Source organism: Cheilinus undulatus, linkage group 11 (assembly GCF_018320785.1).
Source record: "Cheilinus undulatus linkage group 11, ASM1832078v1, whole genome shotgun sequence".
NCBI classification, from domain to species: domain Eukaryota; kingdom Metazoa; phylum Chordata; class Actinopteri; order Labriformes; family Labridae; genus Cheilinus; species Cheilinus undulatus.
The window spans coordinates 36,644,683-36,788,861 of NC_054875.1; the positions used below are offsets into that span (position 1 = coordinate 36,644,683).

At 39.5% G+C, this 144,179-nt stretch overlaps 1 protein-coding gene across 1 annotated transcript; it reads right to left on the reverse strand.

Annotated features, from left to right (window-relative positions):
• Positions 1-24,729: 24,729 nt before the first annotated feature.
• LOC121517905 (chemokine-like protein TAFA-1) lies at positions 24,730-95,845 on the reverse strand. Its single transcript, XM_041800011.1, has 5 exons — positions 95,704-95,845; positions 28,808-28,948; positions 25,494-25,618; positions 25,259-25,345; positions 24,730-25,105 (listed from the first exon to the last, which is right to left on the reverse strand). Exons 1-4 carry the CDS (start codon positions 95,843-95,845, stop codon positions 25,313-25,315), a joined length of 441 nt encoding a protein of 146 aa, XP_041655945.1. The 3' UTR covers positions 24,730-25,105; positions 25,259-25,312.
• Between the last annotated feature and the right edge of the window lie 48,334 nt (positions 95,846-144,179).

Below are 144,179 nucleotides of genomic sequence, written 5' to 3' on the forward strand. Positions count from 1 at the left end.
TTTTCACAAAAATATTCTGGTTTAAATATTTAAATGCATACTGTGTACGGCATATTTTACTGTCATGGCTGTATGTTCTCCTTATGGTCAAATAATACCACACAAGAGACTTTGGTTTTTGAATTTTCAACACGAACGCCCTTTTTGGAATAAAAACTGTGAAATAAGGTAAAGTCTTTTTAAAATCCCTGTGGGGTTTATGTCAGTGATGACAGCAGGCATCCTCAGATTCCTGTGCCTGTATTCCTAAAATATCTGCAGCACTCACAACTTGCTTCTTCTGATTAATTTTCAAAGGAGCTGCTGCTGTGACATTCATTAGGTGACTTATAGATGTGTCGTAGATTATCTCTGATTCACTCCGGCAGGCTCTCACTAAACTTTAGGAAATCTGTGCACTGCTGCTTGATTACCTTTTATCTGTAAAATCACAGTAAAGCCAGTCAAAAGAGCTTTATCTCTGTGTTTCAGTGTAAATTGAGAGAAAGTCCTTTGAGTGCCTGTGAAAATGCACCTAAATCATATCCTGCATATAAAATGAAAGCAGACGAATGAAGGTAATTAAGGTAGGAGTAACAGGATCCTTGATCTCATACATCAAGTCACAACAGATTATCATAAGATTACATAAATTCTTTATGTCACACCAAAGATTAGACTGAAATTACCTCAATTTGAAGGTGTTTTAAAAGTTCTGAACACTTCTTAATGCCACCTATGGGTTGCACCAGTCATTTGGGGCAACAAACTGTGGAGGGTCCAGGTTGCCAGTCTGGACTTTGCTGATGATCCCGTGATCCTTGTAGAGTAGACCTCATGAGGAGGCACTTAACTCGCTGAGTTAAGAGGCTGAAATTTTGGGAATGCAGATCTCCTGGACCAAAACAAAGATACAGGCATTTGGGGATGCTGCCATCGAATTTGTGTCTGTGAATGGTGAAAGTGTGGAAGTTGTAGAGCAGTTCATCTACCTTGGCAGTGTAATCCATTGATCAGCTGACTGGGAAGCCAAGATCAACTGTAGACTTGGACTCATGCATAGGCGATATAGGGGATAAACTCTCCAGGTTCACTGAGTAAGACGGTGTGGCGTTCCCGGTATCTGACCATGCGGACGACAGTCAGAATCTTTATGTCCATGATCATCCTGGTCATACTCTACTCTTGTGCAGCCTGGATGTTAACTGATGGCCAGAGGCGCCGGCGTAACTCCTTTTTGACAATTTGTCTACTGCACATCTTTGGGTATCACTGGCAAGACCGTGTGTGTTGATGTCCTCAGGAAAGCGGAGGTGGGAAGGGTTGGCTGCCTGATACGGGAACAGCAGCTGCACTTTTACTAACACCCGGTGCAGTTTTCCAAGTCGGATACAACTCATTACATACCAGATGCCGGGACCCAGTGGGCTGGTCCAGATGCCTGGGCAGCCATCAGGAAGCCAGAGCAGTAGAGGACCGTGGATGACGCATCAAAGTGCCAAACCAGCACATGCTCCCATACCTGACCACTTTTGCCATGTTTTTGCCATTGTTAATCCATTTTTGGCACTTTTTAACCACTTTTCACCATTTTCGCCTCCAATTTCTGCTCCTTTTTTCCTGTCTTGACCAATTTTTTGCTGTTAGTCAATTTTTTAAAACCCAGTTTTGCTTATTTTTGCCATTTAAACCAATTTTTGCCACTTTGGGCACATGCTGCAACACCTGGTCTGACAGATGCATCAGTTTAAAATCCGTATCCACATATATCATCTTTGTCAACGGATATTGTCCCATTTGCAATTAATGTGGCATGAACCGATGTCAGCAGATGTCGGCATGCTGGCATCTAATACACCTAGCTGCTGATTCAGAGAAAAGGTTAGATATATGGCAGATGATATCACCTGTTGAAAAAACTCTGATCTGAAAATATTGGCATTGTGGGAGTTTAACACCAAAAAAATGCAATGGAAAAACATCAGCATCAATATAAGCAATCAACAAACAAAGCTGTTGCTATAAACATCAGTTCTGGCCTCCAATTTCACAACCGGTGCATCTCTACTTATTTTTAGGGGATGCATGATATTATTGTCAGATATGAACATTTTGCAGATATTTACAACCGATAAAATGGTTATAAATACTGAGAGACTGGTCCAGATGCTGGAGATGGGTGAGGGCGGCGTGCAGGATGCAGCTGGGAGGATACCTGGAGAGAGAGGGCGTGGGCCTGTAAGATGGGCATCAGGAGGCCAGAGCAGTACATGAACAAAGTTGACCAAATCGGCATATGCTCCCATTCCTGATCTGACTTGCTAATGTGTGCCTTGAAAAAAAAAAAATCGTAGCATTAAATCCATGATGTACAGACACGCTAAGCAGACATGCATCCATGGATTTCATTTAACTCCCACTTCCCTGTGACAAACACTGCATAAAAAATGCTTTTCACTGATTGGTCTGATGAAGTGAAAGTGTAATTTATGTGACACTACTTTGGTTAGTTAGGGCATTACATATAGCTGGTGCAACACTGGATCTTATAATTCAAAGCAGAGAAACAAATAACTGATTCTTGGCAGCTTATTTGGTATCAGTTTGCAGGTGATATGCTGCAGGAAACCTTCCCTCTCTTGTGACAGTCTACCGGGGACGATAGTTCATGTTCACTAATGGAAAATACACTATCCTGGGGCACATGAAAAACATAATGGAAGTGCTGTTCTGTTCCCCTTTAACAACTTTTTCCTCATCTGGAGTTGACACTGTAATAAAAAATGTAAACACAATTCTTCCTTTTTCTTTCTTTGTGTATACGATTGTGTGCGTGTGTGTGTATGTGAACTAAATTAGCCTCTTTTTTACTGCAGGCAGCTATATAGGCGACAGACTAATACACTGAGAGCAGTTTGGCTATGGCTGACAGGTTTCAGCTATTTGCCTCGTCATTATGCATACATACTATCTGCATTACTTTTTCTACTTAATTATAACAGAGGAGTGTACAATTATAATTTAATGAACAAACTTTAATTGAACAGCATTAATGTTTTCAGCATTCTTGTCTCATGGCTGCATTTTGGATTCATGAATCTGAGACTGTTATGAAACCAATCATGGAGGAGTGAGACGTTTCCGAAGACGACTAAGAATAACAGAATAATCTATCCTACAAGATGAAGGAATGTCTAATAGTAGTTAGTAATTGCTATCCTTATACATCTGCCAGTAAGGTTGAGTTGCTCTAGTTTTGGTGTCAATAAGCAGAACTGCTCTCTGCTTTATGGGGTGTTATATTTAGGACTATTTTTATAACCTCCTGGTTGTTGTTGTTTTTATCGCCTTAAGGTTTGCAGAACAGTGGAAACTCCAGGAAGTCGCTTCACCTCTCAGAGACAAAAAAAAAAAAATCCTGCAACACATAAAAAATGTTCCTACAAATAGGAAACCTGTCAAAACTGAAAGTTAAACCAAATGTGTCAAATACTGCCGTTCCTCCAATCACCTCTTGAGCCTCAAGTAAGTCAATCCACTTTGTGCCCCCTTTTAAAGTTCCTCTTAAGCTAGAGTCTCTATTGATTACATATTTATAGGGTTCAATTTTCATAGAATTCAGCAAGAAAAAGCCTGGAAGAATGTCTGGATCAGGGGTGTCAAACTCAATCACTGCAGGGGCCAGATCCAGAGTTTCCGTTTTCTCTGAGAGCCTAACGCCTTGTCCACACGGAGAAAAACGTTATATTTCTGTTTCCTTTTTAAAAAAGCTTTCCGTAAACAAGGGATCGTTTCAGGAAATGTCCGCGTCAGCACAGAACCACTGAGTATATATGCCAAGCCTGTAAGTGATGCTGTAACGCTGCCACGGAAATGCACCAAAAGAGAGAAGAAACGAACACAACCCTGTAATCCACCATTGTTGTTTTAGTGTGACGTAATTGTTTCAAGAAAGATGCAGTTGGCTGTCCACACGGAGACGAAATGGTAAGCGTTTACAGATTTGTTCACTCTGGAACCAAAAAGGTTTCAAAAAGTATGGTTTATGGCCTCTTAAAACGCTGTTTCCGTGTGGATGAAATGCTGATACGACAAAAACTTTTGCTTATATTTCTGAATTCGTCTCCGTGTGGACGAGGCCTCAAGGGGTCGCCACTTATCCAGAAACTGTCAACCTCGTTCTCACCAGTTATAAATCATGGGGGGGTGCTCAACACTGATGATAAATGATTTTGAGATTAAAAAAAGTCAAAATAATAAGTTTAAAAGCTCAAAATCTGAAATAAACAGTCAAACTTGATAGTTCAAAAGGTCAAAACACAAAATTTAATGTCAAAATTATGTTTTTGAAGCAGAAATGTATGAGCTAGATGTCAAAATCATGAGGTTTCAAGGTCAAGATATAAGCAAAAATTTAAAAACAAATTTTTAAGGTGAAAATATGACATAAAATTAAAAATCATGAGTTTTAAAGGTCAAATATCAGATAAAATTTGAAATCATGAGCTAAAATGGTCATAAAATGAGATAGAATTCAAAATCATGAATTAAAAAGGTCAAAATAAGACAATTTAAAATTGTCAATCCTAAGCCAAATATGAGATAATACGTCAAAATTATAAGTTACTCATAAATGTGAGAAGCAAAATTGAAAATATGAACTGAAAACACAGATAATTTGTTTTCCAGCATCCCTGACTTTTATCTATTTTTTTTTTTACTCTTCACTTTTTAAATTTATTATGGCTTAAACAGGGATATTTTAAATCATCAATGTTAAGTTCACATTTTTACACTGGAGAAAATTTGCAGGCTTCATACTGGTGGGCTACTAATTGAAATATAATCCTTCAGGCCAGGTAAAACTGTGACACATGCTGGATTTGGCCCCCTCCATATTGAAATATGTGTACTTGGATAGGATGGTGTAATGGTCAGGTGACCTCATACTTTTATCCATATAGTTTAGCTTTTATAAGTTAGCCGTTTTAAACCTTTGCTCCTTATGAAAACTTCTAACTAAAAACTACAAAAAACAAACAAACAAACAAACAAAAAGTGTGAGTTTTTAAGGCTTCAACAGATGAAATTAAATGTATTGAGCAAATAAAATTAGTGTATTGTAGGGTTTTCCTTTATTCTTACCTTAATGAACCTGGGTATGTGTCTTTAGCTAAAAGAACCACACAAGGACTCTAGCTTTATCCTCAACATACAGTAACCAAAGTGACATCCATTATCTCTGTCCTTGTAAAACATGAAATTGAATGACCCAAAGTGTTTCACAGCTACTTTAAAGATTAGGGCTCAATTAAGACAAGAAAACATCAGTAAAATGATTTTGGCCTTGGTAATTGAAGTAAGAACTTCTAATTTATAGATATTTCTGATTATATTTAGCATTGTATTTCAGTTTTTATATTTTTAAAGAGTTTATTAGACTTGAAAGCTCACCCTTCATTTGAGAAAACCGTGTCCTGTTTTAATGCACAAAGGAACGAATACTGACTAAAGCCTCTCACTCTCACAGAGACTGTTATTATCAGGCAGGAGAGGCAAACAAGACAAAGAAGATTTTTTTCATTATCCACTTTGAGGAACATGCTAAAATGAATTTGTAATGAGCACTCTTCTAAATTTACTTGCCTATACGTGACGTGTGCTGCTGTAAGACACCACAAGAGGACATAAGAGGACTCAGCCTGTGTAAAACTACTTGATGTGTTAGATGTAAACTACAAACATGGATACACACTCAAGGATGTTGCTATAGGTTCTGTGCAGATGACTTCACACATCAGCAGAGAACCCGCCTTAGGGGGCAAATAATGATTACTGATTAGAGGAATGCTACCAAAAAGGACCATGACTTGAGCTGTTAACGACTATGCCTAGTAATCGAAGTGTGAAAACATAATCAGTGTTCATTTTTTAGCTTTGTTTGTGCCCTGAAGCTGTGAGTTATTCAGGCAACATTTTGTGAAAAAGCAGCAGGCAGGAATTAAAAAAGCTTCCATTCAGTGTCACACAGCGCTTATGTATGGTCTGTTTCCAGGTTGAGTCGATCAATTTGTGATGTTTTGTGTATGTGTATTTCATATCCAAATCAGAATAAAAAACTTAATTTACACTCAAATACAACCAAATCAACCAGCAGAAAAGCAGGAAAACACAGAACATGGCACACAACCACAGACAGGGGCTATCTAGGGATTTAGGGCCCTAGAAAAAATATTACACAGGGGCCCCCTTAAACAGCAAGGCAAGCAACAAATGTGGCCTTTTAACAAATACCTTTGCATTTTAATGTTTTTTTTTTTAAATCATAATTTCCCTTTTTATGTGCAACATTTTTACTATGGTTCAATTAAATTTACTTGCATTATTTCGTAGCGCTGGACTACACCATTTGGACATTTTTAAGGGAGGAGCAGGGGAGCCCCCCCCCCCCCCCCCAAATATTTTATTTCATTCTATATTATACAAATTTCAGTCTGTTGACCAATTAATATAGTCGCTTTTGATTCAATGTCAATAATGACACTAATTATTTGGAAAAAAATGAATAAAAGCACACTTTTCATTGCAGGCTCCTCAAGGGCCCCTCCCTACTGTGGGCCCAGGTAATCAGTACCCTTTATTCCCCCTGTGCTACGCCCATGACACTGGCCCATAGACATACACACCACTCACAGAAGCAGCATGCCTGTGTGCACACAAGCACTATTTGTGGTGTGGCAGTGGTTTTACTGGCTTTTTTTTTTTTAAAGTTCAGTGTTGGGTTTGGTTTAAGGCTAGCTCTTAGCCAGTGGGCTAGTTTTGGCAACCCTGGTACCACCTGACATGGAAAGCATACCAGCTCACCTAAGAAAAACTGTAATTAATCAAGTTTTTAAATATATGATAGCTCATTTAACTTATTAGAAGTAAAGTTGATATTTTCAGAGCTGTAGATAATTTTATTTATTTCATTTAATGACACTTTTTGCTGTTTCACCACCTGCATCATTGGTTGCGCCTCCTGACATTTGCCACTTATTTTAAATTAAACAGACAAATTCTCAGATAAATATTGTTAGTTTAGTTGTTATTAGAAAGTGGACACATACTTTAAAATAAAATCAAGATTTTTCGGGTAGAATACATTCTTAGCAGTTTTCCATTGTTTGTACCTCCTAACATAGAAAGTGTATCTACCCACCTGTGACTAAAGATAGATATTATCTTTACTTGAAAATGTTCTATAAACAATGAACTTGTCCAGTTGGAGTCAAATAAATAATCAACTATGCAGCAATCTGTTTTTTTCCTCCACTTCATTTCAAAATAAAATTTCTGTGATTGCGGTTGCGCCACCCTGATATTTAAGAACCTGAATTTTAATAAAATTTGTTGATTTCAAAGATTTCAATCATAACGTCCTACCAAATTGTTCTTATTTGAATTTTTCACAATCAAAATGCCATTTTTTACAGTGTTGGTAATCTGTTCATTTACTCGCACAGTCGCACCACCTTTACATTTTAAGGGTTAAGATGCCAAAACAAAATCTATCACATTCTTAAAACTAGAAAAGCACTCGGAGAGCGCAGACCTCCGCCATTAGCCCTATCTCCCAATAGTGAAGAATCCCTTAAAAAATTCCTGGATCCATCCCTATGTGCCCCCCACCACAGCATTCGCTGATTACTTCCTCCCGGTGGGGTGGAAACACGGTGAGGTAAACCATTGGCTTTGCTACAGGTGGACTATCATGGTGGAAGCATTACCTGCTGGTGCCAACGGATGCACTGACAGTCTCACCCATGGTCTCACTGAACGACTGGAAGTCATGGCAGAGGGTGAATATTCCTCTATTCCTCCCAGCATTGTGAGTATTCTGGCTACAACTCGCTGTCTTTCTCTCTGTTAAGCTCTGACTCGTCTCTTGGACTGGGCGTGCGTCTTTCAAACTCTATAAACTTCAAAACTTTGAATAGAAAAACACCCACAATGCTGCTGGGATTGAAGTTACTCATGTCCACCATCTCCTGGTGTAAAGTGGTAACAGCGCAGACCTTCGCCATTAGCCTTATCTCCCAGTAGTACAGAATCCTTAAAAAAATTCCTGAATCCAGACGGTGATCCGGGTCACTCCCAAAATCTAATCAGTTCTTTCTTAAGCCATTTCTGACATTTCCTGAAAATGTCATCAAAATCAGTCCACAACTTTTGGAGTTATGTTGCTAACAAATGAACAAATGAACAAACCCACTAGATCAAATAACCTGCTTGCTGGATGTAAATATACTAAAAATGTATTCAAAAAAGTAGGTTTCAATTAGATACATGTCATATATTTAACCTTTTTTCTCACATTTTGATTTGACCGTTTGAGCTTTTCATCTTAGTTCACACTAAAAAGTAACCCCATCTTCCTCCTCTCATGGCTTTCTCCCCCTTCCTGGCCCTCATCGTCTTCCGTACACTACCATGTTTCCTTACCAACGCTCTACAGCACGGCCCATGTGTTCAAGCTTCAGAAAAGGTTAGCCTAATTTCCTCAACTATTTTTAAAGTGTCTTCTATGGGTAATTGTGATTTACTGTCAGTTCTGGTTAAAGTCAAACGTACGGTTAAGGCTTGAGTGATGAGGAAGAAAACAACCTACAGCAAGACAGCACAGTGAAGGAGACGGCTTGCACACGACTCGCTTGCTGCTCATTTCACGTTTGGCAGATGACGGTCACATTATGTCATTATCCGCTACAAAACAAACATTAAGTTAAAAAAAAGAGTTGTGGTGCTTCTTAGTGAAGAAACAGCTGCACCCTTCATCTGAAAATGTTTTTTCAGGGAGTAATTTCTGTGTTTTCAAGGCTTAAACACAGAAACTAAACCAGCTGTCTGGTATGAATTGTTATTATTGATCAGTACAGCCACGTCACATCATCAAGAGTACACAGCCCTTCTACTCAGCCTGGAGCGCCTCCATGTCACAGTAAGTCTGTTTAGCTTCTGCACAAAGATAAGCTATTATAGCTAACTGATTTCTGCATACCTGTAGTTATTGTGGACTACAGCCAGCATTGTTCACAATGGCTCCACAAAATGCAAAGGGGGCTCATGTTTAATTCAAGGCAGTGATTCTTGCACAGAGATAAATCCTGTTCCCACTTATAAGGGAGGAAAAACGACAAGGATTAATTTCTGTATCCAGCATTCATTTAGTCAACCTGTATTAAGGCGGCCCATAGAACCCCCCAGCCCTGGTTATTGATCATATCAATGCATGTGTGTTGGATCAGTAGCACTGGCTAACAGTAACCTCATTTTGGATCAGAAAAGTGTGTCAAGCTATAATTGGGTCTGATGATAGAATTGTTCATTAATGCAACTTCTTAACCCATCTGACCATTTTTTCTACCCAATTTTACCACTTCTTTTGGCCTCTTCAACCCATTTTTAGCTACTTTTTGCCTTTGCTTTCCACTTTTTTGCCACTTTTTGGACCTTCTTTGCCACATTTGACCAATTTTTGCCACTTTCTGGTACGTTTTGACAGAATTTCACCTATGATTTCAACTGTCATTTTTCCACTTTTTTTTTTTTGCCAGTTTTGGCCAAAATTGCTACTTCTTTTTGACACTTTAAACCCATTTTTTGCCACTTTTGCCATTTGTGGCCCATTTTTGCTACTTTCTTTGTCACTTAGAATCCACCTTTGTTCCTTTTTGCCAGATTTTGGACACTTTTTGGGACTTCTTTTTGCCATTGTTTTCCTCTTTTTCCCCACCTTTAAACATTTTTTCCCCAGTTGTACCCATTTTTGCAGATTTTTGGAAGCTTTTGGCCACTTTTGCCCCCTTTTTGCCACATTTAACTACTACGCACTTCTCTTAAAACTGTTTTTTTTTTTTCTGCTATATGCCCAATTTTTTAATCCAATTCTACAATGTTATAAGTCTGCAACTTTACCCCCTTTTTGTCCACTTTCTAGAAAGTTTTGACTGTACTTAATCCATTTTTTGCAACTTTTTGGCCTATATTGACCCGTTTTCTCCTGATTTTTTTGCCACTTTGACACCAATTTTTGCTGCTTTTTGCCCATGTTTGTCACCTATTGCCAGTTTTTCCCACTTCTTTACAAATTGTGGCAAATGTTTGCTAGTTGTTTTTGCCACTTTTAAACAATTTTTTTTATTTGGTCACCCAATTTTTCCACTTTTATGTTGTCACAGCTCTGCTGCTTTTAAACCAATTTTTGCCTGTCTGGAATGTTTTTAATCGCAATTAACCCAGTTTAGTCACACTTTTTTTTTTGCCAATATTGATCCTTTTTTTGCAAATTTTTTTGTCACATTTAACCCATTTTCTAGCTCTTGCAACTTTTCGCCACTCCTTTTGGCCACTTTTCACCCATTTTTGCCTTTTTTTTGTCTCTTCATATTCATACAGCTCTTTTCTATCAAAGCTGTCTTAGTTTCTTCTACTTTATTTCCTGGCATCCTAATGTTTGTGCATGTTATTGCCTAGCTATGGAGTTGACACTGCTTTCCTAATTGTTAAATTCAGTGTGCTCATCCACATTGTTAGCATTACCAATAAAAGGTTATGCTGTTTTAAGAAATGGGGTTTACATTGAGATGGCTGATTTGTACCAAGCATCAGTAAAGTAAAACTAATTTTTCGTGGCTTTGATAAGAGTGGTTATTATTCAGGTTAAAAATAAAATATGGTTATCACAGCTTGATTTTACAATGGACCATGATTTTGCTGATTTATGTGGACCCCCAGTTTAGCTCTCCCTTTATCCCCCCTTATGAGCGCCCTTCTCTGTATTGTTCCGCAATCTCAGAGAAAACTTCTCTTTTGTGTCCATGAGGCGTTTAAATGAGGATGCTTAAACTGATCCTCTTCCACAAAGCAAACCCATGCAGTCACACAGTTGTCACATTCATTTCCAAGCAATCACATCAGGTTCGCAGCAGGTCACAGCCTACCGTAATCACCACACCTGGAAACTTAGTATTTTGTTGTATTTTGCCTCCATGATGCCGTGTAATTGAATCCTGGGTAATTAGAGCGCCATTTTAAGCCCTCTCATTTGATTTACTCCCTTACATTTGTCAGCATGAATATCTGTAAGATCGCTCCTACAAAGACGTGAGATGTCAGCTGAGTGCCTCGGCATCGCTCTGACATAACTTGATATAAGCCGGTGCAACAGAAACGGCGCCGGTGTCATTGTAAATCTGTCCGTTTGCTTTGTGCGATCAAGTTGTTATTCCTTTGTGACGACCTAACGGCATGAAAGGCTCGGCGTTCGCTGCATGAATCATTTAGATGAAAGCCTGAGGAGGAGGGAGAAAGGAGCATGAGGCACCTGATGTCAACTTTAATTAGAATCCAGTTTAGTCCACGTTACCTTGACTTTGAAATCCCAGAATCCTGCAGGGGCATTGGAGACAGATCTCGGTTACAGGATGTGATTAGACTCGGTAATCTTGCAGATTGCTTGATACCGCTGAAAACTACTGCACCGAGCATTTAAGAACTTTTACCTCAGTCAGTGCTTTATACTGTATGGGTGCAGCTCCTAGTGCAGATTTTGGCAGAAAGCCATGCAGGTAATATAAAGCATTTCTAATAAAAAAGGCTTCTGGAGCATTGATCCTCCTCCTAGAAGATAATTACTGGTGTGCAGGGGGATTTTGCCTTGACAGGAGTTATTTTACACTATTTTACACACCCTATCATCGTATCTTTTTGCTTTAACTCACACCTTGATATTCATAGAAACACAGCAGCGACTTTCCAAGTGCAGAGAATGGAGCCTGACTAGACTGTCTGAGTGTTTTGAATGAAAAGTGTCTTAAAAATAAACCCAAGGGAGCCTCAATTCCCAGGACGTCCCTGGTGCATCATAAAAAGAAGTCAGGGCACATCATCGTCACTTGTGTCTTATTTCTCTCTGTTCTGGAGCCTGATGTGAGACATCAGAGCCTACAGCAGCAGCCCTGAGAGCCTCGCTGAAGACTGACAGAGAGTGGGATGCTGCCTCGCTACCATCTTGCACATATTATGCCCACTTAGCAGTCCCATGTTGGACAGGAAACATCTCTCAAATGCTGGTTCAATTTGCGATAGCCTGAAGCAAATAAACCAAATCCTGAAGAGCACTTTTTCGTGTATTCACAAAGACATGAAGAACTGTCACTGTTGTGGTGACAAATGGTGTAGTTTCTCCACAATGGATGGTGGACAGTGCTGTAATTTGGCATCTGTGTTTATACGGCGGGATCCGCTGCACAGATGGAGAAAACAGACAACATGTGCAAAGCAGAATCGCAGCAGGGAAACATTGGATACACGCCATTCAGACAGTGATTAATTCACTGGTGATGGCTAACAAAAACACACCTGGATTGACAGTAGGGACTGTGTCCACAGTTTATTACAGCCAAACATGGTTGTCTCTACTCATTATGGCTCCTAATTGACTGAGATTAACACTCCATGTGTTAATGAATGAGCATGACAACTGCTGGTGTATCTACTAAGTTGTTTGTTTTGGATTAGCATGTTTTTCAATGAGAGCTGCAGTTTCAGACCAGTTAGACTCATTTCCACTTCCTGTTTTATGATGTATGCACATTAAGAATCCTTTTCATAGGTGAGTTGTTTTATCTATAAGTCTTTTATCTGAGCATGCAGACGAAAGTTTGGAGTCTTTCGGTCCTATGTCCTTCCGGTCTTATACCCTCGAGAGGCCTGGATGTTGACTGATGGACAGAGGCGTCAGCTAAGGAGAGTGTGATTAGGAAGGGTCACTTGCCTGATACAGAAATGACAGCTGCGCCTTTACATGCACCCGGCTTGCTTCTTGGGGTCTGATCCAGCTCACTGCATACTGGGTGCACAGGACCCGGTGGACTGGTCCAGATGCAAGGGGTCAGCTGGGAAGATACCTGGAGAACTGGGGCATGGTCTCATACCTATGTCTACTTATTACATCCGTCAGGCCATAGCCTCTTACCTTCAAAATCACTGCTTTTAAGGAAATGAAAGACAAACACTGTGTTTTCAAGAAAAGATTAAGGGATATTTTGCTATTTTTAAGTTAGGTTCTATAAAGTACTTAGCAACAGTAGTGGCACCAGCCTCAAGTGACTCATTAAGCACTGCCCGTTTAACGTCCTGTTCACACTGAGACAAATTCAGGAGTATACACAAAAGTTTTTTGTCGTATCAGCGTTTCACCCATGTGGAAACAGTGTTTTGGAAGCCTGTAAATGCCATTTTTTGATACCAGGTCCCAGAGTGAACAAATCTGTAAACGCTTACCGTTTCATCTCTATGCGGGCAGCCAACCACATCTTTCTTGAAACCATTACATCATACATAGCACAGCCACTTAAGCCGCATGCCCGTGTCAAACCAAAACAACTATAGCAGATTACAGGGTGGAGTTCTGATGCGTACGTCGACATTTGCTGAAACAATCCTGTGCTTACGTAAAACTTTTTCAAAACGAAATGGAAAGATATTGTTTTGTCTTCATGTGGATAAGGTCTAAGAAGCTCGGCTATACAGCTAGCAGATGGGTACAGTTGCACTATATTATTATTCTTCGCCAAGGAGGTTATGTGATCGGGTGGGTTTGTTTGTTTGTTAGTTTGTTAGCAACACAACTCAAAAAGTCATGGACGGATTTTCATGAAATTTTCAGGAAATGCCAGAAGTGGCATAAGGAAGAACTGATTAGATTTTGGGAGTGATCCGGATCACCGTCTGGATCCAGGAATTTTTTTAAAGGATACTGTACTATTGGGAGATAGGGCTAATGGCGGAGGTCTGCGCTGTTACCACTTTACACCAGGAGATAGCGGAAATGAGTAACTTCAATCCCAGCAGCATGTTTTTGGTATGTTTCTATTCAAAGTTTTGAAGTTTATACAGTGTGAAAGATGCACGCCTGGTCGAGGAGACGAGTCAGAGCGTGACAGAGAGAAAGACAGCAAATTGTAGCGAGAATACTCACAATGCTGGGAGGAATAGAGGAATATTCTCCCTCTGCCATGACTTCCAGTCGTCCCTTGAGACCTTGGGTGCTTCCGCTATGACAGTCCACACACAGCAAAGTCAGTGCTTTGCCTCACCATGTCTCCACCCCACCAGGGAGGGCGTAATCGGCAAATTAGATTTTGGGAGTGATCCGGATCACCATCTGGATCCAGGACTGTTTTAAAAGGATTCTTCATTATTGGGAGATAGGGCTGATGGCAGAGGTCTGCGGTCTCTTAGTGCTTTTCTAGTTGAGCAAGTTTCAGGTCAGGTGGGCCAGTTATTTGCATAAAAAAACATGTTTAGTGAGCAAGGGCCTTTAGTTCCCCCACTTCTTCAGGACATTTCTGATCAAGGAGAGTGGCTCATAGAGGCCTGCAGCCTGCATCACTCCCCACCCAGAGTTCCCTGCCTTAATGGACGCCAGAGTTTTACAGACCTTTTTCAACCTCTGAAGACAAATTGGAGAATTTGACTTGGACAAGAAGAGATGAATGGAAACGTGTCATCCATGTAAGTTTGTCACTTTGTTCTTCTATTGGCTGATATAGACAAACTAGAGATGGCACCATATGTTTACTTAATACCTTAATACCCCGTGTCAGCTGTTTAAGTGAAAAACTGAGATGAAATAACCAGCAATAACAATGTTACAATGTCATTTTGTCCAAATTGACATACAGCTGAGGCTGTTTAGATACATTAAGGTGGAAGAATATGTAGCCAGTAGCTGAAGCTCACCTTGCAAAATACAGCCAAACACAGAGGCTTTCTGGGTGATAACTAACATGCTTAAAAATTTGTGATACAGCATCCGATTGTGCCAGCCTTGTTTTCTATGCCAGTTTTTACCCTGAACTTGCTAAACTGCACAGAGAAACTACACCCATCTGCTGCACTGTACAGCCAACTTCTCCAAGCTTGTTCTGTTTGAAGGGGCAGCACTCACTTACATGAATGGAGGCTTATGGAAGCTTATACAACCCAACTTCAAAAATACCGAAATATCCCTTTAACATTCAAATCAAATCCATATCTAAGTACTCTATCTATGATGGAAACTTATGGAAAAAGCCAAACAGTGTCTATTTTCCTGTTTTACTGCTTCAGGATGCATCCTCAGAGATTATTGTGACCCAAAAGATTTCTACTGTCTGCTCAGAAAGATAAAATTTTTGCCTCAGGCATAACCAAAGGTTGAATCCAATACCTCCACAGACAGCATTAGTCACTACTGTGGCCGGCTGGTACTTACCACATGTTGGGTTAAGCTGAGATATTGGATTTGATTATTGGTTTCATCACAAACAAGCATTTGATCTGATGAGGCAGAAGGCAGACGTTTCTGAGATCAGAAATGTGCATTTGAAGATGCAGGCTGCTTTTAGGTAACGTGAAAAACAACTTCTTGACCTAGGAAGTTCCTTTTTGACTGAGCCAGAGAAAGGTGCAACGTGGTGAGATTCAAAAAATAGGATGTGAGACTCACAGGAGCTTTCATTTTAGAAATCCAACAATCAGTGTTTTATCTTCATGACATGACAAGGTGCAAAAGTTTCACCGGCAAGTAGAATAGTAGACACTTATCACATCAGGAAAATGATGAAAGGATGTGAATAAATTTTAAAAGGTTGGAAGATCGCAGCAGTCAGACAAAACTTTCTTAAATCTTAAAAACAAGGGACAAAAGAGGAAAACAAACATGCATCTGTATTTATAAATCTCTCATAAATGCGAGAGTGTTTTAAAAAAGGCTGCATATAAGTGGAAAAATAACGAAGTCCAAGCTGCAGGTAGCACTTTCATTTTTCCACAAGATGGATGGCACCCAGCACGGCAGCAGCAGTCACCCCGAGTTCCTCCTGGAATAAATCCTGCAGGGCAGAGGCTGTGAAGGCAGTGGTCAGTATCCCACTGTGATACTGCATCAAAGTGCTGTACAAATCCGAGTTGGTCCTGTTACCCATTCATCTAAGTGTGTAATCGTTCCTAGCTACAATATATACCTGTGTGTAGTGAGAGCAGAAGTAACAGCAGTAAATAACCAGGATGTCAGGCTTAGAAATGGCAAGCTATGCTTTATGCCCACATGTAAGACTGCTATAAGTGTGAGGGTTTTAAGCTGTGTCCTGAGTTAAAACTTTTAAACACAAAAATAACTCTTAAGTGTCACATCCACCATTATTATCGAAACAACACTAGCAGATAGATTTCGTGCTTGTTTAGGGAGTTAAAGGGAAAATATGCAGAATTTCTTAAATATGCAGAATAAGTTCTTCCAAACCAAACTTATCAAACCATGTCTTAAAGGGGTATTTCTGGATTTTTTAAGTTGGGTCGTATGAGGTTCTTGGCTATAGTAGTGGCATTAGCCTCCAGTGATTTCTGTGTAAGTTGATCCTGTGGTTATTACGAGCTCAGAGAGATCCGCAGCATAATGGCTGTAGACGGGAACGTTTCATCCGCGTAGTTTAAGGAGTTTTACGCAAAAATGGGCCAAGAAAATATGTTGGCTCGCCTGTACGCTGTTGAAAAAGTACAAAGCACTTCATTTCCCTCAAAAAAAAAAACCTCTGTGTCAGGCACTAAATCACCTGAGCATGTAAGAACCAATCCTCTGATCAGCAGTGTGGGTCTACAGGCTTCCACAGGAATAAAATCACCGCACCAAGCTAAAACAAAGATAATATGAGCGATTTCAACTCGAGTAACAATGATGTGCTTTTTTCTGTGGATATGAGAGGATATTTGTATGAACTGGAGTACACAGAAGAAGAACTTATACAGATGGAGAGTCAGCGGGCTGAAAGAGAGAGCAAAGAAACTTCCTTTGAAAGCTGTAGCTGTGTCTACGTACCCCCTTTAGTTACATACCCCCTTGTTTTCGCTTTGGCACAAATGTTGTGGATTGTAGCTTTTAAGACGGATTTGCAAGATGGAAACACCTCAGGTTGCAGCTTGGTACGAACTCATGAATTGCAGCATAATTGTCTTCTTGTAGCTTAGCTTGTATCATCTAGGTTAGAACCATAGCTTGCCTTTGGCCTACATCAATGTCAATTTAAAGTGAATTATTTGCTTAAACTCAAAACCAAGACACAATGCTTAGTACATCCCGCCTTCTTTTTTGCACCATAACTTTGTTAGGTCTAGACTTCTCGCTTTATCAAAGTTACAACAAAAGAACAACCTCTAAACTTAGAAGTGGCCCCGTCAGAGGAGCACATGAATGCACTGGATGGCTGAGCTTCTAACTGATGAGACTGTAAAAACAACATTAAGATCATGAAGATAGTTTTTGTAACAGCATCTAACTGCAACTTAACAGTAATATTGGAGTGGTAACCTCAAGTCCTAGTAGAAAATAATGACAGTATCCAGGGTGGGAGTAAAGTGACCTAGAATAAAAGCCTATAAAGTCTATTGGGCTGGCTTTCTGAAGTGATGGATGGGTCAAAAAACATAATGGTGCTTTACAGAAGGAGACCAAAGTTTGCTAAGAAAGCCTCAGTTACTGTAGTTGCATAAACTCTAACCTTGGAGCTTAACCAATTCAGGTTACATTCCTATTTAAACCAAACCGTGTATTTCTGAGATTCAGTACCTTAAGCTTATGAAATGAAATCATTTCACAAAATCTTTGTGGATGAGTTATGGTAAGGAAAGATTGCACATGCAAAATTAACTGGAACTATGATTGTTAAATGATTAGGCCATTAAATTGGACTCCAGTCCCTCCCAGTTAAAAAGCACTAGAAGGGAAATCAATATCATGATGCAAATATGACAGACTCCACTATGGTAGGCTGTGAAGTGCCCCTCTTCCAGCTGGTTTCCTCCTTCCTGTTGAACTATTACATCACACATCAAACAAGTTAGCAGGTGGCAAACTGCTCTAATGTCCAAATGGTGAAAACATGGATCAGTACATTTCCACACATAGAAAACGGTTTCCTCGTCTGCCTTAGAGTGGACAGTCTTAAATCTAGCACTTGCCTCAGCGTGTTCATACCTTTATCTTGTTTTCTTCCCAGCTTTCTTCTACACATCCACAGTATGCTGTTCATTTTCCAGCAGAGCTTTTTGCAGGAACTGTGGAGCATGCTCAGCTAGAATCAGCCCACTGCAATCTTACCAATAATCAAATGGTTTCTATACAAAGAAGACAGAGAAACTTGTTCATGCTTTTATTTTCAGCAGACTAGATTATTGAGATGATGTGACAAATAATGATGTGACAAAAAAAAAAAAAATCCCCCAGACAGCAGCAGCTCATCCAGAACACTGCAGCCAGAGTCCTCATTACAAAGTCCTCTAATCTCTACACTGGATTTCTCTGAGTCAAAAGATAGATTTTTAAATCCTTCTGTTAGTATATAAAGCACTAAATGGACTTGGGCCAAATACCTTTCTCTTCTTTTAGTCCTTTATTTGGCATCCAGACCCCTCAGATCTTCTGGGACAGGTTTATTAACTAGAACCAAAGCAGGATTAGGCAGCATTTAGTTTCAACACTCTTCAGCTGCAGAGCAAACTACCTGAGAACCGTGAGGGGTCTGTCTGCAGGCCATAAATCTCTGAAGACCACTCTTGCACTCTTTGTTCATGTGAGACGCCGTCTCTGTCAGAACAGAATTACACGCCAACACTTGACAATGAAAACCGCATTATACTCTCTTCTAGGGTTATGGTAAGGGTTGGTATACCAGAAGTTAAAGGTAGCAATCTGACCTGCAATACCTGACTACAAAATGTCAGTCTGCTTACAGGAAAAACAGCTTTTTCCTCAATGAAAACACTCTAACATAGCTCATGTGGCTACACTAGAAGCTTAAGCTAAATAGATGATGTAGCTATGTAGCTAACATAGCTACACATATATAGCTCCATTAGCAGCATAAGCTACAAAGATAAAGCAGCTATGTAGCTAACAAAACTCGATTAGCAGCATAAGCTACAAAGATCATGTGGCTACATAGTCAACATAACTAAGATAGCTCACTAGGCTCCACTAGCAGCTTAAGCTACATAGATTATGTAGCTATGTAGAGAACATAAATAGTTTGCTTACAGGAAAAACAGTTTGCCCTCCACAATAACACCCTAACACAGCCAACATAGCTCACTAGGCTCCACTAGCAGTTTAAGCTACATAGATGATGTAGATATGTAGCTAACATAGCTACATAGGCTCATTAGCAGCATAAGTTACATAGATAGGGCAGCTTTGTAGCTAACATAGCAACAGAGCACTATTAGCAGCAAAAGATACATAGATAATGTAGCTGTGTAGCTAACATAGCTACAAAGATAACATAGCTACATAGCTCTGTAAGCAGTATATGCTATGTAGATCAAGTAGCTACATAGCTAGTATAGCTTAAGCTAAGATCACCAGGCAGCTACATAATCTATGGAGCCATATCAACTCCAGTCATGTTTGCTCATGTTGTTAAAGCTAACTTAGCTACATAGACGTATATTCTAATGTTAAATACTAGCTTCTAAAAAAGGTCCAAACATAATTTAATCCCAGATTAGACCCCTGACCTTTATCTCTCTTTTGTTCGTGAAATATTTTTCAGTCTGTAAAGTTTGTGATGCACTTATTTCATGAATGTAACAGCCAGACAGCGGTCAATTACAGCTCTTCTCCTCTGACGGAGACGGTGTCTCACGTTAAGGGTCTGTGAGATGGGCCTTCAGAGATGTCATTTGTTATTTATCTTATACTGTTGTCGACTTTGCAAACAGCCTTCTTTTTATCTTTAATTTATCTTACTGAATTTTATTGATTTGATTAATTCAAATCATCATGAATCATATGAGTGTTTTTTGTGCTCAGTTTTGTGTTTAAATGTCATGATTTTGTTCCTTGTCATATTTTTGATCCTCCTCTAAACATCTTACATTTGGCTCTTCAGAGCACTGTTAATAGCTGTATGTCTGAATGGTGCTCTGTAAAATTGCCTTGCCCTCCTTTGCCTTGTAAGTTTTGGGAGATTGAGGATAAATCGATCCCCTGCAGAATTATCTAGGTGTGTTACACAACTTATTTCTGCATTGTCAATGTCCACAGTGTTCCCTCCGTGCTGCAGTATGCTCAAACTGACAGTTTGCATCCTTACCCACTGGATCAGCCTCTGAAGTGGAGCTCAGTGTACAACAGCAGGATCACGAGAGAACAAAAAGTCCATGCAGAAACTGCAATAACACACGATATAACCTTGTATAATGTAAGAACAACATTTAAACAATAGTTATTTTTACCTTTCTGGGATTGATGTGCGTTTCATTTCAATATTTCTGTGATTTTTTGCCTCAATCATAGATGAGTACATTAGCTAAATAAAGGAATACATTTTTCTTTGAAAGAATGTGCGGTTTTCTGTGTAAGTCTTCGGTTTTCTACCTCCAAGATGAACTTCTCCTCATCCCTGGTGCCATAGTACCTCTGTAACCCTCTGACCGACTGATGACTTGTGCCCCTGGTTGTGGTGTAATACTGATCTAGAGATGACATTTACAATTGGGAATGTTCTGGAATTGAAGGGATGTTTTGTGTTCTTGTTCCGCTTGTTTGGATCTGCTCAACATGGACTGACACATGCTGGCAGCCGGCTAGGCTGAAAATAGACAAGGCGTGTACTCGGGTGCCTCTGGATGCTGTGGAACCCCAAAGATTGACTAGAAAGGGAGCTATCTACAACAGAAACTATTAGAAGTAAGAGGTAAATCCAAACTCGAGGAATTAAGTTGCACTTAAAAGCCCTTTACATGTATCATCAAAGTTCTTGTAATGTCATGTAAACATACTTAGGGTTGTATGGATTGTCAAACTTATGAGCTATTTTTCCGTGGACACTATCAGAAGAAAAACCCCCCCACAGCATGATGCTGCCACCACAATGCTTTACTGCTGGGATGATACTGGGCAGTTGAGGAGTGTTGCCTGGTTTCCTTCAGACATAATGTTTGGATTTAGGCCAAACAGTTCAATTTTGGTATCATCAGACTAGAGAATCTTGTTTCTCCAGACAGCAAAACTCCAAGCATGCATTCACGTGTTTTGCACTGAGGAGAGGCTTCTGTCTAGCCACTCTGCCATACGCCTAGATCAGTGGAGGGCTGCAGTGATGTTTGTCCTTCTGGAACTTTGTCCAATCTCCACACAGGATCTCTGGAGCTCAGTCAGAGTGACCATCAGGACCTCTCTTACTCAGGCCCTTCACTCCGTCTGCTCGATTTTGTCACCAGCTTATGGAAGAGTCCTGTTTGCCAGACTTCTGCCATTTGAGAATTAGAGAGGCCACTCTGTTTGTCGGAACTTTTTATGTAGCAGTTCCCAATTAAAAATGAGCCACAGGCCACATTTGGCCTGAGGGCCAGTGTTTGGACACCCCAGGTATATGCCCATTAACAAAAACACACATTTGACTAATTGTACTTTATTCATACTAGCGTGTATCATACTGCTGCTGTCCACTTATTGATGAGCTATCGCTGAATACAAATGAATTTCTTAGAGTTAGAGCAAATTATTTATTTATTTAACTTGAAAGGAACAGCTTCATCTTCTATTTCTGACAGATTCCACTGGTGGGACACCTCTGAGAATGTCTAAAAGCTTTTATTCCCATTAATGCTTGATGCATGTATAAGCACGGCATAGTCATAACTATTTATTTAGAATCCATGTCAACAGTGCACCTGGGATCCCCAGTCAGGATGAATTTGATCAGACAGAAGAAATATTGCACATGTGCAATAAAAGTATTCACCCCTTTGGATGTTTTACCCTTTTATTGATTTTATTAATCAGTCATGGTCATTGTGATTTGGCTTTTTTGACAGAAAAAAAAAAAAAAAAACCCTCTTTAATTTCAAAGTGAAAACAAATTTCTAAAGAGTAATGTCAATTTAACAAATATATGCAAGGTAAAATAAGTGACTGCAAAAATATTCAGCCCCTTCAAAGTAACCAACCTAATCTAACAGAGGTCCTGCCGATTAGTGAAATGGGGATCGCCCAAATACAGATTATGGTACAAAGACACCTGTGTCCAGTCACTGGTTAGTCAGTATTCCTGGCTACCATTACACCATGAAGACAAACGAACCATCCAAGCAACTCAGAGAAAAGATTACAGAAAAGTATGAGCCAGGGGATGGATCCAAAAAAGTCCAATGAGCTAAATATCCCCCGGAGTTCAGTGAAATTCGTCATCAAGTAATGGAAGGAACATGGCACATGTGTAAATGCGGGTGTACACTGAGCAAATTTAATCCAAGTCAGACACAAATTTTGAGTGCACTGCACAGAGGGACACAAGACCCCAATTAGCAGCTCCCGACTAGTCAGATTTCTGACACATTTGATATTCTGATTATACAACTCTAGAAACTCTCACAGTAAGAGCAGAAACAGGAGCTGAATCCTCAACTTTGGAATACTTTTCTTTGTAAACCATCAGACAGCATCTTAAATAGTGTGCGAAATACCCGGCCACAATCGGGGGGTCCACCCTAACTAGTGCTCCAGTATCAGGCGGAAGTCTTACACAGCATGCAGTATACAGGACCACAATTAATGCATACATGCACATTAAACACACATCACCCAGTCTAGCATCATTATCAACAAAGCCGCACACAGCTGCAGGTAAGGACCACAGAGCAACTCTGCTCTGTGACCGAATAGGACACTCGCGCGTCCCTCTCGTGCGGGCGCGCGTTCACACATACACACGCATATGTGCACATATGAACCCAGCCAACCAACGTATGGCGAAATATATATTTCAATATGAAGTACAGCAGGTCTATCACAATCAGTTAATTAAGTCTGGGTTTAATAGATTTTTTTGGAGACCCCAACTCACCAGTAGATGTGCTGGCAGCTGCCTCGCCAGAATTAGCTCGGTATGTCTCTGCTCCATCTTCATCACTGTTTCGGTTTAGTCTTTTAGATGTGAATCCAAAGTTTTCAAGTAAAGAACTTTGCTTTTTCTTTGACATATTTCGCTGAATTTAAGCACATTGAGTCCACAATTTCAGTAGAGTAACCAAAGCAGTAAGAAATACACAAGCTGTATGGCAGGGTTACGCAAGGTCATTGTTGCGGAGCATTTGAAACAGCACCTCCCACGTTTGGAAGCTTCATCAGAGACATTATTCTTCCGTATTCTTATATGTGAATAAATTCTTTACAATGAACTTAATTAAAACATGCTTTCAAATGGCATTTGTAGTGACAATAGCAAGTGAAAATGACGTCATAAATACTTCTCAAGAGATCCCCCAAAATTTTGCAGTTGAGGGTTTCAAGGGGTCTCTTGTGTCAATTAAGGGGTCTCGACCCCCCTAGACCCCCCATATTTCGCACAGTGATCTTAAATCATCATGACAAAAGCAGGAATGACTTTCTAATCCCCCCTGGCTATGATAAAGAAAATAAACCAGCAGGAAATAAACGTAACCACGGACCTCCAGCTGACATGGATGGCAACACTCTGTGTGTAATAGAGAGAGATAGCGGGCGAGAGAGAGAGTGCACAAGTGAGGATATGACTGGATACCACTTCAAACTCAGTGTGTGGGACTTTTTCAAACCAAGCTCCACAGATTTTTGTCAAAGTCTGTCCTGACTTCACTCATACAGTGGGATCACTCAGGTTGTGTATGACCATTGGACTGTACAGAGTGGGCACAATGACGTGCATCGTAAGCGTTTCATTTGCACAGCATCAGCTGACATTCAGCCATAACTGTTAGAGTCGGGTTGAAATCACGCAGTGTATGGCCGGCTTAAGTCTGTCGTCCTCACAAACTGAGCGACCATGCAAGAAGGAGACTAGTGAGAGAGGCCACCAAGACACCTATGACTACTCTCAAGGAGTTAAAAGCTTCAGCAGCTGAGATTGGAGAGGTGGAGATGCTTCTCAGCAGCTGGACTCAGACGATTAAGCAGAGTTTCCCAACCATTTTTCCTTTTTCCCCTATATTTACTTAAGAAGAATGTTCTGGAATGGCCGAGTCAAAGCCCAGCCAAAGGTGACTCTACTAGATACTGACTTGAAGTGGGTAAATATAATGCGGTTGCTTATTTTACATATTATACTAACCATGTTTGATTTGTAAAATCAATAAAAGGGTAAAACATCCAAGGGGGTAAATGCTGTTTGTAGGCACTGTGTATAAACATGGCTAGTGACACCTGTGAAGAAAAGAAGCACTCACATCGCCTACAGGAACAGTGACTTTAATGAAATATCAGCACATGTCAATAGATGGCTTCATATGTACAACATCATTGAATGATTCGACACAAATAAGGCATTTCAAGTATCCAAAACAACCTACTGGTATCATATTTTTGGTGACTCGATCACTTTCAGGGTAGTTGACGGGTTACCAAGCTGGACTGGTAAAGCCATTAAAGAGGTGATCAAAGGCAAACAAGTACCATACAAACTAATGGTAAAATGTACAGTATCAGGACACACAAGCTGTATTTGCATCCTTGAACTTTGGCTGTGTTTGGTTTATGTGGGGAGAGAAGAAGAGGAGGAAGAAAGATCAAGACTGCATTCAGGGATTCAAATGATCGTTTTTCACCACCTTAAATAAAGCTCATGTACACAAGAAAAGACAAACAATTTATGTACAGTATTTTTCATCTTACAATAATAAAAAAAAAGAAAATCCTGAGGGCTGTCAACTACAGTACTCGCTCATCCCAGTGTCCTTTGATGTATTCGTCTCCTGTTTGCCGCTTTGTGCCGCACATCTGTCTCGCTGATGTCTGAGGAAGAGACGTCAGATGCTCTCCAGATAATAATCCAAATGCACAGACTCGTCTCCATCTCAGAGTTGGAAGGAAATGATGAAAATCTATTCATTACAAGGTTATGATGAAGTTCCCCGCAGACAGCTTGGAGCCTCAGTATTTTCAGTAGCCTCGAGCAGGGATGTGCTTTATGTATTCTACATCTTTTTACACTTTAATCAGGGAAGTGTTCATGTTTCTTAAAGCAACAATAGGTTCATTGTCTTTGTTATAATTGGTCCTGTGACAATGCTGGAACAAGAAAGAGAAGCATTTCAAGACGATGTAAATATCACAGAGAATAACAGGGATTGCATGTTTTACCCTTTAAAAAGCTTAGCAATTAAATGAGCTGAGAGAAAATAATTAGCATACCGAATTCCAAGAATAAATGGAGGGGCTGACCTGCAGATTAACCTTCGCAGCAGAGGCGTTCCCTTGCATCTTTTCTGCCGAGTGTTAATATGTTGATGTCGTGTATGGCTGAGTGTTCTGACAAAAAAAAAGGAGAAAATTAAAGGGTTAGACCGTGTTTCTTACAAGTCAATTTCAGTAACTATGCAGTTCTGTTGATGCCACGGCGCTGTATATTTCTCTCCCACTGCTCCTTATTTCCCGCGGTCAAGAGAGGTTATCTCACCCTTGTGGTTTTGATCTTGTTGCCGGCGTAGCACATCCAGCCTGAGTTGTCAGGTAGCGTCTTGCATTCCTCCCCCTCCAGGCAAGGCTCCATCTCACACCACCACTTCCCAATTACTATGGATGCTACAGGCAATAAAAGAGAGGCGAAATAGTGATGCAGGTAGCTCTCACGCCAACAGAGTGCAAATCCAGATACTTGATCCTGGAGGTTTAAACATACTCTAGGTGTCCACTGATCGTATGACAGCGGCTGTTTTTCTCTGGCGCCTGCAGCAAGAGCTTATATGTTTTTATGAGGATGTTCTGTTTTAGCTGAATACATTTAGTGTATTTGAAGGATCATTTCATTTCTGCATTGATCAGAAGCAGAAAGACAGAGCAAAGTGTTCATCTGGATTTCTGTTAGTTTTAGAATAAGCATGAAGCTTCTTCTAAATTCTTCCTGGGGTTTAAGGGGGTCATGTTTTCAGTACTTTGCAGTATCATTTGTTTAACAGTGATCTAGCACTTCATGGTCAAGAGTATTAAAGAGTACCAAAGCTGTAAAAGAAATCTTCTGATCTTCAGTCATATTCTAACTAAAAGCCCCCAGTACCTAAGGCTATTTATGCAGTTTAGACAGTGTGTGGGAGTTTGCCTGCATTTTATTATGGTTTGAAACAAGAACAAACAATGTTACCCAGTATAGCCTTGGTTTCCAGTCTTTTTGTAGTGGAGATCTAAGAAAAGCTGAACCCCTCAACCCAAGGACACCTTTGGAGGAAAGATCTGACCCAGACACAATAACACCAATTTAAGACTGGGCATGTTTTACTGCATGCAGCCATGCCATCATGGCTTTCAATCGAATTTCCATCCATCTATCCATATCTGCCCATCCATCCATCCATACAACCTATCCAGCCATACAACAATCCAACCCAACCATCCATCCAACTCAGCCTCCATTTGCCACATCCAACCCAATCCAACCATCTATCTATCCATCCATCCATCATTACAACCATCCAACCCAACCATCCACCCATCTTACCATTCAATCTAACTATCTCTCCGACTAAGCTTACATTCAACCCATCCATCCATCCATCCATCCATCCATCCATCCATCCATCCATCCATCCATTCATTCATTCATCCATCCATCCATCCATCCATCCAACCATTCATTCATCCATCCATCCATCCACCCATCTAACTAAATAACAATCCAACGGAACCATCCATCCAACTCAATCTCCGTTTACCACATCCAACTGATCCATCCATCCACCTCAACCATCCATCCAACTAAGCCTCCATATGACACATCCAACCCAACCACTCATTTAAAACATTCAACCCAACCATCCAGCCTTTTATCCATCCATAGAACTATCCCGCCAAAACATCCATCCAACTATGCCTCTATTTAACGCATTCAATCCATCCATCCATCCATCCATCCATCCATCCATCCAACCTGTCCATCCATCCAACTAAGCCTTATAACAAAAAGTAAGGAAATTTGTGTTTGGTAAGACAATTTCTTTATTGTAACAATGCTTCTTTGTAATAAATCTTATGCCGCTGGAATGTCCGGTTATTTCCCTTTTAAATGGTGCCACATTTACAAGGAACATGCATTTGTAGGATGAGCAGCAGAGCTGAGTATGTGGGTTGCACCCATGTTAAATTTTCCAAATCTTCTCTGCCAATGTCAAACTGTTTATTTTGCCATTGTCTCTTGTTTGGACACCCCAGGAAAACTGTTTCCTCAACCTCTGTAACCAGCATACTCAGCTCTGCTGCTCATCCCACAAATGCATGTTCCTTGCAAACATGGCACCATTTAAAAGGGGAATAAACAGGCTTTCCAACATTATAAGATGCATTGCCAAGAAGAATTGTTACCAAAAAGAAATAATCTACCAAACACATATATCCTTACGTCTTGTGCAAGGTTTATATCAAGATTAGATGAGCACTAAAGACTACAGCCAGTGCAAAATGAAATTGTTAATGACAATACTTTATTGTTGGACAGCTGAAATTATCTCAGCTCATAGAAAATGACAGGATTAGTCCCAAAAAAAGTCATCAAACACTACTGATCTACTACAAAGAAGAGAAACCAAACAGATGCTAAAAACCCTCTTTATCACCCTATCCTCTGATATATCCCTCTTTTCAAAACAATTCACTATGATAACCAGATTTATGTGAGACTTTACACCTACTTAGAGGTAACAGATTTAACTTAAGCCTTCTTTGGGACTATCTCAGCTGGTGCAACACCTTTAATCTTAGTAGAGGGTAAACTCCGTCCTAAGTTAGACCATAACATTCAACGTCTGAACTTTGACATTGCTGGTGTGTTCATAGAAATTAGAGAATATCTTTAGGATGTGACATCAAAAGAAAATGAACTTCTGTGTGTCACATGTGCACTTCAGACAAAACTGCTGCCTACTCCAGTGCGGTTTCTTTCTAACGTGCCGTCACACATGAATAGGGAGGGTTGAACTGAAGCTTTTCGTTGAGTGAGTGGATGGGTAGGTGTGACTGTGACTTGACTTTAATGCACACCACATTTCTGCCATCAGGAGGGAAAATTGCCTTAAATACAGGGTAAGTAGACAGTAAATGGTTTGTAATGTGTGACTGAGGAAAAGAATCTGTCAGAGCTGACATCGAAAGACCTCAAATTCCCCCAGTCTGCTCAGAGATTGCAGTAATATTTGCAAAAGGATTTAAGATAAAAGCTGCAGGTGAGAGGTTTTGCTAAAGCCAATATGTGCTTTAGTTGTGTCAGAACCCAGCGCCAAATCCATTTCTTACAAGGGATTGAGCCTGTGTAGCAGACATTTGTCAAAGCCTATAAAAAACACCATGAAATACCTAAAAGGTTCCTATGTAATCAACAGCCAGTTTCTTCTGCATCCGTCTGATTTTTTATTCTTTCTCTACTCTTGCCTGGGGTGCGTTTGCCTGTCTGCTGTTTTCAGTAAAGCTTACCCCTGCGGGAACATACGGCTGACTGTCAACAACCAAATTTGGTCGTGACATTATCCCAGGTAATGTTAATCTTATCTGGGACAAGGTATTACATGTGGGCTTTTATTTCAGCAAAACTCTGTTTTTAAAAAGTGTTGCATTTTTATCTGGAAGGAATTTTCCTCTTTGTGTAACACAGACCATGTCTTGTTGAATTCAATATAAAAATGAAAAACATTCCTTTCCTGTGATAAAGCAGATTTAAGGTGCATTTTTCCTGCTGCAGCCTCTGGAAAGTAAAACATAATGTTGTATTTCACTCGTTCTGATACTCACCGTCTACACATGAAGGCCTGTTTCTCGTGGTTCCAGCCACCTTCCCCGGGAGACAAGAGCACTTGACCGTCTGCGACCGCTCCTCAATTCGATTCTTATTACAGCATCTGTGAGCAGCGATCACTTCACATGTGCCCCCCTCTGAAAAAGACAATAAAGGGCTTTAAGCTGGTGTCTCAGGGGTGATCACAAAGTCACATCTCAGTGTGTGGACTCTGGAGGCCACAAAGTAAACTGACAGCAGCATTAACTCAAACACAGTACCATTCTCTTTACCGAACTTTAGAGGGAATTCTGCATTATATCCTCCTGAGACCTGAGCTTCAGCTTGGAATGCATTTTTAGTTATTTGGGATTAGTAGGACCTGATAAATCTAAAAGCTCAGCATTTTCTTCGAACAGGAATTAGTTTTGACCAAAAATGGTGTCCACAAAACTACAGCAGGTCCAGGTCCTTCAGTCAGGAAAGGTGTCAGTCAGTCAGAGAGGTAAGGTGGAGTCATTTTTATTTTTATTTGGATGATGGGTCACAAGGACTTGTAAAAGCCAAGCATCAACAACATTCACACAAAAAGTTCAAAAGTTATTGGAAATTTTCCCTTCCAAAATCCACACAAATTCGCTGAATTTCAGTGAGAAATTCACCTAAAATTTCAGTGAAAATTCACAAGAATCCCTTGAAAAGTAAACCAAAATTTCTTCAACCATTCCCCAAATGTTTCAGTCAAACTTTATCACAAGGTCTGAAAATTCCAGTATATTTTTCCTTGACTATTCCATGTTAATCACTGAAATAAATGCCAAGAAAATTCTTCCAAATTTCAAATCATATTCCCCCCAAACTCTGATAAAATTCCCCAAAATGAACAAGTATTTTCCCCTAAATTCCCAAACATCCAAACACACCAATAAAAAAAGTTGAAAATTTTCAAGTACATGCCCCCAAATTCCCAAAAAATATTTACAAATAAATTTCCAAAAATTTCATGAAAAACCTAAGATCTTAAAGGTCACATGTTATGCAAAATACACCTTTTCAGGTTTTTCTAGTAAAAATATGTGCCCCTGACCTGCTCACAAGAACCAGAACCCCCCCGCCTTCAGAAAATGTGTGCTAAAACAAGCCTTTCTCAGATTTCCCCTCATGATGTCATATGGGGAGTTAGCACCACCCCCAGGTTCGGTTGCCCTCCTCTCATGATCCTCAGAGGTGGAGTCAGACAGCTCATTAACATTTAAAGTCACAGACACTGAAACAGCTCGTTCTGAGCTGAACAGAGAGTTTTTTAGACATCCAAAAATCCAATATTGGAGTGTTTTTTCAGCAACAGACTTCACTGGCATGTTTTGGGGACCTCTGAGACCAGTATAAACTAAAACTTGTCTTAAAAGGGTAAATTATTAGACCTTAACACCAGATTCAATGACAATCAAAATTCAATGTTAATTCAAAAAGAAAAATGTCAAATTGCCCTGAATTTCAAAGCAAATTCCCTCAAAATTTCTGTGTACAAAGTGTGCAAATAAATATCCTAAATTTCCATGACATCCCTACAAATTTCAATCCAAAAGTTACAAAACTATTTCCAAATCAAGTTCTCATAAAAAGACATATAAACCAAAAAAGTAAATCTCTCTCTCTGAAATAGAAAAACATATTCCCCAAATTTCCATGTAAATTCCTGAATAATGTCAAGTAAATTCCCTGAAATTTGGAACCAAATTTCCTCTGAAATTTCTTTAAATCAAGTTCCCAAAAAATGACGAATACATTTCCCATAATTCCATGAAAATGACTGAAAATTTCCACATAGATCCAAAGAAAACCAATGAAATTTCCATGAAAAAGCTTGAAATTTTAAAGGACACTCCGAATCTAGTTCCTAAAAAGGTTATAAATTTCCTAAACTTTCATGAAAATATCTAACGATTTAAAACCAAATTCTCCCAAAATTCAATCAAAATCCTAATAATCCTAATAGTAATAGTATACAAATAAATTTCCTAAATTTCCATGACAATATCTACAAATTTTAATCAAAATTCTCAAAAGTTACAAAACTATTTCCATGACAACGCTCATAAAAATGTGAAGCTTATCCCCCCTACCCCAAACTTCCAGTGAACCTCTCTAAAAGATATAAACATATCCCCAAAATTTCCATGAAGGTTCCTGAAATGTTCCGAGAAAATTCTCCAATAATTCCAAGCAAATTAATAAACTTTACAGACATTCTGGACAATTATCTCTTAATATCAAAATATAGCAGAAATGATTATGAGGCTAAAATGAAAGAACCTCATGTGGGGGTTTTAGGAGGATATTTAGCCTCCATTTTTTTTGTTGTTTTCCCCAAGAGGGACCGTATGAATAGTTCATATCACTACATTTCACTCACAGTGTCCTTCATACCCAGCAAAACTATGGCATTAATTAGATGTGAAGTTGATGATATAAATGACAACAACTGTGATGACCACCTAATCACTTTGAGTTTTTAAACTGAACAAAATAATTACCACAACTTTTCTTTTTGGACCCAGGGTGTTTTGGTGATTTGGAAGCCCGAGGCATAGAGCATTATCAGGCTTGTCTCTTTTTTGTTTAAAGCAAAATGGAGACAAGTTACCAAAGCAACTAAACCACATACCAGACATACAAAATAAGAGCAAGTTTAAGACAGTATTAAAGTGTAACTCAAATTCTCCTCAGCATCTAGACTCAAGGTCAGACTACGCCAGGACCCAAAAATCTGTGGTTTTATCTGAAGTATTGTGTCACAGTGAAAGACAATCAACAACACGCTGCCCAAATGTGTCAGTCCATGTAGAGCAGATCAATTCAAGCAGGAGGAGGAACATTCAAAAGATGTGTTCAATTTCATAATACAGCACAATGCACAAACTCCTGACTGTAAATCTAATCAAAAGCCACAGGCCATCAGTCAGTCAGAGGACACATGATGCAACTGCCAAAGGAAAATTCATTTTTGAGCGGATTATTTTTTAATGAAACCACACATCCCTTCTAGAAAACATAAACCCTTTAACTTCCTTATGTACTAACCCATAAAAGCAGAAAAATCACAGAGTAAAATTTGAAGTGAACAGCAGCCTGATAAAAGCAAAGTAATCTGTTGTTTACAAAATGTTCCTGCATGAACTCACAGCTTTCTCGTCTCGTCTCCAGCTGCGCTCCACTGTCGCTCCAGAAAGGCATCCAGTGGGCAAGGGTGAACAACGTCACCCGGAGCAAACCCGGATTATGCAGGTAAAGTATGTGGAATTTGTGGGTGAGACACCTATCTGCATTGCAATGTATTTTGAAACTGACTGCTTTGTGCTCTCAGACGTCCCCTCTTGCAGACCACTATTGTGAGACGCTGCATCTGTCACTACAAAAATACATGATAAGACAACATTACAAAACCTTTAACATTATAACCTTTAATAGAATGCTCTTTTTATTCTCGTATGTGCTTTGTTTATTTAGAATTTCCCCTTGTGGGACTAATAAAAGAATATCTTATCTCTTATCTTATCTTGTGGAATAGCTACATAGCTAATGTTACTAAAGTAAATGAAACAACATTAGCTTATGCTGTATTTGCGCAAGCTAACTTAGCTACGTTAGCATTAGCTATGCTTACTAAAGCTCAGATTGCCAAAGATAAAGCTAACCCACCTGGATTGAAATATGTAATGTTAACTACATAGCTAGCATAACTTTGTTAGCTTAAGCCAACACAGACAAAGCTCAAGCAAGCCACTGATCATGTAAGTCACAGGTGTCAAACTCAAGGCCTGGGGGCCAAATCCGGCCCGTGGAGCAGATAAATCTGGCCCGCAAGATGATCTCATATTTCTGTGCTAACTGGCCCATCAGTATGAGGTCTGCAGATTTCCTCAAGTATAAAAATGTGATTTCATCCTTGATGATTTAAGATATCCTTGTTAAGTCACAAAATCTGAAAAAGTAAGGAGTAAAAATATTTAGATAAGAAGTCGGGAATGTGGGAAAAGAAATTAATTTGTGTTTAAATTTCACATTTTCAATTTAGCATCCCACAATTAGGACTCAAACTAAGGATTTAGACTTTTAATTTTGTACTCTGAGCATTTGAACTCATAATTTTGATTTCTCATTTAATATTTTGAGCTTTAAGATTCATAATTCTAATTTTTAAGTGATATTTTTAATCATTAACCAATTATTCTGTATTTTACCTCATATTTTCAACTCCAAACTTTGACTTCATAATCCCATAGTTTGACCTTTTAGACTAAAAATTTAAAATTTTGAATTAAATTTTGACTTCTATTTTCATGATTACAAATTTTATTTCATATTTTGACTTTTTAAATTCATGATTCTGACTGTCTTTCTAATATGTTTGCCATGAAAATAAAAACATTATTTTATAATATCAATTTCATGCGTTGACCTTTTTGCTGCTCTATGTGCTTTTAATTGCCCCCCTGGGGACAAATAAAGTTTTTTAAATTGAACTGAATTGAATTTTGAACTAATAAATTTACTTTTCTCAGATTCTGAGCCTTTTAACTTATCTTTTTAACTTCATCAGTGCTTAGGTCTTTTTTTTAAATATTTTATTACCGGTGAAACAAGGTTGACAGTTATGGTTAAAAGGGTGACCCTGTTAGGCCCTCAGGTTAGACCTGAATCCAGAATCCGTCCCTTGCTGTGACTGAGTATGACCACCCCTGATGTAAGTACTTCTAAAACATGTCTATAAATAATGTAATCCCAGATCAGACCTCTGGCCTAATATCAGTTCTTCTGATTGTAAAATCTAATTTATGTCATTTCACTACACATGAATCCACTCCTTTGGTCTATGGATTTGATATTTACAGATCTACCTTGCTTCGCCTGATATTTTGAAATAATAGGCTTTTTGATGGGTTTGAAATCAGCAGACAGCCCAGGAATCCATGCCAGAAAATGTTTTGACAGGCAGGCTTGGTTTTCATGCAGTGGCCCCAGGCAATTGGCTACCAATGCCAATGTAAAATCACGATGATTACACTAAGTTTAATTGACTGCACTGACAAATTGCAGAAATTTTTTAGCAAGATAATACAATCAAAACAATTAAGGTTTAAATTGTTTCACTCAGGAAACTTTGATTTTGCTTGGTTGGAAGCTACATCTTTTAATTTTATTTCTCTTTAATATTTGATTTGGACGTTTATGACTTTATTATAGAGGAGGACAGAGGATAGTGGGGAATACCATGCAGTAAGGAACCAGGCAGGCAGCACACAAATTCATTTCCATCTTTTAGTGAATTCTGACTAATTTTTTTCTAAATATCTGTAATATCTTGAAAAAGATATTTCTTCTGGAATTTTCAGGTGAATGTGGGTGCCAGCTGCAACAACACCTGGCCATTCACCCTTTGTGTTTGTTTTCAATGTACACTGAATGAATATCTTTGAGTTTTGAACACTTTGACAAAGAATAGCACAACTTAAGATTTTATCTTGGTTATTGAAAAATCTGTGAAAATGTTCACTCTTTTCTGATACTCTCCAAACAAAAGAGCCATTATAAAAACCCTGACATGTTAATTGCTGATTTCAGACCATCACTGAATAAATCATAGAGTTGAAGTTACTGGCTACTTCTTAGAAAAAGACTAAAAATTTGATAAAGTACAAAAATACCCAGTTAAAGATTAAACTTGTGGCTTTTAAAATCTCATCACAGAGTTTCTGCCCGAAGGAAAATTATAAACCATGTAACACCACAACAGAACCCAAGAGCCAAACACTGCCACTGTAAACTGCTCCTTCACATTGATTTCTCAGAAATATATGGACACATCAGAAAACAACAACTTGCTGGAGAAATTTTTCTTTAACCTTTGTCCATAATAACCAGCTTAATGGTGGAATTCAGACTTTCTCCTACCAATGGGTAAGGAGGAGTTGATTTCCTTTTTTCAGTTCTTATGAAAGTAAAGGTGGAGTAGACTTTCAGAAGCTAATCTAGCAGGACTGCCCATTTGAGTGTCGACACCATGAATCAGATGGACTTTATCCACTTTAGCGGTACGACCAATATGCTACCAGTACTGACTTTTTTGCACAAACTTGGTCTCCCATCTCTTGGGGACCAAAAAGTGAAAAAATAATCATTCTGTGACAAAAAAAAAACTTTAAAAATATTCACATATTTACAAAAAAAGTCATTGCACTTCTTTTTATTGGCTCTAATTGTGCCATTATTCAAAGCAGCTCCTGTCTGCACTGACACAGAGTGACATAAAGGTGATACAAAATGGTGGATAGCCAGCAAAATGGTGGATTAACCGCTAGCAGCAGAAAGGATCAAGAATGGATTTAAAATTTTGATTAAAAATCATTCAACATCGGAGTTACCCAGAAAGTCGCCTGGGTTCCAGACTCACTAGAAAAGCTTCTGTAAGGGCTATGAAGGTGTAGACAGCGTCATTAGAGCAGCGCTGTGAGACAGTCACCACCCTCAGGATGTAAGTGACATAATTTGCCGGTACAACTCATTTTTACTGTTTTCAGGAATTTGCACACAACAGTAGGCTCAGTTTTGCTATGTTTGGTTAGGCTCTGTAGCTAAAGCTAATGCAGCTACTCTAGCTACGCAGTGAACCAGTGTATATCAAATCTCAAACTATTTTTAGTATACTGTATTTTAGTACACTTAAATGCAGTACAGAATCACTGAGGGTTAGCATTGTGATGGAAGTGACAAGTTATATGTAGACCTTAGGCAATGTTAACACAAATTTGATTGTTATTTTGACTCACTGTCAGATTCATGATATTTGTACATATATTTGTACATTATTCCCTTAAAGAAAACAAATTTATTTCGCATTAAAAACCTTTTTCTTGATTGGAATCTGCTGCTGTTGGTAAAGACACAGTAACTAGCTAGTGAATGCTAACATTAGCTAACGTGCTAGCATACTAACAATATTATTTAGGGTTCATGTTTTTTTTTGCAAATTTAGAGGCACCAGTAGTTTACTGCATTTAAGTATAGCTACTTCTAAGTGTGGACACACTTTGTACTCCAAATGTTTTATTTAGTACAGAAGAGTGTGCTTTGGGACATGCTGTTATCATGTAAGCTCTTATAGCTCTATTAGCTTTAGCTTAAGAAACATCACCTTTCACAAAAAAGAGCAAACGCTAACAAAGCTATGTTAGCTGTGAGTTAATAAAACTCTGTAGCTAAGTTAGCTAGTGTAAACATAGCTACAGTAAAATAGCTAAGTAGCTATCGTAACTACTTCAGCTTTGACAAACGCAGCTTGTAACCTTTCTTAGCCACATAAATAACCTAAACTAAAATAAATGTAGCTACTTTACCTTTAGCAAATGTAATATAAACTTACACAGCTAATGTAGCTGTGTTAGCTTTAGCTGTGTTAGTTTCATCTGAACATTTTCATGGAGGAAGGGTTATTTTTCTATAAGCAGACTGTTTAGTCAGCTTTACATCAAACATTTTATTATAAGTTACTGCAGGTCACGTTTTTAACTTTTTTAACTTTTAGTGTCCTAACCCTTACATTACTGGAACATTACTGGAAGTTTAATTTGCTTTTATTTTGAAAGTTACTTGTTCATTTCTGTCCTGACGGTGGTGGTTTCTGACAGATCTGCAGAGCAGGCATCTGAATACTCAGTACTTAGAGCAAACATTAAAAAAAAAAAAGTTTTACTTTTACTTGAGTAGATTTTACTTTTACTTAAGTGAAGTTATGATACTTTTACTTAAGTACAATATTCTTGTACTCTCTCCTCCTCTAAAAATAAAATATTGTATTAAAGGAGCTACACAGCTTTACTACTTGTAGACTTTGTTGAACACAATGTAAATCATCAAGCAGGAAGTCAGTTTAAGTCCCTTTCCTCTCTTGGAAATCCCCCAAACAGACTTCATCTTATGTACTGATGCGACTTTTATACTAGATGTTATCATTTCCTTTAAGTCAAGCCAAATCCTTGGAAAAGCTAACTTCTTTTCTGAAATAAGTGATGCATACCTCTTAAAAAACAAGCATTTTTATCCCAAGGTGACAAGGTAAGCATGCCAGTTTGGCATGTCATTACTTTAATAATCATTATAGACAGAAAACTGCATGAAAAGGTAGAATCTGTGCATAAGGGGCTCCTTTTGTGGCACTGAAAGTCTTCATTTCTTCTTGAGCTGTGGAGGCAGCAACACACTGGCCTAACGCCATTCAAAAATCATCAGCTTTCACTGGACAACAATCAAGCTCTCATTCATCTCTATCAAGAGACACTTTCAGTTAGTACAAAGAGCTATCCAGTCCTTGAAATTTCCCTCTCCTGATCCCTCAAGTTCTAGTTGGACTGTTAACAATGCCTGGCAGTTGTTAAAGGGAGGTTTGATCCTGATATCCTTTTTTTTGCTGATGTAACAGTTGGCTACCACAGAAGCTCTGAAAAATAAGCTGTCTTTAAAAGTGGACAAATTGACTTGAGATAATGGCTGATACAGTGATGTGTGAATAACAGTGGAGCTTGAAGATAGAGTTACTCAGTTAGTGACAGATCCAGTGAGTTTTGCATAAGCCTTATATAGGCTAAGTGTGTTAAAAATAAGGGTCCATTTTTAACATTTACTGTGGTCTGGTTTTTGGATATTCAGTATCCATTGTCTCTAGAGGAGAGGAAATAAAAACAGCATTTTGAATGGCAACTTTCACGACTCATGAATAACCCCATCGTTTAAAATGAAGACTATGAAAGTGTATAGAAAAATGCAGTTCCTCCAGTGTCCACTTGAGGCTGACTCCAAAACCAAAGAATCACTTTTAAATGCCATGTTAAAAAGCCAATTTTTAAGGCAGAAATTAACAGCTTTATGGCCCGCAAGACTTACAAGTTGCCTTAGCTCCAACTTTTTCCCTTCAAGAGACTGATCATAAGTAAGGTGGAGATAGAAAATGCAACCCCAATTCCAAAAAAGTTGGGGCGCTGTAAAATGTCAATAAAAACAAGATGCAATGGTTTGCAAATCTCACAATCCCGATTTTTATTCACAATAGAACATACACAACATATCAGATGTTGAAACTGATACATTTTACCATTTCACTAAAAAATATCAGCACATTTTGTTTTGATGACAGCAACACATCTCAGAAAAGTAGGGACGGGGCTACAAAAAACTGGAAAAGTAAGTAGCACTAATGAAAAACAGCAGCTGCGACTAATTTGGGTATCGGAGCCAGGTCAGTAACAAGACCGAGTATAAAAGGAACATTTCATGGAAGCAGAGTCTCTCAGAAGTAAAGACGGGAAGAGGCTCAACAATTATGCAAAAAACTGTTTGCAAATGAGAGAAAAATTTCAGAAAATGTTTCTTAATGTAAACTTCCAATAATCAATGTCTGTCAACACATTTTACTGTGCCATCCATAAATGCTAAAGCTATATCATGCTGCTGTCTTATATGGGCTAAATCTCATTTAAAATGGACTGAGACAAAATGGAAAACTGTTCTGTGGTCAGATATATCCAAATTTTAAAAATTAAAAAAATAAAATTCCATATATTTGGAAACCGTGCCCTGACCATCCAGCTTGTTATCAGCACACAGTTTAAAAGGCTGCATCTCTGATGGTATGGCGTTGCATTAGTACCTATGATGTCGGCAGCTTACTCCAGAAAGGAAGTACAGTCCCTAGTATCATCAAAAGATTCAGAGTATCTGGAGAAATCTCTGTGCGCAAGGGACAAGACCAAATGCCAATATTGGATGCTTGTCATCTTCAAGCCCTCAGGTAGCAACGGAATTAAGTTCATTTTAAATGGACTGAAGCAAAATGGAAAACTGTTCTGTGGTCAGATGAATCAAAATGTGATTTTTTTTTGGGGGGGGGGGGGGGATGCCATGCCCTGAGGGTTAAAGAGGAGAGGGACCATCCAGCTTGTTATCAGCACATGGTTCAAAAGCCTGTATCCTTGATGGTATAGGGTTGCATCAGTGCCTATGGCGTGGGTGGAAAGGCACTATAAATGCTGAAAAGCATATAGAGGTTTAAGAACAACATATGCTCCCATCTAGTCAACGTCTCTTTTAGGGAAGGCCTTGAATATTTCAGCAAGACAATGCTAAACCACATACTGCATCCGTCACAACACCATGGCTTCACAGTAGAAGAGTCCGGATGCTGAAATGGTCCACCTGCATTTGATGCATCATAAAATCTAGCAAAGAAGACCCAGGACTGTTGAGTAGCTAGAATCCTACATCAGACAAGAATGGGACAACATCCAGCAACTGGTCTCCTCACTTCTCAGACATTTATGGACTGCTGATAAAAGAAGATGCAATACTACACAATGGTAGACATGACCCTGTTTTGAGATGTGTTGCTACCATCAAATTGAAAAAGAGCTATTTTTTCATGAAATGGTAAAATGTCACAACTTCATCATCTAATATGTGATGTTTAATGTGAATAAAAGTCAGGCGTTTACACAGTGTCCCAACTTTTTGGGAACTAGGGTTGTACAATATTGTTGCCAACATCACTGGGCTTCACAAAACCTCCAGAGAAACCACATCACTGAGACTGCATTCATGTTTGTGTCTATGTGCAATAACCCCATTATTAAAAAAATTAAAGACCACAACAAAGTTAGCTGAACTGGAAGAAATGTGTGTTAGGTAAGAACTGTATTTTTCCATTTTAATCCTCTTGTGACCCCAAATATTTATTCTATGACCCTTAGAGGAGACTGCAGAACAGTAGACAACACTACCGAAAAACTATGCTGCACCTGAACTGCACAAAACTCTGAATTCTTTGAAAACAGGGCTACATAACAGCATCTCGTGCCCACTGTCCACATGCATTAATTCTTCAGATTGATTCTATGCAGTAAAGCTTGTGTAAATTATCACACAAGTGTTCTGTAAACAAGAATAATGCTCTGCACACGCTTAGAGTGAGCACAGCCCTGCAGCTCGTTGTATGTAAAATGTTGAAGATGAGGAGATGTGTGAGTGTGGCCCAAAAAAGAGACATCCAGTCACAGGAGGAGAGGCCTGCTTCAGGGCTATCATGAATATGAACATTGACTCCAGCATGCAATTATCACCAAACTAACGGCTATGGCCCAAAGCATGAGAGGACCGGACCGGTAACCTCAGCCCACCTCAACTGATGGCCTCTCCCACCCGCCGTGCTCAGACTCTCCACATATGAGAGCTGTGCAGCAAAGGGCCATCTGACAATTACACCCGTCAGCGTGACACAAGATCAAGGAGGTTGTAGAGAGATAGAGCGGTAAAAGAGCAGGGGGGTATGGAGCATTTTGCCGGCGAAGTGATTTGAAGTAATGTTTGACAATGAGCTGTGGGTTGTTGGAATGTGTCGTGGTGGCATTTGCATGCTGTATTTGAATATTTTTGGTGTTTAAAGCTGTCTTATGTGGGTATAAGGAAGCTTCTAAATGCAGCTGTGGACTCTCTTTGGAGAAAACCTGCTGCAGTTAGAAGAAGAAAACAACATCGAATAACTGCAGGGCAAGTACACATAATTCAATCAATATGGAAGTCAAACTGTGACACTGAATTAGTCTGTATTTCAACACTCCCTAATTAGCATCAGAATAAAAGACAACAGTTGCAAGAAGACATAAAAACATTTGTCTCCAGCTATTGTTTCTCCTTATAACATCATGTAGAGATGCTGATACAGTTAGTAAGCGCTTTAAAACTCCACATAAAGTTTTAATCACATTAAATAAATGATAAACGTTCACAGCCACAATTATCCCAATCAGTCCTTCCTCTTTTGTCTACATTATAGTTGTCAACTCAATAATGTTAGCACAAGAATATGTGTGCATTTATTGTTTCCACATGAATTTGTGTATTATGTATTTATTAGTAGCTGAGACACTTTCAAAAGTGTTCACAAGAATCCATTCATTATGGGCCCACATTAGCCACAAGCTAGTCACTCTAGATATTCTTTTGAGTGAAAAGAAACAGCAAAACTAGAGTAGGAACGCCTACTTTTGCAGCAGTAAACACTATATGGACAAAAGTATTTGGCCACACCTGTTAATTACTGAATTAAGGTGTTTCAATCAGACCTGTGTAGTGTAGTACTGTGGTCGAAGCCACCTTTGCAATAGGACAGTTTGTGAATTTCATCCCTGCTGGATATTCCACAGTCAACAGCAAGTGACATTAGAAATTGGAAGTGTTTAGGAACAACAGCAGCTTTTCAGGGTTTGGGCTAGGCCCCTTATCTCCAGTGAAGGACAGTCTTAATTCTTCAGTATACCAGGACATTTTAAACAATGCTATACTTCCAGCTTTGGCCCTTTTCTTTTCCAACATGACAGTGCCCTAGTACACAGAGCTAACTCCATAAAGACATGGTTTAATGAGTCAAGGATGGACTCATTTTTTGAGGGCGAACTGGAGATTGCAAGCCAGGCCTTCTCGTCCAACGTTGGTGCCTGACCTCATAAAAGCTCTACAGAATGAATGGGCACAAATTCCCTCCAAAGAACCGCGGAGGCTGTTATAGCTACAAAGAGGGGCCAAGTCAGCATTAAAGTAGGTATAATAATATCTAACATAACAGTCATATAACAGAATATAATAACATAACAGTCCCTGTTGGTGTAATGGCCAGATACTTTTGTCCATGTAGTGTATCTCTTAATTTCACCTTCAGAATTCCCAGAAAAATAATATAATTAATATTGACTCAAGTCTATCTGATCTTCAAGTTCAGACGAGTTTTTGAGTGTATTTACACAAGGTTTATTGTAAAAAATCAAAAAGCCAAACTTGTGTGTAGTTATGTTATTAATGCAATCTTAGATGTCCGTATGAGGCAGTGTGAAACTTAGAGCCAGAAAGCACTCATTCAAACAGAAAGACTTTCTGTCTCTACAAATGGACACTTCCAGCTTGACGTGAGAATTGAATAACTCAGTGAACAACTTCACTCATGGTGCAAACATGTTTCCCTCCAAAAACAACCGCAATAATCTATCAGAAACATGAACAAAGGAACCCCAGTAGTTATCACTGTAAAACAGGCAAAATCTAAACACATCTAGAACACATGTACACACTCCACCCAAGGGCATGATGGGAAAAATCTGCCTATATATCCCTATATTTGAAATGACTTGGTGGAGCTTAGATCAATTGACTCTACAGAGTTGGATTAACACTGAATGGATCAACAGTGTCAAGTAGTTCCAACACTGAAGACCATTTCACTCAGGATAGAGCTTAAATTACCTTTTGGAAGTTAAGTTGACTGAAATGCTTAAAACTGAGATATCAACATTCCAGTTTTTACTACGCCTTGAATTTTCTAAACAATCTCCCCAGACGGCTGTTCAACATCAGTCTAGTTCTTCTTGAGGTTTCTGCCTGTAAAAGGAGGTTTCTCCTTGCATTTAAGCTTCTAAATTTCACCAAATACTTTGTTAACACTGAATAAATGTGTCTTTGTGGATAGCTACTGTTTAGCAAGGATTGAATGATTAACTAAAGCAAGTGATTTATCACCAATTAGTGAATCAGTCTATTATTCTTTGAGTAACATTTACTCAGTATATTTCAACTTTAAATCCCTAGAGAGCTGAGAAAACAGTGTGCTAATCAGTCTTTTATCGTAGCACATCTACAGCTTTATTAAACAGCGTAAAAGGCCATTTATGAAGTGTTTACTCAGCTTTTGAATGCCAAATAAAGGCTCAAAAGGATGTTTCACAGGATGTTGGTAAGCCAAAACAAGAATTAATGATGAATTTTAAATTGGTATTTTACTTGATTAGCCTTGAAATTCTAATGAAAGGCCTTAGTTATTTTTTATGATCATTTTTACATCAGCATGTGAATTATTTTGTCTACTTGTATTCACTGTTTAAAGTCCATGTAAGAGAAAAGTTAGAAATGATCTCTTAAACAAGTAGCTGTAAATGTGAAAAGATTGAGAACTGTGTTTGAGTCACCAGTTGTCATGAATTTAAAATGTTAGGCTAAACTGATGCATTGGGATCCCATAGCACAATCCCTTCTCCCACCTAGTGCCATGACATAATACCAATGAGTGCTCTATCATCTTCAGTTCTTCTGCTTGACTGCCAGTTACTACCAGTTTCAACATTACAGTCTGCAGTTTTAGCTAGGACTTCTCTAGATGCCAGACTCTGGAGAGTCTGAACTGCAGTTGTCAACAGCTGAGAGGGTCACGACTTTCCCTTGAGCTTTTGTTGTTTTGGATCATTCAACCAACACAAACAAGAACAGACAAAACAACTTAAATATTCATGATTTTCAAACTTACTTTCATTTACTTGCAATTTGTATCACCAACAATGTGATGCAATTACTCTTACACTATTACAAATGCCTCCACTATTTTTCACGGAAGGTGTTTTGGGTCATTTTGCGGCCACAGACCCCAAAGACTAATATGAAGCCATTCCCCATTTAGCCGAAGCAATCCTAGTGAGTGGATGAAATATTCTGGTCTTCAGGTAACAGAGCTGGAGAACAACAGGACAAAGCTAAATCTAAAATATCATACAGTACTTGATCATTGATAACATAAATTAACCATGGTCAATATATTTGGCTTTTTTTTTGTTGTGTCAATTAAATAAAAATATGCCAGACAAAATAAGTGACTGCATAAATATTCACCCCCTGCAAGTCAGTGTTTAGTAGATGCACCTTTGGCTGCAATCACAGCACTGAGTCTGTGTGGATAGGTCTCAGTCAGGCTAACACATCTAGACACTGCAGTTTTACTCCATTCTTCTTTGCAAAACTGCTCAAGCTCTGCAGGTTGCACAAGAATCCACCCATTTAAAGCCCAGCAGCAAATTCTCTATTTGATTAAGGTCTGGGCTTTGTCTGGCAGAGATGCACGCAAGTCATTTTTTGCAAGTCCAAGTCAAGTCTCAAGTCTTTAGTCACGAGTCCAAGTCAAGTCTCAAGTCTTTGGCCAAGAGTCCATGTCAAGTCTCAAGTCTCCGTTGATTGTAATGAGTATTCTATGATCTGCCTCTGATGTCCAGTCTGCTTAGACCACTGCATCGTTCTAATCTAAGAACTTTAAATCCTGGACTGTATTATCACCATCAGTACGGTGAGGTATTGTCTGTGGCTGGCTTGCTGTGGTGTGCACATGTGTACACTTACATATTTCCTTTCATTTTATTTCATTTCATTTATTTGTTCTAGTCATGGCAAATCCATATTCACTCTCAAAGAGACATTCAACCTCACTCCACTCCATGGCTAGAAAGGAGCAGGGAGAAGAAAAATTCTTATTTTGCATGCCCCGCACTCAAAACACAATGTTCAACAGCTGGTCTTCCAAATTTACAATAACTAAGAGAATATTATTACAACAACATTCAAGAAAGATACAGTAACATTTTCAAGACTGACAACACCTGCCCTCAGCAGTAAAATAGGAAAACAAAACACCCTATTCACCATGTTCATAACGTCTAACATATGAACAGGGGATGACATTAACTTTTTCACACCAGCCACTGTGACTAATGGTCACTCGCCACTCAGTGTTTCACTAGCCACAGTTCTGTTGTTGGGAATGTATGTGCTATATACCTCTGCTATAAGTTCCCTCATCAACATGATCAATATCAGCTCTCGTCTTAATAAAGCTCCTCTCTGTGTACATATGAAACACTACAGAGACATGAGTCACACTTCACTGATAGAGACAGATACTGAGACACTGGAGATTAAATGTTCTTCTTATTTGTCAGATATATTTCTTTAATGGTAGTAATTGTATACTTACACAAAAACACTAACTGTTAATGAACTGTTTATTCTGAGATAAAATAAAAACTCAATAATAATTTGTAATTCTCACTCAAACAGATCTTCAACAGAGTATGCTGAGTATTTCTCCCTCCATTCTCCTCAACAAACTTCTGTCATCCTTAATGTGTACATTTTTTTATATGGGTAAAATCAAGCTAAATTTTACTTCATTCAGCTGAAATCTCCTAGACTCCTTAGTTACTCATTCATCTGTTACAGCCTCTTATCCATCTGTCTCTGTTTCTGCCTCCATGAACCGTATTTGAGTTTTAATGTTCCCATCGTTTTTTTATGTCCATTCATTCTCAATAAGCGACAATGTAGAGATTCTAACATGAGTTTGTTCCCCATAAACATACAGTATGATAATAAGGGAATATTACCAAATCATATTTTAACATTGCGCACACCCATGGCTCACGCAGGCGACACAGAGACACACACAGCTGGAGCGCACACACACACACACAAAGCGCTGACGCTGATCTTCCGCAGTCAGAGGAGGAGAAGAAGAGTTCAGGTATTCTGAAACTTGCCCTCAACAGACTGAAGTCTGAAGTCTGCCAACATTTTAGCGTGCGTTTCAGAGGACGTGTGTGCGGTGAGCGTCGCGGTTGTGTGTCACATGCATCATGAATGAAGATGAGGAAGAGAGGGGAGCGGCCGGTGGTGCGGTGCCGCGTAAAAGGCGCACGAACCGTCAAACGTAAGGGGAGGAAAGGGGCAAAAAATAACAGGGGGGACAAGAGATCATGATGGAAAAATTATAAAACCGAAGATTGTGCACGAGTCCCAAATCACGAGTGCGACCCGAGTCCGAGTCGCGGACTTGAGTCCCCATCTCTGTTGTCTGGGCAGATTTACACGTTTCATATTCCTTCCATTTTTTCATGATGGATTTAACTGAACTCCAGAGGGCTTTCAGTGCCTTGGAATTTTTTTTTTGTATCTATTCCCTGACTTATACTTTTCATAACCTTTACCCTAAGTTGCTTGGAGTGTTCTTTTGACTTCATGGTGTAACAGTAGCCAGGAATACTGATTAACGAGTGACTGGAGCTTCAAGACAAAGGTGTCTTTATACTACAGTCATTTGAGACACATTCCCTGCACTTAGGTGATCCTAACTTCACTAATTGTGATACTACTAGCACCAATTGGCTGGACCTCTGTTGAACCAGGGCAGTCACTTTAAAAGGGATGATTATTTATGCAGACACTTTCTTTACTTTGCATATTTTAATTTTATTGACATTACTTTGTAGTAATCTGGTTTTAATATGACATTAAGGAGTGTTTTTTTTTTATTATATCAGCCATTATCTAACTATTATTATCATCTAAAATTCAACTGGTAATTTTTAATTAAAAGAACTTGGTTGCAGAAATGTAAAGACTTGGTGGGAAAAAGAGTGTTTTCCATTGTAGAGATCAGTGTGTTTCAGAGAATGGCTGTTCAGCCCACAATGTCAAAGCAGCCATAAAGCCATAAAGTAGCTTAAACTCTGAAGTGACAGAGAGAGAGAGAGAGAGAGGGAGGGAGGGAGGGAGGGAGGTTTGTGGCGCTTTCTGGATATAATTGAGGCATCATGGGAGCTCCTGTGGGGATTACTAGGACAGCCCCAATTGACCCGCCGGATAGATCAGTCGGCTCATCTCACACTCTGTTCTCTCGTTTCTGCTACAGCATCATATGAAAAAAAAGAGAAACCACCATCTTGTAGGTGCATAAAAACCTCAAGAGATTTCGGAATTAAATTTTGATAAGTGGAAAGCACACAATCAGGCATCAGTGTTCCTCCCTGGTGGTTTTTGTGTCGTTTCCGCTTCCTGCTGAGCCAAAGAGCGAGTATTAATCCAGTGAAAACGATCGTCGGGGGGCTTGATTGGATAAGTTTTCAGAAACAAAATTAATAGCCAAATTTCAATCCGGGGGTGAGGCAAGAATTAAGAAAGCTTGTGTTTTCCTCGCTTCCTGCCAAGTCTGTTGAGTTTCTCTGGCTTATCTTGACTCCAGGCTCTGCATTTCAGAAAACATCAGCCGCCTTTTGGTTTTACTGAAAAATATCCAGATTCTGTAGCCGGTCTGGGAGGATGTTTCTCCGCTGTCTGATGCTCTCAACAAAAGGGCATGTCTGCACAACGCTTATCGTGATGTACCAGTTGAAGCAGTGGGGCATCATTTGAAAACAACAGCCCACAGGGGTTTGTTCTTCCTAATGCATCTCCTTAATTGCATAAGACAGCCCCAGATTTCCTCTTTGATCTATTAAAAACACACCACTCAACAGAATTAACTTGCACTGCTCGTTGCTAGCAAACAGAGGAAAGAATCGGGATGCTCTATATTTGGAAAATCATCACCTCAGAAGAATACATTAAAATCAAATAAAAATGCAAATCAGTGTAGTATTTCCAGCTGGCAGGTGTGCTGGGTACCTTTAAACAAAAGCCATGCAACAGTGACGAGAGCTCTTCAGGTTCACCCGTGGTTTCAGCCCGCGTGAACAACACGCTGCACGCTCTGAGACCCCGTCTTTGCTTTATAAATATTTCAGAGGGAGATGGAGAATAACATGGCTGGAGATGAGCGCTCTCATCAGGTGAAGGCTGGAGCCATGCAAGGGTATAATTGTTTTCTGTATTTCCATTTTCCCTCCCATTATCAGGGACTAGGAACAAAGCCAGTCCGCCACAAGACAAATGGCTGTAGCGTGTGGAAATTGTGTGAGTGTGTTTCATTGCTCTCCTTCTCCTATTGATTGACAGGGAACAAGGGTCACACAGAAATTGTCATTCAGAAGGGCAAAAGTCACGCAGAAGCAGAGGGTCTCAACTGGAACAGGCGTGTTTTTGTTTCCATGCTCTGTGCTCGTGTCTCTTCATTACTATGAGGCTGTCAGAGAACCAGATGACCGGGGCGACGCTCAATTTTTAGGGCTCAAAGAATCGGGGAAGTCTGAACTTTCTCACTGTTGAGATGATTTGTTCCTCCTGTTTTACATTGCAGAAACTCAAATCTTAGCAAATGAATTTGTCTAATTATTTGTCTTTCAGTGTGAAAATGACCTACAGCACACAATCAAATCTGCAACCTCAATTCCAAAAAAGTTGTTGAAATGATTTGAAAATCTCATAAATCTTGGAAAATATTAGCTCTCTTGGGATTTAATGGCAGCAACACATCTCAAACAGTAGGAACATGGCTACTCACGGTGGGAAAAAGTAAGCTGTACTAATGAAAAACAGCTTGAGGAGCATTTTGCAACTAATTCAGTTAATTGGTAGCAGGTTAGTAAAGTGACTGGGTATAAAGGAGCATTTAAGAGCGATAGTATCTCTCAGAAGGTTCACCAATCTGCAAAAAAACTGTCTAAAAATAAAGGCACTGTTTCAGAAAAATGTTCATCAAAGTAAAATTTTTAAGACTTTGAATATCAACCATCAACAGTGACTAATACCATGAAAAGATTTAGAGAAATTGGAGAAATCTTAACACTTTATTTTAGAGGGCCCTAATTACCTAGTAATAACATGGTGATTACAGAGTAATATTAAAGTAAGAGGTAAAATAATCCAGTAACTTTTCAAGAATGAGGTAGTAATTACCAGGTTATGACATGGTATTTACACAGTCATAGATAAAATTAATGTGTAACTTCTCAAGAATGAGGTAGTAATGACCTAGTTATGACATGGTAATTACATAATAATAGATACAATTATTGTGTGACTTCTCAAGAATGAGGTAGTACTGACCTAGTTATGACATGGTAATAACATAATAATAGATACAGTTATCATGTGACTTCTCAAGAATGAGGTAAGTAATTACCTTGTTATGACATGGTAATTACATAGTAATAGATACAATTATCATGTGACTTCTCAAGAATGAGGTTGTAATTACCTTGTAATAACATGGTGATTACATAGTAATAGATAAAATTATTGTGTAACTTCTCAAGAATGAGGTAGAAATGACCTAGTTATGACATGGTAATTACATAACTACATAGTACTAGGTAAAACTATCTAGTGACCTCATGAATATGGAGGTAATTACCTAGTAATAATATGGTAATTACATAGTTACTACATAGTGCTAGGTAAAATTATCTAGCGACTTCTCAAGAATGAGGTAGTAATTACCAAGTTATGACATGGTAATTACATAGCAACTACATAGTGCTAGGTAAAACTATCTAGTGACCTCTCGTGAATGTGGAGGTAATTACCTTGTAATAACATGGTAATTGCATAGTAACTAAAGAGTGCTAGGTAAAACAATCTAGTGACTTCTCAAGAATGAGGTAGTAATTTCCAAGTTATGACATGGTAATTACATAGTAACTACATAGTGCTAGGGTAAAACTATCTAGTGACCTCTCGAGAATGTGAGGGTAATTACCTAGTAATAACATGGTAATTACTTAGTGCTAGGTAAAAAAATTTAGCAACTTCTCAAGAATGAGGTAGTAATTACCAAGTAATTACATGGTAATTACATAGTAACTACAGAGTGCTAGGTAAAATTATCTAGTGACCGCTCATAAATGTGGAGGTAATTACCTAGTAATGACATGGTAATTACATAGTAACTACATAGTGCTAGGTAAAATAATCTAGCGACTTCTCAAGAATGAGGAGGTAATTAAATTGTAATAATATAGTAATTACATAGTAACTACAGAGTGCTAAGTAAAATTATCTAGTGACCCCTAATGAATGTGGAGGTAATTACCTAGTAATAAAATGGTAATTACATAGTAAATACATAGTGCTAGGTTAAATTATCTAGCGACTTCTCAAGAATGAGGAGGTAATTAAATTGTAATAACATGGTAATTACATAGTAACTACAGAGTGCTTAGTAAAATTATCTAGTGACCCCTAATGAATGTGGAGGTAATTACCTAGTAATAACATGGTAATTACATAGTAACTACATTGTGCTAGGTAAAATTATCTAGTGACCCCTAATGAATGTGGAGGTAATTACCTAGTAATAACATGGTAATTGCATTGTAATAATACAATTATTGAGTAACCTCTCAAGATTAAGGTGGTAGTTACCTAGTAATAACAGGGTCATTACATAGGTATCACATAGATATATATATGAATATCGAGTAACTTCTCAAGAATAACACATAACTACCTTGTAATGACATTCTCATTACATAGTTAACATATGGCAATACATATTATCAAGTAACTTTTCAAGAATAAGGTTGTAATCATCTAGTAATAAGCATTTTACCTCATCATAACTCAAAATATGATAATACTGGGGAAGTAATTCACCTAGTGATGATGCATTGATTATTACATGTATCAATTATGTTCCAATTTTCTGATAATCAGGTGGTATTTTACCAAGTTTCTTTTTTTTTTTTTTTAGAAATAATATATTTTTTCTTTATAAGTTGCTTATGTCAAGTTTTATTAAAGGCATTGTACTTGACACAAGACAGTTTTTTTTTAAATCACATAGAAATTACTTGGGAAATAATGGAGGACGGTCTCAGTTTAATTTAGTGGGCTAATATGTAGAAATTACCTACAAATTATTAGGGAATTATGAACCCAGGCATTCAGAAATTACAAGTTACAAGTTACAAGTTATTTGAAAATTATTCTGGAAGGACTCACTTTAATTTAGTGGGCAAAATAAAGAATTAAATTATTATTATCAAGCAACTCATAGAAAAACTATCCTCCTATTTCTTTGAAATTCTATGGTAAAATACCACCTTATTAGAGATAGCTGCCACAGTATTGTTAGGAGTCACAATTGACTCATCATTACTAGGTAAGTACTTTCTGACAGTTTTCTCCATTGGTTTGGCTCATTTCTTGAAACCGAACTTACATTTTAAAAATATCTCAAAATAACTTGGACAAATCTCCAAACCACTTGGCAATTGTTCACAACAGAATTGAATTTCTCCTTCATTTCATGAAATTGCAAATGTCTTATTACATGTTGCAAATGTCTTTCTCTCTCAGTGTCTCAGTACATCTTTGCAAATGATTAAGTACAGATGGCCTGCATTTAGGAAAATTTCCAAGTGAATAGATCTTGTTGATCCAAACTGATTGTTGACTTCTCAGTCTAATGGTTGTTCTCTCCAAAACATGTCAGCATCATTTCATTGTATAAGTCATCACATGCACAAGAGTCTATTCAATTGTCAAAATTAGTCAAGAACATACTGTAAAACCATGAATACCATACAGGTCTCTGGTTCACTACTCATCCAAGGATGGTCATGGTGTTCCTACCACCTTACTCTCCTTTCCTAAATCTTATTGAGGAGTTTTTCTCTGCTTGGAGGTGGGGAGTGTATGAGCATCAGGCTAAAAATCAGAGGTCCCTGCTCGATGCAATGGACCCTGCGTGTGAAGACATTACAGGTGATCAGTGTAGGGGATGGTTGCAGCATTCACGCCGTTTCTTCCCTCGTTGCACCGCAAGGGAGAATATATTCTGTGATGTGGATGAAAATCTGTGGCCAGACAGACAGCAGGGTGTGGACGGGCAGGAGGGCCAGGAGAGGGAGGGTGAGGACAGCGACCAGTGAAGAAGTGTTAGTTGTGAAACTCCAGCTTTATTTACAGCACTGTAGGCTACATATAATTTTCCTTGTTTTTTGTTTATGTGTTTATATTACAGAAGGTTATGCTGTATACATTTTCTCTTTACTCTGATGTATGGAAGTTACTTAGAGTAATGTGTATGAATACAAAGTTACAGTTTCCTTGGCAGTATGAGTGCAATGTGTGATGTGGAGGCTACTCATACGGCGAAGTCCTATTTTTTATTTTTTCAGTTTTATACACAATTGTATTCTGTTAGCTAGACAAAAAAACTAGCACAGTAACCACTGTCAATGAAGGACTGGGCTAAGACTGAGAGGTGGACATGAGGGATATTTCAATGTTCATCTGCCATAGTGACAAAACATCAAAACATTTTGACTTGCAGTGCTTACACAATGCCAAAGGGGCAATGCATTTTGGGGGCACTGGCTATTTATATGGGAAAGGAATTTAGTTTTGAAGCATGAGCAATCAGTTTTGGGAGAGATATGAGCTTTTGCATGTGAGCTATGGTGTTGTGCTGAAATGTAAGACTGTTTTGCCAAATGATCTTAGAGTTTTGAGAATGTAATTTCCGTTTTGAGAACTGAGCCAAACCAATGGAGAAAAACTGTAATATAACAATATTTTTGGGTTATTACTTGGTTTAAGTCCCAAGTTATTACTAGGTCATTACCAGCTTATTCTTAGAAGTTACTAGATGATTATACTTCCCCCTACAGAATTACTATATAATCACTCTAAAATTACTGTGTAATTACAAGGTAATTAGGGCCAACAAAAATAAAGTGTTGCAGAGATTTCTATGTCAAGGGATAAGGCCTTAAGTCAAAACTGGATGCTTGTGATCTTCATGCCCTTCAGTGGGAATGCATTAGAAACAGGCATGATGTTGTGCTGGATACCCCTGCATGGTCTCAGGAAAACTTCCAGAAATCATTGTCTGTTAACACAATTCGCTGTGCCATCCACAAATGCAAGTTAAAGCTGAATCATGCAAGAAGACACCCAGAGTGAACACGATCCAGAAGCACTCTGAGCATTTCTGTTATTGTTAACTGAATGTGAATGTGGAGTGAATGGCTACAAAGCTGTTTTCACCAGGTGATCCAGTTTGACTGAGTACGGTTTGGTATGGTAAACGCCAAAATAGTTTACGTTTCCACAGACTACAGCACCTGCACTTGGTGGGTGGACTAAAGAGGCTATGCATGTGACGTCACAGGCAGCACTAGTCTCTTGAGTGGCAGAAATCAGCAGGTAGTAAGCGGGAGACAGCTTTATTTCAGCTAAAAAGTTCTGTCATTTTAAGATCTGAATCTTAACTTGACTCTATCCTCCTCCCTCTTACCTTAAAGGAACATTTGTGGCAAAATATCAATGTTAACAGTCCGGGGAACCGCATCGATTTCTGTCAAGTCCAAATATCCCTAATTTCAGCAGATATTAGTCTGTTTTTCTCTCACTCCTCAGACAACCGTGTTCATCACCCAGCCTGTGATGTTAGTGCAAACATTCCACTGTTGATTATGCAGCTCCAGCTTTTGGGACAGATAGGAAAGCTTGGTCCAACAGAAGGGTGCCAAAAAAGTGGAACGGTACAGATAAGTTATTTAGGACCCTTTCCAACTTTTGATAATGGAAATGCAAATGAACGTGTACCAAGCCTTACCAAACTGAACCAGAACACTCAGAGGAGAAGACCTATATGTGAATGTGATGGAAAAACCAGGGCCGCCCCTGGCTAAAGTGAGGCCTTAAGCAGACTCTGATATAAGGCCCCCCAAAGGTATAGGCAGGGGCGGGCCTGGGAAAACACTTCGAGTCATCAGAAAAAAAAAAAAAAAAAAAACAGCAGACAAGCCCAAATCCATTCACCATGGTACTATATTTGTTTGGTTTTAATCAATCTGCCTGCTGAATATATGAAATGATGAATTTGTGTACATTCAGTATCACATATATATATATTTACACTAACACTTATATCACTCTCAGAAAAATGAACTTATTATCTTTCAAAGTGGACTAAACCTTTTCTCATATACAGTTAGACAGATTGTACATGGCTTTTGAATGTCATTAAAGTAGTTAATAGACCACATGTTCATTTAAGAAAAGCCATGGCCTTAATTATGCAAATAAACCACATCCCATTACCACCACTGCCCCACCCCCACAGTGTTCCAATGAGGACTGAGCTCAAACCCTTTTTTCTGTGCCAGTCTGGAAACAATTATTTCTACTGGTCAAAAATTGGCCTTTTAACATGGGTGGTAATGGGTCTTCTGGGACTTCTGCATCCAGCCCCCTAGTGGTCACCAAAGGCAACAGCGACAAGAGCTATTAGACAGACAGACAGACAGACAGACAGACAGACAGATAGATAGATAGATAGATAGATAGATAGATAGATAGATAATCTCAAAAAGTTTGATTCAATGCTCCAGACTGAACAATTCAGGACTATAAGATATTGAGCTCCACCTGGACCTGCTCTAACATCCCCTTTTTAAATGTTGAGGCTGCAGTCACAATGATAAGTATACATGATTAGAACACATTGCATGTACTTTTTATCATTTAAATGAACTCAGCACATAATGTATTGTATATCTGAGGAGAAATGTAAGAGTGGTTTTTGAACCTTGTCTGAAAAAAGAGAGCTCAGTCTGACAGTAAGTTTCTTTATCAGCACACTGAGTTGTCAGCAGTCACAGTGGAGGAATGAAACTCTATTCAAGTGTTGCACAAAATCTGATGCTTGACCTTCACTTGAGAATTTAAGTTTCCTGATGTTTCATAACTTCATGCCCCAACACTTGAGAGGGATGGATTGTACTTATTACCCTCGGCATCCGTTTAAAAGCTTCAATCACTTGTTATTTGACAAATTCTCAAAAACATTATGCCCTTAGTTCCCTGCAGAGAGCATCACCTTATCATGTTGTATCAGTCTATTATAGAGTCTGAACCTTTATACTTCACTGCATAGAGCACTGGACTTTACATATTCACATAAAATAATTCTGACTTGGGACCAAATTATAGCCTGAATTGTCTTTAAGACCATGTCTCCTGCAGAAAAGTACTCAACAAAGATGCACCACTTCCACCTGGAGCTTTTTACACATCTGCTTCAAGATCTTGAGACTGAGCTGCATGTGTGAAAGCAAACAGCTGGATTTTTCACTCCAACTTTAGTTGGATTTTTTCCTGCCAGCACTGTAGTACATATTTCTTCATGTGAAGTCAGGTTGAGCTGATGTAAGAATGCAGCACGAAATGTTCAGGAAAATTCCCCCGGAAAGAGTGCAAAGAGGCGGTGGTGTTTTTGTCCTGTGACTATATACTGTAGCAAATGATGTGTAGGATCTCTGTAGCGACTGGCAACAAAGCTGCCTCTTCTTTTGCGTTCGCCAGTTTGTATTTGTCAACTCAGCCGTCGTAACCACACATATGTCAAACTATGTTCGTACGATGATGTAGAGGCAAATATTCTCACTATATCATCCTTGTTCCACCTCTGACCCCCTTCTCGTCTGACAGGTGTAGATCTTTTACAGACACATGACTAATACACTACTGTGGACGGTGAAAGTGGCAGTATTGGCATTAGTCTAGTGTGTATTTCAACCAAGATGTGTTCCAGGTGTATTTGGGAGCCATAGAAGCAAGAGAAAAGAGGTGAGTAATCTTTCTGTCTTGAACATCTCATGTGGTTGAAAGTCACCTGTAAACACGGTCCCGTTTAAAACCATAACACTGCTATTTGCTAGCATAAGCATTATCCTGTTTAGTGCCTTGGTTGTAAGTGAGACGTTGCATGAACATGCAGCTTTATGCCTCAGAAAAGGATTTCCAGGCATCTGATGCTGACATGTCAAGCTTTCAAAACAGAAGCACTGTGGGTATGAAGAAAGCAGCGTACAATTGCATACAATTGGATAGCAGAATTTGAATACATAAGTAAAATAAGGTCATTTTTTTTTACATGAGCCAAATTAACAGAGAGAAAAGTACTCTTTATACTGTAAACTATATGTGTCAAAACTCCTTTGCAGCCTCTATTATTTTTGTCGACCAGGAAAAGGAGCAGAAAAACCACGTGAAGTGTAAAACAACCCAATTACTACCTAATTACAGAGATGCTGAATTGCACAAGATTAGTATTACCTGTGGATCTGTGTGCGGGCAGAAATATAGAAGGTAATTTGCCCTGGTATTTTTACTCCGCAAGTTACAGAAATGGTCGATTCAACCGAGATTACAACCACATACATTCTTGCGGGATTATTCTAAAATCCCCAGAGGTCCCTATGTAATACTAATCCCGTGCGAATAGGGTTTATGAGATGCATGCATATAATCTAGACATTTTCAGCATTTCAGATGTGAAAAAGTATGAATTAGCTTACTGGCCAGGTATGTTTACACATTCAAGAAATCCAAAACTGGTTAATTGTGCTCTCCATATACTAACCATTTACTTTATATAAAGATAGACAGGGTCACAGCATCCTGGGAGTGAAGCCAAAATATCAAGAGCTCACTGGCAGCAGTATAGGTCATAAAACAGACCAACAGATCAAACTGTAAAATGAAAATACATGTGAAATAAGGTTTTATCAAACCACTTGTTTGTCCTATTGCTCAGTTATGACTATGCTGGATTATGTCCAAGTATACATTTTAATGTGGAGCTGTGTTTTAATGAGTTATTTGACAGAGGAACGGACCATGATCTACAGCTCTGTTAGCAAATGTTGCTCCTTGAGGCCTTTTCATCTATAATAGTAAGAGTAGAGGAGAAAAGGTGAGGGACAAGTTATTGAAACATTGTGTAAAAGTGACTTTTTGCTTCACAGTGAGTCAAGAATCTGTTCTGCTTTGGACTGAACCTTCCTCGGGGATATCTGATGCTATATTGGTAGGGTTAAGGTCAATTTTGGTTAGTGATGTCAAATTTGTGGTTTGACCGTCCTCTCCTTTTTTCTCAAAACAACATGAGCAACATGTCAGCACTAATTACTAGCAATATTGCCTTTAGTTCAGTATGATTTATTATAATTTTATCATAATTAACCTGATGTGTTCATTTACAGTTAATTAAGATCACTGTTAATCTAGATAGATTTACAGTGTTAGAATTAAAGCGGTGTGACTGGTATAAGATGGAGATGATATCAATGAATGTGAGTAGGTGTATGACCTTAATAAAAAGATGAATGTCAGTAAACCAAGATAAATAATCTCATGTGGGTGTTGCATTACAGGGTTATTGCATGGTGATGTTTCTGGCGTCTACACCTGACCCTGAACTGGTTTAAGTCCTGGATTACACAAACTAGTAAGACTGTTATTATGATTACTTAAACAACAACAGCAATAATCCAAAAATCAGCTCCATAACAATGAGTTTGTTAACCATTTCACTTTCTCTTTGGTACTTTGAGACAGTTTTGACTTAATTACATCACAGTAGTTTTGTGTAATTCTTGCAATGTTTAAAGCAGGACTGTGACACGTGATGGTATTTTCTGCATTTCAAATGGACGGGCATCTACTGATGAGGATAATGTGACATGATCGAAAGTTTCAGACCTCCAGCGACTAAGCAGACCCGGTGGTGGATGCTGATTTCATAACCACATCACTGCTGTATATATTTTACTGTTAGAGAAACAGTCATTTGAATTGTAAATGCAGAGCTGTGAGAAGAAGAAGTCAGCAGTCAGCCTAAAGAAAAAACAGGAATGTCACAATTAAACCTCATGCAGGGATTGTTTACTCAACTGTTGTTGTCAAGGTCAAGGATGAAGATCACACATCGGTACCCATCATTATAGACTGAATGGTCGGTCAGACTCCTGAGTTTCTCATCAGCTGAAGATATAGTGGTTTGGATTTTCTATCTGACTATAACAACGTTGATGCTTTTCAATGTAGTTTTACCATTTTACCTTCACAGAAGATGACCTTCAGGTGGTTATTTCTTTCTGAACAATGTATCACAATCAAGTGCCAACTAAACCAATCTTCCATCAGAAAATACATATAGAGTACATTTTGAGATAGAACTGCTTCATATGTTTCTTCTTTCTTTGTTCAGACAAAGTTTCCCATGTATAGGAGCACAACAATTTACTCAGTTCCCTCATCTAATCTGTACCTGTGTCTATACCGTCATGTACCAAAAACATAAAGACACATTTCTTATATGAGGAAACCTTAAACTGTATCCCAATTCAGGGGCTGCTTTCTTTGGCAGGCCCAAAACACAAATACCACTTTTTATATAAAGAGACCTTAGGCTGTGTCCCAATTCAAGGGCTGCATACTTTGGAGGGCCCCAATCAGAAAGACATTTTTCTTATATAAGAAATCTTAAGCTATTTCCCAATTTTGGAGCTGCTTCCTTTAAAAGGAACAAAATAGCAAACTTTCATATCAGCTACAAGAGAAACTTTTAGCTGTGTCCTAATTCAGGGGTAGCAGCTTTTGGAGGGCCCCAAAACAGTAAGCTAATTTTTTTTCCACAAGGGAAACCTTAAGCTTTTCCCCAATTCAGGGGCTATGTCTTCGAGGGCCCCAAAACATAAAGACAATTTCTTACACATGGAAACCGTAAGCTTTGTCCCAGTTCAGGAGCTGCAACATTTGGAGGGCCCCGAAACAGAAACAAAACACTTTTATACAAGAAAACCTTAATCTGTGTCCCAATTCAGTGGCTGCATCCTTTGGAGGACTCAAAAACAGAAAGACAAATTTCTAATACAAGGAAACCTTAAGCTGTGTCCCAAATCAGGGGCTGCATCCTTTAGAGGGCCCAGAAACAGAAAGACATTTTTTTATACAAGGAAACCTTAAGCTCTGTCCCAATTCAAGGGCTGTACCTTTAGAGGGCTGCCAAACAGAAAGATGAAGTTCTTATACAAGGAAACCTTAAGCTATGCCCCAATTTAGAAGCTGCATCCTTTTAAAGGCCCAAAATAGAAAACTTTAATATCATCTACAAGGGAACCCTTAAGCGTTGTCCCAGTTCAGGGGCTGCATTCTTTTGAGGGCCCCAAAACAAAAAGACAAGTTTCTTAAAAAAGGAAACCGTAAGCTGTGTCCTTTAGAGGGCCCACTGAGGAATGATTACACTTCAGGTTTTCTTTTTTATCAGTCCCATTTTGAAGGCTCCTCAAAATGGTGACTTTCCCAGCCAATGAAAGATCTAGCTGATGGATTGTGATGGCCGACCTACATAGTCTAAGTGACCTCTTACTAGTTTCTGAAGCAAACTTTTAATCCTAAAAGGAGCTGTAGGCATTCATTTAGGCTTAACTTTCAGCCAAACAGCTCCAATGTGCCCACCTGTCAATAAGCTCAGGTGTTCTCCTAATTTAGCAAATTTAAGAATAGCTCAATGATCAAATCAAAACTGGTGAGTTCTAAAATATAAAAAAAATATATATATATAGTGTGTCTGGATTAAATCAGCTGTTGATAACATGCTGTTTTTCAGACCAGGCAGTATACATGTTTGTTTCAGCTAAAAAAAAAACAAAAAAAAAAACAAAAAAAAAAAAACAAAAGCATTGTTTTTCTGGATGTGATAGGTATTCCATGTCATTTGGAGCCAGCCTCATGTGGACACTCAAGGATCTGCAGTTTTTGCACCTCTGCATTGGCTTCATTTTTCAACACTGGAGGCTGCTGCTTGATTCAGATAAGCTGGCACTTAGGCACCACTGCATAAAATAACATCCTTTATTTATTGTGATAAAGTTAGAAAGCCAAGTTAAGATTGTTTTAAATGTTGATTATACCTATGTATCTGTAATAAAACAGACAAGGATAAACTATCAGTAACTATTAACTAGTTACCCACGCTGATGAAATCGGCAGGGGGTTATGTAAAGGGTTCCGTATCTTTGTTCGTTTCTATGTTTGTTTGTTTGTATGTGTACAAGATAACTCGAAAACGGAAAGTCGGATCTTCACCAAACTTTCAGGGAATACTGGAATAGTGACAGGGAAGAATCAATTAGATATTGGTGATGATCCGCGCACCCGTTCGGTTTTTGTCGGACTTTGAAATTTTGAACACCATAGTAATCAACACCATAGTAATCAATGGGAGTGCAAGACCCACGCCTAAGCGCTGCTTAGGCGTGGGTTTGCCGCCTCAGACGGCCATTCTAGTTAACTATTCATTGCAAGATACACAAGCGAGGATGAGGGCGAGGGCAATCGTTTTCAAACTTTTTTACCCAAGGTACATCTAAGATCAAGCCAAATTCAAGGTAGACCAGAAACACTGCTCTAGGGGGCACTATTAGGCTTCGTCCTCATCGTAGGCACCATATAAAGCACTTTATCACATTTATTTCCCATTTTGTCCATTTGAGGGACACTCAACACCTGTTTGTAACTGAAGTGAATTGGTGTGAATGGGTAAGTCTGACCTGCAGTGTAAAAAATACTTAGTGTACTTTAAAGTGCTATACAAGCTCAAGTTCATTTAAAAACACAAATAATTAGCTTTAATACTAGTTTGAAAAGCTTTGCTTTCTCTGAGGTTATCAAAATTAGGTTTGCATATGCTGACTAAAATCAGTGTAAGACACTTACTGGAAAATAAAAGGTCTTTTGGTAGTGACAAATGTATACGGGCTGGTTATATTTATAAATATTTTTAATTCAAGTTGACGCTAATCTTTGAAAGCAATGAATAGTTTTTTTCCCCTGTTGGTACATGCTGAAGCATTAGGAGTCAGCTGATAATTTTTTTGGGACATCGAGATCTCAATGTTTTCTCATGTTTACAGCAACATATCTAGTGTGTTAAGACACAAATTTTGGATTTCACTTTGCAGGATCTTTAAGTTTTAACTTCAGAAAAAACATATTACACCTTGGGCTTCTGTGTTGATTGACTAGAACCCATGCAACGTATTAGCCAATCAGATAGAGTTGTGGGCGGGACATTAGGTGAAAAGGTGTGAGGGAGAGCTGAGCCAGAGGGGAAGTCACGTACGTAGCAGAGCCAAGGTAGCAGACTTTTTAATTAGTTAATCCTATTAGTGATCGATAGAATAAAACTAGTCGGCAAAAATGCCAAATATTGGCGCTAATAATGATTACACTTTGAGTTGATATTTATAACAAGATAGGCGATATGTCATGATTTATTTGGAGAAAACAAACACATGTATGTAAAATAGACATTTAATGCCTGGGGTTCTTTTGAAATAATCGTCAAACACATTCCACTAATTCAGTATAGATGGAATGAAATAGTGCACTTTTTAAACCCAAACTAATAAGAATTTTTTGATCATCATAATTAAAGCTTCATCTTAGTCCTGGACTCATTTTTTAAAATTTTCAGTCTCTTGTGGCTTTTGTTTCTATCTAATTCTATGCACTGTGCTATTTTTTGCTTTTGTCTTAAAGTGATTCAGAGACACTTTCATGTGTGCAGATAAAGATGTATCAGTGTGTTGACAGTAGCTGTAAAATAAGTCGAACAGTAAGAATAAAACAGCTTTCTGAGACCTAACAAACCCTCTGGCACTCTACATGACTTCTCACAGCGGGGGATCTGCTTTGTTCCAGTTTATCACACGAAAATCTGTCAGAGCTCTTGACTGTACCGCTATTATCTACACAAACAACAACACCTGGCATGAGCACGAGTGTCTCTGTAGCTGGATGGAGAGCGACGGCACAATGAGTCACTCTGGAAGGCTACAAAACTGCATCAAAATCAGATGAGTTGTGGCCCATGAGCCTCAGTGATGAAGGCAAATTCCATCAAATCGTGCGTGACGCGGCGAGTGTTTGAACCGGTTCTGTGTTTCAGTGGGGTTTTTTTCGGTTCTGTCTGCGCTAATGAATGTGAGCGGAGTTCGCGTGGGACCAGTAAACGCTTCATCCAACATGATGAAACAGCCATAGAGCAGAGGAAAATGGTCAGTCCATCTCAATAGAAATGTCACCATGCAATAAGTATGCAATGACTGGCTGTCGGCTGTAATGAGCCCAGACTGTGCGCATGTCTCTGGAGACACTGACAGCAAGTATACCATCTGAATGGAAACACTTCTCCGCCATCTGTTTCAGGCGTTTGACACAATATGTACATGAAAAATACTTTATGGAGGGATTCTGAACCAGTCTATCATTCTGCTGAAATCTAATCTGAATGAAATATGTGTGTTTAATGAATGCAGCGTGAGACGATAGCAGTTGGAGTAGTCACTCTTTTACAAACCAAACCAAAAGCCTTTGGGACTCAATTTAGCAGGTAACCTGTCCCTCCTGACGCTCAGGATTCTAGTGATTGGCAGCCAGCGGCGGGGTGTTGATGCTTTGCTGACTTACATGCACATTAAAGTGCTGGGTGGCGGTCAGGTCTAATGCACAGAGAGAGCAGTCATGGGAGGGTATTAACAGATGGCTTTGTTGAATAAATGTGGCTAAATTTGATGTTGGATTGTTTTCTTAAAAGAATTTCTTGGAATTTGTGCCCATTCATTCTGTAGAGCATTTATGAGGTCAAGCACTGATGTTGGCCCTAAAGATCTGGCTCACAACATCCATTCCAGTTCATCCCTAAGGTGCTCGATGGGGTTGAGGTCAGGGCTCTATGCAGGCCAATCAAGTTCTTCCACACCAAACTCATGAGACCATGTCTTTATAGTCCTTGCTTTGTTCACTGGGACACAGTCATGCTGGAAAAGAAAAGAGCCTTCACCAAACTGCTGCCACAAAGTTGAAAGTATAGTATTGTCCAAAATGTCTTGGTATCCTGAAGCATTAAGATTGACCTTGACAGAAGATAAGTGGCCTAGCCCAAACCTAGAAACACAGCCCCATACCATTATCCCTCCTCCACCAAACTTCATCGTTGGCACAGTGCAGTCAGGCAAGTAATGTTTTCCAGCATTCGCAAAACCCAGTCTCGCCCATCCAAACAGAGAAGCGTGATTCATCACACCACAGAACACCTTTCCACTGCTCCACAGTCTAACGATAGTGTGCTTTACATCAGTTGTTCCTAACCTGGAGTCTGGACCTCAGGGGCGCATGGGACCCTGTCTGCTCTGATGTTGTCAAAAGAAGATATATTTTTCAAAACCATGATTAGAAATATGTTTTAGGGCCAACCTAAAAGATGAAAAATGAAGAGAATGTATTAATTTTGACACAAAAAGTCAAACTTATTGAATAAATTAGATTATAAAATCTTACATTAAAAAGAAGTCAAACTCAGAATTTCAGTCTAAAAAGATCAAAATTTACAAGAAAATTTTTGAAATTTCCAAGAAAAAAAAAAATTAAATTTGACACTAAAAAAACTCAGAAATTTCAATTTTTTAAAACCATAAATTTACAACAGTGTGAAGTTAAACAGACTATATAGTCTTAAATTTTTACGTTCTGTTTCATGTACCTTGTGTTTTTTTCCCTTGTAATTAACATCTTTTTAAAATTAACAGATCCTCTTTATAAATATTTCTAGAGTGGCCCTAACATACCATCGTAATAACGGATAGTTTATGCTTAGATGCTTTTGACAAGAGCAAGTGTAAGTGAATCTATTATGCTGGGAATCAATGAAAACAACTCAAATTTATGTTTTTTTTTGTCCCAAATGGGTCATGGGTGGGGCTTAGCTTTTCTTAGATATGAATGGGGGGGGGGGGCACTAAGGAAAAAGGTTGGGAACCACTGTTTTACACCACTCCATTTGACACCTGTCACTGGACTTGGCGATGTGAGACTTTCATGCAGCTGCTCGGCCATGCAAACTCCCGCCACACAGTTTCTGTGCTTATGGAATCAGCAGAGCGCTGGTGACTTTAACGCACCATGTGTCTCAGCAGTCATTGACCCCACTCTGCCACTTTGCATGGTCTTCCACTTCACAGCTGAGTGGATGTTGTTCCTAAACACTTCCAGCGGGGATGAAAATTCACAAACCTTCTCAATGCAAAGGTGGGGTACCATTCTTAAAGTCAAGAGTTCTTCAGAACGACACATTTTGTATCACAAATGTTTACAAAAGCAGACTGCATGGCTAGGTGATTGATTTTATACACCTGTGGTAATGGGTCTGATTGAAACACCTGAATTCAATGCTTAAAACACTTTTGCTCATGTAGTGTGTAAACTAAACTATGCAACCTTGACAGGCAGCCATTATCACTGTCCACTATCACTGGAGCTAGCTGGGGAATCACACCCATGTGAAACTGGTCTTTGTATTATGATAACATGTTAACTGGATGCAGGGCCAGAGGTGACTAATGGAATGAGGGCAGATTGCTACCTACTGTTGCAGAGCACATTTTAAATCCGTTCTCCCCGGGTGATTATATACTGGGACAAGAGCAGGATTCCAGTTAGGTCAACTAAGAAAGACAAAACCTTTGGCTAAATATAACTGTGCATGTAAGTATAGTGTATAGTCACATTTTGAAAAGACACTCAGATATAGATGTAATTCACATCATAGACTCCAACAGACAGAAATACATCATTTTAAAATAAATAGAAATATTAAAAAATCACAATCTTGTGTCAAATGATTCATTTCTAAAGACAGGAGCTGGGTTATAAGCCATGTTACATTGAATACACGCACAAAAAGGGATGCACATGAGTCTAAAGACCTTGACCCTTGATCTCCAAAATCTAATCAGTTCATCCCTGAGTCAGGGATGAAAAAGGAGATATTGCTTTCCAGACAAATGGCCTGGTCACATGTATGAGGATGTGTACATAGGGCCAGAAAAACATGAAAAGAACACCTCTGGCCTCAACTACCGCTGGAGCATGAAAGCATGAAAAATCATCCCTGACTTTACACTGATGGGTAAACTTCTCTTACAGTGTGGTCAATTTGACTGTTATAATTCAGATTAAATTGAAGCTTTCTGTGAATGGTGAGGAAAAACAAAGTTTACAGGAATCACAACTGCACCTGGGTGAGATTTCCTGGGTTTTCATTTTCTGTTGAATGTTTTCATTTCCATTCACCAGTCTCTGTCATATCCCATAATATGTTGCAGTTACTGTTCATTTCATGTCACCCCCTCCCCTTTTTTTATCCCATTTCTCTTACTTGCCTGCAGCATTCTTTTTTAAATAAACTCTGATTTATTTATTATTTTTTGCTTAAAAAAAATCTTTTTTCCTTCAGTAAACAGAGGAACACCATATTTACCAGTCGTCTTTCGGTGCATTGATGTGAGTTAATCCTCAGTGGTCTATAAGAGGCTGTTCTCGGGTGGGGGGGGGCTCAATTGGCAGGACATGATGCAAGACAAAACTGAAGACATGGCCAAATTGCATCTGAAGCAACAAAGTCCAATGCTATGATAATAATTTTGTCTGTTGTCTGACTTAGTTGAAGTATGAAAAATAAACTGGTGAACAGAAAATATTATGAAACAGTTCATTACATACCTGGACATTGCAGGACTATAAGTGTGTATTTACCCTAGAGCAAAGATAGACAGATACACTATATTGCCAAAAGTATTCACTCACCCATCCAAATGATTGAAATCAGGTGTTCCAATCACTTCCATAGCCACAGGTGTATAAAATCAAGCACCTTGGCATGCAGACTTTTTCTACAAACATTTGTGAAAGAACGGGTCGCTCTCAGGAGCTCAGTGAATTCCACCTGTGCAACAAGTCCAATCGTGAAATGTCCTCGCTCCTAGATATTCCACAGTCAACTGTCAGTGGTATTACAACAAAGTGGAAGCGATGTGGAATGACAGCAACTCAGCCACGAAGTGATAGGCCACGTAAAATGATGGAGCAGGGTCAGCGGATGCTGAGGCGCATAGTGTGCAGGGGTCACCAACTTCCTGCAGAGTCAGTCGCTACAGACCTCCAAACTTCATGTGGCCTTCAGATTAGCTCAAGAACAGTGCGTAGAGAGCTTCATGGAATGGGCTTCCATGGCCGAGCAGCTGCATCCAAACCATACATCACCAAGTGCAATGCAAAGCGTCGGATGCAGGGGTGAAAAGCACACCGCTACTAGACTCTAGAGCAGTGGAGACGCCTTCTCTGGAGTGAAGAATCGCACTTCTCCATCTGGCAATCTGATGGACCAGTCTGGGTTTGGGGGTTGCCAGGAGAACGGTACTTGTCTGACTGCATTGTGCCAAGTGTAAAGTTTGGTGGAGGGGGGATTATGGTGTGGGGTTGTTTTTCAGGAGGTGGGCTTGGTCCCTCAGTTCCAGTGAAAGGAACTCTGAATGCTTCAGCATACCGAGACATTTTGGACAATTCCATGCTCCCAACTTTGTGGAAGAGTTTGGGGATGGCCCCTTCCTGTTCCAACATGACTGTGCACGAGTGCACAAAGCAAGGTCCATAAAGACATGGATGAGAGAGAATGGTCAAAACTTCCATAAACATACTCCTAAACCTTGTGGAAAGCCTTCCCAGAAGAGCCCAGTCGCAATGTGTTCTGGGATACAAACAGACGGATTATAAATTGATAAAATGAAGTCCAATATCACTTACTGGTGTGGATTGAATCTTTAAAGACACTGAAAAGTCAGCCAAGTTCCAGGCTTGCTAGGAAACATTCTGTAAAAGCTACGAATGCGTGAAAAGGGTCATTAGAAAGGCACAACAGAGAGCTTTCAGAGAAAACAAAAAACAATCAAGTGTCTATGACTTACAGTTTAAAACATACCACGCAATTTACCAAGGGTGTGCCTGCCAGAAGTTTTCAGTTTCCTGTCTGTGTGTAAGCACTAAGAGTTTGCAGTGTTTCTTTTCATAGCAACAGCCTGCTGTAGAGGAAAAAGACAATCTTGTTGCAACTGGCCAATCAGAATTGGGCATCCAGCACAGCTGTGCAATATATCCTGATAACTGCATTACATTCAACCAAATCCCTTCAAGCTCACCGTCCATGTCACATGCCTGCTCCTGCAAAGTCTCTTTTATCCATGCATAATTATTTTGAAGCCTAAAAGTCATTTAGAAAAGACAGCAGGCCCCGATCTTCAAACCGGCAGCAGTCCTTGTTTCGGAGCAGCATGCCTGTCACCTTTTAATGGGAAATGCATCCAAGGTGACCCATAATAGGCTCCACTTCCTCCGTGCATGCTCCCTCTCTCTCTGCAGACATCCAAGCCAGCAGGCTGTACAGCAGTTCCTGCTGCTGACAGGAAATGGGAGCGGCAGATTAGAGAATGTCAAATTAATGCAGATGGAAGACAGTGAGAGGCACAAAAAAACGTGTGACTGCATGGTGTCAAATTGAGTGACTATTTTTTCCCCCCACTGCCTTCTGCGAAAACATCTGAAGCCCCTGTAGTACCGTTGTTATTCCAGACATAAATGCCGGGGTGAAAGTGAGTGACATATTGCTCGATAAACTGCGAGACAAATTTGTTTTGAGGCAGGAATTCGTGGAAGCAGAGGACCCGTGTCTTGGTGTAAACAATTAACAACAGCTCGGGAAAGATTGAGGAATAGAAATGTCTCGGGAAGTAGCAGCTTTTGGGAAAAAGCTTCAGATACGGAAGGTGTCAACACATGCGGATTAAACAAACTGGATTTTTATTTTCTAATCTTAAAGCACGTGTGTGTTCTGAGTTTACACCCATGAGTGCATGTGCTCACTGGAGAGAAGAGTCAAAAAGCATTTACAAGCAAAAGTACCAATTGCTTCTTCTAAAAAAAGCACCGTCCATGACAAACAAAAGCAGAGAAATTCATGAAATATGGCTGGCGGGGATGACAGCGTGTCACATGAGGAGGCTGCAAGATTGGTCCTGTGCAGTCGTCCAAAGACAGAAAGTGATACTTTATTGAAATGCAAAATGACTACTCACAGAGCAGAGCTGCTGTTGTTTTAAGATGCATGAAAACTGCATGGAACAGAGGAAGGAGGGAATAGTAAGAGAAGGGAGGGTTGCATTTGCATGAGAGCCACAAAGAAGTGTGCCGTCTCTGCTGTCACACATACACAACACAGGCCTGGGACACTGCAAGACGGGTCCTGATCAAGGACATAAAAGCTTTTTTGACTCTTCGAGACCTGCATGTGTAGAAACAACCGTGGTTATTTGTTTTTTCACGGATGAGATGTGCGGCTCGCGGAGAATGAGTGCGATTTGCGGTGAAGAAGAAGCAGCTTTCATGTCAATTAAAGAGAAATAATCAAAGTCACTCTATCTGAAGCACCCTTCTCTGAAAATGGGCAAACAGAAAGATTGCGGTGTTAAATTGTGTCTTCTGTCACTGTGATGTCATTCACTTTTAAATGTCACGCTGTTCCTGTCAGTCATTTCAGCCCTTTTCCGCTGCCTGGCAATCGTCCACAACTGGTATTACATATTTTTAGATCGCCTGCTCTGATGAAAGAGTTACATTCAGCGAGAAGAAAAAGGGAAACAGAGAGATAGAGAGAGGAGGCAGGGAGCTTTCAGAGAGCAGCTGCTTCGCCTCTGATGTGACTGCTGGCCTCTCTGGCTGCTGGCCGCAGCGTGCCAACGAGCCTGAAACATGTAAACTGTGTAATAATGCAGAATACAAAGCGCTAAATGACCTTTCATGCTGTATGACATGTGCTCTGACGGGTGGATGGCGGTGATTATGCAACACCTGCAAACCGGAATTGGCAGGGATGGTTCTTTACATATTCAGTCTGATACAACAGAGCTGACTGTGGCACATGATGGGCATTTTAATCATCTCGTACCACAATGAAGAACAGTATGGAGCATGTGTTCCCAGCACATATGCAATTTGCTTTGATACAGACATCGTAGACATGTGCTCTTAAAGACTAAATCAACATGTTTGCAAAGTTTAGGATGCAAAACACCAGATCATAACAGGATGCTTACAATATTAGTTATGGGCTGCACTATATATCAAAATCTCATTGTTATCACAAGGCCGGGGGTGACTAATCTGCAGAACCAGGATGTTTCCCAGTGGGCTTTCAAGGGCCGGTATAAAGTGACAATAAGACCGATTACATAGGCTGTTCATTAAAGCTACAATATCCAGAATTCCTGTACTTTTATGTCTGCATTCATTCAAAAAAATGACTATTCCTAAGGTGTATATACAGGGCCTAAAAAGTTTTTGGATGTTTGACTCTTTTGTTGATTTTATAAATAAACTATAGTCAATATAATTTGGCTTTTTTGACAAAAAAACTTACCAAAAAAAAAAAAACCCTCTTTAATATGAAAGTGTAAAAAGATTTCTACAAAGTAATTTCAATGAAATAAAAATATGTAAGGTAAAATAAGTGGTGGCGTAAATATTCACCCCCTTTAAAAGTGACATTCAACAGAGGTCCAACCAGTTGGTGCTAGTAGTCTCACAATTGGTGAAATGGGGATCAACCGAGTGCAGATTATGGTATAAAGACATCTGTGTCCAGTCTCTGGTTAGTCAGTATTCCTGGCTACCATTACACCATTAAGACAAAAGAACACTCCAAGCAACTCAGAGAAAAGGTTATTGAAAAGTACAAGTCAGGGGATGGATACAAAAAAATCCAAGGGGCTAAACATCCCCATTCAGTGAAATCCATCATGAAGAAATGGAATGAATATGGCACATATGTAAATCTGCCTAGAGAAAAGTGAGAGAGGCCACCATGACTACTCAGAAGGAGTTACAAGCTTCAGCAGCTGAGATGGAAGAGACTGCATACAACAACTGTTGCCCATGTTCTTTGACAGTTAAAGCTTTATGGGAGAGTGGCAAAGAGAAAGCCAATGTTAAAAAAAACTCATTGAATCTCAACTAGAGTTCGCCTAAAGGCATGTGGGAGACTCCATGGTTGAGTTCTGTGAGCTGATCAGATCAAAACGATGCTGCCACCATCCCCACTGTGAAGCATGATGGTGGCAGCATCAAGCTGTGGGGATGCTTTTCAGCTTGAGATGGATGCTGGCCCTTGGATGCTGGAAGGCTTGCAGAGGTAGAGGGTAATATGAATGTGGCAAAATATAGGAAAATACAGGAGGACAATCTCATTGTCTTCACAAGGACTACGAATTGTAAAAGCCCAGACCTGAACTCAATAGAGAATTTGTGGCTGGACTTAAAAAGGACTCACACGCACCATCTCTGTCCAACCTGACAGAGCTTGAGCAATTTTGCAAAGAAGAATGAAGTCAAATTTCAGTGTCCAGTTGTGGAAGGCTGATTGAGACCTACACAGACTAAATGCAGTGATTGCAGCCAAAAGTGCATCTACGAAATAGTGACTTATTTTACATTAATTTTTAGAAAACTGATTTAACTTTGGCATGAAGAAGTTTTTGGTAACTTCTTGTGTCATAAAAGCTAAATAATATTGACTATGATTATTTATAAAATCAATAAAAGGATCAACTATCCAAGAAATACTTTCTATTAAAACCTGTACATACACTATATTACCAAAGGTATTAGCTCACCCGCTTTGACTCGCATATGAACTTGAGTCACATCCCATTCTTAATCTATAAGGTTTAATATGACGTCGGTCCACCCTTTGCAGCTATAACAGCTTCAACTCTTCTGGAAAGGCTTTCCACAAGGTTTAGGAGTGTGTTTATGGGAATTTTTGACCATTCCTCCAGAAGCTCATTTGTGAGGTCACACCCTGATGTTGGACGAGAAGGCCTGGCTCTCAGTCGCCGCTCTAATCCATCCCAAAGATGTTCTATTGGGTTGAGGTCAGGACTCTGTGCAGGCCAGTCAAGTTCATCCACACCAAACTCTCTCATCCATGTCTTTATGGACCTTGCTGTGTGCACTGGTGCACAGTCATGTTGGAACAGGAAGGGGCCATCCCCAAACTCTTCCTACAAAGTTGGGAGCATGGAATTGTCCAAAATCTTTCAGTATGCTAAAGGAATTCAGAGTTCATTTCACTGGAACTGAGGGGTCAAGCCTAGCTCCTGAAAAAAAAACCCATACCATAATCCCCCATCCACCAAACTTTACACTTGGCACAATGCAGTCAGACAAGTACCGTTCTCCTGGCAACCGCCAAACCCAGACTGATCCATCAGATTGCCAGATGGAGAAGCGCGATTCATCACTCCAGAGAAGGCGTCTCCACTGCTCTAGAGTCCAGTAGCGGCATGTTTTTCACCACTGCATCCGATGCTTTGCATTGCACTTGGTGATGTATGGTTTGGATGCAGCTACTCGGCCATGGAAACCCATTCCATAAAGCTCTTTACACACTGTTCTTGAGCTAATCTGAAGGCCACATGAAGTTTGGAGGTTTTGGCGACTGACTGCAGAAAGGTGGCGCATTGTGCGCCTCAGCATCCGCTGAGTCTGTCATTTTACGTGGCCTATCACTTCGTGGCTGAGTTGCTGTCATTTTGATTGCTTCCACTTGTCATAATACCACTGACAGTTGACTGTGGAACATGGGAGCGAGGACATTTCACGACTGGACTTGTTGCACAGGTGGCATCTTATCACAGAACCACGCTGGAATTCACTGAGCTCCTGAGAGCGACCCATTCTTTCACAAATGTTTGTAGAAACAATCTGCATGCATTCATGTTGTGTGATGCCTGCTTGTAATTGACGATAATTACTTTTGCCATCTATTGTAAGTCCAATCACCCACACCTTCCTATGTAACGCTATGGCCCCACTGGGCAGTTTCAGATTGAGTAGAGACTAGCCCTATAGCTCAGCATACCCGCCACCGTGGCCTACTTTTGTTCTAAATTGAGGATTCTGATCAATGACGAACTGCTCTGCATATGTTGCATTTAGTTTACCAACGGTTTGAATTTCACATAACGAGGGAGAAAAGCTGTTAAAAGTGCCCTTCCTGGTTTATTATTTAGTAAATACACCAAATGGAGTGCGTTTTTTAATTGAACACAGAACAACCGAAAACAAACAGCAACATGCAGAGGACAGCGAGGGAGAGCAACACTGGTCTCTACTCCTCATGTTGTGTTATTGTTTTGATCAAGAGCCCCCTGGAGGCAGAACTTCTGCATAATCAAGCCATGTTTCACTACAGACAGCGGTGTTATCCAACTGCCTGATCAGGGAGGTCCATCCTGCATGTGTGACTGGAAACACAAATTTATTTGCTCTGTAAATATGTTTGCTCTCCAGCAGTAGATTCCTCTGCCTCAACAAAGTGAAGAGGGGAGATAAAGATGTGTGGTACAAAGAGCAGAGTTGGTGCTGAACGAGCTGAATTAGAAAGGGAAGGTTTTAGAAGTGGTACACAGACACATGTACCAAATTTAATTTTGTTTTTAATAAAGCAGTAAAGAAGTATAGCTGACCTCATTTTAAGATGATGAAGAAAAAAGCATTTGCAGGGAGAGAAGACTTTTGAATTGCAAATGACTTATAAAACCTCCATCGAAATGGTGAGATAGTTATAATAGAATAGTAAGTCATAGTTATGAGATACAAAGACAAAATGCTAAGTCATATTTATGACTTACCAGTACTGCTTTAAAAGTGTTTATTTCAGAACCACGACTTATCATAGGATCTTTAAAATCTGTTTAATTTTTAATAAAAATACAAGATAAAGATGTCATAGAAAATAATGCTCATTTTTAAACCTGCTTTTGTGTCAGAAGCAGTGCCGTTTCTGCTCATCTGTACTGAGAAAGGCTGATATTGCAGAAAGACTGTGATGACAAGCATCAACAGTACATGAAAGATCAAATAAAACGCATTTTTGGCGTTTTTTTACAAGACATTCTGCTATCAAAACAAGTGATATGAATGTATGAAGCCTTGTTGATGGTGACGCATATCACAAGTACTGCTATAAACTACAAGTGCAAGACAGGATTGGCAGGAATCAGCTGAAAAAAAATTTCAAATGAAGGCGTAAGGAGCTACAGTTTAAATATGAGACAGACAACACATCTCAACAGGTGTACTTACACAGAGGTGTACAAGTATGATTCATTATTGTGTGATTACACCGACTACACCTTGGTTAGGAACAGAAAAGGAATCATTATCTATGTAACAGGTTATTTTACAAAGATGCAGGATGATATCAAATAAAATGAACATATAACTTAGGAGCTCATGGCACGGTACTGCATTTTGCATTTCTGGACTCATTCCCTTGATCACACTTCATTAGGTTTCATCCCAGAAAGGGCGTTTTACCATGCTTTGTCCAATGAAAGGGAAACCTGAGAGGGTCTCTTATACCATTCTGTCCACTAGGAGGCCACCTCTGAGGGTCCCTTGTAACGTTTTGACCATTGAAAGGGCACCCTTTGTCAATTTTTGTTCACATAAAATGTACTCCATAGCGCTCTTTCTTGGGTTTGATCAGCCACCATGGAGGTACCCTTTTTGTCCAGTGGAAGGGTACCCTGGAGGGCTTTTTGTTCCATTTTCTCCATAGGACTTGCACCCTGGACAGGCCTTTTGTCACATTTCGTCCATTGGAACGGGACCCTATAGGGCCCCTTTGTCACATCGTGTCAACCAAAAGAGCACCCTATAAGGCCCATTGTCATAATTTGTCCACGGGTAAGGCACCCTAGAGGGCCTTTTCTTGTGCAATGGAAGGGCACCCTGGAAGGTCCATTGTCTTGTCCAGTGAAACAGAAACCTATAGGGCCTTTTGTCAAATTTTGTCCAATGGAAATGCATTCTAATTGGTCCTTTACTACATTTTGTCCACTGGAAGAGCACCCTGGTCAGGCCCTTTGTCATCATTTGTCCACTGGAAGAGCACCCTAGAGGGCCCTCTGCCTGACTTGTCCACTCGAGGACCTTTTAGAGGCCTTTTTTTTTGCAGTGGAAGGGCACCCAAGTGGGCCCTTTGTCACCCTTTTCCACTAGAAGGGCACCCTAGTGGACACTTTGTCCTGTTTGGTCCAATAGAAGAGCGCCCTAGAGATCCCTTTTCATGTTTTTCCACTGGAAAGGCATCCTAATTGGTCCTTTATCAAATTTAGCCTGGTGGAAATTAAACCTAAGAGGGACTTTTGTCATAATTTGTCCACTGGTAAGGGCACCCTTGAGATCCCTTCCGCACATTTTGTCCAATGAAAGAGCACCCTTGAGGGCCCTTTGTCACGTGTTCCAATGGAATAGCACCCTTGGGCCCCCTGCCTGACATGTCCACTCAAGGACCATTAAGAGGCCTTTTTTTTTTGCAGTGGAAGGGCATCCAAGTGGGCCCTCTGCCACCTTTTTTCACATTTTGTCTAATGGAAGGGCACCCTAAAGGGCCCTTTGATAGGTTTTTTTTCCACTGGAAGTCTACCCTAGAGGGCCCTTTTTGTCCATTGTCTACTTAAAGGGCACTTTTAGAGGGCTCTTTAGCTCATTTTGCCCACTGTAAGGGCCCTCTGAGGGCACTATATCCCGATACACGATATATATCTCAATATTTTTGTAAATGTCCTCTAAGTAGCTGTATAATGTTAATATCAGCCCTAAATGATTAAAATAGACAATTTTGTTGGATTTAAAAAACTGTATGCAGAAAGGGTAAAAATCAATATAAAGTGAAATTTAGCATAGTTTCATTACAAAAAAAGACTTAATTCAATCTTTCACTAATAAATAAAAAATACATAAATCACTAAATACTCTGCCTTTTATAGTGTATGGAAAGTCCTGAAATGTTTTCTGTTTAATCTTGCTGATTATAAAATGATTATTTTCCTCATTAAGGGTGAAGCAAACATACACAAAATTCCCCAATCCTGCATGCAGCCGATGGCTAAAACCCTGCAGTCTAGTCCACCATTCAGGCTCACAGCTGTGATCATATTAGTCTGTTATCTGTGCCGATGAACGCTGGACCAGTTTCATACAAGCTCATGACATGAGAGCGTTTTCAAGAAACTGTCCTGTGTGATCATGGGGGAAAAGCTTGTCTGGAGGCGGGAACTTTTTAACTCCTTGTTGTCGGTGTTTTGAACTGTTGGGCTGAGATAAGTCTCCTTAGTTGTGGAGATGTGTGTCTTTATGAGATTTTTAAATCCTGGCTTTTCAACAACACTGGGCTCATGTCTTTAGCGATGTGTTGTGTAACTGCCATGCCGCCATTATCTCGTCATCATCTTGCGGTATATTTTTTACCGCGTGAGTTCGACCTCTTCCTTTTTAAAGCTGAACCACTGCCAGATGACTGATCCAGCGCTGTTTCTTCTTGTCTGTCTCTGAACGCTGCTAACTCACCGCTAACCCGCTTTGCCGCTCCAGGAGTGAGCTCTCTGCTGTGAAAGAGATGCATTCAGGGACGATGGGAGAAGTGAAACTCCACTGAGAAATGCACGCTAACGGCTTAATACTTCGACATAATTCATACTCGATGTTTGCGATATTGTCATTTTATACATTGTGTACGGCAAAAACCGCGATACAACGAGTATACTCGATATATCGCCCAGCACTATTTCCCATTTGATTTATTTTTCAACCATGGAAGTTGCTGCTTGATGTCAGTGCTACATGTCACTGGATGCTTTAGCAGTGCCAACGACCGTAGAGCAGGAGAGCAGGTAACAGCTTTATAATGTGCATGACAGCAGCAATCATTGCTCAATCACTTGATAGAAATATAATCAGCCCTCCTAGTCAATTTACCTGATTATTTCCCACTGCATTCTCACAACATCCAATTTGAGCTTATGCAGAAATTTTACCAGAAGCGGTCAAAGTCAGAGTGAAGTTGCCTAAATATATTTTTGTATTTATTGGTATAGATTTAGACCGAAGAGATGTATTTATTGCACTAAGGATGAAATTCCAATAATTGTGCAGCTTTAATGGAAAGATAAGGATGTGATATTAGATCATTATGGACACCTCTAAAAGTATGACATGCTCCTCTTTTGACTGTAGTTTGAAAATGCATGGTATGAAATGTTTCATTCAGTCCTTCCATCATATTAAGCAGATTTATTTTCTGTCCCGGTTTTCCCTCACGTGCACACACCAGTTTCCCCAGCAAAAGGTAATTGGATCTGTGGTGTAAATATGCAAGAAGACTCATGGCACACAGAGGAGACACTAGAGCAGAAATCTGCAATAGAGCCAGATAAACCCAATATTAATTACTTTGCTTATTTCTCCTTCTTCCCTCCCCCTTGGAACCAATTAGAAAGTTGAGATGCTTCTTTTCAGTTTAATGAGGTCTAAGTAATGATAATGAATTTCATATTCCTGCCAAGCATTTAAAATAGGCGAGCGAAGCCACAAAGGCAGAGCCATATGAAATGATCTCCAGCATAATTCCCATTCTCAAGGAGTATTTCTTTCATTGAGAAAATCAAAAATGAGGAAATGAGGTTTCTTTTTCTCCACTACAAACACACAGGATGAATTAATAGATGTGCTCTTTCTTCATGCTGATGCCATTTTAGGGACAGCGGAGGGGTTAGTCACATGAAATTACTCAGAGAGCACAGACCCAGTTTTAATCATATTCTAAAAAAATGATGTGTCCCACAACTAGGTCACTAAATAGTCAAAATCACAGCTAAATTCTTCTACAAAATGGCCAGCAGTGAAGTGACAGAAACACCCTGTTTGACGTCTTTAAGGGCAAGTTGAGCTTGAGGGCCGCCACACCTAGAAAAGTCTAAAAAAGGGACAAAAGCACTCTGAGATGAGATACATCCACTCCTGTGTTATTCTGATTAGGAGGGAAACTAAGCAGCAAGGTGGCCTTCTACCGTAGCAACAATCCTCCAAGCACATTAGACAAAAGTTCTGGCCGCCCTGATTGAATATTTACAAACAGCGGGGACATAGAGCCATCATTAGTTTAACAGTAGTTTTTATTTCATGGGGAAAGTGATGAATTAAAGAGGACCCATGTTGCTGGTGAACCCACACAGGCTTGTGCAACCACTGACATCAGCAATTACAGCGAAGAGTGGTGAAGCCGGGATCCTTTCCATTGTGAGGGCTTGTTTTGATTATCTGGCAGCGGAACAAAAGAAAAAAGGCTTGGATTGATGTTTTTTTTCATGTTGTTAATCAAGAGAAATCTGAAGTGCCATCACCACTGTGACACAACATGTACTCGGCTCTTATCCTGAGCTCAGTGGGTTTAAGGGGGTGACTCCGTGTAGAGAAAGCCAAGGTTTAGCATGAAGACTTCAGTTATAAAGCCAGCCGTATGATACTTTAAATGAGGAGACTTCAGGTCATCATTGCTAATGAAAATGGGGCAGCACAGGATCACTAAAATGACTTCAAAGACATATAAATACAACTGAAGGAAGAATAGCAACAACAAAGAACAGCAAAAAACCACTACAGATGCATATAAAGAGAGCATAGCAATTCCAGCTAAAAAAAATAAATGAGAATAATGACAAAAATTAAACTAACAAGACCTCCAAAATTTAAAAACAAGGCTAGGTTAAAACCCAGTTTATGGCTGACCGCAACTATCTGGGATCCGGCAGAAAACAGCTAACTTGACATGCCAGATTGACTCATATCCATTGCATGAATGTATTTGACCCTTATCTGGGAAAGCTCCCACAGAAAGTGTTTGGGAAGGGCATGACTTTTTAGAAAATCTTCAGAAGGTGATTGGAGGAACGTCCTGTCTGTCACTTTCATGACGGGCCAATCAGTGCAGAGCTCAGAGACGGAGCACTGAGCAACTTCAGCCATACCATACCCAACTCTGTGTGGTCTGGCTCTGGAAGTAGGATCACTCAGTCAGTCAGTCAGAGACATACAGAGACATCTGTAAGGCTGACCTCAGCAGTTAACCCAAACAAAACTGGATGTATAAAAACTACAAATGGATTAAAAAAAAGACAACAGAAACATGCCAAAACCTCTAAAAGTGGATAAAAAACCTATATTACATAATTCAAAAGAACCAAAAACATTTTAAAAGCTGTGTAAATGGATAAAAACATCACAAATCATGCCAATATCTCTATAAATGGAAGTAAAATACAACAAAAACCTTTCAAAAGCTATATAAAAGGATATAAAACACCATGAGTCATGCCAGAAAAACTAAAAATGCAATTACAATACAACAAAAACATACCATAAGCTCTATAAATGAATATAAAAACCAAGATAAATAATTCAAAAGAACCAAAAACATTTTAAAAGCTGTGTAAATGGATAAAAACACCACAAATCATGCCAATATCTCTTTAAATGGATATAAAATACAACAAAAACATACCATAACCTCCACAAGTTGATCTAATGCACAACAACATTTCAAAAGCTATAAAAAAAGGATATAAAACACCATAAGCCATGCCAGAACCACTATAAGTTGGTATAAAATACAACAGAAACATACCATAATCTCTATAAATGGATATAAAAACCTATATCATAGGATATAAAAGAACCACAAAACATTTTAAAACCTCTGTAAACGGATATAAAACACCATAAGTCATGCCAAAACCCCCATAAATAGATATAATAGAAAACCGAAATATACTAAAACCTCTCTAAACTGATATAAAAGACAATAATTAGATGCCAAACCCAAAGTTAACAGAATAGGGAGACAGACAAACTGCCAAAACACGACATATTAAAAAGACTAAAATTCTTGGCCAACAAGCAACCACTGCAAACAGAAAATAAAAGACTATAAAAACATGCCAAAATCATTACACACTGATGTAAAAGGCCAAAAAAAAAAATATGGTTGACTCCACTCAACTCCAAATCTATAAAGACTAAAACAAAATGCACCACAAACAGATATAAAGGGCAAATCATGTCAAAAACCTTTAGAAATTAGTATAAAAGATCACAAAAAGTTGCCAAAACTACTACACACGGATAAAAAAGACTACAACAAGATGCCAAAAACACTACAATTTGACACAAAACACTACAAAAAAGCTGCCAAAGCCATGCCAATAGATAAAAAATGATAAGAAGATGGCAGAAGTACAACAAATGGTAATAAAAGACTGCAACAAGATGTCTCCCCCTTCAAATGGATTTTAAAGATTAAAGCCAAAACCATGAAGTGCTAAAAGACTAGAAAAAAGATGCCATAATGACAAATCTGACAACAGATGAAAAGACTTCAAAGATGCCAGAACCACTACTCCGAAGAACAAAAAGACACCAAAAAAGATACCAAAACCACTTTAACTGGATATAAAAGAGCAAAAAAGATGACAAAAAAGATTACAAATGGATTCAAAAGACAAAAGACAAAAACCAAACCAAATACCAAAGCCTGCAAAAGGACTACAACTACAAAAAGATACATACTGATGAAAATGAGAATAAAACCCACTGTATTAAGACATAAAAGTGTACTGTAAAAAAATGTAAAGTAGCAATTATAAGATACAAACCAACTACACAAAAGCACAACAAAGTACAGTGCTTAACAAATTTATTAGACCACCTGTCATATTTGTCTCAGAGACCATCCAGCATCATGAAGTGCCTTAATGCGGACTCATTCATTTTAGTGAGCTCTCCACATTTCACCATTTTGAACAGGAATGAGGAATTTCAAACTGAATTCCCCTTTTTTTAACCAAATTTGAGCCGGCTCACTGGGCTTCTCTGAGAAGTCAGAAATTAATCAAGCATAACATTCAACCACTAAAACTCATTTTTCTGTTCAGGAATGCAAGTAAATACCTATAATTTGACATATTAATCAAGAAATAATAATGTGCTTTACTATTTTTTCAGTTTTTTTGTAAATCAGTAAATTTGAAAATTCATGGATAACTATAATAATAATAATATTTTAGCATTAAAAATATCATTTGGGTGAAAGAACTTCCACATATTGGTGTATTAACCATTGCAGAAACATAAAAAATGATTTTGGTAATTACCAATGCTGTTAATTTAGGGCTGTGACATTGGTTAGGGTGGTCTAATATATTCGTTAAGCACTGTAAATGCAAGGATTTTATAAAGAAAAGTAAAAATAGAACAAAGAGGGTAAACATGCAATGCATACTAAAAAAGACACGACAACAGAACTATAACATCAGAGGCTTAATAATAAAGGGGGGAAGTACAACAGGGCTTAAAATTGGGAAAGTATATAAATTAAATTACAAAACTAAAAAGAACAACACATAGATGCACACAGACAAGGACATGCAAAACAACCTAAACAAGATTTATAACAACTTAATGGAGATACTAAAAGACTAGAGGGGTAGCAAAGGGACAAGAAAATTACAGCAAAGTAGCAAAAAATTAGTTTAACCCTCTGAGCCCTGAGCTATTTTTAAACATTTTGTCTCAATGGGAAAAAAAAAATTCTGTACAAAAAAAAAAAAAAATTCAAAATATTAACATATTTACAAAAGAAGTGCTAGCACTTTTTTTGTATTGGCTCTTTTTGTGCCATTATTTAAAGCAGTTCCTGTCTCCAGAGACACTGAGGGCCACATCATGGGCTCTCTGTCTCTCCATTATGAGCTACTCAGGCCACCTCCTTTATGATCTAGGTGAAAAGACATGAATGGTTTGGCAAAGCATGAAGTGACGATGCAACAGCCTGCCATTGGTTGTGTGGTTAGCATGCTAAGCAAGCAGCAGAAGCAATCAAAAATGGCTGAAAATTTGATAAAGAGGCACTGGAGTTGCTTGTGTGGGTTTAATCTTTTAATGCCCTAGAAAATCACCCAAGTTCCAGGCTTGCTAAAAAAAGTCCCCAACAGGGCTAAAAGACATGGGTAGGGTCATTAGCACATCCAAATCTTGGGCTACAAGAGGGAAAAAAAAGCAAGTGGCTCCGATTTATGGTTCAAAAGTTATACCACAATGTCAGTCTAAGAGGGTTTTAAAAACACACTTTTAAACAAAGACAACAGAGAGATACAAAGCAAAAACAAAGGGACACAAAGTACTTTAAACAGATTTAAAGAGGACTTCAAAGGTATAAAGAAAGAAAAATAGATCTTAAAAAAAGGGGTTTGTGAAAGGTTTTTATACAACTTCAAAGAAATGAAAAAGACATCACAGACACAAGTGATGAAAAATTATTTTCAAAAGACTAAAAAATCAAGATACAAAAGGATTAATAAAACATCAGAGGGGAAGAAATTCCCTCAAAACATTAAGCTTGTAAACAAAGAAATTAAAAACTAGAACAAAGATATCTAAACCAATAACATAAAAGCAAAGCGACAGAAAAGATGTGAAAGCAAAACAAAATGTAAAACATGACATGCAGACTTAAAACAACAAAGAAAGAAAAAAGTGTAGGAAAGCAGGAGGAGTGTGTTTAACTGGAGGGTTGTGAGCCTATTGTGTGCTTGTGTTGCGTGGCTTTGGGGTATTTGCTGTTACAAATAGCAGCAATTTGCTGATTTTAGATTAAAAAATGTAAATGTAATTTATGTCAGTGACTAAAGAATGAAACCATTTATAATGTGCAGTGAATGAATGCTGAGTACCGAGGCTTTAAATGTGAGTTTCCACACATTTCTCGCTGTTTTACTAATGTGCCCCAGTTCTTTAAATCTGCGCTCCAGTCTGTATCCAGTTTCTACAGCCAGCCCCCCGGACGAATTCAGCTGCATAATTCACAGTAATTAAACTTTAACACTCATTACACCTAACATCATCATTACACATTAACTAATATGAAAAATTAATGTAATCCATAAACTCTGTTAAGCAGCCATTAATTCATTCTCTGCTGCAGATGATTGTGAATGTTCAGCAGGAGCGATAACTCTCCACTCAGCTCTGTTTAATATTAGCAGAAGCAGCGACTTCATTTTTCTGTTTGCACAAAACAAAAAGAAGGGTATGTGTGAAAGCTGAGCTCTGTTTTTAGACTATTTCTGGATTAAAGCAGACTGAACATTTTTATCAGGACTCAGGGCTTCAGAGTCAAGTCTCCTTTAGCGATGTCAGCTGTCACAACAACAGCTTTAGCTGCTAACTACAAAACAAAACAAGGGTCTTAAAATGTTGGTAATGACCCCGAGAGGATGCGGGGCCTTTTTAACACAACAAAGGCAAAGTGGTTTGAAACGATCAACTAATAATGCCGTTCTGAGGCGAAATGTGCGCTACTATTCTCAGCGCTTATTAAACTGAAAATGTCTCCTGACGACGAGCTTCCATGAGGATTTTTTTCTGCAGAACAATTGTGTATGAATTATACATTTATGTTCACATAAGCATCAATATTCAACATCTCATTTGACTTCATCCTGTGGTCTGAGCTGTTACAGACTTTGTTTACTTACATTTTATATCTCATGAGTTGATGCCCCATCCATAAAAGCTCAGGATTGTTTATAGCAATAAAGCATCAAGTGCTGCCACTTAATGATATCTTTACAACCTTAAACACAAACCACATCTCTTTACAGACTCAGGATCTAATTCACTGTGGATGCTCTCGAACAGTGGTGTGAATTAAAACTCCAATTTAACTGACAGTTAAATTTTCAGTACTGAGGCCCAGGGTTTGATGAAGATGGTCCAGTCTATAAAAGGATTCTCAAAACGTCTAGCCAAGTCTAGCCACAGATTCTTGGTTGGATTGAGGTCTGGGCTTTGACCCAGCCACTCCAGAACATTCACCTTGTTGTCTTTAAACCATTTCTTGCTGTATGCTACCAGCCATTGTCTTGCTGGAAAATAAATCTTCCCCCAAGCCGTAGTTCTGAATAAGACTGTCTTCCAGGATTTTCCTATATTTTGCCACATTTGTTTTATCCTCTACCTTTACAAGCCTTCCAGAGCCGGCTGCTGAGAAGCATCCCCACAGCATGATGCTGCCACCACCGTGCTTCACAGTGGGGATGGTGTGTTTGTGGTGATGTGCAGTGTTTGGTGTAACCCTCTTTCAGTCCCAACACACCAAGTGAGAGCTATAGCTCGAAATCATGGCTCTCAGCCTGGCACATTTCCCCGCACCTACCACTAAAGCCTTCCCCTACATTTTTATGCTCATTGGCAAGATTTGCGAATAACAACACTCTAATATCATAATCTAATGTTTTTGCAATGTGTTACGGCCCTTTTGATTTTGAACAGAAAATGTCTGGTAACGCTGCATGTGTTGTAACCCTGTATCAAGAGGAAATGGGCCGCTTGAAAACTAGGGATAGGGGTAAAAGTTAGAAATGTGACTGAGCCAAAATGTCTGAATACTCAGCCACACTTTAATTCAGCTTTAAATAAAAAATGTTTTTCCATGTATTTTCTGGAGGGCTCTGCTTTTCTGAGATACAAGTGTGGGGGGTTCCAAGGAAAAGGTTGGGAACCACTGCTCTGAATGGATGACTGTGCCAGTTTAGATTGAAGTATTTCAACATCTACTGGAGGAATTTCCATAGAAGTCTGTACAGACAGTCAGTGCCAAGCAAAAGAAGCCCAGTTGCACTTTTCCTCCATCATGTTGCATCTCTATTTCATGATGTTTAATTTCTATACTACAAAACTGCTCTGCTAAACAGGTTTCCTCCTTGATTATTCATAGACTAGTTTCTTTAATTTATTTCAGTTTGATTGGATGAAATAAATTCTGCATGATGTACTGTACTTATATCATGAAAGACTATCAAACCAGAGTACCATGCTCATGTCCAGGTCTAGAGGCTTTGTTAAGGGAATAAAATCATTTTGCTTCAGGAAAGGAGAGATCAGTGAATCAATTTTGATTTAATTACAAAAACAGATAAGTTCTCTAAGGCAGGGACGGGTAGCTTTGGCTACCGAGAGCTCCACATTAATATTATTCTCACTGCCAGAGGGCCAAATGTTGCAAATTGCTGCAGACTCTTCATAAGACATAATAATTAATTATCATTAAACAAAATGAACACATTTACAGCTTTCATAAGAATTAATATACCATCGTTTTTATCTTCAAACTCAGATACAAACAGTTAAACACAGTTTAATGATCCGAATACAGCAATAAAACAAATTAATGGTATTTCTTCAGTATGTATTACCCTGTTAATTGACTTACATGTCTCTTTCTTTTAAAATGGATTTAGAAATTCTCCATAGTTTAGTTTTCCAGAAACAGTTCCAAACAGTTAAATCTTCTAATGTTTTGATGATACTAACACAATACCAGTTATCAAGGGTAACTGTAGAAATATTACTATTTTCATGTTCTAGTGCATTTGGTCTCAGTGTTGAACTTAGGTTAAAAACCTTCATGGCAGATTTTTCCTTCCTCATGTTTACAATTTATTGATATTTGAAACTTACTTGCAGGCTGCACTGAGTAAGGAGGGGACTCAGTGTGGTCCCTATAGGTTTGCAAGTTGCTCTTCTTGGCTCTAAGCAGTCAAATCAACACTGCTACAAAACATTTTTTACTTGATACTAAGTTTGATTTGGTCAGGATGACTGTGTCAAGAAACATATGATTTGCAGTTACAAGATGTTCTCTTCACTAGCAGGTATTAATTTACTCTTATCTATATTTGGCAGTGGTTGTTCCCCTTGCTCTTTCACAGGCCTACGTGGAAAGCTTCAAGCAGGAACTGCCATGTTCCTGCCTTTCTTGTGCCAGTCAGGAAAGCCTAAGGCAGGGAGAGAAGCTGCAATGAACCCAGAGCAGAGCAGGCATCGGTGACGACAGGATGACCCTGATTAAGTCAGATGTAGCATAAAGGAGGAGCTAGGGTGGAGGAGTGTTGCAAAAAGAAGCTTGCAAAGGGAGCAGCAAAGCATAGCCAGGTGAGAGGAGCTTAAATACGGCAGCATGAGTGCAATAAGCCAAAAGCGTGCTTAGAGCGAATCAGCTGGCCGCCAGCTGATGAAGGCTTGCGCTAGATCGGCTGATCTCAATTATATAACAGCTCTCGACCTCCACAATACAATAATGGACAAGATTTCTTTCTAATGTTTATAGTAGATGTCATTCAGTCAGCATCAAATTCCCCCCACAACATGCAAACTGTTTAAAGGAGACTTCAGTTAAACATCCTGATAACTACGAAATAAATCTTTTACTTTTACTTAATATCAGGTCATGTTGATTTTTTTTTGTTTTTTTTCTCCTCAGCTGACGCCAGAGACAGTGTGATTGTCTAAAAAATGAAGATGTGCCTAATGATGATGATGCTAATTGTTTTGGTAGCAAAAGATCAGCCAGATACAGCAGAAGCAGTTCTGTTATCTACAGCTAAGATAGCTTTAGCAACATGATCATGAGTGACGTGAGCTTAAGCAAATGTAGCTTAAGCTAATGTAGCCATGTAGATAACATATCTGATAGCTTTATAGTTTACAAAGCTGCTATATGAGCTTAGCTTTAGCACAGAAATATTAGCAACACAAGTTAAGTTACCAAACATTAGTAAAGGTTATGTAGCTATGTTAGCTTTAGCAAGCACTGCTAAAGCTGACGTAGCTACATTGATAACATATCTATGTAGCTTTTATAGTTGCTTTGTGAGCATAGCTTTAGCTATGTTAGCAATGTTAGCTATGTAGCTTTGTTTTCCATGTTGAAGTCAGCTTTAGCAAATGTAGCTAAAGCCAATGTAGTCATGTAGATAACATATTTGATAGCTATGTAGTTTACAAAGCTGCTACATGAGCTCAGCTTTAGCACAGCAATATTAGCCGCATAAGTTAGCTTTAGCAAACAGTAGTAAAGCTAATGTAGCTATGCAATCTTTCGCAAACATTGCTGAAGCTATTGTAGCTACATTGAGAACATATCTATGTAGCTTTTAAAGTTGCTTTGTGAGCATAGCTTTTGCTATGTTAGCAATGTTAGCTATGTAGCTCTGTTATCTATGTCGATGTCAGCTCAAGCAAATGTAGCTAATGGTAACTTAGCTATGTAGATAATGTCAATGCACAGGATAGAAGTTTTCCATGCCATTTCTCTGTGAGCTTATTAAACTTTATGACTGAATATTTTTGCTACTTTTAGGACACAAAAGTAGCTGAAGAATGATTCACATTATTGCACTTTGAATATGTTGCATAGTCACAAACAGCACAAAACATGGCCTTTTGGTCGCATTTCTCCATGCAGATATCATTTCTTGCCCCCCATCTGGAGATATTTACGTTGATGTCATCTGCAAAGAACCTCTTGTATCTTGCCTTTTTTCCGGTTTAAAATGCTGCTTTTAAGCTGAATCAAATGATTGATAGTCATCAGGTAGCTGCTTAGCTTGGTCCATGCATTAAAAGTGTTGTAATAGGATTTTACAAAAATATATATGGGGGCATTTGAATGGGAAATTTTACTTCCATAAAGCTGCCATAAAAGTGGATGGGTGCTTTTGAGCAGTATTAACCATGTTTGTGACCAAGTTTGTAAAAATAAAAAAATCAAAATACAAAACTGAAAATGTTTGTAAAATGAAGCTTGTGGTGAGCCCATCTTAAATGAGTCATTATGGATAATAATCAAGTCTGCAGAAGTAGCATAGACTGTAGGATTTTGCTGACTGGTACGGCGCTTAAATTGCATGGTAGATACATCTCAGTCAAAGCTCTAAGGTTTAGTCACTCACAAAAAGCGACACCAGTGCATGAAGACAACATTAAATAGAAAGAAAAGGACCAGAAACAGCTGAGACCTTAACACAGCTATACTGAGCTGCTGTTAACACCCCTGTTATTAATACTCGGGGATTCTGGGGAAGGCGGGAAACAGCTGGTGAAGTCTTGAGAGAGAAAGCTGGCTAATTAATTAAGCTGTGGGCCACAGAAATTCATTTTGCATTTAAGCGTTGTGACCACAAACCATAGCCCCTGCACAGAATTGGCTGAAAGACTTCAATTAAACATGCTGTATAAACAAATATCCACCAACTTAGAGGAGCTCTCCCTTATGAATAATTCAGCGCCTGGAAGAGGGAATAAATGGGAAATATTGAAATATGTAAAACCTATTTGTAGCTGAGAGCATACAGTGATAATTAGAGGCCTGATTGTCCTTAGATTCATTTACTTAAGTATATATTTTACTCCCAGGGCTTAACAAGGAAATGAAATGCATAGGTTATTCCTGTGAAACGTGTGAAACAAGCTTTGCCTCTGAGAGCTACAAGAGCAAAGAAATGTGTTTTTGAACTTTATGGAGTTTGTATTGTTTTACAGAGTGGGTAGAAGCCCTCCTACGTCACACTGGCATGTTTAACAACATCAGAACAAAGTGGGTCCGCCGAGCTCCAGATGTGGCGAGGCCTCAGGCTGAGGCTGCACGCCACTTCCCATTGGCGCTGCAGCGGAGCAACGCTGACACTAGTGAGAGCATGGTTGAAAGGAGGACTATGGGAGGGGAGGAGGAAGATGTATGTCAAAATAATGCGCCTGCAGGATGCATTATATAAGGCTATTAAATTGTCAGTGTCTAAAACAGTGCAAAGAGGATGCAACCTTTGTTTGTGACAGGCGAAAATCCATTTTTCATGTTGGTTGCATTGTGAGCCTTAGCAGCGAGTGGTTTCCTTTGTTGGAGCGCATTAAAAAAAGAGCTCTGATCCTCTGCTCTTCTCTTAAGCTCCTGAAAGGGAGACATGGGGGATTTTAGTGGCATTTTTGCTTTGGGAAGGAACAAAAATACAGGTGCGTTGCATTTATTAAAAGGAAAGTAATAATAAAGTGACTTAAAAGTGAAAGAAGAGTGCGTTTAGAGAGTATTCAGACCCCCTTCATTTTCTTCTATTTTGTCATGTGGCAGCCTGATGCTACAGTCTAAAATAATCATTTTTATTCTTATTACTCTACAATCAGTACTCCATCATGACAAAGTGAAAACAGAATTTTAGAAATTTTTGAAAACTTACTAAAATAAAAAACTGAAACCTCACATTGACATAAGTATTCATACCCTTTGCAAGCTCAGGCTCCTCCAATTCCTCTGGATCTTTGCTGAGATGTTTCTACACCTTGTTTGGAATCCACCTTTGGCAAATTAAACTGGTCATAAGGCACCAATCTCTCTACAGAAGGACTCAAAGCTGACAGAGCAAAAACCTAAGCCATGAGGTCAAAGGAGCTGCCAGCAGAGCTCAGAGACGGGTTTGTTGCAAGGCACAGATCTGAGAAAGATTGCAAACAATTTTTGCTGCACTGAAGGTTCACAGTGGTGTCCATAATAGTCAAATAGAAGAAGTTTGGCACAACCACCACTGCCAACTCCAAGCTGGCTTTCATGTGTTTTACACCAATTTGCAATCAATTTAATTTACCACAGGTGGACTCCAACTGACTCCAATTTCAACACCTTTACATCACTTTTACCATCATTTTTTTGCCACTGTAAACACATTTTTGCAACTTTTAATCATATCATAACCCTTTCCACCATTTTGGGCTTGTTTTAACAAATATATATTCATTTTAACACCACTTCAACCTTCTCTTTTCCATTTTGCCTATTTTTACCTTTATTGGCCTTTTTCATCAATTTTGAGCATTTCTTGCCTCTTGTTACAAATTCTTGCCACTTAAAACTAATTTTTGCTAAATTTTGACACCTTTATGTCCCTTTGTCCATCAGTTATTTTTATTTTAAACATTCTTACCACTTTACCACATTTTGCTACTTCTAAAACTCATGTCACCACCCTTTCCACACATTTTTGCTTCTTCTAACAGTTTTACTCATTTCAAATCTTTAAACCACTTTTCTGCCCATTTTTGCCACTTTTATTTGCCGCTTTTCATAAAGTATGAGCGAATATTGCCTATTTTTCCTCTTGTCACTTATTTGTGCCACTTTACACTTATTTTTGCCACATTTTGACACCTTTCTATCCCTTTATTTCATCATTTTTTTCCTTTTTAAACATATTTTTACCACATTTAACCCATTTTGACACTTTAAATCTCATTTCACCCCCTTTTTCACTTTTTGGCTTTTTAAACACATTTGTATTCATCTGTACACCACTTCAATTCAGTTCCTTCTATTTTGATTTTTACCTTTTTTTTCACCGTTTCAAAATTCAATTTCACCACCTTTTCTGCCCTAACCCTACCCTACCCTTACCCCAACCCTTTCCACCATATTTCTTCCTATTTTGCCACTTTTTACACAGTTTTACCACTCTAGCCTATTGTTTCCTCAGTTGAGACCCATTTTTCCACTATTAACCCTTTTCATAATTTTTTCAAGCCATTATTTTCCAATTTTGATGCAATTTACTTTGGTCATGCCAACTTTTTGCCCCTTTAAACCTATTTTTTGTCAATTTATCCTCTTTCAACATTTTTTTCTGCTAGTTTTTGCCAGTTTTAAGCCGTTCTTACTACTTTGAAAATACTTTTTCATCACCTATCCCACCCATATCTGTCACTTTTAACCCATTTAAAGTCTGTTTTGAGAAAAGGGGTTTACATTTTTCAATGCATATTTATTTTTTACTTTGATATAATTCAGGTAAAAAATAAAATATGGTAATCAAAGTTTAAATTTATAATGGAGCATGATTTTGCTGACCTCAATGGGCCCTATATTTGGCTGGGCCCCACAAAGCCCTCCCCTTTGTTCCCCCCGATGGGCAGCCTTGCATGATGGGTTACTGAGTGCAGATAAATGAGAATAAAGATGATTTCTTTTTGTTATTGTAGCATCAGGCTGCAACATAAGAAAACTGAATAGCTAGAATAGTTGCTGAATGCACTGCAGTCCATATTTGAAGGTTATTCTTTAAGAGAGATGAGGAGGGAGTGCAGTTGGACCTATACGTTTCAATGTGAGGAAAGAGAAAGGCGGTGAAATGGATATCACACAGAGTAAAGTATTTATGACCCCAGTCTGAATAAATTACACTATACAGTAGATACTTACAAGTGAGTTAGCTCTGCTCACATCCCCTACTTCTCCTGCTCTGCATATCTCATTATGCACACTCAGTCGCTCGCTGCTACACGTTTTACACAAACCACAAGGTAAGAGGCCGCTGTGCACACGGTGCTGAGAATCAATGACCTCTCTGTTATGAACAGTTTGACCTTGCAAAGCCGGCTGTTGGTGGGAGTGAGTTCACAAGAGAGCAAGGTTACCACGGGCAGCCACTATCTACTCTTTGTCGTACGCTCTGCTAACACCTCCACACCATGCTCTGCATCACCAATGGCACTATTTCTTCAGCTGGAAATAGACAGCTGCTCCAAACACTCAGTGCATCTTTGTTCTTTTGGCAGTAGGCATTTATTTCTCTGTTTTTGCTCAATTCTTTGCAGGAAACTGTAATGCATTGCTGATATTAGAGTTTCCAGCTGAATTTCGGCACAATGGAGGATTTTTTTTTCTTCTGCAAGCCAGTGTTTAAGATGGTAAAAATCCTCCCGTGGCTTCCTCTGAGGTCGAGGAATTCATGACCCCCAAAAAGGCAGCATCTCCGTTCGCCACATTACGGATGCACGACAAACACAATCTGTTCTATTTCGTGCACAGTTCACGCTCTTTGCACCAAATAAATACAGCACCTTATGAATCATGCCGCAGAGAGAGCAACACCGCCTGCACCGGGGAAGGCAGAAACAGAGCGAGAGAGAGAGAGAGAGAGAGAGAGAGAAGAGCCCAGAGCATATCTGAGAGAGTGGCAGGCAGCAACCTGTAAGTAGAGCTGTAGGCTTTAAAGCAGGCTTGCTTTGTCCGACTCACCGAGCACACACAAGCAGCTATTCAAGGGTCATGCAGCTAATGGACTTCTGGACACATGTTTTGTGCCAATAACTCTGGGCACGAGTGGAACGGTTGTTTATATCCTGTCAAAAGAAATTATTATTTGGATTTGCTACTGATAAATCTGCAATCTTCCTGTCTGGTACGTCCTTTTCACGCTACAGGTGCTTTTATTTACAACCAATAATTTAATCTGTGTTTGTTGAAAGGATACGAAGATCAGGTCACAATTTAACTGCGCCCCAAAGTCACCACACATGATTGACTTGCTTTTTCTAAACAACAATTCATCCCTATGGATCTAAATTTCTATTGGCAAGGACACAACCGATCCGCCGCCCTCTGTAATCTTGATTTCCTCTGGTAATACCACTCGCCGTGAACTTGTGGCATTTTCGCTGCCTTTAATGATTGGCCGAACGGGCCGCAACCAACGGCCTCCCTGCCACCAATTCATGACCCGTCAACCCCAATCCTCCCGCCAATCCAACAGGCACACAACACCCAGCACAGAACAAATGTCCTGTTGTCAGAATCAATCCAGACAGGCATCCTATCCTCCCCTCATAAAGCTGGCATCTCATTTATCCAGGGTGAGGCCTCGCCATGCTATGGTAAACGGAATGACGGGACATTTACACTTTCAGCGGCGGAGGCTCCTGAAGGACTCCAGACTAACCTGAAAGCACATCTGAAATATTAATTCCACTTCCCTTTTGTTGACGTGAAACCTCTTTTCTCAGAGAAATCTTATTTGTTAGTGTCTTTTTTACCCTCTTGTACACATGTGCCAGACAGGAGTAATGAAACGAAGGTGCTGGAACAGGAAGTCTTCTGACACACAATATTGAGAGTATTGAAAAGAACCCCTTGCTGATATGCAGAAAATAACAGACACCAAGGACCAGCACGCTCATGCAGCTCCTTCTCCCTTTGAAGTTCTGACAAGCTTCCTCTCCTCCGTCAAATCCTTGGATCATACTTATTTACCGTATCTGCAGCACCTCACAAAAAAACAAAAAGTTCAGTGCCGTTGTTTTCAATTGTTTTCTGCTCTGCGTAATTTCACAGGAGCCACAATCGCTCAGATCAAATTGAAAAGAAGCAGTGTAGCGTGAAAATCGACTGGAATAGCTCAGTGGTCGTGGAGATTTGTGGTCTTCAGGAATGAGGCGTTTCTAAAAGGTGGCCAAGGCTGGCACAAGCCCTCTAAAAATCTGAATGACCTCAGCCAGGTGAGACACAATAGACGATGATTGGCTAATGACCCGAGTTCGAACCCACCGCTGGTAGCTTTTGTGACATTCTGATGACTTAATTTTTCTATCAAAGGTGTTTTTCACTGTGATTTTTGGAGAAAAAATATTTTTAAGCCCTAAAAATAATGATGGAAAAGATCTCTGCCCGGCCTCTAGCATAGGTTGTTTGCAATTACGTGATCTTGAATGTCCGTTGGGGTTCAGGGAGTGGGGGACAGCTATTCCTTAGAAATGAAAAGGAATGGAGGAAAGTCATTACTTAAAGCTCAAAATGGACCTCTACGCTTCAATTATCAGAGAATTTTTACATACAATGAGTTTGCTCCCTACACTTAACAAAAAAAGTGATTTTTACCACAGTTTTAACAGATTAAACCTGTCTGAGTGTCAGTTTCCTTTCCTGCCCACTTTCTCGTTATTTAAGCCACGTTTAAAAATTTTAACTAGTACCAAATGAAGAGCCATTTGGGAGCCAAACAACCAGCTCTACTGAGCTGAGCTAAATGAGCTGGATCTCTTAAAAGAGACGGATGTCCCGTCACAACTAGCGAAGCTGGAGGTTGGAGAGATGGACATCAGCAAAAGAAACGTGAATAAGATCAGAGTTTAAAGAGCTTAAACATGGTAAAACAACACCGAATCAAACTTAGCCGCTTTGTAGAAATAGACCATACACGAGTGATATGTGAAACCCCTCGTCCAGGCTTTAAGCTGGGCGTACACTCTGCAAATTTCATCCAATAAAGCCACGAATGTTGAGATGCATGACTCACTTGCTAGTTGCGCTGGCTTTCTGTCTGATTGTGTGCTGGTTGTCATGCTGTGTAGATTGGGATACAACGGCCGACCACGACCTGGTAACAGCCTGACCAGCTGCTCTAGACCGGTTGGGTGGATTTCTGACATGTTAAGACGTGTCTTAAATCCTCATGATAACAGCAGGAACTACTTCCTAAATAGCACAGTGTATGCCCAGCTTTAGATGGACGCTTTTTAAGTCCTGCCTGCTGCTGTATCTCTGTGGGGTTATTTACATTTTTTAAATTTTTGCCTGAATATTTAACTACTTTTGGGACACAAAAGTAGCTTGAGAATTAAGACTGTTTATATTTTCACACTTTGAATGCTTGGCATAGTCCTAAACAGCTCCAAACATCACCGTTTTGGTGTCGTCACTGTGCAGAAATCACGCCTTGTCCCTCGAGGGAAGTTCTCTGCTGATGCGTGACTTCATCTGTAAAGAATCTATTCTCTAAACGGATGTTTCACGATGCACTAGTTATGCGTTGGGAGGGTCTATTTGCAATACAAAATTCAATTGGTCACCAGTTTCAGTGCTGGACATTCCCTGTTTTTTATTTGATACTGCACTCTCACTTAAACACATCTTTGTTTTTTTCATTTTCACCTCTCTCTTACCAGCCAATCAAAATCAAGGATCTCAATGTGAAACAGATGTATTCACAGTGAACATGACATCCCACACTCATGGGATTGACCTCTGGTGGGCAAGATCTACTTCCTACTGCTGTACGTTGTGGAGAAGCAGATGGTCTCAGTGTCCTCCGGGGTGGGAACTTAGCACCCGTCAGCAGCCAAATGTGTTTTTGAGCAGTGTCTGGCGACTTTGCTTAACAAGCCTCTGGGGCAGTTAAATAAAAGTAACAGAATTATTCTGTGACAGCAAACAGCATATATCGAGTGCTGTTTTTTCTTTTTGCTTGTTTCTACTAACTTTATGACCACAACTGAGCAGAGCTTTTGTGTGTTGAGTTGTGATGAGATGTTTACAGTCGGCTGTGCATTGGGATGGTCTGACTCAGTATTAAATGAGTAGTAGTGCGGTCTGCCTGCTCTTTAACATGATGTTTAACTCATTTTAAGTCCAAGATAGTTAAAAGAGGATGGTTTTCTGCAACATTACGGGTTTGAATGGGTGAGTTTAGTTCAAGCGTCCATGCAAGGCAGAACAGATGCTGCTGCTAGTGTAGAAAAGTGATGGAAGGCAGCTCCGTCTGAGTCCAGTCAGCAGCTTTCGCTCTAGCATTAAAAGCAGCTGGGTAACTAAGTGAACGTCACTTGTGCCGCTTTTACTTTATGTGCAACACAGGAAAGAGGTAAAACCTGTGCTTTTTCCTCTCCAGGTTTGATGTAATAATGTCTGCACAGCGACTGTGTTCGCTTTGCAGAGCGTCTCTTTCAGTCTGCTTGAGGCGTTAACACAAGCCGGGTCTTCTCGGTTTGTTTTTAGCACAGTGCTGCAGTGATTAAGCTTAAACAGTTTAAAAGTGTGTTTAAACTCGTGACTTTCACCATGTAAGTCCACGCTAGTGAAAGAAGCAGCGAACTGTGGCACATGACAACATCAGAGATGCAGCTGTAAACTGGGGATGGCGATAACAAGTTTTTTACATTTAATACGATACATTTACTTTTTGATGTAATTTTACTGATACTGCTACTTTTGAAGAAAGTGATATATGATATATCCAGGTCATTTAGACATTCATTTACTTCCAATAAATTTACCTGAATAAATCAAATTTAAATTAACTTCAATTTGAAAACTTTGAGTTAGTTTAAAATGTTTGTGCAAGCGGGTAAAAATAAAATAGATGAAAATCCCCTATTTCTTTTTTTGTTTTTTAATTTCATATCGAAAAATTACAGAATTTAAGAATTACAAGTAATTAAAGATTTTCACAGAAATATTTCTCTTTTCATGTTTCTAAAATTTGTTCTTCATATATTTACCTGCGGCCTCAGAGTACTTTTTGTCATATTTTCTTACAATTTTGAAATCTGGCCCTGAGAAGCAGTGAAGGCAACACAACCACGGGGAGAGAGAGAGACATGGGAGAAGTGCTGGCAAGAATATTTTAAATTAGGGCTGGGGGATTATGGCAAAAATCAAAATCACAATTAATTGAACCTTTTAACTTGATTATGATCGATGGATGATTATTCCATCTCCAACCTCCTACTCTGTGTGTTCTGTAAATATTTTTATTTATTTTAAAACAAATAACTGAAAGCAATATGCACAGATTAACAAGTTATGGTAATTTATTGAAAAAAAAAAAAAAAACATAGCTGAAATTAAAATGATTTTTGGAAAAAGTCCAATTTTCCAAGAAAAGTAGAAAATAACACAGTCAGCTCTGTGTTTGAGTTTCAGCTGACTGGATGGGATGTTGTTACATGACTAGTACTTCTTCTCCTGGGTTTCTGGCAGGCTACATGCCTTGCGACACCTGACTGCCTATCACGTGACTACACAGTAGTTTAACTAGTGTAAACGCTACAGCCACTTGAAGGTGCCGATACCACTGTAGAAGATAAGTTTAACTAATGATAAACTCCCTACTACCATCAGATCCTCCACAATTAAAGTCTGTACCTTACACAGTTAAAATAACTCAATATGTGTTGTGTCAACCATCAAAAGTGCACCCAACAAATCATAATTTGTTCATTCAACATAAATCAGGTTGTGTTGTTTGCGGGGCTCATGGCATGACTTTATCTCACAAAATTTGCGTTATTGCCCTTTAAGCGAGATTTATATTTCCTTTGTTTCACATTTATGTGCTTGCAGCTATCTAAAGCTGCTGTGTGTGACACAGCAAGCTGAATCTCAGTCAACAGCATCAGACAGTTTGAGTCGAGCTCAGCTCAATTCAGACTGCTGCGACTGTCGCCAGCGTTGTTCTTAAACCATCACGTTGCATCTGAATCTTTTGTCTGAACTGGGCTTTAGAAACATGGCGGTGCAAGATGGCGGTCTGTGGACTTCGTGTATGAAAAGAAGGCTCATTTTAAGTTTGAAATAAAAATGATTTTTTTATATTGAGGTGTATCAATGCTATTTTAAACATACATATTAATGTTATTTTGCATTAGATGCTACTGATTAATACACACTGTTCCTTTAACTTCTTCTATCATCTTTGTCAACAACAATGGTTGGCGGGAATCTCTCCAACTTGCCTTTTAGGGGTGCTTCACATTGTGTTTTTGTTATTTTCCCTAAATAAATGAAATATTCAGCATTCAGAGTTGTTTAAAATGGACCCAAAGGTTACGACTGAGGGAAGCAGAGATGCTGCAAGCAAACTTTGATAACCTAGCAACAGTAAGCTCTGGTGAAAGTGCTCTGATAAATAAAGCTGTTGGTGGACACAGGCTTAAACATAAAAGAGGCAGTCTCTCTTTTGTGTTGATTTTTTAAAAATGGAGTTGACACACATGAATCTCGCACTTGAAGTACACAGAGCTCATAGAGACTAAAAAATACACAGACCCCATGCCCAAGCTCCGGTGGAGAACCTGCACAATATCCATTCCAAGTGCATGTTGGTCCAAGACGGTGAAATAATGACTTAATAAAACCACAAAGGAAACATAAACCAAGGCTGGTGACAATCTAATTAAACACATGAGCACCCAAACTCGTCATAGCCTCGGTTACAGCACATAAAGAACCTTTGCTTTGTGGTTTCCAGCTTCTCTGAGGACTCACCGATCATGTGGATGGTGGTTCGTCCGGGCCGCGTCCCATGATGCTGCTGGATGGTGTCGTAGAAAGTGGCCTGACACAGCTGGATGGCCGTCACACTGACCCAGAGGCACAGGCAGAGCAGCCAGGACATGACAGGACACATCTGCTGAGGACCGGCAGAGGTGGAGTCAACGCAAAAAAAATAAAAAAAAAACAAAAAAACATCACAGCATGTTCCCAACCTCTGACCTCACGCACCCTCGTCACCTCAGACACATTCAGACACACGCTTCCAGAGTCGTGAAGAGTTTTAAGGGGTTTTTTCCCAGGCGCTCGAGCCTATAATTGGCCTTATCGCACCTCTGTGAAGTTTTAGTCATCAAATTTATCATTAGCATGATTACATAAGGATGAGTTCTCCACTGTTTCCTCTCTTTAGTTTGCCCTGTCTTGTCCCTGAGCCACAACGCTGCAAATGTGGAGTGATCCCTGGGGAGTTTTTCCCCCCATGCAGCAGAGATTTCCCATGACAGGCTGACTCCCTTCAACTCCTGAGCTGTGCTCCCGCCTCAGAACCAAAAAAATAAAAAATAAAAACTTGAAGAAAGATAAGATTTTGCGAGCAGCTGTCTGCCGAGGCTTTTCTGTATCTGTCAGAATAATGTGACAGTGACACAGCAGTAATGGGAATCAAAAACCTTGTAATGTTTCACCATGCTGTTTAGATAAGGGAGTGGAAAAAAAGAGATATAGAACGACAGCGAGGAATGCTCCTGGTCATAGGAGGAAGGAAATCTATGAAGGAGAAAATACAAAATGTTTCAGCCCTGAAATCATTTCACAGCTGTTTAATTCGCCAACAAATATCACGTTATCCACATTTATATCCTCTAAAGCAGAATTATTTTAACATTTTAACTTCTTGGATTTGCAACTTTTTCAAAACCTTATAAAGAAAGACTTGTTTGTGTCAGTTTCTCCTATAAATGATTTAAAAGAATGAATAATACAGTTAAATTGCAGACTACTTCTCATTCCCTTAACATTTAGATGCTTCAAGCAAGTCAGAAAACAGCTCTAGCTCTTTAAATATATCAAATTAAGCAGCTTAATCAGTGAAAAGTGAAATGGTGCAATTAAAGATGCTGATAGAAAATGACATTTTGGGTCCAGATTTCATATTTTGCATTGCATTTCTGCAGGAAAATGTCACATTTTCCTGCAGAAATCTAAATCCAAGCACAATGCTGTGATTTATTTTTTCACCCAAAGTAGAAAGAGGCAAATCTTACCTGTGCAACCAGACAATGAGAGTATAAATATCTCAGCAGAATGACATAAATCCATCCATAATGCTGCTCATGTTGATCCCATCCAATAAGTCTCAAATTTGGCTCGAGGAGGGAACTCCACTGACTCTGCTTTCCTGCCTGCCTGCCTTGCTCCACACTTTGATAGCAACAGTCCAGTGATTCAGAAATGACCGTCAAGCCGGAGTCAGGAAATAGATTTACAGCTCTTTCAATTCCACCTTTGAAATATCACTGCTTCCCCTCGAGGAGCTGCTCCCACTGACACTGAATTCATTTGCCCCTTCGCATTTATAGGCACGTGCAGAGTGCTCCTTAATTAACTGTAGTGGAATCTCTCCTCTCACCGTCTGCATCCTTTCAGTGAGAGGCAGCCTCTGAGCAGCGGCTCTCTCTCGCTGAGTCCCCCCCTCGGCGAGCACTAAGAGACAAATGTTCCCGTACAGCCTGGCTGTGTAAAGACTGTATCACATGTCTTAAAGCCAGACTGCCTCTGGATTAGATGGCGTGGTGGGAGCTCCACCTGATCGTAAGCTTCACAGAAATGCAAATGAAGGGCTGCGCATGATTAACAATTATTTACATTTGGAATAGCTCCCAGCTTTCTGGAGGGAAAATTTCCTTTTTCACGCCTGTTTATAGTCATCAGGTTTCTCTGCCTCTTTTGTAAAAAGGAGCCAAGATCTTGCTTTTAAAGTTATTTCAAGAAACTTAACAAAGGTAGCCAAAAACATCACCCCAACCTCAGCGCGCCTTGGTGATGCTCAAGGAAGGTGTATGCAAGATTGACAGAGTTTTCAGGAGCTGAGCTGAAAAAGAAAACTGAAAGCAGAGAAATAATAACGTCCATTCATGTGAAGGTAATCTTCACCTACAGTGGGGGAGTGCTTCAGCCTATGATGGAGACATAATAGTGATCGGAGTAGTGAAAAGGAGGAGGTGAGTGCTGTTATTAGGTGTAAATCAGCTCAGATATGAATGTGTGTGTGGGGGGGAGACAGCTCGATCCTTCCTGTTCTGTCACCTTCGCTAAGAGGTGAGCTCTACTTTTTCAGCATTGTGTCTGGAGTATTTTTCTTTATCACCGGCATGCAGAACATGCCCAAGGCCTGCAGCTCAAACTGCCATCTCTACGGCATAAAGACTTCACTTTTTATTTTGATGCTCGCTCACGAAGACAGGGTGCATTCCCAGTTCAGCAAGGAGTGAGAGGAACAGCAAGACACCGCTTGAGATGTAGGAACGCTTTACAACACGGCATTCATGTCTGAACCGTTGGCAACGTCAGCTCAGTGCAGAGGGGGAACTGGGACGAAGAGTAGAAGCCAAATTGTAGAAATTGCTGACTTGTTCTTTGGGGGAACAATAGAAGTAGTATTAATTGTTCCTAGACTTTTTTCCCACGCTGATACTGTGTTTTGACACAAAAGTAATGTATTTTATTCCAGCCATCTGCTTTATAGGGGCTTTGTTTGGCTATATGCAGAATTCTTGGCACAAACAGGAGGCTGTGTTTCCGAAATCAATATTATCTGTGATCCCTCAGTGACAGCACATTGTAGAGCTTTTGGCTCGGAGGAATAATGATATCTTTTGAAAGATCAAGCTGATGGGTTATTATCTGTTATTATGTGATTGGTGTCTGTTAGGGCAGATAAACTGGGGAAGGGCTCCAGTTTAGTGTTTTTTCTGCTGGGATAGTTGAACTGGTTCAGCCTGGATGAAAACAGAAAGAGAGACTGAAGAGGTCTGACTGGGAATTTTTTGAAAAATTGTTTTCACTAATTTATCATCCAATTATCCCACAAATGTACTGCTAAATAAGAAACATACTTCATAATCATGGAAACTAAATCCAGACAGCAAATAACAAGGCTTTAATTAAGGCATCAGATTCAGTGTTCAATGTCCGAGTGTGTGACGTTTTTTCGGATTACGGATCTGAAAAAATGCATCTCAAAATAACAAACCCAATGTATAAAGATCTTAACTTGCTAGGGCTGATGTTAAGAAATGTTATTCAGGTTGCTACGGTTTTATTTATACCCAGTTTGTGTAGCTCAGTATAATACAAAAAATGAAACGAAATAATGATTACAATAGTTAAAACAGCTCCACTCTAAACATTTTAGCTGTAAAATGACACATGCAGCAGTAATATTAAGAAATATATAAAAAGAAAAGTACAAAACTGTTAGGGACTGTTGTGCTTTTACTTTTTAAGTTTTGGTAACATTCCAGTTTTCTGATAATACTTATAATCTTTGAAGATTTTGAATACAAGAGTTACATTTGTAGTGGTGTATTTTCATTAAAATGTGGTATTATTATCAGTGCAGTAAGATTGATTACTGCATAAATTAAGATTATGAATGAATAGATGGAATAGATGATACAATATGCTGTTAAAATCAACTGGATAAATAATACCTGTTTTTAAAAAATCCATTCCATCATTAGGTATCAACTAAGGGGAAGATGAAATGAGAACAAATCATAGAATGAAATCGTCTTTAATTGATTTAAACAACTTCAGCGTTGTGTGCTAGGCGTTGATGAGTTTCCGCGCACCGATTATTGTGGGCCGGGCTGAGTCAAAGTCTAGGGCTGTTTCTTAGTCCCAGTCCGTCCCTGGTTATACAGATTCTCAAGGCACACCTGGACTTGCCTCCATTGGAGAACCACTGCTATAGTGGATAGGGAGTATGGAAATGAGTGTGTGGTTTTGGACACAACCATTGCGTTTACACTGTATTCAAATCTTATTATTTTCAGGAACTTAGGATCTCAGTTCAAAGGAATGCTGTGTTCTGTTTACCTCGGAACTCGGATGTTGGAACTGGAGAGTTCCGGAATGTCCAAGTTCAGAGTGAACTGGAAAGTCCCCATGGAATGGAATGTTAACGCATCATCAAAGCCATCAGTCATCCAAGCCAATTTTACCCTAATTACAGGAGGACAGGGCTGCTCTCACATTATTCCGAGTTGATTGTGCTGAGACACGTGACTCTTCAAATTTTAACAGAGGCAGACGAGTTGCAGCCTGCATCCGTTTAACGCATTTAACTGTGGGATACCATTTTTTACAGTTACCTTGTCAAAATACTTTGTCAATCAAGATGCCGAAAAATAAAGGCAAAAACACACAAAAATCTGACTACTCTGAAAGAGTAAGGGGCAAACGTCAGCAGGACTTCGTCAGCATAGACGAAGTCTTGAATACTGAGAATGATCGCCCAGACAACAAAAAGAAAATCTGGCTTAGCGTAGAGGAGGAGGAAGAGAGGTCAACCACTCCACTGAACAAGGAGAAGACCAAGGAAGACAAAAAGAGAAAAATTCCAACAAAACAAATTAAGAAACAGGAGGAGTGTCAACCAGAGGGCCAAGAGAAAATCCCAGCCCCTCCTGAGGATGAAACCATGCAGCAAGCTCCATCTGCAAGAGAGAGGGATCTGCTGAAGGAGAAATCTCTTAAAAAACAGCGGAAGGAGCCCAACACACTTGCTGCTGATCTCGCTCTTGAGATAGAGAAGAGTGAGCGTCTCCAAGAAGAACTAGACATCGTCAAGAAAAGACGCGAAAAAGATTCGGCAACATTCCAAAGACAACTTGACAGCCTTCAAAAAAGGCTTGAAAATGAGGTCCAGTCGAACACAGACAGGACTTTGGAATCTCAGAGGGTTATTGAAGACCTCAAGGCCGAGCAGACAGCCCTCCAGAAAAAGATGGCAGAAGACAACAATGCCATGCAGAGGAATTTTTCAGAGAGGGAGAAGGATCTGCTAAAGGAGGTGAAAGAGCTCAAAGATCAGCTCCGCCTCCAAAAGCGTACTGGGAAACAGGATGAGGAGCAAAATGAGGATTCTGAGAAGTTAGCTGCAGAGCTCCAGGGAGAACGAGAAAGGAACAAGTGTCTCCAACAGGAATGGGAGACGTTTGCTTCCGATCTCACACTGGAGCGACAGAAGACTCAGCATCTCCAGAAAGAACAGGAGACGTTTGCTTCCGATCTCGCACTGGAGCGACAGAAGACTCAGGATCTCCAGAAAGAACAGGAGACATTTGCTTCCGATCTTGCACTGGAGCGACAGAAGACTCAGCATCTCCAGAAAGAACAGGAGACGTTTGCAGCTGAGCTTCAGGAGGAAAGAGAGGAAAACAAGCGTCTCCAACAAGAACGGGAGATGTTTGTAGCTGAGCTGCAGGAGGAGAGAGAGGAAAACAAGCGTCTCCGACAAGAACAGGAGACGTTTGCTTCCGATCTCGCACTGGAGCGACAGAAGACTCAGGATCTCCAGAAAGAAAAGGAGACGTTTGCAGCTGAGCTTCAGGAGGAGAGAGAGGAAAACAAGCGTCTCCAACGAGAACGGGAGAGGTTTGCTTCCAATCTCGCAATGGAGCGACAAAGGATCCTACGACTCCTGAAAGAAAAGGAGAAGTTTGCAGCTGAGCTGCTGGAGGGGAGAGAGGAAAACAAGCGTCTCCAACAAGAACAGGAGACGCTTGCTTCTGATCTCACACTGGAGCGACAGAAGACTGAGCGTCTCCAGAAAGAACAGGAGACCTTTGCAGCTGAGGTTCAGGAGGAGAGAGAGGAATACGAGCGTCTCCAACGAGAACAGGAGACATTTGTAGCTGAGCTTCAGGAGGGGAGAGAGGAAAACAAGCGTCTCCAACAAGAACGGGAGACGTTTGTAGCTGAGCTTCAGGAGGGGAGAGAGGAAATCAAGTGTCTCCAACAAGAACAGGAGACGTTTGCTTCCGATCTCACACTGGAGCGACAGAAGACTCAGTGTCTCCAGAAAGAACGGGAGACATTTGTAGCTAAGCTTCAGGAGGGGAGAGAGGAAAACAAGCGTCTCCAACAAGAACGGGAGACGTTTGTAGCTGAGCTTCAGGAGGGGAGAGAGGATATCAAGTGTCTCCAACAAGAACGGGAGATGTTTGCTTCTGATCTTGCACTGGAGCGACAGAAGACTCAGTGTCTCCAACAAGAACGGGAGACTTTTGTAGCTGAGCTTCAGGAGGGGAGAGAGGAAAACAAGCGTCTCCAACAAGAATGGGAGACGTTTGCTTCTGATCTCGCACTGGAGCGACAGAAGACTCAGCGTCTCCAGAAAGAACGGGAGAGGTTTGTAGCTGAGCTTCAGGAGGGGAGAGAGGAAAACAAACGTCTCCAACAAGAACGAGAGACGTTTGCTTCTGATCTTGCACTGGAGCGACAGAAGACTCAGCGTCTCCCAAAAGAACGGGAGACGTTTGCAGCTGAGCTTCAGGAGGAGAGAGAAGAAAACAAGCGTCTCCAGAGAGAACGAGAGACGTTTGCTTCTGATCTTGCACTGGAGCGACAGAAGACTCAGCGTCTCCTGAAAGAACAGGAGACATTTGCAGCTGAGCTTCAGGAGGAGAGAGAGGTAAATAAGCATCTCCTGAAAGAACAGGAGACGTTTGCTTCTGATCTCACACTGGAGCGACAGAAGATCCTGCAACTCCTAGAAGAACGGGAGACTTTTGTAGCTGATCTTGCTTTGGAGAGGGAGAAGAACCTGCTTTTCCATCAAGAACAAGAGACGTTTGCGTCCAACCTCATCCTTGAGAATGAGAAGAACAACCGTCTCGAAGAGGAACAGCAGAACCTCCGCAGTTCGTTCAACGAACTCAGCCGGAAGTACGAGCAAGACATCGTGGTAGTCCGACATCAGGTTGACATCCTTCAGAAGGAGCTTGAGAAGGTTGTCGAGACAAATTCGGACAGGGCGATGAGAGACCAAGGACTCATTGCAGACTTGACGGCTGAGTGTAGAAGGATGGCAGTGGAGTTTGACGTTCTGCAGGAGAAGTCATCAGAGAGGGAGAAGCAATTCTCAAAGGAAGTGGAGGATCTGAAGGATCACTTTACAGCTTCCTTTGGGAAGATGGCTGAGGATGTGCAGGTACTGAAGGCCAAATTCCTGCAGGACCAGATTCACACAGATGAGACTGAAGAACCTCGAGCTCAGATCAGGCACCAGTCCTCGCTCAACCAAGTTACAGAGGAGCAGGAGCCTGAGCTGAGTGAGCAGGAGAATTCAGTCCCAGATTCTGGTGTGCAAGAGGTCCAGGAAGTGGCTGAGGTCCCTGTGGTTTCCAGCTGGTCTCTGAGGTTCAAAAGGTTTCGGCATTTCATTGGACTGAGGAAACCTGAGAGCTGGAAGAAGACCAGACCCTCTGAACCCTCCTTAACCACCGACTAATCCCCCCAGTACCTCCCCTCCTCCTCATGGGTTTTCCCCGGGTGCTCCGGTTTGTCCCACAAACAAAAAAAAAATTAAAATTAAAATTAAAATTTAAAAAAAAAAAAAAAAAAAAAAAATACAGTTTTGGTTGTCTGAATTGTCAATATTTTAAAAAGAAATGAGTGAAAAACTCAGAATAAAGAGGCTCAGAGTTGTACATAAATGTTTATTTGTGTCATTTGAATTTGTACTGTCAATTTTTGCATTGAAATAAAAATTAAACTGAATCAACTGAATCTAATAAAAACTGAACTAAAACACTTAAAAAAAAAATATAACAAACCTGCTGCAATAATTAATTTTAACTTATTTATTTTCTGATGGGTTATTATCTGTTATTATGTGATCGATGTCTGTTAGGGCAGATAAACTGAGGAAGGGCTCTAGTTCTGTGTTTTTCTGCTGGGATAGTTTAACATGTGTTGTCATTATCTAAACAGACAATGAGTGATATATTTAATCTTTCTGTAGCCTTTTTAGGCTTCCCAAACTCAAACTGTCAACGGGCTTTCACAGATTAACACAGTCAGCACGTCTTTCCACTCAACTTACCTGCTGCGTTTGAACTACTCCCTTAGAACGTTCGTGTCCCATTTATACTACGTATAAGTATAAACATTTCTTAAAGCATCCGATTCATAACCACAACCATCCTGTACAAAAATATTCCACTTAAAACAAGAAGTTTTCACAGCATGTCACCTCTGTTTGCATTGTTTTTAAAAGGCACCTGCACAGTCACCTATATTGTCTTTCCAGGTATTTAAGTCTTTAAACGCACATTTTGATGCCCCAAACATATGGAGCTATTATTGTAGCAAAAGTATTTGTAAATGTGTACAAAGATCTGCGCACAAATCCACAAATGCGTGTACAGACCTGCAAATGTGTGCAAAGTTTTGCAAATTTGTACAAAGATCCACAAATGCGTGCACTAATCTGCAAATATGTAGACCAATTTGTAATTGTGGACTTAGTTCATTTTGGTTCAGAATCTGCCTCTCAATTGGCTGTCATACACACGTGACTTTTGCAACACTTGTACCGCGCACGATTTGTACTCAGATCTGTAAGCGTGTACTTAGATCTTTAAGCATAGAGGCTGGGTCTGTTACTCTCAGTGCAGGCTCACAGGCAAGGCTGCCTTTCTCATCAGATCGGCATCACACAGGAGGCAGCAGTTAAGACTTAGTAAAGGCTCTATATAACGTCAGAGTGGAAGGAGAAATATTATCATGTTATACTGCTGTTGTTATTATTCATATTTTCATTGAAAGAGTGAATAAAATAATGACTTCCTTATCTCCAAAATCATATCACAGCGGCGTTGAATTGCCATCTCTTCAAGGCAGGGGTTCATTGTGTCATATTTAACAGAAATCCCCATTATGACGCTGTATGAGCCAGGTGATGTTAGCAGTAAGATCGATGGAGTGGTCTGTAACATTTCTTATTTATATAAATAACTGGGGAAGAGAAAGATTGTCGGTTTTGCACGGAGCTAAATGGCACCGACCAATATTGACATCTAAATCACATTACTCCGCGGATGATGGATATGTTAATCAGATGGCTGAGTGGCAAATCGTGCGCGGTACGTGTTGCAAAAGTCACATGTGTATGACAGCCAGTTGAGAGGCAGATTCTGAACCAAAATGAATTAAGTCCACAATTACAAATTGGTCTTCATGTTTGCAGATTAGTGCATGCATTTGTGGATCTTTGTACAAATTAGCAAAACTCTGCACACATTTGCAAATCTTTACCACGGATTTGCAGATCTGTACACACATTTATTGATTTGTGCACGCATTTGCAGATCTGTACACGCATTTGTGGATATGTGCATGCTTTTGTGGATTTTTGCGCAGATCTTTGTATGCATTTGCAAATACTTTTGCAACAATAATAGCTCCATAGTTAAGTATTTTGATAAAACCAGCCTAGTTTGCAAAACTGCGTTTTAGCAATTGAAAAAAACTGTAATAGTGCTTAAACCCGATTGGTTTGTCTACAATTAAGCAATTGTGTGTTTGTGCACCTGATGGCTGTGTTTAACCAATGACTCTTTGGTGTGGTAATTTGACAGTCAGTGCTTTGGAATTGCAAGGAAGTGACATCGTGATATACTTCTGTGTCAAATGTATACAAGTGTGTTTAGTGTTTTGCAAATCACTGTGTTTATTGTTTTGCAAAAAGTGTGAGGCTGATATTGTGCTCATAGTGGTGCAAATCTGAGCCAATGTTTGCTTCTTGAGTGTAGGGTTTTGATAATAAGGCTTGATATAATACTTTTAAATTAAGTGTTTATGCAGTCAAAAAAAAAACTGTATTAGCCTTTTCTTTTATGGATTTATTTTTTGATTAATATTACTTTATATAGCAACATTTATTTTTAATTTTATTTATAAGCACATTTCTCCGTATTTTTTAAAATTATTTTATTAAGTTGTCTTTATAATGCTACTTTTATTAGCCTTTTCTTTAATGGATTTATTTTTCGAATAATATTGATTTATATAGCCACATTGTTTTTAATTTTATTTATAAGCACATTTCTTTTTTTTTTTAATTATTTTATTAATTTGTATTTATATTTCTAATTTTATTAGCTTTTTCTTTTATGAATTCATTTTTTGATTAATATTGCTTTATATAGCAACATTATTTTTTATTTCATGTATTCGTCTTATTTCCACTTTCATTTGCTTATTCTTTTATAGATTTATTTTTGTAATTTGACACTCTCACTACTCCATAGTTGTCCTCCCTTTTTTCCACTTCTGTTAATGTGTTTTTGGTCATTATTTTTAGTCATTTTCTCCACATTTCCGTAATGTCGCTGTAAATAGTTGGCTAAACACAGGAAAAATGTGGCAAATTGGGCAAAAAAGTGGCAACCCAAGGTGGTTTAAGTGATAAGAACAAATGTGGCAAAAAATGAGCAAAACATGACCAACATGGGTTTAAGTGAAAAAATCTGTAACAAAAGTGGTCAAAAATGGCAACAAGGGGAAAAATTAGTTAGAAATAGCCAAAGTGTGGCAGAAATGGATTTAAGTGGGGAAAAAAATGGCAAAAAGTAACAAAACTGTGTTAAAAGTAGTAGAAAGGGAGCCAAAATTTGTTGAATATGGAAAAACTGTTACAGAAGTGGAAAAAAAATAGCACATATATAGCAAAAAATGGCTTTAACTGGAAAACAATTATGACGAAGATAAGCAGAATTAGTAAGCAGGTAGCAAATATGTGGAAAAAACAGTTTAACTGGAAAAGAAGTAGGCCAAATGAGTAAAAAAAAAAGGTTGCAAAAATCGAGTAAAAGTGGCAAAAATGGGTTAAGAGTGACAAAAACCATGTGGCAAAACTGGCCAAACAATGACAAAAATGGGTCGAAAGTGGCCAAACAATGGCAAAAATGGGTAGAACTGGCAAAAAGGTGACAAAAATGGGTTAAAGGTGACAAGAACAGGTGCACAGATGGCTTAGTGGTTTAAGGTGCTACCCATGTACGCAAGCGGCCAGGTTGGAATCCAGGCTTTGGCCCTTTGCTGCATGTCTCTCCCTGCTGTCTTTCCCTTTTCTGAATCTATCCACTGTCCAACAAACAACAACAAACAAGAAAACAGGTTACTAGTGGCAGGGAGAAGAGGCAGAAATGGGCCAAAGTTGGCAAAAAGAGGCAAAAATGAGTTAAAAGTAGCAATAGAAGGGGTAAAAATGGCAAATAGCATCAAATATGGGTTAAAAGTGACAAAAGATGGGGCAAAAATGGGTAGAAAATGTGATTAAATTTGTTAAAAGTAGCATAAATAAATACAATAATAGCTTGCCATATTTTTCGGCTCAAAATGAAGTAACTGTTAGCCAGGATGCTAGCACCAATGCTACTGATCCAACACACATGCACTGATATCATCTATAAATCATGGCTGGAGAGGGCCCACTCTCTGGGATTTTTCAGGGGCCCGGTCAGATGTGTGGGCTGGCCTGGTTACACTACTTTTCATGAAGTTGTAGTAATAACGTATGATTGTACAGATTCTCAAGGTACACCTGGACTTGCCTCCATTGGAGAACCACTGCTATAGTGGATAGGGAGTATGGAAATGAGTGTGTGGTTTTGGACACAACCATTGCGTTTACACTGTATTCAAATCTTATTATTTTCAGGAACTTAGGATCTCAGTTCAAAGGAATGCTGTGTTCTGTTTACCTCGGAACTCGGATGTTGGAACTGGGGAGTTCCGGAATGTCCAAGTTCAGAGTGAACTGGAAAGTCACTCATCCCCTCCTTAGGATGAAACCATGCAGCAAGCTCCATCTGCAAGAGAGAGGGATCTGCTGAAGGAGAAATCTCTTAAAAAACAGCGGAAGGAGCCCAACACACTTGCTGCTGATCTCGCTCTTGAGAACTAGACATCGTCAAGAAAAGACGCGAAAAAGATTCGGCAACATTCCAAAGACAACTTGACAGCCTTCAAAAAAGGCTTGAAAATGAGGTCCAGTCGAACACAGACAGGACTTTGGAAGCTCAGAGGGTTATTGAAGACCTCAAGGCCGAGCAGACAGCCATCCAGAAAAAGATGGCAGAAGACAACAATGCCATGCAGAGGAATTTTTCAGAGAGGGAGAAGGATCTGCTAAAGGAGGTGAAAGGGCTCAAAGATCTGCTCCACCTCCAAAAGCATACTGGGAAACAGGATGAGGAGCAAAATGAGGATTCTGAGAAGTTAGCTGCAGAGCTCCAGGGAGAACGAGAAAGGAACAAGTGTCTCCAACAGGAACAGGAGACGTTTGCTTCCGATCTCACACTGGAGCGACAGAAGACTCAGCATCTCCAGAAAGAACATGAGACGTTTGCAGCTGAGCTTCAGGAGGAGAGAGAGGAAAACAAGCGTCTCCAACAAGAACAGGAGACGTTTGCTTCCGATCTCGCACTGGAGTGACAGAAGACTCAGTGTCTCCTAAAAGAACAGGAGACGTTTGCTTCTGATCTCGCACTGGAGTGACAGAAGACTCAGTGTCTCCTAAAAGAACAGGAGACGTTTGCAGTTGAGCTTCAGGAGGAGAGAGAGGAAAACAAGCAGCTCCAACGAGAACGGGAGACGTTTGCTTCCAATCTCGCAATGGAGCGACAAAGGATCCTACGACCCCTGAAAGAAAAGGAGACGTTTGCAGCTGAGCTTCAGGAGGAGAGAGAGGAAAACAAGCGTCTCCAGAAAGAACGGGAGACGTTTGCTTCTGATCTCACACTGGAGCGACAGAAGATCCTGCAACTCCTAGAAGAACGGGAGACTTTTGTAGCTGATCTTGCTTTGGAGAGGGAGAAGAACCTGCTTTTCCATCAAGAACAAGAGACGTTTCAACGAACTCAGCTGGAAGTACAAGCAAGACATTGTGATTGTCCGACATCAGGTAGACATCCTTCAGAAGGAGCTTGAGAAGGTTGTTGAGACGAATGCGGACAGGGCGATGAGAGACCAAGGACTCATTGCAGACTTGATGGCTGAGTGTAGAAGGATGGCAGTGGAGTTTGACGTTCTGCAGGAGAAGTCATCAGAGAAGGAGAAGCAATTCTCAAAGGAAGTGGAGGATCTGAAGGATCACTTTACAGCTTCCTTTGGGAAGATGGCTGAGGATGTGCAGGTACTGAAGGCCAAATTCCTGCAGGACCAGATTCACTCAGATGAGACTGAAGAACCTCGAGCTCAGATCAGGCACCAGTCCTCGCTCAACCAAGTTACGGAGGAGCAGGAGCCTGAGCTGAGTGAGCAGGAGAATTCAGTCCCAGATTCTGGTGTGCAAGAGGTCCAGGAAGTGGCTGAGGTCCCTGTGGTTTCCAGCTGGTCTTTGAGGTTCAAAAGGTTTCGGCATTTCATTGGACTGAGGAAACCTGAGAGCTGGAAGAAGACCAGACCCTCTGAACCCTCCTTAACCACCGACTAATCCCCCCAGTACCTCCCCTCCTCCTCATGGGTTTTCCCTGGGTGCTCCGGTTTGTCCCACAAAAAAAAATAAAATAAAAAAATAAATTTAAAAAAAAATTGAAAAATACAGTTTTTGTTGTCTGAATCGTCAATATATAAAAAGAAATAAGTGAAAAACTCAGAATAAAGAGGCTCAGAGTTGCACATAAATGTTTATTTGTGTCATTTGAATTTGTACTGTCAATTTTTTGCATTGAAATAAAAATTAAACTGAATCAACTGAATCTAAGAAAAACTGAATTTAAACACTTTTTTAATGTAACAAACCTGCTGCAATAATTAATTTTTAAAAAGTCAAAATGAAAGTAAAATAACAACTACAGAGAAGTGTAAAACTATTATAACCTCGTTCAATGGTAGCCTGTCACAGATGATCATAAATAAGAATGAATAATAAATGTTAAATCACTGGATGAACTTTCTTGATGTAACAGTCAGATTTCCTGTTGACTGCCGGCAGACACTGATATACTAGGCTCCTTCAAAAATACATGGTACTGAAACGTATCACAACTTTGACATAATGATGTTTTGGACCTTTACTTGAGGAAATTTTCTCAAAGTGGACCTTACAGAAATTGAGTTGGTGACCCCTGCCCTCGGCTGTGCAAACCTGCGCTGAGATCCGTGCCATTTTTGTCTGGAAGTGAAATGTTTGTTGTGGTCAGTCGAAGGGATGGGACATCAATACTGCGGCTCAACCAGCTGAACTCACTAGCAGAGACTCAGGCTCAGAATACATAATATGTAAGCAGCACTTATGATGGGTGCATCTCAAGTCTCTAAAATGATCTGTCCTTTGTCCTCTGTCTTTGGAATTAGATTCTGACCAATCATGTTAAGGACTGTCCCAAGGCTCTTAAACAGAGATCGAGGACAGAGATCAGGCTTTACAGAAAGATGCGCCCCCTACTGGATATCACTGATTGGAGGCTGCAGCACAGCAGACTTCAGTGATGTATTCTAGTGCTTTCATGCATGTCTGTTACAAAATAGTCCCACAAGGAGCCTCAAATGTTTGTTTTTTAAGGGCCCTAAAACATTGCTTAAGCTACATGCATGAAAATTGGTAAACATTTGTATCATACTGAGATGAACACAAATCTAATATACTATCTTTAGAAAATATGTACAGGAAGTGATATCATAAAGGGCAAATTTTGACTGGGTTGTTTTTTCTGTTTGTTTTTTTGTTTTGTTTTTTTTAGCATTTTAGAGGTTGAACATTTTAATAAACTAGTCCAGGGGATTTCATCTGATGAACTCAAGATTTTTTTTTCAAATTCTAGACATATAGGGGATCTTAAGTTATCAAAAACTTGAGTTTTCCCCATAGGGCGGGGCCACAATCTGGCCCCAATGTTTGAATTATGCTTTTTTTTTTCTCTTACACTACTGTAAGCACTCAGCCCTGGCACACAATTCAACCTAAGCTTATTATTTTTGGGCTGCACATGGATCTTCATGAGACCTGCAAAAAAAGTCCTTGGGCCCATTTCACAATCCCAACAGGAAGTCCACTAGCTTCACCTAAGTTTCAGAACAAAATCCCTCTCATTGTGCTTAATGACTTTAACCTGTAATAACTTTTGGATATAGCATCTATAGCAAGACAAAAGTTTCACACTTGAACCCACCTACATGCAAACAACTCATCAAAGCGGCCCCTACTGGCAACAGGAAATGTCAAAAATGGGCCAATATTTAGTCCTCTTATTATGCTGTAACTATCAAGCTCACATTTTAAACTGAACTCCTCAATATCTGTCCACAACACAGGCAAGTTTCAGCGAAGGATGCTTAAGTGTAAATGGTGAGCATTTCAGTATCTCACCAATTTCACAGGATGTTGCTGTAAATCTCATATAAAACAACTGATTTGCTTCAAATCTCACATGTATGATCAAGCTGTGCCCCTCTACACATTCAAACATTAATTTCATGGTTTTTCTGTAACACCCCCTACTGTAACAAACCAGTAACACTCCTAACATAAAACATCCAGTCCTCTCTGAATCTGACATGCCAAAAAGCATCAGTGCTGGCCTGATCTCTTCCACATATTACCATATTGCTTTGTCATACTGCCACCTACTGTTGATAACCAGTGCTACCTCATATACAAAGTGCAATATGCTCATTATTTCTGATTTAATGACATTCTGGTAGAATCCACATGGTCTCTCCACTGTGTAGCATCACAATTAGTTGTTAACACCCCACTATTACTACAAACCCACGGTTACGACACACCCCAACATGCACCGGGGTGCGAGGGCCCTTCAGTGCTGCATGTAGCCCTAGTTTTAATTCCATTTTCTGATTCCAGATGTGTAACAACCATCAATGACTGAGTGGCTAGTTTGATTCACTGAGACCAAAAATATGAATCACCTGACCTACATGTAAAAGGACTTTGTAACCCAGTGAAGGTCAGTCCACTGGTCCTTCAGCCTGGGAACCAGGCAAATCTCTTAAGTCATGCTTTATTTGCTCTGTCAGATGCATCTGTCCCCCTTCGAGGTCAGACAGATTTCTATCCAACCTGATTAAGGTCAGGCCGATCACAACCTTTTATCCAATCAGGGTATATACAGCAATCCTTATGTTAAATTTAATACCTTTAAATACCTTTTTTACTATGTTGAGAATTTTTTTAAAAACCATCACGACACCGAGTTGCAAGTGTAATCAGCTACCTTTCTAACGCTTAGGCAGATTTTGACATATATATAACACTATGCACAACAGAATAGATTTAGTGACTCACTGATGTTGACCACATATTGCACATTAATTTCACTTCGCAAATTAAAAAAAAAATCAAATGACATAAAATGTGCAACAAAGAGATGGTTCCAGCACGCTGGCTGGCTGGCATTCACTGCATGAACTGTTGATGCATTACAAACTGGCATCTGCTATATGAACTGTTTCTGATATCACTTCACAAATTTCATCCACTAAATGAACTGGTGAACTATTGTGTGATTTCAACATAAACATGTGCTACAGGCCTAATATGAACTCATGAGCAGAAGAATCTTATGGCAAGTGTCATAACTGCATGGCCATTTCTTCAATAATTTTGTCCATTTTAACCAGTTCCTCTTTTTTCTCTATGTATCTCCTTCTGAGTGTATTATATTTAGTTATTAGCTGGGCCATTTTTGCCTTGTTGATACCATCAACAAGCTGTTTTCTGAAGAACGATGCTAATCCAAATCTTATGATGTAACCGGTTTTGCCATAGGTGAATGACTTCGCGATGTCAGAGTTGGGAAACATTTCTTTAAACAGCTCCGCAATTCCTTTGTTGGAGTTCAATGAGTGGTGTTTAACTGCAGTGTTTCGACACCACAGAGGTCAGACATAGTTGCTGGTAGTAATGGGTCATGAGCAAAAGCTGCGGCTCTGAGAGACGATGCTTTGTAGTGAATCAGAAGAGCCGGCTCCCAGTTTTTTTTTTTCTTTTGCTGCTTAGCTCTCATAGTTCTCAGCCCCAGCTCTGGTCAGAACTTTGTTTTGATTGGCCAGCATGGCGGCCATGCGGCCAATCACATGTGAGGATAAAGGATTATACCATCATATGAAAACAAAGATCTGATCCGTCCCAGAAACCTGATTTGTACTGCACACGTGCAAACATGCGTCTACATCCGCTCGGCGTTAATTCTAACCCTAACCAGTGGAATTTAAATGCTAAACCTAAGAATGGTTTTGTAACAGAGTAAATGCACAAAATTAGGCAATTATAAGGCTTCTCATAAAAACTCTGAATGCAAAAGGGTTTTCAACACACTAACCATTATTTTTTGCAAAGTTAAGGTAAAATATAGGGCTACAAAAGATCCCAAATAAAGAGCCGTTCGGGAGTCGAAAGAGCCGGCTCCTCTTTGGGAGCTGAGCCAAAAGAGCCGGCTCTCTGAAAAGAGCCGAACTTCCCATCACTAGTTGCTGAAGCTGTAACATTGGCTTGTACCGTGGCACTAGTTTGTGGTGGTGGTACAGCAGCACAGACCATTGAGAGTGGTAAAGTTAACTGCTCTCGCCGACCGCGCATTCCATTTTTATGTTTAGTGGATTGCATATGCAACCGAAGTGTGTTAGCTCCCATTCAGTTGACGATGTTTCTTTTACAAACCGAACAATAAGCCTGCTGGTTATTCCCTACTACAGGCCTGAGCCAGTCCTTAAACACTGGGTCTTCCACCCAGCTGTCAGAAAACTCTTGCCCTTGATGACGATGATGGTTGTCTGAACGTTGAAGATAAACCAGCCAGTTGGCTACCCAGTTGAGCATGCAATGTGTTTATGACCACTGAATATGACATCATCAAACATAGCCTACAAAGATGAGACTTCAGGATTGAGACGAGGATCTTTGATTATGTGCCCAGACATGCTAAAGCCCACATTTAAACAAACTAACGCCAACTTTAGATAGACACCTCGTAGCCTGAAAAAATACCTATTTAAAAAAAAAACAAAAAACTCTAAAACCTAGGGGTGTGACGAGATCTAGTGCCACGAGATCTCGTGAGATCAAAACCCCACGAGATTTCTCGTCGCAGAAAAATCAATCTCGCGAGATCAATATTGTGCGGACAAAAAGAGCAGCAGCTCTCCTTACGGAAAAAAATACCAAACTGAAAATTATAAAAGATCACAAAGATGCCACGGAGACTTAAAAACTGAGCTGATCCATGACCCATTAAGATCACCGCTCCAACCCCTGCCCCCTCCGCGTGCGCTACATGGAGCCAGCCACATTATCATAATGGTCCGAGTTGATGAGATTCTGCTGTTGGTAACCTGTGCAGTCTCCACGAGGAGATCACAGCATTTATTTAGCTCGTGTGTGCCTTTATTTGTGACTTTGTAACTTTGAAACAGTCGTTGCGTCCTCATGTCCTTCTCGTCTCACCGTCTGTCAGTCACACATCCATCAGCGGTTGGCTGTGTGTATCATCAATCAGAAGCTCATAGCGTGACTGCAGCGGTAAACTTAGCAAAACAAACTCTGTTTGAGCGCCGCAGAGTCCACTGTTAGCTCCAAAAAAACAAAGTTTTAGCCCCAGTTTAACGCGCCATGCTTGCTGTAGGACAGCAGACAGAGCAGAGACACACACACTTACTCACCAACACACACACATTAACACACACGCTCATCAGTGTGTGGTGTCCAACACTGTTAAAGCTCATATGAGAAAAAAGACCACAAAACGATAAAACAATCTATTTCTCTTAATAACATTAAACGTGTTATTGACAGAAATATTTCTTTTGATTGTTTTAAATATGGATGTCCTTAAAGAGGATGAGAAATAGTTTGATTTTACTAATGCAGCTCTTTAGATTTAGGCCTGTTGAAAATAGTGCTTAAAATACTTAAAAAAAAATCTGAAAGCTTTTATTATATATTATTAAATATTATATTAAAAATTGTTATTGTAATTGTAGTGACGAGAGCATAGTTTAGTAAATTAACGATTTTGTAGGCTGTTAAAATGAAAGGTTTGATTTGAAGGGCATGAAAATGTACAGTTTGAGTCAAAGTTAAACAAAACATATTCTTTGGAAGCATTGATAGCCTACTCAGTACTTCGTTCAAACATTTTGAATAGACCTGAATGCGTTGCAATTATGGCTTTCAGTTGTTTAAAGGACATATTTTCCACCCATGTATTTTTTTTTTTCCAAATTCAAAAAAGTGTAAAATCTCATCTCGTCTCATGTCTCGTGGGCCGAAATCTCGTCTCATCTCGTGAGATAAATGTCTTGTCACTCCCCTACTTAACCACATTTAACACTTTTAATGGCCTTAAATTTGACAATTTTGATTTATCACCTTTTAATACTTTTTAAAACCCCGCGGACACTCTGCCAATACATATAGCTACTGCTTATGCTGAAATATTCAAAACCATTATAGTGTCAGCTTAAAACAAATATATAGATCAGATCATTTATTAACATTGGAACACTGGATAAGTATAACCTGGGAACCTCTGGTAATTTGTAATTTTCACAGAGGACATGTTTTTAATCCTGTTGTGATAGTGTATGTAATTTCAATTAACTAGTACCAAGAATTTCCCTATCTACTTTTCTATATTTAATTTGTAAATGAAAAATTTCAGGGGGAACACCCTAGGTGTCCATACTCCACGTATGCAAATTTTCAAACCGAAAGATAGACGTATGCGGCAGTAATCTTGGAATAACCGTGTGAACTGATGAAAACGGTTCGTTGAAAATCTCGCAGAGATTCTACTGAGATGAGATTTCGATGGACCAAACTGATGAGGTCATCACAATAGGATCTCCTGACTGGTTCGTGGTTCGTCCATGCTGCCGGCAAAGCGGAACAGACCGCCCCCACAAGGCCTTTTAGTAGGGATGTAAGGATACACTCAACCCACGATTCGATTTGAATCCCGATAATGGGTCCACAATACGATTCGAATCCCAATTTTTTCTTTTTTTAACTCAAAAAGATTGGCATGTAATGATACACTTGACCCCTCTCAATTTGAATACATAGATCGAGTTCATATTTTGGAAAAACCAGATTAAAGTCAAAATACATATTATTCTTTATTTAAATTCTCAAGAAAATTTTTGACAAATCTATTTACTCTCATGTCCTTCTCACAAACCAAGTATCTAAAAAATTCTGAGGTTGTGTTCAAACTCATAAACCAAAATATATTTCACGTTTCTTCATGAATCACCTTGGAAAGTTTTGAAGGGAGGATGAGTTTGTAAAACAAAACTCGCCACTCACTTGTTATCATATGAGCCCTAACAGTCAGGTAACAATGGGTAGCGCTGCTAGTCCAGCCATGCTATCGGCATCTCTGAGTTTGGACCAACGTTCGTTTTGTTTCTGTGTAAAGTGCAGGTATAACAGAGTGGCGAAAGTGTGGGCGGGAGGGGATGCGGTATTTTGGCTCCAATGTGTTTACTAGCTGTCAAAATTCCTCGTTTTCATCTACAGAAAACGGCCTCATATCTTTGGCAATAAAAATACTAATGCACTTGGTTGTATCACTTGTTTGTGACAGGGTCTTACAAATCCACCTCAGACTTACCGCCTGCCACCGCTCTGACTTAAAACTACACAGGGGGCGTCCACCACCGCTAAAGCCTGATTTATGCTTTTGCGTTGCGTTCACGGCATAGCTATGTCATCGACGCAATGCAGAAGCATGAATCAGGCTTAAGTCTTCACCCACCGCTGCCATGACTGCAGTAAATTTACCTGACGTAGTCCGAGTGTGCGGGTTGAACTCAGGTCAGCGGGAGAGACCGTGACGTCAAAACAAGTGGCACTAAAAACAGACAGCACCCACTATTTAAGCAGAGTATCGAAGCACAAATCGGCTAAAAATCGATTTTAATCCCCCATTATTTATATCGATTTTTAGCCGATTTAGGATTTATCCTTACATCCCTACCTTTTAGCCATTAGCCACTTAGCAACAGAGTAATTAAAAACTTACCAAACAAATACGTCCTGCTCTATCCTTCGCTGCTGCTGCTTTTCTCACCCCCCTCTCTCCAAACTATCAGGATCAGACTCGGGGTCTAACACGTACGGCCGTATATTAAAATTCGCCATATTTTACTCAGTCAGACCGGTTCATTCAAAGTTTTCAACTACTAGCATAATAACATTAGCCACATTGGAGGGGCGGGCACAAAACAATGAGTCCTGCCGCCGGCCAGCCTCCGGAAAATCAGCCAATTGGAGGAAAGCAGGTCCGTGGAGTGGGGGAGTTAAAGAGACAGCAGCGAAAACGAAGCGTTTCAGACGGAGGTTAAAATATGGGTTTTTCAGGACACCAGTGTGAGAAACATTAGGAGTTTTTTTGAGCTGTAAACCATGTAAAGCTACTACGTGGGTGTCAGAGAGATGGTGTAAAGCCTTGAAAAAAAGGCAAAATCCCCCCACTTTAAGGCCCGAGGAAGGAAACAGGAAAACTGAGGTGAGACAGGACCGAACTCTATGAGAGAGCGAAGTGCAGCTGTGCATATGGTTACGGTCTTCATCTTAAAAAATAAATGACTAAATAGACAAAATAAATCCTTCTCCTTCAGTCTTAAAAGTCATGCAGTCTCTATCAGCCACTTTTTGGACAGCCTGTTTGCGGAGCTGAGGTGCGCTCTGCTTTGCGCTCTGTTGTGCATCTTTTTACAATGTTCCTCCCCACTCTAAAGAGGGTGCAATGTGCTTTATTTCACAAATGGCCCTGTGGTTAGGACGTGCTTCATGTACAAGGGTGGCCCAGGTTCAAGTCAGAGGCTCCTTTCCTGCATGTCTCCACCCCACTCTCTCATTCCTGTTTCTTATTCTGTCTGGAGTCCTCATCTATCAACAAACAGCCCAAAAAGATATCTTTAAAAATACTGCATGCATTTATTCCTCTCAAATTTTCTGAATTTAATAAATCTTCCTAGAACCGGATGGGAAGCTGTGGGGGGGCCTAATGTGGCCCCTGGGCTGTCAGTTGATGATCACTGCTCTAAGGGCCCCCATGTGACCCAAGGCCACTCATAAGAAGAGCTAGAATGCAAAACTTTCTTGGGCCCACCATCATGGATAGACCAGTAGAGGTTAGAAAAGAACTGGTCCATCCCAAATTACGCACTGACTATCTTTTAGTTCAAACCTAAATTCATATTACTTAATAAGGCACCAAAACAAAGATTTTATTTATTGTTGCAAGTTTCAAACTGTAAAGCCTGTAGCACAGGGATAGTTGTTATATTTTAATTCTCCCTCATGTCTTTTGTCATCTGTATTTTTTTTTTATTTTGACTTACCTTTTGTCTCTTTGTTTCAGGTCTGTTTCCTGCCCTTCCCCCGTGTGTGAGTTTCCCATCTCTGTGATTGCCCTATGTGTTTCACCTGTGTCTCTTTGTTTTCCCCTCCCTAGTGTATTTAAACTCCCCAGTCCCTTCCTCATTTGCCAGTTCGTCTTTAACCCAGTGTTAAGGGGTACAGCCTTTTTCCCTTTGTGTTCGCCAGTAGTTTCTGACCTGTTTTGTTATATTTAGACCTTGCCTTTAGCCTCACGATTTAGATCCCTCTGCCTGATTCTTTGATTGACTTCTGTGTATACCAACCTTGTGCTCATTAAAGAACTCTGATTCAGTTTCTGAGAGACTGTGTTGTGCTTTTGGGCTCTATTTTCTGGTTCAGCTGTGACAAATTACCTATAAATGTTTTATAAACACAGGCCTGAAATCCTGGTCTATAATGCTGTTTAAACTGTAATGAACCTCCTGCCACTAGAGGCCGCTATAGCTTCAGTTAACGGCCGCTGCCTTCCTGTCTGAGCTTTACGACAGCACTTCGCTAAACATAAATATGAGAAGCTCAGTGTTTGCTTAGCGGTGAGCATGCAATGGGATGAGGTATGACAAGTTTTGAAAGCAGTAAATAGAAATAAAGTGATACATAGGCTGTCAAGGGTTGAAGTCAAATATAATAAGCAAAGTGAAAAGAGGCCACATATCAAAGCATGATATTAATCTGTAAAGAGGAATGAAGGCTGGAAGTGCTAGCTTGTAATATTAGCCATGCTTTAGAGAGTATATCAGGCTCACATCACACCTGCTGACATAGTGACCCTGTCAGGAATTTGACCGTTTTCTAAGTATTTTCGCTACTTTCTTTAGACTAGTTGGTTAAATGAAATTTAAATAACTGTTTAGCTGAATGGGGAAATAAATGCCTAAGAACATCCTTAGCTAAGACCTGCCAGAATTAGTATTTTCCATCCTCTCCAAAGCTGACCGTAGCCAAGCCCAGGAGGCAAATGTAAGCAATGGGGCTAGCTCTGATGCTACAGTATGCATCCATTCATATTGCATCAGGGTAGGGCCCATCCGGGCCTTTCATGGGCCCAGTTGTTTCTGTGGGCAGGCCTGCAAAACCTAAGGAACCCTCTCCCTACTGCAGATGAACATAATACTAACTGGTGGATGCTTTTCTGTGTAATGTTCATGTTAGGAACTTTAGAAGATGTTTTTGCAGAAGCTTGGGTTAAAACTGTAGAAAACTGGCTCCATTCTTTCCATACATATTGGACTGTGATAGATTTGTGGTTTCTCTGTGACTATCCTTGTAATTTAAGTCAACAAACTTGACAACAACTTGTTTTTATGTTCAAACTTGTGATAACTCTTATTTCTAAATCATTTCAGTGCTTAAAAAAAATCTGAATGTATATCTATCATCTTTGCAGTGCAAGAAGCCAATCAAAAAGATTTATATCCCATCCTGCAGACCACCAGTTTCTGTCTAAAGACGGTTCATGCACTGCTGATTCAACAGACTCCTCCCTGAAAGGTTGTGACGGCTGCGTTCTGAAAGTTTTCCCCGAAAGTTTTATCCACAAGTTTTCCTCCAAAAAGAAAATTGTTGGTATAAATCTGTCCAGAAAGCAGACAGACAAATGCACCCAGAGGCTTGTGGCCTGAAAGTGAGGTACCTACAGTGATGAGATTCTCGGGGACATGTCCACAGCACCGTGCTTCCTCTAACATCTGCAGAAAGACAACATACTGTCACGTATTCTACCAATAATGGCAGCAGTATTGGTGTGCTCTTAACGCCTGTCTGATTCCATGTCAAATTTCCTATTCCAAATGGCACGCCTGCGAGATAAGGTGTTGGTCGCTTCTTTATGCCGAGGGTGGCTAAGCAGAGTAAAAATGTCAATAAATCGTTGTGATTCGCTCGAGGTGGGAGAGCCAGGGATGTCTCAGAAAGAACTATGGAGCAGTTTTCCATTTAGCTTCCCCCTCAGCTGTGCAGACTCTTGTCATAACAGGGATCACTGAAGGTTTAGCTGCCCTAAAAAAACGTGACATTTTAAGACGATATTACTGTTGATTACAACAACGCCATTCCCAGGAGGCCGCTTTCTATCACACACAGAACATGTCGTACTGTAGATCATGTCATGCATGGCCAAGCAACGCCTTTTGAACAATGAAAGAGGAGAAAGAGTGGCGGGGGGGTTGTTGCAGATAAAAGTCATTTCTTTCTACAGGCATTCCTGCTTTAATTTCAAAAGTCCTCTCATGCACCCACACGGATGTTTGTATGCGAGCAGGGACGCCAAAAAAAGACGAGTGGTGTGACAACAGTTTCAAAGATTCAATAATAGAGGAAGATTTTATCTTAGTGTTGGCTTAACTACTGAAATATCTCCTCTCTGAGATCAATAAATCACTGCCAGTAAATTACTTACAGTGAAGAGTGAGAGGGACGCCTTTCAAGTGATTCATTTGCATTTTCATTGAGTGTTTTTGTTTTTCTCAAGCATTCTCCGCTCCTTTCTGGAAAGGTCAATGGGAAACGGTTGGTGTCTGCCTTATCTGCATGAGCCAACTCTCAAGTTCAGCCAAGTAAGAAATAAGATTATCTTTATAGTAGGCAGTGTGAAGATCTGGCCTTTGAATCTCTTTCAGTGGAGTATTAATGTCTTAGCGGGTAGGATCAGCCCTGAACTGCTATTAAAATAACTGAAGTCTTGAGTGGTGTGTTTTTTCGATTCGCTGAGCCCCTCATGTTTAATGGAAATTGGGTGTCTCACCTTTTACATCAGTTGATCTTAACATTTAATAGATTCTTTTAGGGATATTAATCTTTTCCATTATATCTTTGTTGTGGATAAGAGCGGGGCATATTTCTCTCAGGCGAGGCAGCTCATTAACTTCCCAGACACAAACCTTTCTACACCTGAGGTGTGATATGAGAAAACTCAGGTGAGAAGCAGGATGAAAAGCTAACAGTTTCGAATCCAAATGCACGCCTGGCACTGTTGTTATTTTTTTAAAGCTTATAATTAAAAGCTGGAAAAGGCCTCCATTATTTCCCCAGTCCGATTGACATTTACTGAGAGCTACACTATTTGATCCCACCATTAAACCAAATGTCATTGCATGCACGATGTGAAATTTTCAAATCAACAGAGAGAGTCATGCTATTGCAGAGTAAAAATGCAGCTAGCACGTAGGCATTTCAACATAAGTAGCCATTCTTTTGGCCCAAACAGCAGATGACAGTCTCCAGAGAGAGCAGATGCTGTTGCCTTCTGGCTCTGAGCTTCACCGTTCCATCCCACTAACCTCCTCTCTGCCTCCTGAGATTTGCTACTGTAAAACCTGCTCTCTTTTGTGGCATCCAGGTGAAGGGAAAAAAAAAAAAAAACACAAAAGGTGGATTTTTTCCCTCCATTTAAAAAATGTCATCAGACAAGGGGAGCTATCTGTGTTCACAGCACGAGAGCCGAGTTAATAAGTGAGATTAAACATGCAGCATATGCCATGTGTGATTCGCTTTCCTTACATTTAAGATTGTCAAATCAGATATAACATTAAACAGAGAGATTACAGCATCTTTGAGGGATTTATGAAAAGGAATGAGACATTTTACCACAAAGACATACAATCAGTCTTTTTCCCTTCCCTTTTGTACGTCAATCCTCCTCCACGCTCATGCGCTTGACATGGAGCATTGAAGTCATGTTGGCTCCATCACATCAAATGACAAACTCAAAATTGTGGTCGCTCATGTAATCGAACTTGCCAGGCTTCCACTGATGTCCGTATTCATCTCTGGAGATGAAACCACATTTGCCCTTCAGATGTTTACATTAGAAAATGAATGGCATGAGCATAATGACATGGTGATGCTCCGGTAACAGTCATATGTTTGACATCAGGGATGCTCTGACTCAGAGCTGCATGTAGCATTGGCTGTAGTGATGGGTCCTTCATAAAAGAGCAGGTCCAAAGAGCCAGCTCTATGTTATTTACTTTGTTATTTGATTGATAAGTAGGGTTGATCTTTTCTCCTCCACTGCAGGCACAACATGCATTAAAGGTCACATATTTTACCCCTTTAAGACAAGTTTATATTGGTCTCAGAGGTCCCCAAAACATGCCCGTGAAGTTTGTTGCCTAAAAAATACTCCAGTATTGGATTTTTGCGTGTCTAAAAACCCTCAGTTTCAGCCCTGCTCAGAATGAGCTCCTTCTGTGTTTGTGGCTTTAAAAATTACTGAGCTGTCTGACTCCGCACCTCTCAGGAAATGGATGTGGCTCTCCTGACCGGGTCAGGAGAGGAGGGCGGAACTTTCTTCCAAGTGGAAGAAAGTTATTTGGCCTGATGAGGCAAAATGGTGCTTTTTGGCCATCAGAAAAAAACAGACACTGAACACTGCACATCACCATAAAACGCACCATCTCCACTGTGAAGCACTGTGGTGGCAGCATCATGCTGTAGGGATGCTTCTCGGCAGCCGGGAGTGTAAAATGAATGCAGCAAAATATTGGAAAATCCCAGAATACATTCTTATTCAGTCTGCGAGAGAACTACAGCTTGGGAGAAGATTTATTTTCCAGCAAGACAATGACACGAAGCATACAGCAAAAACTGACATGAAATGGTCTAAAGACAACAAAGTTCAGGAGAGGCTGAGTCAAAGCCCAGAGAATTTCTGGCTGGACTTTAAAAGGGCTGTTCATGCCTGATCAACCTGATAGAGCCTGAGCAGTTTTGAAAAGAAAAATAGAGTAAAATTACAGTGTCCAGATGTTCAAGCATGACTAGTCAAGTAACAGGATCGTTGCTTACAACACAGGCTACCAATGCTGGCTCCTTCATGGACTGGATGGAGACAGCTTATCTGGCTTATGCGAAGCCTGGCCTCCAAGAAACCAGCTAAAACAGTCTGTCAAAGAAGCCACACCTGCCTGACTATGACTCTTGTCTGTAAGCAGATTAGTGTTAAAAACAATATTTTGTAGGTTTTAAAGAAGAAAGAAATTAAACAAAAACTAGTTTTTGTACCAGGCTGTGAGCATGTTTACTTGTGTTGGATAAAAAAGGCAGCTTGACGGGACTCTAATGGGTATTGCTTGGAGTTTTTAAAGCCTGCCTAAAGTGGACACTTGAGGAGATTAAGTTATTTGCACTTCCTTAATGCTTTATTTTCCAACTGTGAAGGCTACTGCTGCTTTGTATGACTGTATTTTCTCTGCTTTTGACAAAATTAACTGGTAAAACAGAGCATGGAACATTTAACCCTTCTACAGTTTGAGTTATTCAAACAGAGACAGGCTGTGTTTAAGTGTCAAATTTTTCTGCTGTTAAAGCAGCTTTTTAGATACAAAATTCAGGAGGACATGGGTAGGAGGTATGTCATATCACTGCTGGTCCACCGTGCAGTGTTAAAGGGATTCAGGAGAAATCTCAGTCCGACAAGGTCAGAATGTCTCCAGAAACCTTTTGTGGAAAGCACTCAGCACAACAAATGGACCCTAAACTGTTTCATACCTGCTGTTTGAACTCCAAAGGCAGCTCGGCCGAGTTGATTATGGAGACCCACCCCAGCACTTTCCATCCCACAGCATTTGTTCCAGGCCACTGCTGACTGAATGTGACGTGAACAGCTGGGGAGACCTCACCAGCAGAGGTCAGCTGCAAACCTTTCTATATGTATTAACGCAATTTCTTTAATCTAATAACTGCAGGGTTAAAGGTTTAAATGCTTCAGATGAAAAAGAAATTCTGTCATCTGAGTTGAAAAAAGGATGTGATCTTGGTTAAAAAATATAAAAGAAACCGAAGTCAAATTTCTATTTATCCAAAAGTCCAATCCGAATTCTGGTTTTCACTTTTACCTTCTTGGCTAAGAGCTACTGACTTAAAAGAGGCAGATTTGGTGATTTTTTCTGGTATAAATAAAACCTTTATCATCTGTAACTGCACATTAGTGCTTTTTAAGAGCAGTGATTGAAAAGCTTTTAAATTCGGCAGGTGTTAGCAGTGTGCTTTTTCTCATCAAACCTGTTTTTAAGAAGAAAGTTGTTTTTAAAGCTCACATATGCATATTTAAAGAGATTAGGATATTCCCCATTTTTTGGTCAAGTTTTCATAGTTTGGATCAACAGAATTTGAAAACTCAGGAGAATTTTACACACATTTGAGTACTGAAATAAATAGCAGACTTAATAATTTAACATTTATTATTCCCTCAGATATGGTTGAATTTAGAGATGATTTGAATGTAGATTTAACCATATTTACTTTATCTGGTGTGCTCTTTCCTGACTACAATCTCATGTAAATCATTTCTGACTACAGTGCTGTCTGAATAAGTGATATAATCAGAAGCATGTTTGCAGTGAATATGTCGTACCCACTACTGATGCTATGAAATCACACAAATCAGCCTGTTTAGTTTTGCTTTCAAGGAGCACAAGATCCACTTTTAAACTACTTCAGTTTTTCATCAGGAGCATTATCAATCCAGTATTTTGATTTGGTATCTTTTCTGTAAGTGGGTCCTGCTGTCCTTTGCCCTTATGTGGACATCTAATGGGCATTCCTCTATGCTAATTCTGAAAAACATGCACAAGTTATAGCTTACAAGGATGTGTCATTTTTTAAATTAAAACATATGCAAAAAATTTTTAGTGTTTCACTGTAAGAGCTTGTCATGAACGTAGGAAAAGAAGAGAACAAAGCAAGAACTTTCTCAGATAATAAAGTTGAACATAATGACAAAAATTAAGATTAAAATTAAGATATCTAAGTTCAACAGAAATGCACAATAAAATCAGCATGATTTCAGTATACTATAGTTTAAAATGGACATTTTTGGTTTTGGCAGTTATGACAACTATATTAACATTTACAACTAAATAGAAGACCATAGTGGCTGTGTACATCAGACCATATAAGCTGTAAATATCTGTCTATATCTGTAAATATAAATCTACATGGGCTTGAAATGTCAGCCTGTATCAGCTGTAAAATAGGCCTACGTCAGCTAGAAATATGGGCCCTGTATCAACTACAAATAGCTTGCATCAGTTGTAATATAAGCCAATATTAGCTATAAATATGGGCCTATATCAGCTGTAAATATGGGCCCTACAGTATATAAGCTGCAAATATCATCTTGTATCAGCTGTAAATATGGGCATATATCAGCTTTATTATCAGCAAATATTAGCTGCAAATATCATCTTATATCAGCTGTTAATATGGGTATATATCTGCGAGAAATATGGGCCCTATATCAACTGTCTATATCAGCTTATATCAGCTGTAAAATAGGCCAACGTCAGCTAGCAATATGGGCCCTATATCAACTGCAAATATCAGCTTACATCAGCTGTAAAATAAGCCTATATCAGCATGAAATATGGGCCCTATACCAGCTGCAAATATCGTCTTGTATCAGCTGTAAATATGGGCTCTTTCAGCTGTAAAATAGGCCTATACCAGGTGTAAAGATGGGCCAATATTAGCTATAAACATGGGCCTATATAAGCTGTAAAGATGTACCCTACAGTATATCAGCTGCAATTATCATCTTATATCAGCTGTAAATATGGGTATATATCAGCCAGAAATATGGGTCCTATATCAACTGTCTATATCAGTTTATATCAGCTGTAAATAAGGGCATATATCAGCTTTAATCTTGGCCTGTATCAGCTGTAAAATAGGCCTATATAGGGTGTAATATGAGACTTTAACAACTTCCAAGTATGGGCCAATATTAGCTATAAATATAGGCCTATATCAGCTGTAAATATCAGCATATAACAGCTATAAATGTAGGCCTAGATTAACTATACATATTGCCTATATCATCTGTAATATCAGACTGTCAGCTGTAAATATGGGCATATATCAGCAGTAATATTGGCCTATATCAGTGTACATATGGGCATTTATCAGCTGTAAGTATGGGCCAATATCAGCTACAAATATCAGCATATAACAGCTATAAATGTAGGCCTACATCAGCTGTACAAATTGCCTTTATCAGCTGTTAATATTGGTCTATTTTAGCTTTAAATACCGGCTTCTGACAGCTGTGAGTATCGGACTATATCAATTATAAACATTTTCTTATATCGGCAGTAAATTTCAGCTGTATGTACAAAAAAGTTTTTGAAGTTTCATGCAGCATTAACATAGCTTAAGTTGTTCTGTCTTTGTTCATCTTCTTTCCTCAAAGTTCAAAATGTGTGTTGAAGAACTGAAGAATTGGGTCTTATTTAAATATGGGTATTAATATTGGTAATGGCTGAAATGAATTTTTAAAGCCAATCTGATTAGATATTGTCAAAAATGTTATATCATGTATCCCTATAATTGAATGTTGTTTCAGTGTGGTTTCAAACAAGCATTAAAAATGTGTGCATGGCAGAGATGTCCTGTAACCATGGAAATCAGTTTACAAAATTGCTGTTGATGACTACTGATAAGAAATCAGGAGCTTAAAGGGTCATCCAGATAGGTAAAATGGGAGGCAGTGGTACGGGTAACAGTTTGCTGTCTGAGACATTTAAAGTAACTATAGAGAAGCACTCGATTTGCATGCTGTGGTCTTGTTTGCTTTTGTAGGTCATACGGAGTCATCAATATGCGATTCAGCCTATTCCATAACTAGCTAAAGACTCCTCACAGAGCTTTAAACAAAGAGGTTATAATGTGTTGTTCCTTAGCTGTTCTAGCTGTTTTCCTCTTATTTTAACCTTAGCTGATCTCTCTCCAGCTCTGGCTACAGTTCTAAGAAGCATAAGAGTAGTACTTCTCACACTGCTCTTGAACATGAACTGTAAAGCAAACTATAACCTGTATTTGCAATATTAAAAATACAGGGTAAAACAGCTACACAGCAGGCTGAACAACAGGAATACAGAATGGTAACAGCAAATTTACAGGAAATCTTTCTGGCATATTTTCCTGACCTGTTCATGTGAACTTCATTTTCACCATTACTAAGCTCTGTAATTCTTCCCACCTCCACAGGCATAATAGGAAAATAGCTAATATAAAAGCTGAAATTGTAATTCTTTCCTCTGTAAAGAGAGATGATTGCATATCAAGTTGGCTGCTTGAAGTACCTCCTGTGTATGACTCCTGTGTGGTTGAGGGAGGAGGCATTTTTCTTCCAACCAATGGAAGAGTGAGTCAGGTTTATGACTACGGGGAGCAGAGGGTGGCCTTTATTTCCCTGAGAAGAGTCATTATTATTGCCCTGCAAATTTATGGCTTGCTTCTGGAGAGAACCTACCAGCAGAGTGCCTGTCATTTCTCTTACTATCTTATGCATTATTGATAAGCCTATGGTCCTATCATCCATTGTGCGGCACTGCCATAACTCAACACTAGAAAACAACACATACAGTATACAGTAGATGTGAAGATCGGCTTTTTCTTCTGCTACACCCGCTGTATTTTACAACGCCATTTTATAAGGAGTGCAACCTGTTAAACAGAAGTATTGACAAGCAGAAAGCAACAACTGTGACCCCTTTTAAAGATAATAACATTTAGCCTGCATGATGGGAAACATCTAAGAGTCACACTCGTTTTAAAGATTTCCTTGCAGAATGGCAAAAAAAAGTAAAAATAATTGGCTCATCAAACTAAACTCAGTGTCAAGAAGCAGTTTACATGGGTTTGTCGGAATAGATGTAGGCTATAATGAGGAAAAAGCTTTGGATCTAAAACAAGAGACAAGACTGGTATCATTTTTCTATAACCCAGGTGACCTGGGCTGGAAAAATAAAGGGAAAATGGTTGTTTTCATGTAAAAATAACCTTTGAATCAGGGATGTCACTACAGTTGAAAGACAAGGGGGGCTTAGCCCCAAAGGTTGCACATTTTAAAAAGCTTCATTAATTGATGTATTATTCATTGTAGAGCATTTACCAGGACTTATTATCTGGCTTATTCTCTATTCTTTCCCTGCTTCTTTTGACCCTCTGCCTATCCCTTCCTGAGCCTTCAAGAGGTCTTCATTTTTTAACAACAGTCTAAGCAGGTTTATGAGTTGGTATTTAAAAGTCCATATACTGGGTTAAGTTCATGTTAAAAAATGTTGGAAAACACATCCATTAATCGAGCCCTCACCAGCTGACAGCCAGCTGATTCGCCCTATTGGCCAATCGCACTCATGCTGCCATATTTAAACTGCTCTCACCTGGCTATGCTTTGCTGCTTCCTCTGCAAGCCGCTTTTTGCAACCTTCCTCCACCCCAGCTTCTCCTTTATTCTTCTTCTGACTTAATCAGTGTCATTCTGTTGTCAGTGATACCTGCTCTGCTCTGGGGTTTTTTGCAGCTTCTCTCCCTTCCTCAGGGTCTCCTTGTAGGCACAAGTAAGGCAGGACCATGTGCTTTCCACATACGCTCATGGAAGGGCAGGGGGATCCCAGAACAGCAATACTGCCAAATAGCCAGTGACAGCAAAATCAAAAACTGCTGATAGATCAATTAAAAACCACAAATCATGTGTTTTTCTTGACAAAGTGGTCCAGACTGTAATGCATGTAGTAAAATATAAATGTGCTTTATAATATCTAAAAATCTAAAGTGTCTGAACTCTTCTCTTTCTTCTTTTAGGCTGTCCATACCTACCAAATAAAATTAGTTTATTTGTTATGCCTGCTACTGATGTGTCTCTATGTGTCTTGAGAAAGTCTATACACCAGTGGTACTCAACCTTATTCTACCCAAGAGTCACGTTATCTTAAAAATACTTTAACAGAGCCACAATCCAAAATCAGGGATGTAAGGTAGATTCATAGATCAGTTGATCCATAGTTGAAATGAAATCAAACAATTATTTGGTGTTTTATTGTGTGGTTAAATGGGATGCACAAGGGAGTGGTGAAAAAAAGTGCACATCTACTATACTCAAGTAAAAGTAGAGTTATTCTGGTTAAAATTTAATTTAGTAAAAGTAAAGTACTGGTCTATAAATCTGCTCAAATAAAGGTAAAAAGTATTTGAGTTAAAGTTTACTTTAAGTACGGTGTTGATACTACTGAGTTGTGTAGTAAAAATTTGATCTTTCCTTCAAAAACAACAAGAGAATTGTTCTCCAGCCAGGGTATTCAGGCTATAACAAAGAAAAATGCACAGACATATTGACAGTGTTGATTAAACTCATTAAGAATTAAATTTAGCACTTCAAAAATGTTCAAATGGGTCCACACTACTTAAACTTTCGAAATAGAGAATTATTACACAATATGTCAGAGCTGCAGTAACTCTTGAAAATCTGTGGAAAGGTTGGTCTCCTCTGGCAAGAACAAACACACATGGGTCCACATGTAAACACCAAAAGTGAAGCTGGAATTCTAACTCAGTGGACAACTTCACAAATGGTGTAAATTGTTTAAACACACTAGAAACATGAGCAATAGAATCCCAGCAGAGATCACTGTAAAACAGGCATCATCCAAACAGATATAAAAACATTTAAACACTCTGCCCAAGAGCATGATGGGAAACATCTCTCATACTTCCCCCCAGATTTGAAACCACATTCAGCAGAGCTTAGTTTACTCTACAGAGTTGAACTAAAACTGGTGGACCAACACTGTCAAATATCTAAAACTAGAAAAGCACTCAGAGAGTGCAGACCTCCGCCATTAGCCCTATCTCCCAATAGTGAAGAATCCTTTAAAAACATTCCTGGATCCATCCCCATTTGCCCCCACCACAGCATTTGTCGATTACTCCCTCCCCGGTGGGGTGGACACACAGTGAGGCAAAGCATTGGCTTCGCTACAGGTGGACTGACATGGTGGAAGCATTGCCTGCCGGTGCCAACAGATGCACTGACAGTCTCACCCATGGTCTCACTGGACGACTGGGAGTCATGGCAGAGGTTGAATATTCCTCTATTCCTCCCAGCATTGTGAGTATTCTCGCTACAATTTGCTGTCTTTCTCTCTGTTACGCTCTGACTCATCTCCTAAACCGGGCGTGCATCTTTCAAACTCTATAAACTCCAAAACTTTGAATAGAAATACACCCAAAATGCTGCTGGGATTGAAGTTACTCATGTCTGCCATCTCCTGGTGTAAAGTGGTAACAGCGCAGACCTTCGCCATTAGCCTTATCTCCCAGTAGTACAGAATCCTTTAAAAAAATACCTGAATCGAGACGGTGATCCAGATCAGTCCCAAAATCTAATCAGTTCTTCCTTATGCCGTTTCTGACATTTCCTGAAAATTTCATTCAAATCCGTCCACAACTTTCTGGGTTATGTTGCTAACAAACAAACAAACTAACAAACAAACAAACCCACCCGATCACATAACCTTCTTGACGGAGGTAAAAATACAAGAGTATTGTATTAAAGTAAAAGTACAGCTACTCTGGTTAAAACTTAAGTAGAAGTAAAAGTAATGATTTCAAAAAACTACTCAAAAAAGTAAAATTACCCAAAAAAAAAACTCAATTACAGTAATTTGAGAAAATGATATTGGTTTTTTCTCACCTCTGACGATAAGCTACATAGAGTCTACCAAGAAAGGATTTTTCATACATCAATGAGCGTAAATTCTCTTATTTATGTAAGTTCAACCTGGCTTGAAGATGTATTAAAATATAAGAATGTGCTGAGTTTGAGCTATGAGATGAATTATCATCCACTATTTCAGTATTTATTTCTCAAATCTGGACATTTGCTGTAGTTCTGTGGCTTTGTTAACTTAAAGAAGTACTTTTTAAAATTTTCGTCCACTCAATTACTGATGCTTTTAGCTAGGGTGCCCTGTCCCCCCAGAAATGGGATGCTTTAATCAGAGTATTATTTGGTAACAAAAAAAGAAGGCATGTAAGAATAAAACATGACATGAAAACCACCAGAGCAGCTGATTGATCATAAGAGTCTGCTTCAATTAATAAATCCTGACAAATGGCTGCTATTAGCAATATTCTCAGCAATTTCACGAGGAGATAATTAGATCGTTATGTTGTTAATGGATAATAAGAATCAGCCTCATGCAACAAAGGATGCCCTCCTTTGACTCTGTCCTTCACCTGGCTGTGAACGCCGCCGCCGTTCAAAGAAAAGGCGAAGGCGGGAAAGAGCTCCGAGACTCGCTGACATCTCTCATTTTCTGTTAGCAAAAGTGCTAGTAAAGCTGCCATCCTCTGACATGTGGACGTGCTTAAATTATAGCTCGGCTACAACAGATCAGAACGGCGCATAGAGGCAAACAAGTTAATCAGTGATGTTTTATTTGGCACCTCCCACATGTGCTGCCTCCTCCTCTGCGTCTCTTTTTCCTCTGAAGCTCCTCTCTCTGAAGGACCCTTCAGACCGGCAGCAATCATCCTATTTAGACAGCTGAGAGGCCTGCTTTTTCGAAACACGGTTTTGTGTTATGCTGCCTGCGCTTGTAATCATGCTCTTCACTCTGTGATGATGAGGTTAATTTCAGTCTTTTGTGTATATTTTGCCTATTTCCTTGTTTATATAAGCAGGTTAATTCAACAGCAGAATGAGTTCAGTTTTTAATTCCAAACAATCAGCCTACTTTCTTGTATTCTAAATTATAAATCAATCATACTGGCTGTGTTTTTTAATTTGTGTTTCATGCCCTCTTGATGCCAATGCGTGCTGAAAGAGTCTCCATATTAGATATTTCTATGCTTTAGTCTTAATTTGATTTTAAAAATGTGTCTGAGTGTCATAATTTAAGCTGGACGTGTGGTTCTGCAATCCTGAGCTGCACCAGTCATGGAAGATAAAGACTTAACAAATTTGTTTATTAGCTTCCCACTTTCTGAGGCCCGGCCAATCCATCACCACTGAACGACCTTATGAATACATTATAATACATTAAAGCTGACTGGCTGCACAGGAGTCAGTTTGTGAGTTATGTTGTTTGTCATTCTGTTGCATTAGCTCCAACTCTTCTCTCCACTGCAATTATAGTCACTGCGGCAAATGTTCACAAGAAACTCATGATATCTAACTCAATTAAGTCTGAGAATTAATTTTCAATATGAATTAAAGGAAATTAGCCGTGATTCTTACTTTATCCCTCATCTTAGCTTAGACAAATATACAAACTGTGGAACTAAAACTTAATATCCACACACTTTTGTAAGAAGTATAACTCTGATCATTCATTTTTCATGCCTGGCAGGATAACAGCCAGTTTTATACATATTGACAAGTCTACCTTATGCCTGTAATTAGCCATATTTTTTAAAGTCAGGTTCAATTTCACTAGTCACACCCAGGCCTGACCACTGCCAGACCTGTTGAATCATGAAATTCCTTAAAAACAGACTGTCTGGCAACACATGCCATGATCTGGATAATAGAAGATAATTCAAGAACAGATGAAAAACAACGTTATTAACATCTATCAGTCTGGAATGGTTACAAAGGCTTGGGGCTCCAGTGAACTACAGAGAGAGCCATTATCCACAAAAGGAGAAAACTTGGAACAATTGTAAATCCTTCCAGGAGTGGCTGCCTACCAAAATTACCCCAAGAGTGTATTAACGACTCATCCAGGAGGTCATAGAAGAACCCAGAACAACATCTGAAGACCTGCAGGCCTCACCTGACTCAGTCAGGTGAGGCCTGAACATTTTGGAGTGTTTGTGTCCCATTTCATCTGGCATAAAATTAACACAGCATTTAATCAAAAGAACATCATACCAACAGTCAAACACGGTGGTAGCGTGATGGTCTGGGGCTGCTTTGCTGCTTCAGGACCTGGACAACTTGACTTAACTGAGTTCTGCTCTCTACTAGACAATCCCGAAGGAGAATGTCTGGCCATCAGTTCTTGATCTCAAGCTCAAGAACACTTGGCTGTGGCATGACTTTAAACAAGCCATTCATGCTCTATAAACCCTCTAGTGTGGCTGAATTACAATACTTCTCCAAAAATGAGAGGGCCAAAATTCCTCCACAGTGATGTGAAAGACTCATTGCCTATCCTTGCAAGTGCTTGCTCGCAGTTGTTCTTTTATTGTTGCCATACATTTACATTAGATGTCTCGATAAACTGTCAAATCAGATGTTTCCCTAAAAAAGAACAGATATTTTTCAAAAAGTAGAGTGCATTCCTTGATTGAAAACTAAGGAATTAGAAGCCTGTCGTCATTAGTCTAGATATAGAACACAACATCAAAAGTAAGATGATAGCTGTCATACTTAATAAATGGAGAAGATGGGGTAGGGATGTGCAATAATGGATTTTTGCCAATATCCAAAAGCCAGTATTTACAAATCAGTTTTAGCCAATATAAATATTGATATTTTAATGTAGTTCAGACCTAAAAATTAGTCCTTAAAACACAGTTTGAAGGTGGAGGATGAATAAATCTCAGTCCTTAAAACAGAATTTAAAGTGTAAGGACAAGACTTCAGCTGAAATACGTAGGTCTAAAACTCCACTAATGTACATGATACCAGCAGATTTACAGTGCCTATGAAAGTATTCACCCCCTTGGATGTTTTGTCCAATCAATCAATGTTTTAAATCAATCACAGTCAAATGAATTTGGCTTTATGACAGAATGAATGCCTTCCAGGGCTGGCTGCCGATTCATCCACACAGCATGGTTGTGCCACCCCTGTGCTCCATAGTGGGAAACTCCAGGGGATGCTAAGTGCCATGACTTACACTTTTCAATCTCATTTACTCTGAGTTGATTGGAGTGTTCTTTTGTCTTCATGGTGTAATAGTAGCCAGGAATACTGATGAACCAGTGACTGGAATTTCCAGACACAGGTGTCTTTATACCACAGTCACTTGAGAAATTGGTCAGTCACTTTTAAAGGGGGCAAATAGTTTTGCAATCACTTATTTAACATTACATTTTTGATAAATTGACATTACCTTGTAGAAATCTGTTTGAAAACATTGTAGATATTAGAAGACATTTTTATATCTTCTGATACCAACATCATACTGATAGTATTGCACTTGGCTAGTTTGGGACAACAGTGTTACTTTTATTGCATAAGGCAGGACTTTTTCTGTATCATTGTTGTTGTGGGCTATGTATTGGACCCTGTGGGTTTCATTCCTATATAGGACCAAGTTTTATAATCCTTACATTTCAGTCTTGGCTGTTGAAAATAGACAGCTGGCTTACCCATGGACGCCTGACTGTAGAGGGTCATGATTGCGACAGCTAAAGCATGTCTGTGGTTCAGTTCTCACTCTAGTTTTTTTAAAATGTCTCTAAAATACTTCTGATATCTCCAAAACAGATAATCAGGCTTTGAAAGACTTTCTCTCCACCTGTGAAGCTACTGAAAATGCCATTAAAACGGTTTCATAAATACATGAAGTCTCAAAAAAGAACTCCCATTGTATTCACACTCACTGTGTGCTACAAAGGCATCCACTTTCTATTGTCATTTCCCTCTGAGAGAACCAATAAGGTCTACTTTAAAGATGCTTTATTGACTTGTCCATATGGTTTATAGGTTTCTGAATGGCTCCGCTTCTCTTTGGGAAAAGAATGAGAATTTAATCACACACCTTTGGCGGGCAAAGCGAAGCAGCTGTGGCAGTCAACAACCCCGTCATGTCATTCTGAGACACAGGAAAGGCCGTCCTTGAAACACAAAGAACCCCTGATGACATTGATTCGATTTAGTCACTGTAGCGCTCAACAAAGCCCAGTATACACAGAACCTTTGCATGCTGACAATAAAGCCGCACAGCAATCTGGATATCAAAATAAGTTAGTCATTTATGCCTCCCACTTTCCTAGAGAAAAGCGGCCGTCATCACTGCTCCCTGCTCGTAAACAATTTCAGCTCAGGCTAATCATACACTTAATGATGCTGGGTCCTGGCCAGAAATGTGCAGATGACACAATTTAGTAACAGACTCCAGTATTACAGGCTTTCTGATGTATAATTACACAGATGTTAGGAGTGAATCAGGTACTGTACGTGGGCTTGCAGTTGATTTGTGCCATCATGTTTCATCCTGCTTTTCATTTTGAGGCAAGGACAAGCCGATACGCCTCAGTTGCTCTTATAATTATTTTTGCTCCTCTCTCTTTTCCATGCCCAGTCTTCTCTGTCATGCTCTCAGTCTCAGCCGCAGCCCGGTCGTCGATCCCCGAGGATATGGGAGCTGGAATGCCTATCTCAGGCGCCTGCAGATGGAGATTGGGAACTATCTCAGATTCAATACAATTTTCCAAATCAAGACTGAGGAATTAGATGAAATCTTACAATGTTATCTCTCTGGTCGAATTGGTCACTCAAGTGTGCTGCACTGATAGAGTGATAACACAAGCCATTTACTTTTTATTAACCACATGCCACAGATCGCATCTGCCTGCATTTGTGCACATTGTGATGCTGCTAGAATGTGGTTTGTCATCCACTCCTTTAGCTCTTCAATCAAAACTGTTCATAAAGCAGTGTAATTCAGTGTGGTATTCAAAGGATAGATTATAATCCACAAGACAATCCCTTTATTCTTCCTGTAATATGCACAAAACAGCTCCAGCGTCCCCAGACATGCCAGCTTCAGTGCTTGTCTGTGTTTGCCAGATAAAGAGGAACAATGGTTCTAATAGGCAGCAGAGAGTCTCCACGACTAGCGCACATTTGTTCTCACAAAGGCTAAATGTATTTTGAGTGGCAGATTAAGCATATTGGTCAGGGGCTCTGCATTGTCAACATTGAAAAGTGGGGTAAATGTGTGTTTGGATGATAATTCACACATTCTTAGGCCTGACGGCCAACAAAAAAGACGTAGTGTTCTCAGTTTTGGGAATGTGTTTCACAGATTGTTAATTATGTGTAACATAATCTCATTAAGTCCCTCTGCTTTGCGACTCAATTTCTTTTACAAGCATTAGTCATGATTGAGTAGTTTGAGGGGTTTAAGATCCCTCTTTTGTCTGAGTTCAAAAAAGTGGCCGTCTTCATCAGGGATCTGCTTTGTCACATTTGTATTCCAGAGGGAAGACTGATGTCCAGCTCGGCACAGTTCTGCCTGCTGGAGTGTCTGCAATACCACACTGACTTGGCCTCTTAAAGGCATAAACAGTATTCATTGAAGATCATTGAGATTCTCTTCTCCTTGGATGTTTTTCTTTCAAGAGTTTGAATAGAAAACACTTTTAGCTTTGAGAGCAAAGCAGCAGTGAGGGGAGAGGTTATACTGGTTGAGTTACAATCATAAACTCTACACAAGATGTGCTTGTAGTCTGCATGAAAGCAAATATAGAAGTAGGCATACATAGACCCTGCATTTTTACTGGCTGGCTGTCGACGCCATATTGCTGGAGGCAGGTCTGCAGTGTAACCCGCAATTTTGACATAGGATGACTGCGCTGTGCACCGAAGCACCGTGGGTTTGCTCCGACCGAAGGTGAGAGACCTCATTCATTGGAAGCATGTCTAGAGCACTGCAACCCGGCGTGCAGCCCTGATCAGCAGGCAGAGATCATAGGAGAACTGCGAGTTCATGCAGGAATAGTGTGTCAACAGCGGACGATTTCACCTTTTGGGGTTAATTTATCATCCTTTCTGGTATAAGTCCATGATATTATTTTTTTAGTTTCCGCCACTGGGTGAGTACATTAGGAAGTTATTGTTCTTTGGCTAGAAGTCCTCTAAAGTTAACTTTTCCTCATCACTGGCGCATGTGTAGCACTGTGACCCACTGACCTTATTGCTGACTTTATTTAATTGTCTTTTTACGTGTGTAATGTGTGATGTGTATTGAATGGGACGCGTTTTAGAGCAGAAGCAACAGGGCTAATGTTGCTTAGCTCTGATAATGGTGCCTCGACCACGGTTATCAGATAGCTGACATTATATGTTGAAGATATTTTACAAACTACGTATCAAAACATAAACTCAGTAAGTTGAGGCCAGTGCCAGGAAGCAAGAAAAAGATGAAATATTATCCGGAAAACACTAAATGAGAAACGTGACATTCTCGCTGACTGGATAGCACCTTTGTAAGCAAGCTAACGTGATGTAGCATATGGTTTATACAACATAAAACACTACATTGTATTTCATGGTCCAGAGTGATGCTTTACCTTTTCCACAGAAAGACGACCATCTCTGGATTGGTATTTATCCCGAGCGCCGAGCGTAGCTCCCTCTATTTCTCAAATGCTCCACCGGTATTTATCCTCCATTTCCCCCTGCGTCGGTTACACTCTCTTTTAGCTTGACGGGCTTCAGCAGATAAAACTGTCTTCGTTTTTCATGTTTTCGGTGAGTTTGTGTGGGTGTTTGGGCTGAGCTAGCCGGTCGTTTACTCGCGGAAGCAGCCTTCTCCATTCAACACGCCGTCGTCAGGTATAAACAGAGCAACGGGGTGCGTGCATTACGTAGTACCAGACGTCACTTCCGTTGAGATTTCGCGGAAAATTCGGCCCGATTCCTTCACAGAGAAACGACTCATCAGGCTTATACAGGCAAACAGGGAAGCCATAAAGAGCCTCACTCTTCACATCGGGATAAAGTGCGCATCATTATATACTCAAAAGTGGGAAGTTTTAAAGCAAAAATCTTACATAGAGCCCCTTTAATGTGCTTTACTATTTTTTCAGTTTTTTTGTAAATCAGTAAATTTGAAATTTCATGGATAACAATAATAATTATATTTTAGCATTAAAAATATCATTTGGGTTAAAGGGCTTCTACATATTGGTGTATTAACCATTGTAGAAACATAAAAAATGATTTTGGTAATCACTAATGCTGTCAATTTAGGGCATCTGTGGCATAAACCTTACTTTGGGTGGTGGTCTAATAAATTTGTTAAGCACTGTAGATAGTTGTCTTAAATAGCTGCTTTGTGAGCCTAGCTTTAGCTACGCTAGCTTCTCTGTTTGCTTCGTTAGAATGTTTTCATGGAGGACAAGCTTTTATCCTTTTAACATGGCTTTATTAAATGTTTCATAATCAGGTTTTGCAGGTCAGGTTCTTAACTTTCAACAACCGTTACCTTAACCCTTACCCTAACCCTCCAGGGTCTATGCTGCTTCTTGTTCAGTTACCCTTTTTTTCACCAAACCAGTTCCAGGGCTGGGACTAGGGCTAGAGTCTGAGCTGTTGTTACAATCAAAAAGCTGTCAGAAGGCTAGAAAGAAGTCATTACATCACTGTAAACGTCAGTATGTGTCTCAGTTTCCCAGCAACACTAGCGGTGGTAACTCCCTCCAGTTTCCTTTGTAGTTCATCCGAGGCCCACTGAGCAAGAAGACAGCTCGTCTCGCCTTCAGACCACAGCTGCTTTGCTTTTAAATCCATGTTTGCTTTTGTAAGCACTTCTTAACACACTATGGGATATGATATGAATAAGAGCCTATTTACGGTTCTTTTCAGGGAGATAAATATATCAAGACACCTGACTGATTTTTCTGAATTATATTACTGGCATCTATTTAATGAAAGATAACACTTTTCTTTCTGTTAATGCACTTTTCAGTTCATATTTTATATATGCTGTCTTTAAATGTGGGGATCTCAGGTTGAGGAGAATATTAACCAAAAGAGCTCAGAGAAAATAACAAGCCAAGTTGAATAAAAATGTTCATCTACCTGAGTAGTGTGATTATGTTTTATAACTAGTGTTTTTGGTATCTTTTGTTCTTATCTGAACATCCAGATGTAGAAAACTGAAGCTGGTTACTGCTCTTCTACAGGGGAAAACAGTGATATTAGTGTGCATCACATTTCAGTTCAAGATAAATGCCATCAATAATATGCAAATACAAGCTCAAGATGTACTTTGCAGCACCACAGATTTTTTACTTTAACATCCTACATTTGCCACCTTTCACATAGTTGTATTATGTAATGATCTGACACTTCTTAGTGTCTGTTAAATAAAATGACACTACAGTGTCTATCTCAAACATGCCAAACCCTGTGCCACTGGGTGATATTTCCAAGAATGAAGCACATTTCAATACATCAAATCAGTTTTCAATCAGCAAACTTAAAAACAGTGTCTGAAAAAAGCCAAACAGTTTGAAAGGAGTTATTGATTTAGCTTTAAATGATCTGAGTAAAATCAGTTAGTATTACATCAGACAGTGTTTAGCTTCATTGGTCAAGCAGGTAAAGCTGAATCAGACAACAGATTTCTACTTTACTGCTGGTATGATTAACTGAATGAGAAAACAAATGTACTAAAACAAAAGACAAAACAAGCTAGGCTACATGAGCTATCTTAGCTAGTTCACGCAGCAGAAATTTAGCAAACACTCACCTGAGTGTTTGCTAAAGTTTAAGAAAATCCTTTGTAGTCCTCGATACATACGGTTTTTGAACTCTTCTGGGAAAAGGTTTCATAAAAAAAAAGCCTTTTGTTAGATGTTTGTAATGCTACGCTGGCTAGATTTGCTGTTGATCTGCTCTTATTCATGGATGTGCAGTTACTGTAATCCTATCGCCACCACTGCCCTCTGCTGGAATAAGTTAGATACTGCAGAAAGTGAATGAATTTCAGCTTCTTAAGATGTTCTTTTGAGTGGGTAAGGGTCAGCTCAGACTACACAAAATTTTCAGTCATTCCCGATGGCACCATGCCAGACTATGCAGCTAAAATACTGACCCATCTTGGCCAACAGTCTGAGCACACTACAATATTGATCCCAATCCCCTCTCTTCGACTGGGTGTGAGTTCATAGGTAGTCGTGGGGGCCAAAGACAGTGAATCAAAGCTGAAATAGAAGAAAAATAACAATTATGGACTCTTCCTGATGTATCAAGAGGATGACAACATGGACCAGTTCTCCTTCAAACAGATCTTGAGCTATGAATGCAATAAAATGTCAAGAAAATCATGGTATGCAAGGGAGAACGGGGTTGGTTGTCACACTTTTTACTCTAGTGTGAATTGCTCATCATCAAAACATCTTTCAATAGTCATTCCTACATCAAATTGAAGCTTAAGGTGTTGGCTTGAAATATATATCTCTCATTTTTATTGATCCAACTTATTGAAACAAAGAGGCAATTGACTATCAAAGAAACTGACACATTGTGACAACCAACCCTCTCACAGGGATGGTTGTCAATGGGGAAAAATCTTGAAAAGAAGGCAAAAGTAAATTTGAAACAAATTGCGTTGACAAGTTGAAAATTAACATAACTTAATGCATCTTAACACATGACAGGAACCTCTTTAGGCCAGCCTATAGCAACATAATACGGAACAAAACAAATAGGATAATAATAGCCTACTCATCTACATTACAGTAGAGTTACAGTGATGGCAAATGTAGAGTATGCCAACTGCAGCTAAGCAAAACTTGTGTTACCACTGGATGCACATCCAACACTTCTCCCATACCTCCCCTGAACAGCTGTGACAACCAACCCCAAAAGTGAATGTGACGACTAACCCCACCTGGAATTTCTTGTCAGCATCAAGCCTAGCAACCGTCTAATGACAAGTTAGCTAGCTAACAAAAATCTAAACTATAGCTTTCCCTACACACTTTTGGCGGTAACAGCTGCTTTGTTATAAACCAAATGTGTAAAAGCTTAGAAGAAAAATACTGAGGAGTTGAATGTTTACAATTTGACCCAAAAAAAACCCACAAAAAGTCCTCTCACCTCAAGTCCAGCTTTCCTACTCCTGAGAAGACAATGTAGGTGAGCTTTTGGTTCCAATTCTGGAAATTTCCATACCAAATTTTGGAAGACAGAACCCTCTGGTGACTAGATATAATGAGTGTGACAACCAACCCCATTCTCCCCTACACATAAATCCCTAGGGGCTTGTTTAATGTCACTCTGGTCAATGATGTCACAAAAACTTGAGCAAGTTTCTTTCAGAGGCTGGTGAAGACCAAAAACAGAGATAAAAGAGAAATATTAGACATTCATCACATATGATCCTGATGTTACTCTAAAGCTTGATATATGCAAATCCTTGGTACCAATTATCTTATTAATTATTGAGGTAATATGTCAATATTGTGCTCACAGCCCTTGCACTGCTGCCCCCAAGTGGTCAAAATAAAGAAACACAGATATAGTTATGAAAAGTAGAAAATGTCTGAATGCATAATGACCCTCCTTTTAATTGTGATATTAATACAAATTACACTATTAGATTGTGATTGATATAGTAATCAGTGTTTTAAGGGTGCAGTTGATTGAGGTGGGCCCAGCAGCTATAAATAAAATAGCAATCCATTATTCTTGTGTAATTTGAGACAACCTATTTGCTAAATAACTCTTTGAAAAGTGATCAAAAAATGTCCCTAAAAATCAAAGTTTCAGCCTCTGTCATGTCAGGGCTTTTTCTCCTCTGTTTCATAACCACTGTGAGCTGAACAGCTTTTGTTTTTGGCCGTTGGTCGAGCCAAACAAGACATGATGAATCCACAGTGATTGAATGTGACACATGGAAATTCTTAACTGATTTCTGACATTTTGAAGACTAAATGATGAATATTTATGATTATTCACATATAAATATTCATCAGTCTCAGCCCTAGTTCTATCTTTAATAATGCATAGTATTTTATGAGCCTATGGTTTATTTTTAGGTGAAATCCTACTTTGCAAGTCACACATAAACTGCTGGTTAAAAAGTGAGTTTAAAAGTAGGTATCTTCTGTAACACAGAAGAACAGGAGGGCTAATTTGCATAAAATCTTAGTGCTGAAGTATCACAATAGTACTTTTTCAGTGTATTGTGCTTCTGTTCATGTATTTAGTTAGTTCCCAGCATTTACAGTATGTTTATCTCGTTGCTGATGTCTATCCAGTATAAATATTTACAAGTATTATCAGCTATCTGAGCATTTTGTTGAACAGATTTCTCTCATCTGATTCAGGCTTCCCTCAAGGGACAGAGGACTGTCACAGAATCTCAGCTTTCTATTTTCCATCCCAAACACTCAGACGTTGACTGCTTATGCAGAAGAAAGACAAGTTTTTAAGAATATTTGGCAAATGCAGATTATTTCAGTGGATGTAAGCGTCAAGGTGACTTTCATCAGTGTTGTGTAGCTGTTGGAAACATTATTATTAATATAGTGAGAAGTTTAGTCTGTACCTTGTTTTCTCCTAATGATCTCAGTAAATCTTGTGTTTTAACAGTCAGTTAAGATGCTGGTTCCCAAGCTGGGGTCTGGGCCCCCCTGAGGAGGTGCATAATTGTCTGCACTGAGGTTGTCAGAATTAGGTTCGCATATATCAACTAAAATCAATTCAACACACTAAGTAGATGGCACATAAAAGTGAAAAATGTGTATGGGCCTGTTTTATTTGTTAACTACCATATCTCATAAGTCTTACTTAAATACAGTGTCCAATGATAAATAAGTAGTTAGTATACCACACTATGTAAACAGTGTTAATTTTTTTTTTGTCTAAAACTATGATTAAAAATACAAGTTAACTACCTTTTTTTCCATGAAAAAGACAAGCCTAACCTCCAATTTCCACATACTCCACCTGTGCCGCCTTCTGGTTTCAGCACTAACAGCTCAAGGGTCATAAGAAAATTACAAGTTCACACCGAAACAGTATGTAAACAGTGGATTATTTTGCCTGCCTGGGGTTGATTTGCAGTTAATTTCAACATGATTCCATGATTTTACTGCTTCCCCCGTGGGTGAGTACATTATGAAGTTTAAAGGTTTATGCTATCCAAAAAGGATGTGTGTTTTCATGTAAAATTCTGCTATTTTCCAACTTAAAAGTTAACTTTTCTTTCTCAATGGCACCATTGTATATCAGTGACCAGTTGAGCTGTAGCTCATGCCACAGAATGACACATAATGTTGAGTCCACTCATTGTGCTGTATTTTGAAGTTGACTGGATACTTTACACATTTTTCTGGCTGTTCTGCAATATGTGGATTGACGCAGATAAAAATAGACTCCCATTGAAGAGAATGGAGAGTGCCAGAGATGGACGGCGCACAGGCAGACTAGAAAGGGAGTGGTCTGTGCTGCCTAGCACTTTGCAATTGGATTGCAGCGCTGGCAGGGTGTGAAAATTGGAGGTTAGACTAGCAAAACTTAGATCTTTGGTGTTACAAATTATGATGAAAAGTAAGGTTGGTTTTCCGACATGAAAACAAGACTAGGATGTTGCCACGTGTATTAAATCAAGTACAAAATGGGTCGCTCTGAAGAGCTCATTGACTTGAAGTGAGGTACTGTGATGGATGCCACCTTTGCATGAAATGTCATCCCTGCTGGATATTCTAGTCAACTGTTAGTGAAATTGTTGAAAGTGGAAGCATGTAGGAACAACAGCAACTCAGCCACAAAGTAGAAGACCATGAAAAATAACAGAGCAGGGTCAAGAACTGCTAAGGCAAGTTGTCAGTGCTCTGTTGATTCCACATCAAGAGTTCCGAACTTCCACTGGCATTGGGCAGTCAGATGGGCAAGTCTGGGTTTGGCGAATGCCGTAGAACGTTACCTTCCTATACTGTGAAGTTTACGGTGAAGGGATAATAGTATGGGGCTGTTTTTCAGGGTTTTGACTAGGCCCCTTATCTCCAGTGAAGGCCAATCTTAATGCTTAAGCATACCAAGACACTTTGGACAACGCTACACTTCCAACTTTGTGCCAACAGTTTGAGGAAGATTATTTTTTATTCCAACATGACTGTGCCCCAAAGCACAAAGCAAGGACTATTAAGACCAGGGATGTGCGCTTAATCGGTAAAACAGTTAAATTTGTTTATCAAATTAGCTGGCGCGGCATTTACAAGTTGGTTAAAAAATCTCTGCCTATAATGCTCTTTTAAATTGTAATGAACCTCCCACCACTAGAGGCCGCTGTAGCTTCAGTTAATGGCTACTGCCTTCCTGTCACCGGTAGATGAACACCGGATGTAAATACGAGAAGCTCAACGATGGTTTAGTGGTTAGCGTGTAGCAGGAACAGCGACATGACAGTTTTCAAAGTAGTAAACGGAATTAAAGTGGTATGTAGGCTGTTGGGGGGGTTGAACTCATGTGTAACTACTCACCGAAAGTGAAAAGAGGCCACATATCAAAGCACAATGTCAATGTGCAAAGAGGAATGAAGACTGGCAGCGCTAGCTCTTAATGTTT

Coding starts and splice junctions, on each gene's coding strand:
- LOC121517905 (XM_041800011.1), bottom strand. CDS start 95,845: ATGTGTCCTGTCATGTCCTGGCTGCTCTGCCTGTGCCTCTGGGTCAGT. Junction 28,949..95,703: donor AACCACCATCCACATGATCG/GTGAGTCCTCAG, acceptor TGTCTTTTTCAG/AGGGGGGCACATGTGAAGTG. Junction 25,346..25,493: donor ACAAGATCAAAACCACAAGG/GTGAGATAACCT, acceptor TTTTTTTGTCAG/AACACTCAGCCATACACGAC.